General features: G+C 35.0%; 2 protein-coding genes across 8 annotated transcripts; one reads left to right on the top strand and one right to left on the bottom strand.

Annotated features, from left to right (window-relative positions):
* Positions 1-12,295: 12,295 nt before the first annotated feature.
* Positions 12,296-51,930, top strand: LOC148956847 (protein singed wings 2-like). Of its 3 annotated transcripts, none has more exons than XM_089087530.1 (9): positions 12,296-12,337; positions 16,874-17,265; positions 21,900-22,265; positions 24,453-24,595; positions 34,022-34,192; positions 36,447-36,605; positions 45,922-46,029; positions 48,481-48,570; positions 49,548-51,930. In XM_089087530.1, the coding sequence occupies exons 2-9, from the start codon at positions 16,917-16,919 to the stop codon at positions 49,728-49,730; spliced, it is 1,569 nt and encodes a 522-aa protein (XP_088943656.1). In that variant the 5' UTR covers positions 12,296-12,337; positions 16,874-16,916; the 3' UTR covers positions 49,731-51,930. The 3 variants fall into 3 exon arrangements, with proteins under 3 accessions (XP_088943656.1, XP_088943649.1, XP_088943664.1); XM_089087523.1 differs by having other exon boundaries at positions 12,302-12,381; XM_089087538.1 differs by lacking the exon at positions 12,296-12,337 and adding an exon at positions 15,700-15,718.
* A 1,952-nt stretch (positions 51,931-53,882) lies between these two features.
* Syx8 (syntaxin 8) lies at positions 53,883-92,998 on the bottom strand. Of its 5 annotated transcripts, none has more exons than XM_089087549.1 (5): positions 92,865-92,998; positions 77,884-77,988; positions 64,266-64,525; positions 58,294-58,395; positions 53,883-54,465 (listed from the first exon to the last, which is right to left on the bottom strand). In XM_089087549.1, exons 3-5 carry the CDS (start codon positions 64,441-64,443, stop codon positions 54,398-54,400), a joined length of 348 nt encoding a protein of 115 aa, XP_088943675.1. In that variant the 5' UTR covers positions 64,444-64,525; positions 77,884-77,988; positions 92,865-92,998; the 3' UTR covers positions 53,883-54,397. The 5 variants fall into 5 exon arrangements, with proteins under 5 accessions (XP_088943675.1, XP_088943684.1, XP_088943690.1 ...); XM_089087558.1 differs by lacking the exon at positions 92,865-92,998 and adding an exon at positions 92,417-92,435; XM_089087564.1 differs by lacking the exon at positions 92,865-92,998 and adding an exon at positions 91,056-91,242.
* Between the last annotated feature and the right edge of the window lie 47,115 nt (positions 92,999-140,113).

Consider the following 140,113-nt stretch of genomic DNA (forward strand, 5'->3'; position numbering starts at 1 on the left):
ATCACCTTTAAATACGCGACAATAGTTATTTTTTTATGCCGCTTATTTTATATTTTTTGATATGAGTATATAAACTTTTCTGTCGTTTTTTTTACGACATTAATACGCATTTAATTTAAGAATAAAATTTTCAAACTATGTATGGGCTTCAATGTAAAATAAATAATAAATTTTTATCCAACGTCCGCTTTTTTTTTTGGGATGGGGAATGGCCCCCCATTAATATTCTGAATAAATATCAAACTGACCTAATAGTCAAAATTGTGTTTTTTTTATTCATAGTATTGAAAATTAATATCAAATTGACCTAATAGTCAAAATTGTGTTATTTTTGTATGCATAGTATTTAAAATTTAGATAAATTAGACTCCATATAGGACTGGCGTTCTTTTTTAAGATGTTATTCAGATTGAAATTTAAGCCTATAAGTTTTAAAATAGTGACGTTCATAATTGAAAAAGACAATTGCACCACTCATTTTTTCTCCACTAATATCCTCTCAAATAAACTATTCTCTTTGAATTCAATTCTCTTACTAATATGAATTGTAAAGAAAACTATTCCTTTTATTCAAATCCTAATCACCAATCAAGTTATACTCGTTCCTCTTGCCAAAAGGCGTAATGATATGTAGAATAGGACTATCAGAAAAACCTGTTTGGTAGGGGCACGTATGCAAAGTATATACCTTCAAGCAAATTCCATATGATATTTCAAATTACTATACCTTCTATAGAAATGATACCTCTTTGCTAATGACCCTGGTAACCCCAATTCGTTTAAAATATACACACATACCTATGCCTCAGGCGTATATCTGAATGTATATTTTTAACCTTTATACGACTTACTACTTACCGAGTCTAGAATTCTTTAGACAGACTAGAAAAAAAAAATCAAAGAAAAAGAAAAGAAAGGAAAATACAAAATAAAAAAATCTTGTCCTGTATATTTTGACTTTTTACAATGAGACGTAATAGAAAAATTCCTTGCCATGGCAGTATCTCGGCTTGTTGGACTTTTGTATAGTTTCTAGGGACAAAAATTTGATTTAAAAATTTCAGTGATAAAGTATACTAGCCTATACTCAGCGCTTAGATCTAACCCTATAACTGAAATAATATCAGATTTTATTACTGCTTGTCATATTTGATTCCTTATTTGATATTATTTTATTTTGCTTCAATATTGTTTTTAAAATGACAGAATTGATTTCCTTATGTATAGTTTGTACTACTCTCTAAGATTAGCAAATTATCAAGATAAAGTTGTGGTCAAATTGTAGTAGAAAGGACATAGGTAAAAAAAATATATATTTTTGCCTTTTATGGAACTAATGTAGAGTAGTTAACCGTGCTCTGTGCTTCAAATAGTTTATGTCTCCTTTGCTTATTTAGCTTGTTAGCTTAAAGATAAACTGGAGTATTAGACCTAAGATTTTTGAAAGATTAAAAGTAGGTCTTATGAATATTTCCCAAGTCACGAGCTGACGAATTAATTAACCGAGCTAGTGATTATAAATCTAGCAGAGGGGGGCAATCCTACTAGGCACATTTGGTAAAATTGTGGGTTCGCAAAATGACTGTTGTTAGGAATTTAATGATGAAATATGTTTCTGCTGGCTTGTAGAATTACATACTCTCAGACTCTTGTATTTGTTGCCAAGATTCTTCTTCTGTATGATTCCTCCAAACCACAGTATTTATAGACAGACCAGAGCAAGTTTATCATTAAAGGAACCAGGGAAATAAGATCTATTACTGTTTCTCTTATATTTCCGCTTAGGCTCCACCCACTACAATTTTCCAAAGGTAAAGCAAATATATAAGAAATTGACACCATCTCGGTTTTTTTTTTCAAAGCTAAATTTTACCATTAAGGATCCCAGCTGTGGGGCGGGGATTAAAAACGCTCCAAAGCAAACGAGACTCAACCTGAGGACAAAAGGGTGGTATCGTGGTTATTCGCTTGCATAGAAAACCAAGAAAAAGCAAAAACATAAGATTATATAAATTAAAAGGTAAAACAGTAGGCAAACATACAAAAATGCTCTTTACAATGTCCAGAAACAGTATTTTAGATCACTATTTCAGTTTTTATTGAAATTCAGTTTTTCGCTCTAAATTATCTTTCATTTTGAAGCAGTTAACAGCCTTTGAAAAATATTATGTTTCACCTCAGGGGGCCCAACGCGTCTTATAGGTGCATAGCTCATCATTATTGACCACCGATTTTTGGTCATTTTGGTGAAATGCTGGTGATTTTTTTGGTGAAACATTAATGATGTTTTTTTGTGCTGGCAACCTACTTAATGGTGGGAAGTATAAGCAGGGTTACCACCCCTAGTAATTTATCATTTTTTCTAGAGATGTCTTACGTTGCCTAGTGATTTTCTTCTAGCTAATGATTTATAATGATTTTTGTTCTAGATCTAGTGATTTTTCAATACATAGCACGTAGATTCATGATTCAATCGAATAAATCATACAAAAAAGCGAATTTAAAAAAAACACGTAGAATAGTGATTCACTACAGTTCCTAATATGCTCCAGATTAGCATTTATGCAAATATACTGCCTTTAAAACTTCCGATTTCCCACGATACGTCTATATTAGATTTAGACCCTAGATCATTATCATCAAGATAGTAGGTAAACCTAGTTAATCGCAAAATTTTAAAAATGTTCTATACTTCCTATTTCACAACATTTGCTAAGGTCAAATTTTTATCTTCATATTTATGTTTTTTTTCTCTGTAATCTATCAGTTCTAAATTCGATCTACTTCTGTTAAAACCTTTGAAAGTGGATTGAATGGTGAATATGAATACACCCTCTACACCTGCAAATAGAAAAGAAATGGAGTCATTGAAAAATGAGAAGTAGGTATACTCTCTTTCTCGGGAGCTACATCCCTGGCAAACCAGACTGTAAAAGCAAACCAGACATGGAGACCCGTCAAACGGGTATTTGCTATTTAAATTGATTGCAAAGCGAGGTTTCTTATCGAGTTTACAATATTTAAACTATTGTTTTTTGGGGTTTGGGGGGGGGGGTTAGGCTACGTATTTAATACGTGCTATGGTATTTTTGTTTTGTAGAAGTACTTAAGTCGGTGCGCTACCTTAAAGAATCTTCCTATCTTGTCCATTATAAACCGTTTTAGTTTCTATGGCCAAATTATTTAGAATTGATTTGACGGTCTTGCCACAATTTGTCTTTAAAATTCAGTTTAAAGGAAATACTATTTGAGCAATTTAGTAGTGTTGGGAGTTCTTTGTAGTACTACCCGCTTTGATTGATCCAGCGGCGTAATTTGTTTTATATGTTTTAAAGATGTCTAAGAATTTTAATGACTCTGTTGCGACTTTTTCCCCATTAGTCCTACTTTTAAATCTTTCAAGAATCTTAGGTCTAATATTCCAGTGTGTCTTTGAGCTAACAAAATTTTGGGAGCTACAACCCTGGTTGTTGTTGAATATTTGAAGAGTAAGGAATTAATTTTTCCTGTAAACGTTATACAAATTCTACGTTCGCTTTGTGCAAATGCTTCTAGTACTCGTCTATTAATTTCCTTTTCTTGTCTGATAAGTGATTATGTCTCTGTCACTCCATTCTTGCCAGGATTTCTGTTACAGCAAGTAAGAACCAAAGTAGCTTTACAAAATCTTCTCAAAGCCTTTTGAAAATTTGATTAGAAACAGCTTTTAATCTTGGCTATTACCGAGTCTAGAATTCTTTAGACAGACTAAGAAAAAAACAAAGAAAAAGAAAAGAAAGGAAAATACAAAAATCTAGTCCAGTGTATTTTGACTTTTTACAATGAGACGTAATAGAAAAATTCCTTGCCATGGCAGTATCTCGGCTTGTTGGACTTTTGTATAGTTTCTAGGGACAAAAATTTGATTTAAAAATTTCAGTGATAAAGTATACTAGCCTATACTCAGCGCTTAGATCTAACCCTATAACTGAAATAATATCAGATTTTATTACTGCTTGTCATATTTGATTCCTTATTTGATATTATTTTATTTTGCTTCAATATTGTTTTTAAAATGACAGAATTGATTTCCTTATGTATAGTTTGTACTACTCTCTAAGATAAAGTTGTGGTCAAATTGTAGTAGAAAGGACATAGGTAAAAAAAATATATATTTTTGCCTTTTATGGAACTAATGTAGAGTAGTTAACCGTGCTCTGTGCTTCAAATAGTTTATGTCTCCTTTGCTTATTTAGCTTGTTAGCTTAAAGATAAACTGGAGTATTAGACCTAAGATTTTTGAAAGATTAAAAGTAGGTCTTATGAATATTTCCCAAGTCACGAGCTGACGAATTAATTAACCGAGCTAGTGATTATAAATCTAGCAGAGGGGGGCAATCCTACTAGGCACATTTGGTAAAATTGTGGGTTCGCAAAATGACTGTTGTTAGGAATTTAATGATGAAATATGTTTCTGCTGGCTTGTAGAATTACATACTCTCAGACTCTTGTATTTGTTGCCAAGATTCTTCTTCTGTATGATTCCTCCAAACCACAGTATTTAGATGACAGACCAGAGCAAGTTTATCATTAAAGGAACCAGGGAAATAAGATCTATTATTGTTTCTCTTATATTTCCGCTTAGGCTCCACCCACTACAATTTTCCAAAGGTAAAGCAAATATATAAGAAATTGACACCATCTCGGTTTTTTTTTTTCAAAGCTAAATTTTACCATTAAGGATGCCAGCTGTGGGGCGGGGATTAAAAACGCTCCAAAGCAAACGAGACTCAACCTGAGGACAAAAGGGTGGTATCGTGGTTATTCGCTTGCATAGAAAACCAAGAAAAAGCAAAAACATAAGATTATATAAATTAAAAGGTAAAACAGTAGGCAAACATACAAAAATGCTCTTTACAATGTCCAGAAACAGTATTTTAGATCACTATTTCAGTTTTTATTGAAATTCAGTTTTTCGCTCTAAATTATCTTTCATTTTGAAGCAGTTAACAGCCTTTGAAAAATATTATGTTTCACCTCAGGGGGCCCAACGCGTCTTATAGGTGCATAGCTCATCATTATTGACCACCGATTTTTGGTCATTTTGGTGAAATGCTGGTGATTTTTTCGGTGAAACATTAATGATGTTTTTTTGTGCTGGCAACCTACTTAATGGTGGGAAGTATAAGCAGGGTTACCACCCCTAGTAATTTATCATTTTTTCTAGAGATGTCTTACGTTGCCTAGTGATTTTCTTCTAGCTAATGATTTATAATGATTTTTGTTCTAGATCTAGTGATTTTTCAATACATAGCACGTAGATTCATGATTCAATCGAATAAATCATACAAAAAAGCGAATTAAAATAAAAACACGTAGAATAGTGATTCACTACAGTTCCTAATATGCTCCAGATTAGCATTTATGCAAATATACTGCCTTTAAAACTTCCAATTTCCCACGATACGTCCATATTAGATTTAGACCCTAGATCATTATCATCAAGATAGTAGGTAAACCTAGTTAATCGCAAAATTTTAAAAATGTTCCATACTTCCTATTTCACAACATTTGCTAAGGCCAAATTTTTATCTTCATATTTATGTTTTTTTTTCTCTGTAATCTATCAGTTCTAAATTCGATCTACTTCTGTTAAGACCTTTGAAAGTTGATTGAATGGTGAATATGAATACACCCTCTACACCTGCAAATAGAAAAGAAATGGAGTCATTGAAAAATGAGAAGTAGGTATACATTAAATATAGTTTTATAAATGAAAAAAGAAATTATTGAAAAAGAAAATAGTACTTCGAGCTTTTTACAGTAGGATTTTTAACATAGCTAGATAGATGAAATCGATTGTAGTTTGATAATTTAAGTCAGTTGGGAGTAAGGGGGCGGATTAAACTTTAAGAATGTCTAATGATTTTAATCTTTACTTCTAAACATCTAATCGAAACTCCAGTAATTCTCTTATTTGTAATTGAAACACCTAAAAAGCGGAGATAACGTCCTATTCTTTAAGTTTTTGGATTTATCCGCTAACATATCAAACAGCTTGTGGTAACGAACTGTAAGAATGGAGCAAGAAGACTGAATTCTAACTGGAACTCTGGAAGTGGAATTTTTATATTAATCGATATGTCCTCGGCTTATTATATTGATTCCAAATATATAAGATTCATTTAGCTTAGTTTTACTTATAAAAGGCTAAGAAACTGTGAAAATTTGCCTGATTCTTAAAAGAGGAGGGAAACGCCCACTAAAAGTTAGAGAACTTTAATTGAAATCAAACTATTAGATTCGACGTATCAGAATGTTTTTAGCCCCTGTCTGCAAAAGTGTTAAATTTCGTACTATTTGCCAGACGAAAAATCACGGATGCGTATTAATTTTTTTTTTTTTTTTAGGTGCGATCGTATCGAACCAACGGTCCTAGAACATTGGAATGGGTTTCATTTGAACGACAATTAAAATTTCTGGTGTCCCTTATATTTGGTCAAAGAGATCAGACGGCTACCAGTCCCCCTGCCACCTCCCTTATTTCCCAAATTTTTTTTATCAAAAGTTTGAGGTAGCCATTTTGTTTATCATAGTTGAAAGGTTCTAAAGCTATACCTTCAGATTTAACGTGACCCACGCAGCCCATGAGGACAGCTCTAGGAATGAAAGCACACTAAGGATAATGTGCTAAGCATAATAACGATAATGTACGATCTATGACAACCAGTTTCATAGCCACAAAGACAAACAACGGGCGACAGAATGCATTGGACTTGTACAACTTGGACTATTTCAACATTAGGAGGGGGGTAAGGATAGGTTACGTTACTTTACCGCCACTCTCCCCCCCCCCCCCAATGTGCGAATATATAGCCCAAATTAAATTATTGTATAAACTAAAGTATTATATTTTCATCATATTTTGGCATATTTCATTAGGATTAATATAATATTTCTTCTTGGGTGTGTTTTGTATAATTAACAAGTACTTCTTTTTTTTTTATTAAAGAAGCAATAATACCAATGCTTTTCAAAATTTGTGAAGGGTCGCATGGGCAACGGCAGGGGAGCCATGCACCCCTGGAAATTTTGGACTATATAGTAATTATAAGGAAACCAAAAGAAAAAAAAACAGAATATGGGAAAACCATAGAAAAAATCTGTGTTTCCCCATTGTTGGCTGTCTGCCAATAGATTTTGACCTATAACGAAAGTGTAAGAGCCTAAATATTATAATATTAAATCAAAGTATCAGCTTTTTATGGTGATCCTAAATATGTATTTATTTATTAGTAATTAGTGCAATTATTAGTACACAAGAAAGTTTGTATGATTAAAGAAAATACAAGGAAAACGACTTAATAAAAGGCAACTTTGGAAAAAATTACCTTCAAATTTTGTTTGCATTACAAGAGTACCTATGTCCTGATACATTAATCCTCTATAATTAGAAATGTTTTATCTGAAAGGAATGCTGAGAATTTTAGTATTTTACCCCTGAACGGATACGTTTTTTTGTGTTTTATCATAATTTATTTATTTTTGCAGGAGTGATTGTATTTATCTAGTTGCCGCTTTGAAAAAGATAAATTTTTTTACGGTTATGATGCATAAATTTGTCAAATATATTGGTTTTCGGTATTCAAAATTAAATCAAAAATATTTAATTAAAAATTTTAATTTGATTTTCTTAATCTAAGTTTTAATGTTTTACTTTGGACAAACTACTTTGATAATGCGTTACTTTTTATAAGCAGTTGAGTCTAAAGGCATTAAATATTATGGTGTTTGATAACCGAATTGAAAACTGTCGATATCGTTAAAAAATATCCGTTCAATGCTTCGGTATTGCTCAACACAACTGACTGCTGGGAGTTTATATCTTAGTTTTTGTAAGTATGCTATTGTTTTGTGGGTTTTTTTTAATTAATTACTTTTTCTATTTTTATATACTTTTACTTTAATTGACATACTTTTTTCATTGCCTTTAGAAAAATGTTTGTCTCTAATCTTTGTTGAATAAAAAAAGTTTTTTTTTCAACTGAGAGCAAGGAGCAATATTAAAACATAAAGCGAACATAAATTATTACGTATATGAGGGGGGTTGCCCCCCTCCTCAATACCTCGCTCTTCATGCTATAGTTTTTCGGCACTTGAAAAAAAAACTACTCGTTGTTCTAATTAAACGACCCTTGTGTTTCAGGAATTGTTTTTAACAAATTGGGACAAAATTTAAACTTTAGCATAAGGAGCGAGGTGTTGAGGAGGGGGAACCCCCTCATATACGTCTTAATTTTTGTTCGTTTTAACTTTTAATATTGCTCCTTACTTTCAGTTCAAAAACTTATTTTTTTATTTAATTTCCGATCGTTTTTTAAATAACACCAGGATACCTGGCTCCACCTCCACGGGAAAACCCCCTTCCCCACAGAAAGATCCTCTTGGTAATTCAATCCTGGTGGTAATTTACCCCGGAAAATCACCCTTAACATCTCCACGCCTAAAATTGAATCGGTAAAGAAAAAGAACAACATATAGAGAAACTTCGTATAGAAATTTTGGCAAATTCACCAAGTGTAAAATTTCCCCTGAAAAGCTCACCCCCTGGAAAATTCCCAAAAATTCTCCCTGTATAAAAATCCTCCCAGCAGAAAACTCTTACTTCCCTCTCTACCCGAAAACTACATGCATATTCCCAATTTAACAAATAAAACAACGGGTAAATTTTATAACTTAAAACCTTTCCCCAGGGGCTGTAAGGGGTTATTTTATCTCTAAACACATAGTTATTGGGCCTTTCAACTATGCTGAAGAAAATACTATCTCAAAATTCTGGTCGGATGATCTTTGGGAAAATGGTGGCATGGGAGGGGGCCTGGTTGCCCTCCAGTTATTTTGGTCACTTAAAAAGGGCACTAGAACCTTTCATTTCCATTACAATGAGCCCTCTCTCGACGGTCTAGGCCCACTGGGTCGATACGATCGCTCCTGGATAACAAACAACAAACAAATAAACACGCACCCGTGATCCTCCTGGGTCCTGGGTATGTTCCTGAGTAGGTACGAATATGAAATTTGGAATTTATCGATAAAAAATAGCACAAGACGATGGAATGGAAGTTTTATTTTTTCTTACGTCCTGGGAGGCCGGAAGGATGTACAACCCGTTGGACGTTCGGACTCAACTTCATCTTTCTTGTGGCAAAAATTACAAAATTCCACATTTTTGCAGATATGAGCTTGAAACCTGTACAGTGGGGTTCTTTGAAACGCAGAATCTGATGGTGTAATTTTCATTAAGGTTCTATGACTTCGAGGCGATCTTTCCCCCTTATTTTTAAAAAATCAGACACATTTTCTAAGGCTCCTGTCTTTTGATGGGTAAAACTAAACAAAATGAAACTTACATATTTGGAATCAGCATAATAAGCCAATTCTTTTGCAATATCAATTGGTATCAAAATTCAGTTTTTTAGAGTTTCGGTTACTATTGAGCCGGGTGACTCCGTACTTACAGTTCATAGCAACGAACAGTTTGACTACCCATTAAAATCCAAACAGAGATCATTGAAATATCGATCTTTTTTTGCGTTACCAAAAGTACTGTATTCAGATAAACTTTACAGTTTCATGAAATGTAATTAAACAAATAGAAAAGGGTTTTCAACATAAATAAAGAGTAAGTTTTAAACTTAAAACAGACATAAATTACTCTGTATATAAAGCGGACTGTCCCCTTCTCAAACACCTTGCTAATAAAAAAAAAGTACTTTTGGTTTTCTGAAAAATCTTATCTTTCCAGTTGCAAATTTTCTTTAAAAAATTGGAAAAAAGCCAAACTTCACAATAAAGAGTGAGGAGCTAAAGAAGAGACAGCCCCCTTCATTAAAAGAATAATCTGTTCGAATAGTTTTTAAATCTGTTTGTTGCTTTCAGTTGAAATACTCTTTTTTATTTAATTTCTAATTGTTTTCCAAACCATACCCAGGCCTAACCAAGATATAATTTGAGTACATGTCCCTTAAATCCCTGATTAATTGCTTTTGAAATGTCCAAATCAATAATTGTACGTGTATTAGTACCGTTCTACGTTAAAATTTTCAATTTCAATTTTGAACAAAATTTGAATATACAATAAAAATTGGCGATGAATAGTAATCTTGGTAAACAGTCCCTGTTAATATTACTACAAAAGAATTTCGGTTGAATGAAAAGGAGTATTATTGTTTGTATGGATGAAAATTCTGTGAGACTTTCGATCTTCTACATAACTGAAGCCATCACAACCTCTACAGTAGGATTTTCTTATCGATAAATAAATTACATACATTTGTTTAAATACATTTGTTTTTTATTTATATGAAATACTTCATATAAATAGAAAAAGAAAATAACACCATTTAAAATTGCTGAAAACTAAGTTCCTGCCGTATTTGCCTCCCAAAAGAAATTTCCTGGCGGGGCTGATGATGACCTGCCTTGCCTTTTCTACCTCTGTGCTGGTAGAAATGGGAATGTAATATTTTAGTTGTATAGAAACAATTTAATCAATTCCTACTCTCCTCTACCTCATTCAAAATTTATCTGAAGCCTCGTGAAGAGTAAGTAGTTTGTCCATTAGAATGTACTTTTTTAGGAATCTACCCAACCCTCACCTAAACAATGACTCACCAACCTCATTATAGCTGATACGCAATTACAGATCGCCAAACGTAACCTAATTTCATTACAAATAAAACGAATCAACTTGGTTGAATCCAGTACTGCCACCGTGTGGCATTACTTCTTTTACAACTGGAAAGCCTAAAATATATTTATTCATACTTTTAAATCAATTAGCTTCTCAGAATCTTAAATTGATTGCAAATTCATCCTCTTCGGGGTAAAGTCGTAGTTTTGTGCCCTAAAATAGCAAGAAAACAAGACTTTCTCCTAGTCCGATCTGTATGGTTACTAAAAAAGAGCTGAAAATTAAGTTTGAATGAGCTCCTTCCCAGTTATCTTGCACTTTCGGTTTGATACAATCACTCCTGGGGAAAAACAAAACAAATAAACATGCATTGACGATGTTTATTCTGAAAAAAAAGCAAAATTTCACATTTTGAAGATTAGAGCTTAAAACCTCTAAGGTAGGGTTCTCTGAGACGAAGTATCTAATAAAGATATCTTTAATAAGATCGCTTGTTTTTTTTGTTTTTTTTTGTGACGGAATTTTCTTTTGAACCTGTTAATTTTATTTAGTTGAATAGGACAATAAAAAGAAATAGGGTCAGTTTGACGGCTGGATAGTAAGTTTAGATTTTGTTTTTCTTTCGCTATTCTATTTTTTTTAATGTCTGAAAATATAAGGGATTTAAGTTCGAGGGGGAGAAGTGTCCTGTTGTGAAAGAGGAACAATTTACATGGTCGGTATAAAATCAAAACGTAGTATCTATACAGGCACGATGATTTTTGAGTATCCCTACTCGTTCTGTAAACTATCTAAGGCTTAGGAAATTGCATAAAGACAAGTCTACATATGTTATAACCTACGGAAGCAATCTTTCTGTAATTTTGGTTTAAGATTAAATGTATAATAATTAAGTATGCTATTGATTAAACAAATTGATCCATTTGCCAGGAATCCTTGCGGTCTAAAGCTCACTATATTTTGTTTCATTTTGCATGCAATTTAATTGCTCTTTTTATTTGAGACGTTTTTCCTAAGAGTATTTAAAAATAAACTTATTCCTATGAAAAAAAACTCCTGAAATATATTCCCTGTCGCCAAACCACCACTGATATTTAGGTGTTTGCTCCCCCCCCCCTGGAAATTTTTTGCCGGCGCCCTTGAAGGGTGGGACATGTTTGTTCAGTGAAAATACAAAAAGACAATTTTCAAAATTTTTGCTGGTGTCCTAGTAATTATACTAGCTCGACTAGAGTAAAAAATAAATTGTTTCCATATTTTTTAGGAAAAAATTGGGATTTGGATCGACAAGGAAAAAAAAAGAAAAAGTAAATATTTCGATTAGATCACCGATAACCAATTTTCAGTGACTGGATTACAAGCCAAGGAAACCAATTTGGGAAAATAAAGGGAGGAAGCCAGGATTTGTTTTATTCTCTGCTTAAAGATGTAAATAGGTTTTTTTTTCAAAATTTCAAAGGTAATTTTCGCTTGAGAAGAAACAAAATATCAATCTAAAAGTATTTTACCACATCTAGGGGATAATTTTACCCTCTTTATGTAGGTGCCCTTGCATAGAACATGGTAAAGAAACATTTTTTTTTTCACGAGAGGCAACCCTGAGTGCTCAAATACGAACAACGAAGAATCAGAAGCAAAGCCACAAACCAGCTCATAAATCAGGAAGTAACTAAAAGAGTCTAGCATTTGGTTCCCCAATCAGTACTCTCGTATGGTTCTAAAGCTAAAATTCTACTATAGCTACTTTTGGCTATTTTGGAAAGGGGTTAGGTTAGGAAAATGAAACTTTCAGGAATGGATCTACATTCTAAAGTAGCCTATGTCCTGGCTATTTTGAAGTAGGCCTACCTAACTCCACTTGGTAAAGTTCTACAAAATCATATTATTGATTTAGGAATAAAGTGAATACACAATTCTATGCCTTTTTTTATGCTGATATCAAATATAATAATTATTTCTATTGTAAATGAATTACAGCCCCCCCCCCCTTTATAGACCTAACCCTGAATTGGCATATATAGGGGGGCTGAAATTTGTTTCCGATAGAAATGATTATTATATTTGTAATCAGCATAAAAAGACATCAAATAGTGTATTCACTTTAGTCCTAGGCCTAACTCAATAATATGATTTGGTAGAACTTTACCCTCCACTCCTTCTTTGTTAATTTTTTACCAAATCATATTATTGACTTACAAATAAAGTGAATATACCACTCAATGCCTTTTTTTATGCTCTTTCCAAATATAATAATCATTTTTTGTTGGAAATAAATTTATCCCCACCCCTATATACCAATTCAGGGTGTATATTTGCTCATTAGAGGGGTTGAGGTAAAGTTTAAACTTACCTCCCATTTATATCAGAAATAAAATTTTCCAACACCCCCTCCCCCCCTAATGTGCCCTGAATTGGTATATAAAGGGGTGGGTGTAAAGTTCATTTCCAACAAAAATGATTATTATATTTGGAAAGAGCATAAAAAAAGGCATCCAGTGGTAGGCTATATTCACTTTATTTGTAAGTCAATAATATGATTTGGTACAAATTTACCCCTTCTTCCTCTAGAGAGTTTAAAATTTGCCTATATGACAGTTCTGTACCTATTGAAATTTTGACAAAACAACATTTTATCTTAATTTTCAGTTATCAGTTTGTTTTTCTCAGGCCTTAGTTCTGAAAATGCAATTTCTGTTATTTGAGTAGAATTTTAAGCCATATCAATGTTTTTTTCAAAATTAAGGAATGTATTTTCATATCTTTAAAACCTTATAAATTGGTCTATAGGCTACCTATTGAAATTTTAACAAAACAACAGTTTACCTTAATTTTCAGTTATCGGTTTTTTTTTATCTCTGGCTTTAGTTCTGAAAATACAATTCCTGTTAGCCTATTCAAGTATAGAAGCCATTGTTTTTTTTCAAAATTTAGGAAATATATTTGCATATCTTTAAAACCTTATAAATTAGGATCAAGCAAAGTTGTGAAGCTGAAAACAATTTTGTTATGTCATTTAAGCAGAAAATCTATTTTGCTAGGTTTCACTTTTATAACATACAGGTTTTTAAAGGTCATCCATGGTCAAAACCCTCTAGAGGGAGAAGGAGTATTGGAAATACTTAGGGATTAGAGAAAAGTTCATTTGGTTATATTTAGATTCAGAATACAATTTTTGGTATATATTTGCACATTAGGGGGTGAGGGTAAATACTCTGTTAATATATAGGTTCTAAGATCAATGTCTTATAACTGTGTTTAATTTTTTTTTAATCAGAACTTAATATGGGGATTGAATGCCATCTATAAACAAAATTATAGCACACATTTAAAAACATTTAATGTTTTTAAATAAAGCATGGCAAAAATTGTAATTTTTTTCTTTTAAGTTGGAAAAAGAAGGAAAAAAGAGGAAAGATTTGAGGATAAAGGTTCTCCCCTTGAATAATATGTTAAGTAGGATCATTATACATATTAAAAAGTAAGAATTGTTTTCTTAACATGTCTCCTTATGATCAGTCAAAATTGTAAATTTATACCATTTAATTTTCTAACCTAACCCCTTTCCAAGATAGCCATAAGTAGCTAAAGCAGAATTTTACCTTTCTAGATATTAGACTTTTCACTATTTCAAGAAGTAGTTGAAATAGATGAAAAAAGAAGAAATTGGAACATCTTTAATAGCCTAAAAAAGGATTTGTTTAGGCAGTACTGTTCTATTAGCTAGGCAACATGCAAAAAGTGAAGTTTTGTTAATGCTAATGAAATAAGACAAAATATGATGAAAATGTAATAGTTTAGAAGCAAATTTTGGCTATGTCAAACAAGAATATGACCTTCAACAAAGCTCTTCTATCAGCTAAATTAAACGCATGCTCATAATCTGTAAAACTTAGGACTAAAGGCTGTTGATGACTCTGACACTTTCAATTATTAATCCAAGAGTGAAAATTTGGTTGATGCGCCCACTTCCCTTCCAAAACGTGTGTGGTTCTTCTCTTATTATCTATAGAATCTCTAAGTATAAAAGAGTATTGTTATACTAAGTAATCTGTTTCCTAGAGAAACCAGGCTAATGCCTCTATGATTACCACACTCACTCTTATCACCTTTCTTATGGAGGGGTTTAATTAAAGTTTTCCTAAAATCGCTAGGTATTTCACCTTTTTTCACTAATCATTTTCATAGTCTTCAGTATCTTATCTCTTACCTCACAACCACTGTATAAAAAAAATCATTTACCACACTATCAGCACATGGGTCCTTATTATATTTTAATCCTTTGATGCTACCACTAATTCTTCCTCACAAAATAAATCTTCCTTCATATCCAAAGTGTCACAAACTTTTTCATTCTTTTCAATATCTTCTCCTGTAACTCTATCATGTTTTAGCATGTTCTCCAAATGTTCTGCCCATAACTCTTTAATTTGTTCCTTCTCACTAATTGTGGCCATGCTCATGTCTTTAACCAGGACAAGTCTAGTTTGGCTATTCCCTCTCATTATGATCATGCCAGTACAATATTTTACTATTATGCTGTGTGGCTGCATTGTTTGATCTTTGGCAATTTTATCTATGGCCTCCACTTCACACCTCCTTAATTTACATTTGAATGCTTTCGCCACTTTCTTTTCATTCATCTTGTTTTCATATGATCTGTGACTCAAATAATTTTTTTGCAGGCCCTTCCTCCTCCCTATTAAACATAAAACATTTTCCTTGCTACTCTTAGCTGTGTTTCTAACTTTTCTTCCCTAAGACACCATCAACGACTTCACAAACTATTTTCCTAAAATTATTCCATCCATCTTCTACATTGCCAAATTCCAAACTCTCCAATATAGCATTCAATTATTTGTGGAATGTTTCTCTCAATTTCTCATCCTGAAGTCTACCAACGTCATAACTTCTTGGAAGATAGTTACCCTTCCCAAATTTTTCCTAAATTAGCTATTTCATTTGCAATAAATGCAAATGATGCAACAGGCTTTATACTTTTACGGTTAGAATAGGGGGAAAAGGGGATTAGTCAAAATAGTACTTTTAGTAATTTTTATTTCTTTTAAGTTTGACTTGAATATTCAATTTAATTTTTCCCTCTTTTAAGATTTATTTATTCATCTACATCAGCACCTATGTTTGCTATTATTATTTATATTAATTTCTTTTTGTTTTGGGGGTCATTTATTCTAATCTGGGTTGCATATTAATATCTGATCTTTTTGAGTGTAATGATTATAGAAATTTATTTTTGCAGGTCTTAAATCTAATATGGCTCTTTACTTTTCTGTGAAAACTTTTTTACAGAAAGTTTTTTAATTTATTATTAGGAAAGACAGTGGGGGCATTGAATATATTAAAAGTAGAATAGCCAAAGCCCAGGGTGTTTTTTTTACAGTTGGAAAAAGTTTGTAAGAAAGGGAAGATAAGTTGGTGAATCAAGATAAGGATATTAGAAGATACAGTGATGACAGTGGTCAAGTATGTTTCTAAAGCGTGGACACTTCAAAAAAAGGAGGAGGCTTTGCTAAGCGTTTTTCAGAGAAATTGCCTACAGTTCTTTTGGGTACCAGATTGACTGACCTTATCTCAAATGGTGAGCATCACGAAAAATTTGGTTCAATCCTGGTTTCTAGGGCTATAATGAGAGATAGGTTGAGATGGCTAGGAAACGTTCTGTGGATGAAGGATAAAAGATTGCCAAATATTGTCATTGTTGGCCAAACAAAAAGCAGGTCATCCCCAAATAGGGTGGGAGGATGTTATAAGGAAAGATTTTAAGGGAAATGAAAACTTCCTGGAAGGGTTTAAAGAGGGAGGTTTTGAAGTGATTGGGATGGAGGAGGTGCGTGTGTAGCAGTACAGGCCTCAGGCAGCTATGTGCTGGAGGGACTTTAGTTGTAGCAGTTTTCCTTCAGCAGTTTCAGTGTTTTCCATTTTTGTTGCTCTTGTTTTGGTTTTTATTCAACCAGATTTTCTCCACTTAAAAATTGGTGAGACCATGATCATTTTTTTTTACCTAACATACTATGACTTCTAAACCTTTTTAGTTAATTTTTAAGAGAAGAAGCATTTTTTTTCAGTCCTCTGGGATGGTTTTTTTTTAATCAACCATGTACAAGTTTAGTTAAGACTGTCATTTTCTTGTTTTGGTTTTTATATTTGTTTGCTAGTTTTCCTAGATTTTCTATCTTCTTTCAGGTTGCAAATGTGAAAAGATAATTAACAAGTCTTGAATGTGAATATGCAAGTAGGATTATTTCTCCTTGTTTGGCTATCATTTGGAATTTCAGATGGAAGTCAATCAATAGGAACGCTTTGTGTTTCCAGAAATCACAGTGATGAAACATGTCTTGATTTTCAACTTGAACAGTTACCATTCCTTGAAAATCCTCATGAAGTGATCGGTCTGAAAATATCAGAGGTAGATTTAGGAAAATTGGATCCATCAATTTTTGAATCATTTATAAACCTTCATGAGCTCACTATTGAAGATAACAACTTTGAAATGCTTAATGGACCTTTTCCAATGCTACAGCAACTTGAAAAACTAACTATAACAGGAAATGCATTAAGCAGTATTTATTGGCAACGTAAGTTTGTTTTAAACTAATGCCCTATGTTTTGCTAGGTTAAAAAAAAGAAGATACATATTTTTGAGGACAAGTTATAAAAAAGCTAATACCATATAGGTATGACATTCCAAATACTAGGTTCCTGGGACTGTAACTATGTTATCATTCAAGCATTCTTCTTCAGTATTTGGAGGCTCATCAGCTGAATTCCCTGCATCTGCGTGCTATTAGGATGGCTGCCCCCCCCCTCATAGGGGGGTTGGTGGCATTATTATATGATAAATAAAATTAAGGAAAATATACCAAAAACAATAAGAAAGACACTAAACTTATTGTGTTAAGCAGTAAAAATGCTCTTCCAAAAATGGTATAAGTAGGCTTTCTTTCTTTAGGCTATAACAGAAAAAGTTTATTAGCAAAATAGGTATATCCATGTCACATGGGCATCATTACCAAAGTTGGCATCAGCATTTACTTTCAAATTAGCCATTATCCACTTCTATGCAGTTGTTTGAGTAACCTGCTAGCATTAGAAAACAAATCAATCAATAATACCATTGCAAAAACTCAAGTTTCCTTTTTCAATATTAGGGGGGGGGGGGCAAACTTTCAACTAACGATTTTTGACTATCCTGATTTCAGTGATGTATTTTTCATTTCTAGTTTAACATTATGGGCAGCATTACCAAAGTTGGCTTAACCATTTGCTTTCATATTAGCCATTAACCACTTCTCTGCATTTGCCTGAGTAACCTACTAGCAGTGGAAAACAAATCGATCAATAATAGCCTACCAATGCAAAAAATAAAGTTTCCTTTTTTCAATATAGGGGGGGGGGGGACTTCCATCTAAATACTTTTGATGGACCTGATTTCAATGATGTAGGCTACTTTTTATTTCCAATTTTACATTATGTTTTAAGCCTCTTTTGCAGTTAAAAAAAAATAAATTAAAAGTTATAGTACCATTAAATCTGTGTAATAGTTAATATTTTCGATTTAGTGTCAATTGGAAGATTATTTTCATGAGATAGATTGTTTAAAAACGTGTTTTTCAAACTTGTGAATTTTATGGACCATGGTTTCCTCTTTACTACTTGGTTTGCAGATTTATCTTCCCATTCTTCCAAACTGTTTTCAGCTATGTAAAAACAGCCTGGGCCTTGGCTATTCTACTTTTAACACCTTCACTGCACCCACTGTCTTTACTAATAATAAGCCTACTACCTAAGTAAGTGAAGCTGTCCACTTGATTGGCTTTTTCATTATCCATCATCACATTGTCACCTTCACTTACTCCTAGTCCTAGTGACTTAGTCTTCTTGGCATTCATTTTCAAACCTATTCTTCCTCATTCAACTCACAAAACCTCTAAAACTTCCTTCATTTTGTTAAAATTTTCATTTAAGATGCTTAAATCATTAACATAATCTAAGCTTAGGTGAGTTTTATTTCTTCATTAGATTAGTCCATAAGGAGTGTGTTTGATGTTTGAAATTATTAGTTATTCTGGCATCTTATCTATTTATAAAAAATACTAGGTTAACCAATAAAAATTTGATTATTTGTGTATTTTTTCAAGGGAAGGATTGGAATTTTTGTGCAGAATTCCCTAGTCTGTAATTTATTTAATTTTTTTTTCATTGAGAGAAGTTCAAATTTTGAGAAAGGATTATTTTTTTTTTTAATATCTGATATATTTGATGCTAACCACTTAATTTAGGGGTTCTTACCAATGTCTCATGAGTCTACAAGGGAGGTATTTGATATTTGAAATTATTAGTTCTACCGTTTCTAGGCATTCACTCCTTGGAAAATACCCACCCGCGGAAAAATACCCCACCGGAAATACCCCCCCCCCCAAAAAAAGAAAATTGCCCGTGAAAAATAGCCCCCCCCCACGGAAAATACCCTCCCCGGAAATATCCCCTGCAGATAATACCCCCCCCCCCTGGAAAATTAGGCTTTGCAAGTTTGAGAATTTTATTTGAGTTTGTTTTTTCATGTTACTTATGTATTATGCGCCACTCACTCAAGTTGACGCTATATAAAACTCAAGAAAAAACCGGTTTCTTCCTTAGTTTCTTTCAGCTTAGCGCGAGACAAGACAGAGACAAGTGACAGAATAGATGGGAAATATATAATTAAACATATAAATTTGGGCCATATATTTGCACATAAGGGGGGGGGGTATTTGGAAAGTCTAGTGTCAGAAAACAATTCTTACTTAATAACATGCAGAATAATTGTACCTAACACATGTTGCATGCAGACCAGCTATATTTACTAGCTATATATACTACCTTTTCATATACGTAATAATTTCTGTTTGTTTTAAGGTTTGAGGTTGCTCCTTACACCTGTTGAAAAACTTGTTGTTTATTTATTTAATTAATTAGAGATAGTTAATGGAAAACATACAGAACCAGTTTTTTTAAAGAAAAGTAAAGAGCCTCATTAAACCAAAATGAGCAGCAATAAAGTAAATAATCTTCAAAGTAAAAATTACGGAGAAACTAAAAAACAATATAAAGAAAACTAAAAAAACAATTTCTAATTGAAAAAAAAACAAAATTATATAAAATATTTTTTCTATGAAAAAGACTGTCAATAAAAGATGAACAGAAATTAATTTAAAAAAGAACATTCTACAAAACAAGTTTGTCAAAGATTAGTAAACAGCCTTGTTAAGCCAAAAATGAGTAGAAATAAATTTAAATAATTTTCGGAGCGTAAAACTACCACAAATCCCCATCCAATCACCATTAACAAATAAATGAAACCCAAAACTAACAGAAATTAGAATAGATAGCCTAGTCAAACTCAAAATTAGCTAAAATTAAAAGGAGTATGGATTACAACAGCCATGTCTTCTTCAGACCAGAACATAATTTGCACTTTACTTAAAAAAAAACCGTGTATTGTCAGTTTGATATACATTTCTAATATCTATTTCTTATAGTCTTAATACTTCTTTATTTTGTTAAAGTCAAAAAAGTGAAAACATTTAAAATGTATTTTGCTTTCACTAAACTGTAAATTATGTTCTGGTCTTGAGGAGGTGTGGGGGATGTCAGCCCTACTCATGTTAATTGTTGCTGTTTTGCGTTTGAATAGGTTATTTACGGTGATTTGTGGTAGTTTTACGCTTGGAAAATTATTTTAATTTATTCCTAATCATTTTTGGCTTAACGAGGCTGTTTACTATTCTTTGACAAACTTTTTATGTGGAAAAAGTTGTTTATATTGATTTCCGTTCATTTTTATTGACCTAGTCTTTTTCATATAAAAAATATTTTATATCTTTTTATTTTTTTCTATTAGACTCCATAGTTTTTGCTTTAAAGATTATTCGACTTTATTTCTGCTCATTTTTGGTTTAATGAGGCTCTTTAATTTTCTTTAAAAAACTTATGCTTCCCTTTAACAAATACTATCTGTAAGTAATTAAATAAAAAAAAACAAACAAGTTTTTCAACTTAAAGTGAGGAGTAACATCAAACCTTGAAATGAATTGAAATTATTACATAAATGATAGGGGTTGCCTCCTCCTCAAGACCTCGCTCTTTACGTTAAAGTGTTTTTTTATAGAATTTTAAAACAAAGCTTATTGTATTAAACGGTCGTTGTGTTTCAGGAATCGTTCTTAAAGAATTTGGACAAAAAGTCAAAACTTCAGCGTAAAGAGCAAGGTCCTGTGGGAGGGGGAAATCCTTTCATATACATAATAATTTCTGTTTGTTTTAAGTTTTGATGTTGCTCCTTCCTTTCAGTTGAAAGAAAAATTAATTTAATTTCTGATCGTTTTAAAATAATACTGGGAAATCCAGCTCTCCCCATGAAACATTCCGATGCTTTTGTGTTATACGCCACTCACTCAAGTTTACGCTGTGTAAAACTCGAGCACAGACTGGTTTTTTCGTTACTTTAGAAATAAATTTGGGCTATATATTTGCACTTTTGGGGGGTAAAGTATATTGGGTCTTCATGCAAAATATGTTAGGTACAATTATTCTGCATATTATGAAGTAAGAATTGTCTTCTGACTTCAAACTGTCCAAATAATTTACCCCCCCCCCTCTTATGTGCAAATATGTAACCCTAACTAAAAAGTATATAGCCTTATAGCAAAATATATAGCCCTTCTATTATGTCACTGGTCTTTGCCTTGTCTCGTGCTAGCCTGAAAGAAACTAACGAAGAAGCCGGTTGTTCTCGAGTTTTACACAGCATAAACTTGAGTGAGTGGCGTATAATACACAAGTACCGTACCAAAATTCCTTCCCCCTATGGAAAATAAAAAAACACAACTCAAATGAAATTCTCAAATTTGGAAAGCCTCATTTTCCATGGGGGGTATTTTTCGGGGGGGGGGGGTGGGTAAACACTGGCCACCAGTTCTAAGAGTGTCTTGTATCATAAAAAAACAAGTATGGTGATAATTTACCTGAACAGGCTTTGCTTCAGGATTTGTTTTTTTTTATGTTGATTCTTTGTAAAAAAAAGAGTTTTAAGTTTTCGTTTAAGATCTAGATTTATTTTAGGGAATCAATAGAGAATCGTGACAAAAAAAGCAAAAGAAAAAAAGCTAGATATATTCAAACAGCTAATATCTTGTTAAATTGTTTTGATTTAAGTTTTTGTCCATTTTAGGGGAATCAAGGGAGAACCGTGACCTTCATGATAATGGCTCAGGATTTAATGAGAAGAAGATTCTCAAGCTTCTCACAGACGATGCTTACGAGGCTCTTCTAAACGAAGAACATGCACAAGACATCATGTCCCATTTTTATGCAGAAAATGAAGATTTTGAAATAGACCCCGCACTCAATAAGCTGTTAATGACATTGGTTGAACGCCTTGAAAAGAAAGCTGAATTTTCCCCAATTAATGGGAAAAGAAATGCCTTTGTCAATTTGAAACAGCTAAAATTCTTGAATATATCCTATAATAAACTTTCCGAATTGAATGTTGATGTCAAGTTTGTCTTACCAAATTTGGAAAGTGTGGATTTATCAGGTACATGTCCTTAGTTTTTTTTTTCATGCGTGTTTGTGTAGTGATAAGCTCAGAGTTTTGAGAGGTAGCGTGGTTTTAGAGCACCAAAAAAATAATGCAATGATATTTAAAACAAATTATAAATTTAACTTGTTGGTTTTATGATTAAACACTTTGCTAAACAAAAATACGGTAAATTCACAAGTTTTCACGAAACTACTAGAAAAAGTAGAGTTAAAAAAATAGAAAAAGAAGTTGTCCATGTCAAAGCTTGGTTGTTAACGAGTCTTCTACGGAAATTCGCATATGCAGCCGGCAGGATTTTAAAAGAATTAAAAATTATTCATTTTTTAAGACAAGTGTGACAACAGGTGACAGATTTAGCTTTAATGACAACGCAATAGATTGTCGGATAGAACTGATGGCAGCTTGAATTTCAGTTCGTTAAATTTTTGTAAAAGTCCTAAGAATCATTGCGATTTCTTACTTCTTTATATGTTACCAAATGTATATAACATGTATACAACTATTCATTATTCAGTAGATACCTTTTTATTCTTAATGTATTTTATTTGAATTGTCAAAACATAAGGAACACATTGGACTATTATGAAATGTAAACTTTTTTTGAAACTAGAATCATGCTGCTATCAACAATGATCATATTCCGCTAGTCGCTCCAGTCATAAATTGATTAAAAACTCTGTTTGAAGGCGTGAAAAGACCATATCTTATGAATTTATATTGTCCTAGTCTAATTCATGCTTCAACTAATTATTTTGGAGTAGTTTGACAAATATTAGCTAATATTATGTAACAAACACAAACAAATATTGAATTAAATTGATAATAATAAACATTAGTTTCATTATAAAAGTACTGTAGCACGTATACTCTTTTGTAAGGGCTGGCGAAAAATAATTTTGTTCCTCTCCTCCATACAGAGAATTTCAATTTAAAAATGCCCGTTGGGGGGCTTCAGGTACCCTTTCAATAGCTGCCTTGGAGCCATACAACACTTTAAAATCATTGGTAATGCTATGTAAACATTCAATATGATTGCCCTTCATTTTATATGGACTACATATATATGTTTAGAACCGAAAGCACCGTCATATGGCAGTTCACCATCTAAAGTTTGTAGACTATGTTTATTGCTTTTTAGCAGTTTTGAAACTTTTAGCTATGCCAGGATTTTTTTTGATCGCATTTGGGCATCGCAGTTGCGCAATATATTTTCATTTATGACCTGAAATTAGCCTTGTTCTGTGGCAGGATCTGAAGCTAAAATGATATTTATTTAGATGTTTTATAGGTATGAACCCATTGGCTGTTTCAATATGTTTCTTCTTGAGCCAGATTGTTGGAGCCAGATTCTGGCTTTCTCCCTCAAAATAGCATAAATCGATGCATCTCTGTGGCATATCGATCATGCAAAAATCACATTTTGATCATGGCTCATCATCACATTTCGATCATCACATTTCTGTCATCATCACATTTCGATCATATCAATCATGCATCGATCACATTTAGCATAAATCGATCATGCTCTGTGGCATGAATTCTTGTTAATTTAAAATAGTAGCCTTCTAGAACTTTTGGGTTTCCCTCCGTGTGAGCCTTCTTCCAAGTTTTATGGTCATTAGTTTATTATGATCACTCTTGGGGAAGAGGAGGATGACAAACAAAGAAAAAAGTAATATGAACTCGCAGGGGGAAATTCACGTTGCAGGAAAAGCTTGTTGACATGCTAAATTTGATGGTGCGACTTGGATCAGGATTGTACCCTCTTTAGCATGTATTTTCTACATCTATCTGAAATCATGTAAAATTTCTGATCCCTATAATTTTTAAAGGATGACTTTTAGCTTGATAAATATTAATATTTAGAGTTGCTACAAAAACATCTTTTATTCAATTGCATATTGTTTTCGAAATTTGATTGTCGAAATTTATGCCGAAGCTGTTTAATAGTCAAAATTCATAAATTTTAGTACATACCTGGCCACTTAGTGCAGCTGCTCAGTTTGTCTCCAAATAAAATCTCTCCGCTGAATATTGATAGGAAAGTTTAGCATGCACAAGCGTAGTTTTGATACATAAGACCCCTTTGTCAAAGTATGTCCTAGCACCTTTTGTCCCCTCACAGGTAATTTTTTAGCGTCTACTGTTGATATATATTGCAAAAACAATTTATATTTCTAGGAAACCTATGGAACTGTACGGAACATATGATTTGGATCAATTCTTGGAATGTCTTCAAGTCAAGGCTCAATGAGACTTATTGTGCGACAGCTGCTCCTGTGTTAAATGGAATTCAAATTTCGCGTGCGCTTAACTTGATACATGTAGGTGATTTTTTAAAATTTTTAGTGAACTAAAAAAAACAAAAGTAAGTCCTTTGTGTTAATCTATGATTCTATGGTTATGGCTTTGTCTTTTCTTCTTTTCTTAAGTCATACAAATAACAGTTCAGATAAGGATAAATTCTTTTATTAGACAATGAAAAAGAATGACAAAAAACACTGAATATTTCAATCACATATACAGTGACCTTCGTCAGCAGATTTAACTCTGCTGAAGATGGTCACTGTTTATGCAATAGAAATATTCAAAGTTTTTTGTCATTGTTTTAATAAAAGGATTTTTCCTTATTTGAACTGTTATTTTTGCGTCATGGAAAGGCAGTGTGGTCTACAAAAATTCTTAAGTCATATTGTAATTAAAAGAGTTGGCTATTATTGGAAGACATAGTTCTGACCTCTCTTTGAGCAATTTTTGTTAAAGTTTTGATGTAATTGTAAAAATTATTCCAGGTTTCTGTGAGGTTTACCGACAGCTAATAATCTTATGAGCCTTAAATAATCAGTCAAAATTTATAATTTCACTATTGATTCATTTACGATTCTGTAGCTGAACTAAGGAGCATTTTTTTGAGAAATTCAACTCTTTTTGACGCAACTAGACATCACAAGTTTTCAGTAGTTCCCTTTTCAGGCTCTATTCCCCTATTTTGAACTTCCTTGTCTATGAAAATGGTTGTGTTCAATTAGTAAGATAATAGGTTCAAGCTAGTTAATCAGAATCGTTTACAACTGATGTTTATTAACTTTCAGTTTTACTATAGTTTTATTACTAGAGTTACTGAGGCAAGAAATTTCGTGCTAAACAGGCATCTCTATTTCAGTTTTTTTTTTTACTCATCTGCATTTTCACTGTCGTTTTTCATTTTTTGTAGCTGTATTTTTGTGTTAAAACAGATATTTCTGTAAAAATTTTTTTCCTTTTTACTGCACGACTTCATTTTACGTGTCATATGTCTTTTCCCCGTTTTTGTATACACAGCTGAATTTCTCGCTAATCACATTTCTTCCTTCTAAAATTTCGTTATTTTTCTTTCTGTTGTTTTACACTGCTGTATTTTTGTGCTAAGCGGCTATTTCCATGTCAGAAATTTTTCCTTTTTCCACGAAGCCACATTTTTGGTGTCGTATTTTCCTTTCCTTTTTCTTTTGTTTTATACAGCTGAATTTTCTTGCTCAGCGAATGTTTTCTACTGAGATTTTTGTTATTTTTTTAAACTTGGTTTACACTGCTGCCTTTCGTACTAAACGGGTGTTTCCGTGGCAGCTTTTTTTTGGTATTTTTTTTTTACTCTGCTGCAATTTGCTAAACGAATATTTTTCTTTTCAGATTTCAGTTTGTTTTCTCTCAATTTTCTTTTTTTTTTGCACTGCTGTGTTTTCCCTCTAAACAGCTGTTTAATTGTTAAATTCTTTTTCCTTCTTTCTTTACTACTACGAACAACTGACTACACCACCAATCTGGCTGAGGCCAATACAGTTACGCAGGATCCTCCTCCATTCCAATTTATTCAAAGCTCTTCATAGCCTCCCAAGAAGTTCCCATTTCCCTTAAATCTTTATTTACGACATCCTCCCATCCCATTTGGGGACAACCTCTTTTCGTTTGGGCCAAAGTGGTTTGCTGACGAGGACGATCTTTGGCAATGTGTCATCCCTCGTCCACAAAACGTGTCCCACCCATCTCAACGTTTCACTCCCTATAGCCCAAGAAAGCAGGATTGAACCCCTTTTTTCGCAAAACTTACTGTTTGTGATACGGCCAGTCAGTCGGGTATTTAAAACAATCCTGTAGGCAATTTCTCTGAAAAATATCTAGCTAATGCTCCTCGGTTTTTCCGAGCGCTCACACTTCGGATCCATACTTGCCATCATTGTAGCTTCCAATATTCTAATCTTGGTTCGCAGACTTATTTTCCTATTTTTTCAAACTTCTTTCAACTGTTATGTAAAAACTCTTTCCCTTGCCTATTCTACTTTTAACATCTTCAGCCAGAACATAATTTGCACTTTACTAGAAAAATATAAATGTTTTTACTTTTATAACTTTAATAAATCAAATAATATTAACATTTTGATTACTAAATATCAGTATATGTATATTAAACTGACAAATGCACATTCATTTCTATTTTTTTCAGTAAAGTGCAAATTATGTTCTGGCCTTGGGAAGGCATAGGGGTTTTGAGCCTAACCTATGTTAATTTCTGCTCGTTTTGAGCTTGACTCGGTTATTTATTGTAATTTCTGTTCGTTTTCGGTTTCATTTATTTATCGATGCTGATTTGTGGTAGTTTCACGCTTTGTAGATTATTTGATTTTATTTTTACTCATTTTTGGCTGAATGGAGTTCTTTACTTTTCTTTGAAAAACTTATTTTGTTGAAAAAGTTTTTTTAATTAATTTCTGTTCGTTTTATATTGACATAGTCTTTTCAGGGAAAAAGAAAATAATACTTTAAATCTTTTCGTTTTTTTAAGACTTTATAGTTTAGCCTGCTATTTGTATGCTGGAGAAAAATTTTCAGAAATTTTTAACAATATCCACCCTTTTAAAAATCTGGACACAAATAGTATTGTTAAATTTAGTTTCATACCTCCTCTAGATGACCTGAAATGGAAAACTTAATACCATTCGCAAAAAAATATGTTTAATTGCTTTGATAGCTTGGATTCACTTACGCTATTTTGATTTGGCTAAATTTTAAGAGCAGAAGTAGCCCCAAAAGTTTGAACATAATACCCTCAGTCGTTCTTGGGATACTGCTGAGATGCCTTATTGGGAATTAGCATTAACACAGTGCATTTTGATTTAATGTTAAGGCAACATTTAGTTTTTAAACATAATGGGAAAATGGGAGGGTGGGCGTGGGAGGGGGATAAGCTGCCCTCCAATCACTTTCGACTATTAAAAAGGGCATCCGCCCTTTCTATTTTCAATCGAATAAGCCCTTTCCGAAGTTCCTACGACAACTCCTTCGATACGAAGGGCCCTGGTCTAAACAACAACAACAACAACAAAAAATAATACGTTATACCCACATCGATCTTTACTATACAAATGTCAAGCCTTCCAATCACTTTCGACTATTAAAAAGGGCACTAGGCCTTTCGATTTCCAATCGAATGAGCCCTTTTTGAGTTTTTACGACAAGGCCTTCTGAAAACACCTCTATGCCCCCAGGGCATAAATTACAACCCTTACCCTAAGGGCTGTTAGGGTGCTTGTCATCCTCTAAGACCTAATTTCCAGAACTTTCAACTACGTTAAACAAAATGGCTATCTCAAAATTTTGATTGGATATGTTCGGGGAAATGGTGGGCGTGAGAGGGGCGTTAGTCGCTCTCCAATCACTTTCAACTGTTAAAAAAGGCACTAGCCCTTTCAATTTTCAATCAAATGAGCCCTTTTGAAGTTTCTACGACAACGCTTTCAATAAAAACCTTATATGCCTCCAGAGCATAACTTATAACCCTTGCCCTGAAGGGCTGGGGGGTGGGGGGGGGTTCATCCTCAAAGACTTAATTTCCAGATCTTTCTACTATGTTGAACGAAATGGCTATCTGAAAATTTTGATTGGATGTGTTTGGGGGAATGGTGGGCGTGAGAGGGGGGTTAGTTACCCTCCAATCACTTTCGACTATTAAAAAGGGCACTAACCCTCTCAATTTCCAATTGGATGAGCCCCTTTTGAAGTTTTTACGACAACTTTATCTTTAAAAACCTTATATGCCCCCAGGGCATAACTTACAACCTTTGCCCTTGGGTCTCTGGGGAGTTTGTCATCCTTAAATACATATCTTCCAGAACTTTAAACTACGTTGAACAAAATGGCTATCTATAAACATTGATTGAATGTTCTTGGGGAAATGGTGCGTGTGAGAGGGGGTTAATTACTCTCCACTTACTTTCGACTTTTAAAAAGGGCAATTTCAATTTCCAATCAAATGAGCCCTTTTTGAAATTTCTACAGCAACTTTCTATATAAACCTTATATGCCCCCAGGGCATAACTTACAACCCTTGCACTGTAATTTCCAATTGAATCAGTCCTTTTTGAAGTTTCTACAACATCGCTTTCTATAAAAACCTGAAATGTCCCCAGGGCATAACTTACAACCCATGCCTTGAGGGCTGTGGGGGGGGGGAGGGGTTGTCATCCTTAAAGACCTAATTTCAATAACTTTCAACTACGTTGAATAAAATGGCTATTTAATAATTTTGATTGGATGTGTTTGGGAGAAAGGTGGGCGTGAGAGGGGGGTTAGTTGCCCTCAAATCACTTTCGACTATTAAAAAGGGCACTATCCCTTTGAATTTCCAATCGAATGAGCCCTTTTTCAAGCTTCTACGACAAAGATTTCAATAAAAACCGTATATGCCTCAGGGCATAACTTATAACCCTTGCCCTGAAGACTATGGGGGAGGGAGTGTCCTGCTGAAAGGTATAATTTCCTGAACTGTAAACTGCGTGGAACAAAATGGGTATCTAAAAGTTGTGATTGGATATGTTAGGGGAATTGTTCGACTTTGAACGGGGGTTAGTTGCGTTCCAATTACTCTCTACTTATAAGAAGGGCGCTAGCCATTTCAATTTCCAATTGAATGACCCCTTTTTGAAGTTTCTACGACAACGTGTTCTATAAAAACCTTATATGCCCCCAGGGCATAAATTACAACCCTTCCCCTGAGGGCTGTGCGGGGGGGGGTTGTCATCCTCAAAGACCTAATTTCCAGAACTTAAAACTACGTTGAACAAAATGGCTATCTCAAAATTGTGATTGGATGTGTTTGGGGAAAAGGTGGGCGTGAGAGGAGGGTTAGTTACCCTCCAATCATTTTCGACTATTAAAAAGGGCACTAGCCCTTTGAATTTCCAATCGAACGAGCCTTTTTTGAAGTTTCTACGACATCGCTTTCTATAAAAACCTTATATGCCCCCAGGCCATAACTTACAACCCTTGCCCTGAGGGCTGTGGGGTAGTGTTCTCCTCAAAAACATTATTTTTATCTTGAAATCAACTACGCTGAACAAAATGGCTATCTCAAAATTTTGATTGGATGTTTTTCAGGAAATGGTGGGCGTGGAAGGGGTGTTAGTTTCAAATATTAAAAAGGGCACAAGCCACTCCAATTTCCAATTGAATCAGTCCTTTTCGAAGTTTCTACGAGAACTTCTTCGATACGAAGTGCCCTGGTCTAAAGGAAAAAAATAATAACATATTGTGCCAGCATCGTTTTTATTTGCCCCCAGGGCATAACTTAAAACCCTTGCCCTGAGGGTTATGGGGGAGTGTCCTCCTCAAAAACATATTTTCTGTCTGGAAATCAACTACGCTGAACAAAATGGCTATCTCAAAATTTTGATTGAATGTATTTAGGGAAATTGTTGGCGTGGAAGGGGTGTTAGTTGCATTCCAATCACTTTTGACTATTAAAAAGGGCACAAGCCACTCCAATTTCCAATCGAATGAGCCCTTTCCGAAGTTTCTACGACAACTCCTTCCATACAAAGTGCCCTGGTCTAAAACCAAGAAGAAAAAAAAAACATTGTGCCGACATCGTTCACTTAGATAGCGCTATTGCCCTGCCTGTGAAAGGGTTTCATAAGAACTAATTTTGCCTGCAAATTTCGGAACTGGTCTTGATTTCAAATTAAAAAGGTTACATCCAAATTTCTCTTCGATTTAAAATTAATATTTTATTATCTATATATTTACAATTAACTATATTTTCTTTCTTATTTTGCAGCGTGTGTTTAATTTAATGCTAGCACCAGTTTGGTAGAGTAGTTTGGCGTTTGTGTTGTATCTGTTAAGTGGAATCTATTTTCTGTCAGAAAAAACGTAGCTTATTGATCATAAGGTTAGCTTTCTTTCTTTTATACATTAGGTGGTGATAGACCAATCATGAATGCCCATTATACTGGCAGTTCAATTTCTTTGTTTTACTTTTCTGTTAATCCTTAGCTTGAATGAAATATCAGCTGGTTTTTGATTGGATAACATCCTGTGGAAGTTGGTTCTAGAATTATGCGTAGTGTAAGAAGGCTTTTACAGAGAAAAATTGCTCCCGTGTTTTAGAACAGGAGGATTGGATCCTATTAAAGTGAATACTTCAGGAAGAGTCAGTTGATAAACTCTCTGTCGGTAAAATTCACCAACTTTCTTGGTAGATTCATTCTTAAAGATCAGGTCACGCTGAAAGCGTGGGACTTCAGACTAAGAAACAGACAAATATTCTCTTTTTGATGCCGTACAATTGACCATCCATGTCTTGGGCGTTATTAGTCTCCAGGATATTCACTTGAAGGGATTGAGGTGCATCAAGTTGGTTTTAGTTCTTGTAACGACTGTACGGGCTGTTGAGTCATTGGCGAAGTACTGTAGAAAGTTTCCTGTTTTTTTTATGCTGCTGTTGGCCGTGAGCGTGGTAGAGGAGTTGCTGGACAATGACAACGAATCCTTGGAAATAGTCATGGAAATGATAATCCCTAGCCAGAAGAAAACACTGGTGAAGGACTTGGAAAGCTTTGAGAGAGAGAGGAACGCAGTGGTTAAGAGCCTCCAACTTCGCACAGAACCTACTAATGAGCTAGAGTCTAGGACAAGCTTTATATAAGCTCAATTGACTGAATGAGCACTGAGAGAAATCCTAGTGCCAAAAAAGTCATATGGCTGAAGGTGACTACCTTGCAGGGATCACCTCCCCACACTGGTGTACTTGGAATAGGGATCCCAGAGTGGGCCACAGGGATGGGCACCGGCTCATCCAAAAGGCAACAAAGGATACTGCTAACCGATTGCAAAACTCGACCCCAGAGGGTGCTCCGGCAAAACAGTGCCCCAAAGTATTGAGGGACAAAGAAGGGGTTGCCGGAGCAACAAATAGAAAAAGGAGTTTTGCTAACATAGTGAAGCTGATTGCCATAATAGTTATTAAAGGCGACTGAAGAACCCTCAAGGATGAGTTTGCTGTCCTGCTGATGGACGCCATTGAGACCAAAATTATGGAGGGCAATCTTGACTTTGCTCCTGATGTCTTGACAAAGTCAGAGGACGGAATAATAAAAGTTAGATGCCAAGATGAACGGACAGCATCGCATCATGGATTAAGGAGATGGTGAATAGCTTGCCCCAGAATGCACCTCTCCAAGAAGAGATTTCTGTATTGAAGATCCAAAGGTTGGGTCGCTGGAGAAGTTGTTGGGTTTGATGATGGCCAACAATCAGTGTCTCTATAAGGAAAAAATTTACCTAACCAAAATCACGTTAAAGGGAGTAAAACGCACCTGAATCAATGTGGATCTGATTGAGGAAATAGAAAAGCAAAATTTCCATCTGTTGCTTGGAATGATGGAACATACGCCCCTCAAACCCCTTTTTAAGGGGGCCCGCTGAGTCTTCCCCAGAGGACAACGAAGTGGGGTCTTCAAAGGAAAGCATGATCATTAATGACGCCAGCACATGTGCCAAGAGATCTAAAATACTGATAGATTAATATGCATTATTGTCAAGAAGCCTTCTATAATCTTGGAATATTGCTGGCAGAGTCGCAAACATATATAGCAGTGATACAGGAGCCATGGACCATAATCAGAAAAGTCATGGGGATTATTGGAGGAGCTGAACTCCATATCCAAAATGAAGTAAGCACTGTTCCTCTGAGCATGTGTTTATCATTCCAAAGCTTAAATACTTGGTAATTATTTGAGCAGTGTCCTAAAGATATAGTAGCCATGGTTGTGAATAATCTAATCGGTAATAAATGTCTAGCGTTTGTTCTTATTATACGCCATATTTTGAAGAACCACCACCAGCTAAGGTAATAGAACTGGTGGAAAAAGAAGCATGACTCGCATCTTATGGCCTGATTTATGTTGACACTATACAAATAGAATTTCCTGCTATAGCTGACAGCTTCGTATTTTCGTTCTCAGTCATGGTTGTCTCAGATATTTTTTTTGTTCTTTTTTTACTCATAAAATTGTGGCAAATCGAATAGGAAAAGATTTTTAACAATGGTGGTGAAATATAGATTTTTTTTGAACGTGAATGTTTGTAAAAGACTGATCTGGATGGCGAAAAATGAATCATTTCATCAAACAGTTCGTTACCACGAACTGTAAGTAAGGAGCGATCCAGCTCAATAGTAACCGAAACTCTAGAAAATGGGTTTTTTATACCAATAGATTTATCAAAAGAATCGGCTTATTATGCTGATTTTAAATATATAAGTTTCATTAAATTTAGTTTTATTCATTAATGGCTATGAGCCTGAAAAAATTTGCCTTATTTTCGAAAAAAGAGGGAAACATCTCATAAAAGTAATAGAATCTTAATGAAAATCACACCATCAGATTCAGCATATCAGGAAACCTTACTGCAGAGGCTTTAAGCTTCTCTCTGCAAAAATGTGGTGTTTTGTATTTTTTGCCAGAAGAAATATCAAGGATGCGTGTTTATCTTTTTTTTTTCCAGGGGTGATTGTATCGATCCAGTGGTCCTAAAATATCGTGAAGGGGCTTATTCAAACAGAAATTAAAATTTCTAGTGCCCTTTTTAAGTGACCAAAAAGACTGGAGGGCAATTAGGCGCCCTCCCCGCCCCTTTTCTCCCCAAAATCGTCCGATCAAAATTTTGAGATAGCCATTTTGTTCATCATAGTTGAAAGGCCCAATAACTATGCCTTTGGATATAACATGACTAGAGGATATGTCCGTGGGGAGGGTATTTGTCAGTGGAGGTAGGGCCAGATTTTTTAGTATTATTTAAAACACGATCAGGAATTAAATAAAAAAAAGAGAAGATTTTCAACTGAAAGTAAGGAGCAGCATCAAAACTTAAAACGAACAGAAATTATTACGGGTATCAAGGGGGTTGCATCCTCCTCAACACCTCGCTCTTTACGCTAAAGTTTGAATTTTGTCCCAATTCTCTTACAACGACTCCTGAAACATAAGGGTAGTTTGATTAGAACAATAAGAAGCTTTCTTAAAAGTACTAAAAAACTTTAGCGTTAAGAGCGAGGTGTCGAGGAGAAAGGCAACCCCCTTCATATGCGTAATAATTTCTGTTCGTTTTAACTTTTAATGTTGCTCCTTACTTTCAGTTGAAAAAACTAGTTTTTTTACTTAATATGTATGATGAAGCCATTCCTATATCTAATTACTAAAACGCCATACTTTACTTTCCTATATAGTTGTCACAGAGAATTACTCCTTCTCCTCCTCTATATTTCTATTGTTTTCTATTTTTGCTCAATAGATATGATGAACAGAGTGCATCAGTCGTGTGTTCTATGCAGTAGAATATGTGTATGCCCTTTTTTCATTGAAATGAAAGTTTATTTGAATGAATTCAAGGTGAAATTCTTTATGGCTATTATTTATAACTGTTGAATTTATTTGCAGAAACTAGACCTACAATGTCCTGCTCAATGTGAGTGTAGTTTGGATCGTGTTCCGAAGTCCCTTGCGATCGAAGCATCTGCTGTTGTAAATTGTTCAGGACTTGGACTAACCCGTCTTCCAGAAGAGCTTCCAGTGGATGTCATTTTAACTTTAGATTTGAAAAATAATTCGGTTAGCAGCTATAGAGTTCTTAAGGCGTCAGGGACAGTATTTTGGGTCTTTGTATTTTGGGAAACTTTGAATAGCGAAAATCATTTTTCTGATCACATTTATTTCTGGTTTTCAGCAAAAAATCAACAACCTATGGACGTTTTATTTATTCGCAGAAATTTTATTCGCAATGTCCCAGTAGATGTAGGTTAAAAGCTGGAGTAAAAATAAATATAAAAATAACTGCAATATAGAAAAAAACCTAAAATACTCACAAGACATGCAAATAACAAAAAGAAGAAATTAACATCCAACTAATCAACTAAAACAGAGCAAATCAAAACAAATAGATTAGACATTAAGCAAATCATTTCCTGAACGAGTTTGATTTTCCATTTTTCAATGGAAAATTAACAAACGGAGTAATAATAGATAAAGAAAAATGAGGAGAAAACGTAATAAAATACGACATAGTATACATAATGGACAAGAGAAAGAAAATTTTCAGCCAATCAACTAAAACAGTATAAATATAGATTGCACTTCAAGAAAATGCCATGTGAATCTTTTTTCGGATCACGCGACTTTAAGTCTCGTAGCTTATTCGACCTGTAAATAGCAGCGATAAGAAAATAAAAGGCTCCATAATTTGGTGTCACTTTGGAATTATTGGCCCAAGTTACCCAACCTTGGCCAAATTCCTGAAGTTTTTGCTAAACTATTTCTTCTAAAACATTTTCTTCTTGATGTCTTTACTTTTTGAGCTTGGTCAAAAACATCAATGTGTGGTATGGTATATGCCTCTGGTGAACCTTTAACGTTCCATCAATTTTGATGACATAACTTCGTTTTTCGTTCCGTAGTTTTCATTTACTGTTAGTTGCAAAATGAGTGGTAGTATTCGCTAATTGATAATAAACTGTATGAAATTTTTCAATATTTTGGGTGATGGCACTGGTTACTCCTTCTGCAAAATCAAATACATTCTGTAAATATTATCTGAATTCAAATAACAGTTTGTACTTGATTTTTTCAGTAAGATTGTTCCAGTTATTTTAGAATTATTATAGTTATTTCATTAGGAATTATTTCAAAGAAAACAAGAATCTAGTAAGCTCAAACTGCTGCTACGTCATCATTTTGAAACTTTAAGAGGATAGGATAATTTTTGGGACATCTCTGTGAGTGAATACATTATGCTATTTAAGCATCCTTCGTTTTCCAGGACTACCCATCGACGCCAACCCCCATCACTCATAAAAATAAAATTTAGTTTTAACTTTCGAAATTAAAAACTTTCTAAATGCCCATGCGCTTTATTTGAGAGCGGATTATCTTTGGCTAATTTCATATTTATTTCAGAAAGGTAAATAAAGTATAAATGCGTGTGAACTTAGTTGAGTGTGTGTGCATACATTTGAAAGAATAAATAGCTATAATATTCAAGCTTGAAATATCATTGAAACGACGCAATAAGGGATGAACTAATAAAATATAAATATATTACCAAGAAAAGAAGAATTCAGTAAACTCGACATGCACCAGCATTATGATTTTGACACTATAGGAGTGTAAGTATTATTTGGTGAGACACCTCTGTAGCAAAAACAATCTTATTTGATAATTTAGAAAAGAAAATCGGAAGCATTTAGGATTTTCAAGGGAGAGCTGGGGCTCTTATAGAGAGGAGGGGTGGAAATAATAAACAGGTTCTGGGACTATACTGGTTGCACATGATGTACGAAAAAAATATGTAGAAATCAATAGGATCAAAACAAAATTGAATTTTTATTATTATTTTAGCTAGTAACAATAATTTTTAAGCCACTAAATAACGAAAGAAAGTAGATATTTCCAGGAAAGACCTCCACTAAGCCGATGTATATGTATATATATATATATATATATATATATATATATATATATATATAAAATATATATATATATATATATATATATATATATATATATATATATATATATATATATATATATATATATATATATATATATATATATATATATATATATATATATATATATATATATATATATATATATTTAGGAGCGTATTCAGGGGGAGGGGATAGGGATTTCCCCCTCCCCGTCTCCATTTTTGCCCGACTCGTAAAAATGTAACAAAATGCATATAAACAAATTCTTTTGGCGTTTTTAATATTTTTTTTGTAACCCCTCCGCCCCTTCCTCGAAAAAAAAATTATTGCAACAGTTATCTTAATTTTAGTAATTTAATAATTTTTACATTGTCTTACAGGTCAGTGATTTGCGACCATTGGCATCGAGCCAATTTTATAGACGTTTAAATAGGCTTTTCCTTGATAATAACAATATATCTTCATTATCAGGATTAGAAGGTAGTGCATGGTTGTCTAATATTCACGCGCTGAGTCTTCAAGAAAATAAACTGTCTTACGTAAGTTTTTTTGTTATTTTGTTGTTTTTTTTGTGGTTGTTTTCTCTTTTAAATATTTCTCATATCAATATTCTAAAAAATCCAACAACTACCTTGGTCATCCGCTGGAATTTTTTCGCGAGGGAGAGGGAGTCAAGAATCAAAACTGTATATGCTAAGTTTATTTTGTGAAGGGCTCCACTTTTCTATAATGAGATTCTTTTTTTCCTTCTTCTCTGTTGGGGTAAGATTTTGCCGATTAACGGATCTACCAAAGACCTGCCAGCTCCCTCAAGGTAGCCAATGTCCTGCGGCTCTTGGTAATTGAGCTGTACTTATATGTCTGTAGTTTGCTTTATTTCGTTCTATCTTTTGTTTGTCTATTTTTTTTTAGAATAAAAATGCTTCAATTATTGAAAAGATAGGGGCGCATATGTCTAGGCTGAATAGCCCTGTCATCAGATCCTTGTCTTAGCCATCAGCGCCAAGCAGTACTAGATCATCAGAACCGGTAGTAGCAAGATTGATATTTCTTGCTAGCCCCTTATTGGATAAGAATTATAAGACAGTATTATTCGTATATGAATACCACTATTAATAATAATAATAACAGCTCACTGTAGCACCAAGCCGTCTGAGGCCAACACAGCTGCACACGCTTATGTTCCATTCCTTTCTGTTCAAGGCACATCTTACCAATAAGTACCAGTTTCTTTTAAATTCTTTGTAGCGAAATCTTTATATCTCATTCGGGGACGACCTGCTTTTTGTTTTACCCTGGATGGATGGCCGAAGAGGACGATCTCTGGATATCTGTCATCCGTCATCCAAAAAAATTGTCTTTGCCATTTCAGCCTTCCTCTCATTATAGCCCTAGAAAGCAGGAGAGAAACATATTGTTTCTACAGTTAACTATTTGAAATACGGTCAGTCAGCCGGGTACCCAAAATAATCCGTAGACAATTCCTCTGGAGAACTTTTAGCAAATCTTCCTCTGTCTGCCGAAGCGCCCACATTCCTTAAATGTGCTTGACCATTGTCATCACTGTTGCTTCCAATATTTTGGTTCGCAGACCTATCTTCTTATTCTTCAAAACTTTTTGCAATCGTAAAAACAAACAAAAAACCCGGACCTCAGCTACTCACTTTTTAGTATCTTCACAGCAACCACCATCTTTGCTAATAATACTACCCAGGTAAGTGAAGCTATCTACTTGATCGGTCTTCACCTTAATTTATTCCTAGCGCAAGCGACCTGATCTTCTTAACACTCCTTTTCAAACCTATTCTTGTACCCTGAATTTTCAACACTACCGAAACATCATTCATTCTCCTATATTTTTCATCTAGGACACTCAAATCATCGGCATAATCTAAGTCTAACGGAGCTTTACTTTGAAATTTAATTCCATGCTCTCCCATAGCCTTCGCCTTGTTCCTTAGAACAAAATCCATCAAAATGATTAGTATAAATGGGAGTGGAGTCAGTGTTCCTAATAATCTTGCAATTTACGTGTCTTTCATTTTCAAGTGGTGCGACCTCACCCAACCCCGTGTCTACCCGGGCGTCGCGATAACAGGGCCAAATATGTTACGAATTGTAACTACGTGAGTGATTGTAATTGATTACCAATTACAGTCTCGTGGGATGCTTTTGTTTTACTGCAGTATGGAAGCGTTTTTAGACGCGTAATGCATTCATTTTTGTAAGGCAATAATGCTTCGGTGCATACTCTACTGTCAGCGCGAAGAATAACTTATAAGCGATTGAACGCATGCAGCACCCTTCGTCGTTACGCTGTTGTTATCTGTTGTCTCGTCGAAACCATTCAGTTCCCACTGAACCCTAGGAATCACATTGTTTCTGCTCCCTCTGGAGGCTACATTATTATTGTCCCCGCTGAATTATGACCACGGCGTCAGACTTCCGCGCAGTTGTGACAGCACAAGGCACCAGTAAGGCCGCCTCTGGATGGGACGCAACTCTGTGTAGTTTCTGAATCAATGCGACACCCATTACTAAACTCATTTCCTACCTTAACCGCACCAATGCTGTTTTCGTACATAGCACTAATCACTTCGATGTATCTGTCTGGTATACAGTAGGACCGTCGCTAAAGCTCTTCTATCGTCTGAATCACACGCTTGTTCATAAGGTGTAAAACTGAGGAATAAATGGATCTGATGACTAAGGTGCGTTTCGGCTTCATCTTTTTTCATTTGTTACATCTTGGTTTCTTCCGTCTTGCCTGTGCAGAATGACTTTCACTGTTAGAAAAGACGACAAATTTACACTTTAAAGCAGCAAAAAAGGCTACAAAAAACAACTACTACTACTTATGATATTCTTTTAAGATGTAATTTCTCAGAAAATACTCATGGGTGGTCCTCTCCTTTTTAATAATAATAATAATTTATTTTTGCCCTCTAGTACATATTGCAAATATGCACTAGAGGAGTACAAACAAGGAAAAGGAAAAAAAACACAAATAATTAACGGTTATGCAATGAAATGACCAACATGTCTAAGGAAGAAAGACAAACAAGTAGAAACTTGAATCAACACTAAGACACAGGAACTATGAGTCTGCCCATCCGTATACAATAGATGGTTAAGCGGAAAGTCGGATATTTTCTTACACCGGTCTTCAGAACGAAATGATAATTCATCCATCTTAACACATAATTCGAAATCATGGTATTTTTTACTAATGTACGTTTTTTGAAACCGCAGAGGGATACGCTAATATGCGTCGGGACCTATTTTGATATTGTTGGTATTATATGCAGTTTTGTTTTGTTACCATTATATGGAGATTTTTATGTTGTTTTTTTTGTGACCCATTTGTTGTTAATAAAAAAAAAAAAAAAAAAAATACCAATAAAATACTAGTTGTAAAGCTTTCCTAACGTATATTTGTCAAATTGCCCTTTAATTTTTGCCAGCGTACCATATGTTTTACGGAGTTTATTTTTTAGCTCATTAATATTAAGAGCAAATGTTGCTCTTATCGACGAACCAAAACCCAAACCCAAATACCTCATAGAGTCAGATCTAGGAACAGAGATCGAGGATATTTAAGTGACTCTGGTTGCGCCTTTTTACAGGGGTTTACAATCATGAGCTCAGTTTTTTACGGCTCAATAGCAAGGCAAATCTTAGACAAACTACCCTGAAGAGTCTCAACAGCATTTTGTATTGAGGACAGGTTTTCAGCGAGAAGAAGTGTCTTCTGCACACGACAGGTGACTAATATCAACATCACTATCAATAATAAAGGGTGGGATATTTCTTGTCGCTGTTCTAAGTATGTTGTTGAATATTAATGGACCTAAGACTGAGCCTTGCTTTACCCCACGCTTCGCAAGAATGAGATTTGTCAATCTATCACGAGAAAGGATCCGGACTATTTAATTCTGTGTTCTTAATCGTTGTCAACTAGATATAAAGAAAAGTGGTCAATTAGATTTTAAAAAAGGCAAAGAAGACAAGGAACAAACGAATTATTTAGGAAATATAAGTGATTACATAGAAAATTGTTAAAATCCTGGGATCCGGGGAAAACTTTGTAATTTGTACTGCAATACATTTAGTTTGCTTTTCTTACTCTAATTTGATTTTAGTAGCTATCTAAAAAAAAGGTTATTTTGTTTCAGGAAACTTTATGCTTTATTCTATTCTGTTTAGTTTTTATTTTTTATTTTCGTTGTTTATTAGCCTTTACTAGACGCTTGATAGAAATCTTTAAATCATAGAGACAAAGGTTGTGACTCCAAAACTGTCTAATCACCAACATTAGCAATATCTAAAGCGCTAGAATGACAGACAAAGAAAAGATTGTGAACTTTCTTCCCTGTAATGCTAAAATGAAATGAGTGCTTTTTGTGACTAGTAGGCCATAAATTTATGGCCTACTAGTATGAAGCTAGTATGAAGAAACCGTCGCAATGTGTGGACTCTTAAAAAAAACTAACACGAATGGTAGCAATCAATGACCTACTTACATGCAGTAATGCTCCAGCGTAGAGAGACACGTGACTCTTGCGGTGCCTTCCGCATGGGCGCTTCTAGCCATGTGCAGAGGGGTAAAAACTGAACAGTGTGCTGGTTTGTGTTCCTTCTGGCAGGCAGATCAAATGGCTGACCAATGATAGTAGAGATTAAGACCTAAATACCTAACTCACAATTGTTGCATGCTTCAAACAGCTCGGGAAACTGCTGGTGGCAGCATGGAAGAAGAAGGGCAAAGAGCTAAAAAAACATCTACTGTCTGTAGCCTATCATAAATTAATTTGTCTGTGTAATCAATATTTAGAACAAGGATTATTTGTTAAAAGAGGAAAACTGAACGAATGAAAAAAAAAAAGAATGTTTGCTGCCTAGCGGCTGTGCATTGAGGAGACGGCGCGGAGCTCATTGTACCTCATGAAATGTGACAACACGTGAAATTATAAAATATGGAAATTACATAGATGATGTTCAAAGTTGCCATGTTTGAGGTGTCAAATTAGGGTTTCCACCTCTACAGATTTTTCCGTAGATCTATGGAATTTGATTTCAGTCTACGGGTATAAGAACGTAGTTATGGAATCTATGGAATACCTACGGAAAAGCCTCGATCTAATTGACTAAATCATGCTCACCACTCCCTTATAACACTTATCTCCGTTTATATTGATTGTTTTGATAAATTTTGTCCCAATGAGCACGGTGAAGGCTATGGGTGAATATGATATCAAATGTAATGGTAGGATTCATTCATCGAGATGATTTGATTGCCCATAATACAGATGTTATCGTATTGAATAAGGTTGTAAGAAGGTCAAGATCGCTTTGACTAGGATTTAATAAGGACCAAGACATTAAGTTAAATAAAGAAAACGATCGATAAAGTAAATAGGGCTAGTTGTCATGGTAGCATTATTAGTAATGGGAATGGGCTCTGTTAAGATATTAAATAAAAAAAACAAGTTTTTTAAACTGAAAGTAAGGAGCGACATTAAAACTTAAAACGAACAGAAATTATTCCGTATATGAAAGGGCTGTCCCCTCCTCAACGCCTCGCTCTTTACGCTAAAGTTTTTTATTGTTTTAAAAGATAAAATTGTGACAAAGAGACAAATTTTAGCGTAAACAGTGAGGCGTTGAGCAGGGGACAGCCCCGTTCATATACGGAATAATTTCTGTTTGATTTAAGTTTTAATGTCGCTACTTACTTTCAGTTTAAAAAACTTTTTTTTTTTATTTGATTTCTGATCGTTTTTTAGTTAATGAAGGTTTTATTTTCATAAAAATTTTAATTTTCTTTAGCTAAATATATGTCTTAACAAATTAACTTACTTAACTAAATTCTATTTTCGTATATTTTTATTCTGGCAAAAAACAAAAACTTGAAGATTTTTGCAAATATGAGCTTGAAACCTATGTAATAGGGTTTTCTGATACGCTGAATCTGACGGTGGGATTTTCATTAAAATTCTTTCACTTGTAGGGGATGTTTCCCCCCTCTTTAAAAAATCGAGTAAATTTTCTCAGGCTTGTAGCCTTTGATGAGTAATACTAAACTTAATAAAATTTATATATTTTGGATCAGCATTATAAACACATTCTTTTGATACATTTATTGACATCAAAATTCCGTTTTTAAAAGTTTCGATTACTATTGAGTCGTATCGCTTGTTTTTTTTTATTATTTCTTTTTATTACGTATATGTTATTACGTATATGAAGGGGTTCTCCCCTTAGTCAATACCACGCTCAATACGTTAAAAGTAAAAAAAAAAAAATTGATTCACAAACCCCTGAATCACAAAGGCCGTTTAATTAGAATAGAGAGCTTTTTTGAAAGCACAAAAAAAAACTTTAGCGTAAAGAGCGAGGTATTAACTAGGGGGAGACCCCTCTCACATGTGTTATCATTTCTGTTCGTTTTAAGTTCTAATATTCCTTCTTACATTTCAGTTGAAAAAACTTGTTTTTTTAATTTAATTTCTGATCGTTTTTTAAATAATGCTTGGAAATCCGGCGCCCCCTTCATAGAAGTGTCTTTTCCCCCCAAGAAACATCCTCCACGGAACTATTCTCTAGAGTAACCCCCTCCTCTATCCCCCCCCCCCTCCAGAAAAAATCCTTCCTGAAAAGGGTTGTATACTTCCCAAGAACCAATACATAATGCTGGCACGTCCGGCGCCCCCGTCATGGCAATTTCCCTTCCCCCATGAAAACTTCCATCATGAACAGATCCTCCAACATAACCACCGACCCCTCCTTCCCTCCCACTACCAGAAAAAAAACCTGAAAACTTCTGTATACTTCCCAATAACCAATACTATATGTTAACATTGGGTAAAGTTCATAACTTTTAGCCCTCCCTCTGGGAACTTCGGGGGATTAAGTCACCCTAAAAGACATATTTATCATATTTTCGACCATGTTGAACAAAATGGCTATCTCAAAATTTTGATCGGGTGACTCTTGGAAAAACATAAGCGTGGGAGGGGGCCTAGTTGCCCTCCATTTTTTTTCGTCACTTAAAAAGATAACTATAAAGATTAATTTCCATTCCAATGAGCCCTCCCATGATATTCTATGACGATTGGTTTAATACGAACACCCCTAGGGAAAAAAAACAAACAAAAAAACAAATAAACACGCACCCGTGATCTTTCTTCTGGCAAAAAATATAAAATACCACATTTTTGTAGATAGGAGCTTGAAAACTCTACAGTAGGGTTCTCTGATAAGCAGAATATGATGGTGTGATTTTCATTAAGGTTCTATAATTTTTAGGGGGTCTTTCCCCCTTTTTTGAAAATCAGCCAAATTTTGTCAGGCGCGTAACTTTTGATGGGTAGCACTAAACTTGATGAAAGTTATATATTTGAAATCAGCATTGAAATCTGATTTTTTTGATATATCTATTGGTATCAAAGACCCGTTTTCTAGAGTTTCGGTTACCATTGAGCCGGGTCGCTCCTTACTTACAGTTCGTTACCACGAACTGTTTGATAAAAATAGAGTAACCTAGACGCACAGAACTTTTCTGCAATTGAAGAAAGTTCGGAAGAATGGACAGGCAAGTTTTCAAATTAGAATTTGGATGTTAACTGCTGCAACAGTTAGTTGGGCGATAACATTCTTTTGTCCCTGAACAAATATAGGGTAGTGAGAATGTGTCAAAATTAAGTAAGGAAAAAGGTGTTTTTGAATCAGAGGAAAAAGATGCTCTTGGTATTTCAATAGTCAACTAAGGGATAAATAAAACAACATTGGATAGCCTAATCAGTTTTTTTTAAATATTCTCCCATAGGTATATCAATTAACTAATTACTTTGAACACTTTCAAAAGTGTTTGCTTTTGAAAAACTTCAATAATAAACATATGAAAGCATAGCTCAAAATTCTTGTTGTTCTATTATATATACACTTTCTTTCAATTCTCACTTAATTGCAATGTCTGTCTTGCTCATAGGAGGATTTAGTAAGGGACAGAGGGGGCACTGGGGCGCAAAATTTTAAATAAACAATCTAACGGTTATAATCATTTTTTTTTTATTAAGATAAAGTAAGGGCGCAGTTGGCAGCAAGTTTAAGCAAATTGAATCAGAAATTTTAATTTTTCCCATATCTTCGTCACCATTCCTTGAAAATAAAAGTAAGTAGACCAAATTTAATTAGTTTTAATGTTGTTAGTATTAATTGTACAATACTGAGATGAAGGGGTCTTCGCAAGCGTAAAAGTTGCCTATCTAATATTATTAGAGATAAGTGCTTGGCCAGTAATGAACGGTCGTTTAGTAAACTTAAATTAATATTAACGTCCTCAGATCGACTGTGGGCCAGGAGTGGCTAAATGATATAGCGTTAATGAGCATAGAACGCGACGAATTAAAAGCATTAATTGGGACGAGGTAATTAACAATTTTGCAGAGGCTAAAGTAAGAAAAGTCAGATTTAAATAAATAGAAAATTTTGTTAATAAATGAAAATTTTGTTGAAAATTTGCCTGAAAATTTTGGGGAGACAGGGGTGGGTGGGCGCTAATCAAGATTTTGACCCGGGCACAAGAGATGCCGGGACTGCCAATGGTCTTGCTGCAGTAATCAGGAATGGTGCACATTTTAGAGCAACAAAATCATTTTTTCCCCTCATTTTATGCTGTATTTCACTAGATCTCTTTATTTTTAAACTTGGTGGCCGTTAAGTATAAAAACTGTATACCAGCATGTAACATCTTTTGCATTAAAAATTGAGCTCCTGGTTTTTCTCATTTTCCAATTTGCTAAGACGTAATTAGTTGTGTAAATTTCTGCTTAAATAATTGAAAGAATCACATTGCATTTTTAGTGTCATTGGCACTTAAACTTACTTTTGAGCAAAATAGTAAATTCGTTCATTGGTTATATTCTGATTTTTTTTTTTTTTTTTTTTTTGCTAATAACAAACCCCTCATAATCCGACTGCTAATAGTTCGATTCTTAACAACAGTTTATATGGTGCATTTTTTTTTTATTCTTCAAATTAAGATCATGGATTATTATCCTGAAAAGCATAAAGCGAAAAAGCAAAAAATCAATTTTGCATTACATCAACCCGACGCCATTCATATAAGAAACATTGACGTTAAAGAGAACAATTTCTGTTTTTCTTTTCCTGTGATTAGTTTTAACTAAGATATTTTTGATGAAGGAGATACTAAGGCAGTGTTTCAAGGTGAAAAAGATGATTGAACATTATGATTAGTGTGTAGATTTCTGATAAAAACGTACATATAAGGCTTCAACCTCTCTCTTTGATATTTTTTATTGGCTCAAAATAAAGCCCTGGCGTCCTCCCACAATGGTTGAAGAGAAACCTCGCTCTACTCAGATCCAGATCATACTGTCGTCGAAACGAGTATCTTGGTTGACCTCTTTTGCGCCTTCCTAAACTGTACATGGGAGTCAATCCTCTGGCATGTGAAGAATCTGGCCAAGATATGTCCATCTTCTACGTTTCAGAAGGTCAGTACCTAATGGCTGACTGGTTTTCTGGCAAACTTCGATTCTGGTGACCTGCCATGATTATCTCCTGCCATGATAAGTTCATGATTCTTCTAAGCCACATGTTTCCAAAGGCTAGGACACATTTCTCCGGTTGGACATTTAATTTCCAACGTCAATTGGTTTGAGGAGAAGGGACCTCGTATTTTTATCCAGGAGGCATATTTTCAAGCGCATAGGGATAAATAAGTAAAGATAGAGAGTAGAAGTTAAAAAAATTATCAACAAGATTCTTTACAGTTAAACTCCCTGTTTCTCTGTTACTTAATAATGAATGTTTTTTTTTTTTACTTAGATTCCGACTTATGCACTGGAGGACGCCCTAAAGCGTCAAAGCGGGGCTGAAATTTGGTTTGGAAATAATCCTTGGACTTGTGACTGTTCCACAGTTTCTGATTTGCAGGTATTTTTCACTGTTAATAAAAATAATAATATTGGTACGCCAAAAGACTAAACATGATAAGATATAGTATTTAATTGAGGCTTATATTAATCGGCTTGATTTATTATTGAGGCTAAGAATCATTGGGTTTATCAGTAGCATTGGGTTTCAACAATAAAATTTTTAGTTCAAATATTATGAGAGGCAATCAGTAAATAAAAATCATGAAATTACTATCTGACTATATTTGTTACATTCCACAATATTCTTAGACAGTAGCCTACGAGTCAATTTAATCAAAAGACCCGGGTGCCAAGGGGGCTGTCTATCAGCGTTGTTTTAACCGATGTATCCATTAAGCCTACACTTCTTATGTCGGATGGGACTAGAGTATTTCGGAAATAAAAATAAGTACAAACAGAGGTGCATATAAAAATAGTATACACAGGAATAGAATAAATATAATACATACAAAACAGACAGAAAATACAAAACGATACAAAACAGACAATACAATAGAAATACAATACACAGAGAAATACATGTGGCAGGTCACTGGAAAGTGGTTTTACATGAGGTTATTCTGAAAGAAAATTTTGACCAGTGTTTCCACCTACTAGCGATTCTGTAGATCTACATTTTTTCGGTTTCCTGCATAAATTGTGACTGTTCCACAGTTTGCGACTTGCAGGAGTTTCTAAACAGCTGATGTACAGAGTTTAGTTAAAATCAAAAGTGACTGGTGTAAAACAACTAACAAAAAACTGAAATAATAAAAATGCGAAATTATAAAAACGAAATAAACGGAAAAACAAGATAAACTGAGGAATTCAAAATCGTTTATATAAAACTGAAAATTGGATACTAAATTTGGTTTCAGAAGTAATGAAAAGGGTCTGTTTTGTTATTAAACAATCAAAAACTATGTATTTTATGCCATTGGTTTTTTTACGGGGGTTGACGATGGTTGACGTATGACCAAAAATGAAGAACAAAAAGAAATATAAAAAAAAAGACAAATCAAACGGGTGGAACTCTGCCAGTGAATAAACCTAAAAAAAAGATATTAAAAAAAGATATCTTCATATAGAAAAAGAAAAGATGTATAACTGACCTTTCAAAGTATAAAAAAAGTGATCGAAACAAAAGCAAACGACACAGGAAGGATCTTTCAAAAATTGGATTGGCGTGAATTCTTTGCTTGGCGCTCAATGTAGCTTGTCTACTGATTCTATTTGTAATTAGACGATTAATTAATCCTTTTTATACTCTAAGATTTAATTTTTACAGCTTGAATTGTACTTTAAAGCAAAAATATCACTAGTGTATTTTATAAGAGCATGTGGGTTTTATATAGTTATTTCTTTATTTGAGTAAACTCATTTTTGAAATCTAGAAAGCAGTTGTATTTAATATTGTTTTATTACTTCATATTTAATTACCTCATCTATAGTATATTAATTTTGTTATTTTATATCTATAATCTTGTATTTGCTGGTATTTATATTGTCAGTCATGTATTAGAGTGACTGTCAATATTTGAACAAAATCTGATAGTCGAAAAAATTGAATAGTTTTTTAGTAAAAGAGGAATTCAAATACAGAAAGAGTTAAATTCTTTATTGAAGTTATTATAAGCAGGAACTTTAAGTGAAGGTAAACAGGGTTGCTCAATACTAAAGAAAATGGCTGAAAACCAACAAAAAATCCATAGAACCGCCTGAAATCCATAGGGCAAAGTGATTGGTAAGGGTAGATTTCGAACAAAAAATATTTACTTCATAGTAATTAATTTTCTCGCTTTGATCTTTATTTCTGCACATCAGATCAGATTCAATGGAGGAGAAGTCTTAAAGGATCACTGATGATGTTTTACGCATTATCCCAGTAAGAAGTTAGGTTTTCACTCATTCACCTTTTGGTAATCCAAAATTATTCAAATTTTTAAGATTTTGGGTGAAAATGTTCGGTCCGTCGATAGCACCATTTTAAAACTAACCGCTTTCGAACTTCAAATACTTTGGTAATGCCAAACTTAGTGACATAATTCATTACCGTTATAGATAAAACGGAGAATACAAAAACACGTATAATTTTACAAAAACGAGTTAAAGGAGGAACTAAAGATATATTTAACGTATTTATTCAACCAAAAAAACAAAACAACAAAACATTGCTTGAAATAGATTCTCATTGAAAGTTGAAAAACTTGTGTCCCTAGGTTTTCCTTTGAACGAGGTTTCTAAGAAACCTCGAAGAAGTCTTGCAATTGTCACCTATACAGTGTAAAAAAAATAGTAAGCATTGTTAGAACTGTAATTGTGAGCCGCATCGAAATCGAGATGTCGAGGTGAAATCGTGATCAGAATCAGTACAATTTTGATATCGTCTTTATTTCCTATACATTGTTTTACAACTTGCATAATCTGGTGCCCCCTGAAGCCCTACGCATGAATTTTCTTATTTTTCCAGACGTTTTTGGCAAAACATTCGAAAAACATAAAAGATGTGGGATCCATGAGATGCGCTAGCCGTGAGGGTGACTTGAACTCTAATAGAAAGGTCAGTAGTTATTTCATTACACTCCCGTTGTTCATCGAAAAAGCTGTCAAGTGTTTGGGCGCCTTGGGAATTACTTCAAAAGTCACTTATTTTAAATGGCAATTTTTGTTTAGTCACCATTATATGGAAATCAAATTGCTGTTTTTGTTTGTGGCTCACTTTGCTTAACAATTAAATATAAACTGTGGTTCTGATTGCAATTTTTATGTATGTAAGATGAATAAATCTACTAACTTTTTGCTAAAAATTACTTTCCCCGTTGTGAGAATTTATTGCTAGTATTAAAACTCTTTAACTGTTCGATACCTCTAAAATTTGTATCCAAAGTTTCTGTGTTTTTTTCCATGATCAATCCGATTATGGGAGGGGTAGTTGCCCCCCCTGCCCCATAGCAAATTACGCCACTGATGGGAACAAACACAACCACATGTATCTTGGAAAAAAGGAAAAATCAGGAATTCAAAACATATATGTAAAATATATATGCACGACACGTATAACATAAAATATTTAAAATATTTTTTTTCATTTAATACTTAATGTAGTTACTATATTTAATTACTATATTAATTACTATAACTAATTAATTACTATATAAATCTATACAAATGCTAATAACTGTAAATAAATGCTATAAATGCTGTATTTTTTTTCATATCCTAAAGGTCCACTTTCTATCCCCATCCCCTACGATAAAGGGATTTTCTTTGGAAAATGCAGCTTTCATGTGGAAATAGACCTAATATGAGGACAAAAAGTGTTTTTTAATGTACTTAGCCTAATTTAAGTCTTGGGACAACAAATAGCTGATTCATCATAATTTTTTCGTGAAACAGCTTACCTAATCTTCAATCTCTAAAGCTTATGCGGTATTAAATTACGTTTAATTTGAAATTAATTTAAAACAGTATTTATTGTAAATTAATTGCTTGATATTGCATTATGTTATTCACTTAATGTTGACGTCTCTATTTTAGGTGACTGAGGTTGCACTGGAGTCCGTATGTGTTGATGAATCTGATGGAACTATTGAAATAATGAATCTGATCAACGTTGCTTTGGCTCTCTTCACGCTGCTTCTTATTGGGAATCTTTGCTATGATTATTACCAATTTAGAAAAACAGGGAGAATTCCTTGGATTGTTACAAAAATGCCCTAGGCTTCATTGAAGCTTTTCTATGCAAAGTACCTCGGGAAAATAGTTTTCGCTTCTTCTTTTTCTAACTGAGTGCCGACATAATGCGAACATATTTTCTCCCTGCTTGGCCTGATACAAACCTGAAGTTAAGAATTCTCCTAGTGACGAGTTTGTTTACTCGGAGATAAAAATTTGTGACGTCAGCCGATCAGTGTCATGTGGGCACTTAGCTTTCTCCTAGGAAGTCTAGAACTCTTCAATGACAAGGTTTTTTTTGGAATAGAAACTCAATTCAAGCTGTTTATGCAAAGTTTGCTTCTGTAGCTAAATGCTTACGCAATGAAAACGTTTCTCCATTAGCATATTTCTGACCTGACTTGATGCAACTTTAGATTCAACAAATGACCTTTAATTCCTTTTTGCTTTTACTCGCAGCTAAAAATTTTTTAATGCGTTGGTTGATCAGCGCAATTCTTACCAGGCTCCTCATCAATATGCATTGTGCAGTAAATTCCCTATTTGTAGTCAGGCGTGTCCCGAGAGAGAGAGAGGTGGGATTGAAGGGTGCACTTCGCCCCCCAACTTTTTTGGCATTCGGTAAAATAAAATTTTGCAAAATTCCTGATTTCTACTGAAAATTCGGCAGAAATCAGGTAGTGATTCAGTAAAATCTGCTAAGTTCTCCCTCCTATAAAGAAAAGAGGCTCGGGATACCCCTGTTTGTAGTTTTAAAGGATAACTAAATTTTATCTGTGTATCAAAAGCTGTCTACTGGCTGCATCACTTTCGTATCCATGCAAACCATAATAGTTCTGTCATTTTTTTTGGCAGCAAGGTTAAGGGTAAATTGCGTGATGAAGTGTCATAAACTGATTTAATTTATTAAAATAAACTCTTTTCCAATGCACTATTAAAAACAAAATGGTGGCAATTAGTATTTCATGAATGGTTTGACTTTTTTCCCCTATAAAAGTTAACCATTTTGCTTTCGCGGTGATTAGAATCACAGATTACTACTACAGCTACTACTAACAACTCACAGTAAGATCAAGCCTCCTCAGGCCAACACGGCTACGTACACTCCTCCCAATCTGTTCAGAGCCTCCCTCTTTACACCCTACCAGGAATTTTTCAGTTCCCGAGATTTGATGAGCCCACCCATAATGATGATAAAAACTAATTAACAAAAACGATGCAGCTCTAGAAGACTAATTAACTATTGATGAAAAGAAGACGCCAATGGCATAGAAAAGCGTTTTTAAATGTTTACCCAGGCAGAGGCCTGCATTAAGAGCTCTTAAGCATGGGCATAACGAGAATTTAAAACTAATAGCACCGCTTACACTGAACTGTTACCTAGCAGAAGAGAAAAAAGGTAGGGAATGTAAATAATGTCTCCGGCTTCCTTTTAGCGAAAGTTAGTATTCTATCTTTGGCCCAACTTAAAATGAAATTCCAATTTGTATTTCTAAAACTGGATTTATTATTTATGGTAGTGCTAAGTGGCGTTCGGTATTTTTTATTATAACAAATTTGAGATATAAGCGGAAAGAGACTGAAGCCACCTTTCTGAATTTTATCATATATGTAAGAAGAAATTGTTTTTTTTTGGGGGGGAGGGGAGAGGGAATGAAATTTTAGAGCAAAAACATGAGACATTATATTCGAATATGCCTTTTCTTCAGGAATTTTCCTTGAGACTAGGTCAAACCTGGCTCCTTCACTTTCGTCGTTCCAAGTACTTGAAACACTGTTATCTTTACCCTCGCTTTTCCTTATGCGTTTTCTGCTTTATATCTTCTTTGCTTATTTTATTTGTTGATTTTTGCTTTGTATCTTTCTGGATAATAATCCAAATTCTTAATTTTTGTTACGGGGGGGGGGGGGGTACAGGGATAAACATAGACATTGCATAGGGTCAAATAGTCAAGGCACTGTCAGAAATAGGTTCAAAAGTTCGAGACCTTGATGCGTCCCTTATTACCGTATTCTTAATATTCTACTTTTTCTATTAAGTTTACAGACTATGATGAATTGGTCACAATTTTGGCCCAAATTCAATCCTTAGGCTGTGATAAAATAGTAGCTTTATATCCAGTGCAACAGTTATGTGTTTTAAAATTTTATATATTATACCTTATAGATTAATACCTTATATTTTTGGTTATATACTGTCATGTTTATTCTGGAGATTACACTAATTCGGAATGATTATTTGTTACTATGTCAATTCGGCTAATTCTGATATGATTCTTGGTAAGAGAGATTACAGCAATGGACTTTACAGTCCCTACCGACGGTGCTAATCTCCGTTTCATGGCCCTTCAGCCAGGAAGTGCAATGGGGGGGGGGTGCTTTCTCATACCCTTCCTGTTTACCATCCCCATATTTCTCCGGGTGCTCAGGGTCGACTCTGGCTGAGCTTATAGAGTCACGCCCCTGACCCTTCTTCCAAACAAAATAACCAGCGACATTAAGAATCGAACTCCTGTCCTTAAGGATAAAGAATTACAATTCTAGCGTGCTAACCACTCCACTAGAGGTATAACTATAGGAAGGGTTATATAAATTTATAAAACACCTTCTTATTGTTATACTGAAACGTTCCCTAGCCATCTTAACCTTTCAGAAATTCATTATAGCCCTGGCAAGAGGGAGAAAACCAAATTGTCGTGGAGCTTTTTGTTTGATAGCCCAGACCAGCGCCTAAACCATCCTTAGACACCTTCTTTGGAAAAACAATCAGTATACCTTCCCCAACCTTAGCTTCGATACTGAGAGCCATTTGACCACAGTCATTACCGTGGTTTCCAAAACAACCTAATCTTAGCTTGGACATTCAATGGTAAAAAAAACCTCGTGCCTCGGCGATTCTGATTTTTATATCAACAGAATCCACTATCATTAGTAATAATGCGGCCCGGGTAAGCGAAACTACTCACTTTACAGATTTTTTTTTTTGGTTTATCTAACATCATGTCTTAGTCTTCATTAATTCGTACTCTAAGCGACTTTGGCCCTGTAGTATTAATTTCCAACCCTATTCTCGTACCCTGAACTCTTAAACCTCAAAAAACTCATTCATTGAACTGAATTTTTTATTACAGGGTGGTGTAAAATCATATGCATGGTTTTATCCTCCCAGGTGATATGTTCTTTCATAGCCTTTATGGTGTTCCTTGGGACAAATTCCATCAAAATAATCCATATAAACGGAGATAAACACAACCCTGCTTAACTCCTGATTCTACTCCGAGCCAACTAGTAACCTCACTTTCTATCTTAACCTTAATTAGAGAATAGACATACAAAAATAACAAGGCAGGGAACTTCAGTGAATATTCCGAGATTCTTTTGCAATCTAGCTCCTCATAGACAAACAGGGTAGTGATACTCAACTATGGTTAATCAAATTGAAAAAAAATTGGTTGGTTTAGGACAACAAATGTCTTTAATGCCTTGTTATTACCTGAATCAAGCTGACAACATTTCCATCAAAAATTGGTTGTAACAAGCTCTGAAATCTTGATAACAAATGTTAAAAATGGAATTCCCAATGTCAACAAAAATTATTAGCTAAATTGGTATTCTCAGTAGATGTACATAATTGAGACTCCTCAGTAATCTCACATTTTTTTTTTTAACTACAACACGTTTTTTATGGAATAAAAACACATTTTTTTTATGGAATCGATGAAAATTGATTACTTCACAACGCTTTTTGCCTCCCGTTTTATCAATAATATGTATTAACATGAGATTGTTACACCTAAAATGTAGCAACTTTGAACAAAAAATATCGTAATTTCAATATTCCACGATCTTAATTTCGGAATTCGGCAATCATATTTTGTATGTTACAGCTCAGCACCATCTGCTTAATTAATAGCCATAGCTAGCAGACATTTTTTTTTTTTTATTATTATTGTTCAAATTCCCATCCTTTCACAAATAATCCTTGTTCTCTAAATTTACTTCTCAGACATATTAATTTTTAATAGGCTAGAGACAGTATATGTCTGTGTGAATTGAGATACTAGATTACCCTAAAGTCTTGGTAGGATATGATATGTAACAAAAAAGTAATTATGTACACGGCACAAGGCATTTTTGTTTATTGTGGAGAATATTTATTCACAAATATTTACAAACAGGTAAGCTGGAAGCCGGGTATTAGACGCTATTAGACGTTTATTAGACGCTATTAGACGCTTTTACAATAGCTCCATGTAACGCACAATACAACGCGAGTTACTTACAAAATAAAAAAGGTAAACCAATATTCGCATAAAAGATAGACAAAAGATGAAACTAAGCAAAGTCCACACAATTCAAAACCTTTGTCTAGACGACGAAATGAAAAATTACCATCCCGATTATCAATTGGAGATGGTAATCAAAGCATTCACTTCATTTTAGAATTGCAAAAAAGCAGGTTTCCGATATTTTCTTTGTCAATCGTTCGATTGCTTGAGATGTGACTCTATCCTATCGCTGGGTGATACAAAAATCATGGAAATCAGCAACACAACACTTACTAAGATGAATTAGCTGAAAACTCTTAACCCTTTTTGTACACTATGAATATATTCATGTATAGGACTTGGAAAATGTAATGTTAAAAATATGCTTGCGAAACGGGCCATAGCTTCCAAAAAAAATTAATAATTTCAACAAATGTTTATATGTCACAGCTTTGGTAGTGCGGAGACAACAATGATTCCAATAAACAATAGGATAATTGCCAGCCAGTATGCTGAAAGAAAAAGGAAAAATTGAGATAATTCAAAATTGCATGATTTCAGAGCTATAAATTAAAAATACAAGACTTGGCGCATGTAACTGGATGACACTTACGCTCTGCCACATACGGGGGAAAGGAAAACAACTTGCCCTTTTCTGTTCCAGTATGTTTGGCTGGATTGTATTGATTTTGTTCAGTTTTACTGAAATATCAATCTTGAGGTGTAAAATCAGTGGCTTAAATTTCTTCAAAATCCTGAGGGGGGGGGGGCTATTTTAGAGCCCTATAGTACCATAAAGATACGATATACTAAAGAAAACTGACCCGTTTCTGTGGATACTTGAATTATGCAGGCTTATCTTAATTTTGACCATATTTTTGAAGAAACTAAATTTCAGGTGGGGCGGGGGGCCGACTGGGGTCTGGGGATCATCCTGAGGTCTTGTAGGGACAGTTGCCTCCCCCCTGCCCCATAGAAATTTACTCCCTGGGTAAAATTAACTTAATAGTTGGCACTTCGCTCCCTGCAAACATTTTGGATAGCAAAAGTTTTTTGCATTTTTTTGCATATGTGTGGCAAATTCTTTGCATATGCATATGTGTGGCAAATTTTAATGCATATGTGTTTTTTTGCATATGTGTGGCAAATTTTAATGCAATAAAATTAGTTCCTTACAGATGGAACAACGCAAGTGAATTTTGTTTGCAAATGTGAAACTATTGTCAGTGTTAGTTTCTTCTGCTTCTAGAGGTGTAGGGATTTCTTGGTTTAGCCCCTTGTGTAGAGTAATACAATTATAAAAAAAGAAGCTAATATTCAAAGCAAAAACCTTCAGCCGTATAGTTTCTCTATCTTCCTATAACCCCTAGATTACACTTGTTAGAAAAGTTATCGGGGTGCTGAAGAATCGCGTTGTTTCGTTCAGTTGCTTTCAAAATAAGCTCTAAGAGCATCAACTTTTGGCGACGGTAGAATGAAGGGCAAAATAAAAAACAAAACGAACATCAAAACATAAAATAGGGTAATACGTTTAGTTGCCCTTTCACCGTTGCTTCGAGAGGGCTTAGGAACAGATAAAAGTCCTAAGGACAAAAAGGATCTCCAAAGGCAAATCACTAAGTTTAAAATGCACCCTCTCAAAGCAACAGAATAAGGGTACCGAAATAAAAATGTCTAAAGTTGAATGGCTATCCAAACGCGAGAGGTCATTTTGTGTAAATTATCAGAAAGTAGTTGGAAAATAGCAGTTTGCAAATGAAAATATCACAAAGAATCGGAATTGTGAAGTTCATTATAAATGGGGCTTAGTTTCACCGGTATCTCTATACTACTAATAGAGGGCCCCTAGCCACCTGAGGCCGAGACAGCTACACACGCTCCTTCTCCATCCCAATCTATTCAAAGCCTCCCTTTTTACACCCTCGTACCCCAGATGAGGACGACGTGCTTTCCGTTTAGCCCTTGACGGTCGGCCGAAAAGGACAATCTTCGGCAATCTGTCATCCGTACAACATGCCCTAGCCATCTCAACATTTCTTTCATTATAGCCCTAGAAAGCGGGATTGAACCACAATTTTCGTACAGCCTACTGTTTGAAATACGGTCAGTCAGCCGGGTATCCAGAACGATCCGTAGACAATTTCTCTGGAAAAAATCTAGCAAATCTTCTTCATCCGCTTTTCGGAGCGCCCATGCTTTAATGTGATATTTGACCACTGCCATCACTGTAGCTTCTAATATTCTAATTGTGGTACTAAGACAGTGAAAATGACTTCTAAATGAATATTTCGGCTCTAGATCTAAGATTCGTCATCAGTAAAGCACAGATAAATGGAGGCTTGCGATAAAATATGTGACCATTAAAACTAAAATTAAAACAATCCTAGAAACATCTCTTTAAGGAAATTCAACGAGGACAGAAGAAAAAGCAGGAAACAAGGCGATTCATTCAGATAAAACAAACCAAGAGCGTGTTTTCAATGCGATTCTCGCTTTTTTGGCAGCTAACTTAAAACTCCCTCGACTGCTTTTTTGACACCGTAACTATATTAGTATTATGCAAGTAAATCCACTACCCAACTTCTAAGAAAATATCCATTGTGATCATTACCAGCGTTGAGGAAACCAAAGCAACTCCTAACCTCAAAAATTCTGACTGTCCCAGAATTCTATACAGGGGGAACATATGTCGAATCTATGCGATCGAATGATCGACAGAGCTAAAAACTAACTCACCGAAGAGGTAAACTTAATTCCTTCGAGCTGTTTCAATCACTTTTGATTCTTTTTTTAATTGTCAAGACTAGTAAGATATTATGATTAATGTAATCGTGCAATTATTCTAGATACGCTTTAGGCATAAAATAAAAGAAGGTGAAAATGAAGAAGTGAAGCTTGTAAACAAAAGCTCGAGTTCGAGATGTAAATTGAACAATGAACTGGATTTCGAGTTCTAAATTTAGAAACAACATATAAATCCTTAACATAAATATTTTTCAATATTTATTCTATAATTAGCCAACTTTATGCAGTTTTTTTTCGTCGAATTTATAAGCTAACCAAATTTATGGCCCACTGAGATAAATTGACTGCGTGGCATTTCCGTTCGATATCGTTGAGAAATTAGCTACCATAAGAATTTACCTCCAGCAGAAGTCATGGCTTCATCGATTAGTTTTAGAGCAAAAATTCCGTTTCGTGAGCCTTCATCGCCTCCCTCCAGCCCTTACTTTATATCCGTCAAAGCAGAATTTACAGGAATTTTTTAGTTACAACTTTTGATTTTTTTTCTTTCACAACGACTCTAATTACTCCAAAATTATTCTACAAAATTTCATTGTAGTATCTGCTATTTAATATGGCTCTTATCACTAGATTTCCCATAGTCCCCATAAAAGTCCAATTATGAGTTGCATTCACTTGGTAACAAATAGATGAAAATACTTTATTTCAATGTATTTCATTCAATGTACACACACACTTGATTTAAAATTTCTGAGATAAGCAGGACGTCATAAGCATCTAGTGGTGCTATAAATATCGACGTTAAAATAATTATGTTTTACTGTATAGAGGAAGATATATTGACTATGAAACAACGAGACAAATACCATCAAAGTTCAGTGTATAAAAAAAAATGTCATAAACGAGACGATGGGTGTGACATATTTATGAAACACAAGCGAAGAAACTAAGCGTGTTCCCGAACACAATCATAATTAATCATCTTTAAACTTTCAAATACTTCAGTCCTAAAATGATGGGTACTTTTCTTAATTGTACTTGAGTCGAGGAACAGGCTGTTTACATGTAACTCCGCACCGAGAATTGTCGACGTTTCAGATGCTGAATCTTTTTACAGTGCCAGGTGGCAAGCCTGTCACTCAGCCTTGCGGCAGCTGGGATCAAACTCCTGAACAAGCAGAGATCAATATCTTATGCCTCATAGAAAATATTGCCACAATGAAAGGGTCGCTTTTATTCCCTCCCCTATAACACAAATATTAAGGATGTAGACTGAAAAATGAAGCTTTAAAATAAATGTCAGTGGCGTTTTTACACAACAATAAGGGAGGTGAAGAACTCTTGTTCAGGTCTAGTCTAAACGAAAGGATTGATGAATGAAATGAAATGTCTGAATGAAATGAATTTGACATAAACAAAAAGTACTAAAGCTATCGTTTCTTCTCCAGTCACAATACAAAGCTTGGACAAACAAATTGTTTAAATAGAGTTGTTATAGAAGAGCTATAGTTACGGTTGAAAGAAAATAAGAACAAGAAATTTGAATATCAGAGATGACGACTGGCTTCTAGAAGGTGCCATATAATGCTACTTACGCCAGGTTACATCCTTTTTCCCGGTAGCAATGACGTTATCAGTCTGACGCATCAGTCGGTCCCTGGTCCAGTCGGATTGATCGGTTATCCCATCAATCAAATCTAAAAATAATTGCAAAAAACATGAGAATAAGATTAAAAGTAACCAATAGGTTGTTGAATTTTTATTGGCAAAGTTGAAAATAAACTGCTCAATTACACAATTTTTGCCTTCATATCGAAGGAATTGTCATAGAAACTTCGAAAAGGGCTCATTTGATTGGAAATTGGAAGGACTTGTGCACTTTTTAATAGCCGAAAGTGACTGGAGGGCAACTAACACCCCTTCCATGCCCACCATTTCCCCAAAAACATCCAATCAGAATTTGAGATAGGCATTTTGTTCAACGTAGTTGGAAGTTCTGGAAATTAGTTCTTTGGGGATAACACCCCCCTCACACCCCTCAAAACAAGGTTTATAAGTTATGCACTGGGTGCATATAAGGTTTTTATGGAATGGGCGGTCATGTTAAATTCTGATGAGTCTCATCTGATTTTAAATTGGAAGTTATAGTGCCCTTTTAAGAGTCAAAGTGATTTGAGAGGAACCTCCTTCCCCACGCCCATCATTTCCCATAACAAATATCCAAACAAAGTTTTGAGACATAATTTTTTTTTAGCATTTTTGAAAGGTTCAGTAATTATGCGTAGCAATAGTTGTAGTAGCATTATTACCAGTATGCAAATAGCACCTTTTTTTAACATCCCCTTCAACACACGATGAGATTTTTAACTTAATACCATCAACCGGTCCTGAAGCATTGCTGATACGTCTTCTTGACAACCTATGTGGGCACAGTGTGTTTCGATTTATTTCAATACAGTTACAATATTGCCCAAAATTTTCGCCTTAATACCTTTAGGCTTATTAGTTGTATTAGTAGCACCAGTTAATATAGTAGTAGCAGTAGGAGTACAGTTAATAGTAGCAATAGTAATAGTAGCAATAGTTGTAGGAGTAGAAGCATTAGTATTATGATGCAAATATTGTCTTATGGTTATTTCAACATCGTCCACAACAAGCGTTGTAAGTTTTAATTTCACGCACGAAACGGTTCCTAAGATATTGCTTATATGCTCTTTTGACAACCTGCATACGGATGGCAGGTTGTCATCTGTACAACAGAAATATTCTCTGAAAATTTCACCTTCACATCTTCATAGGTTGTGGATTTTGAGCTAACCAGAAGCCACTGTGTGTATTCGTTTAATGCTGCTTCTACGGTTACTGTAACTAACGACACTAATGGAATTAAATTGAAGCTTTTAGGAACGTTTAAAAGGAGTTTCAATTAAACGAAAAACCTATATGCATACAGGTATTAAAAGGGCATATAAGCACTGTAGGGAATTTAAGGACATGGGCAGCGATGCTCATTCATAGCTAGTAATATCATTGATATTTTAAAGGAGGTTATTTGATTGAAAATTAAAAGTTCTAGTGCCCCCTTACGAGTCAAAAGTGGGTGGAGGGCAATCAGCCCTTCTTTTTAGATCATACCTTTCTAAACACCTCCAATCGAAATATTAAGCCAACTGTTTTGTTGAGTATAGCAGAATAGTCTAGTAGCTATATCTCTAGGGCTATCGGATATGTCAACTCCCCCCAGATATGTAATTTGCCTATTATGCTTAAAAACTAAATATTGCTTTAAAATTAAATCAAAACACACTGTTTTTATTCTGGTTGCCAATAAGACATCTCAGCAATATACCAGGAACGACTGAGGGTATTAAGTTCAAATTTTCGGGGCTACCTCTATTACTACTTCTGGTCTTATAATTTTACTAAATCAAAAGAGTGTAATTTCATCCAGGCTGTAAAAGAGCATAGGCCTACATACAACTTCATGGAGAATTGTATTAATTTTCATTCATCAGGTCAACTAGATGATGTATATGACTAAATTAAAAATTAATATATGTGACACGATTTTCAAAAGAAATAATGTTGCTAAAAATTACAGAAAAAGTTTCTCCGCCATACAGACAGCAGGCCAAACTATAAATTCTCTAAAGAAAACCGGAAAGATTCAAACTATTATTTTCTTTTTCCCCGAAAAAGACTATGTCAATATAAAACGAACAGAAATTAATGAAAGAAACTTTTTCCACAAAATAAGTTTTTCGAAAAAAAGGAAAGAACTCAATTAAATCAGAAATGAACAAAAATAGAATCAAGTAATCTACAAAGCATACAACTTCCACAAATCAGTATCTATAAATAAATGAAACCCAAAACGAACTGAAATTAAAGTAAATAACAGAGTCAAACTCAAAACAAGCAGAAATTAATATGAGTAGGGTTCAAAACCCCTATGTTTTCTTAAAGCCAAAATATAATTTGTACTTAACTGAAAGAATTCAAATGAATGTGCATTGTCAGTCTAATATATATAAGCTGATATTTATTCCTTAAAATATAAATTAATTTTTGATTTCTTAAAGTTATAAAAGTAAAAACATTTAAAATCATTTTTTTCAGTAAAGAACAAATTATATCCTGGCTTTTAGAAAGCATAGGGGTTTAGAACCCTACTCATATTAATTTCTTCTTGATTTAAGTTTGACTCTGTTATTTTATTTAATTTCTGTTCGTTTTGGGTTTCATTTATTTATTGATATTGATTTATGGAAGTTGTATGATTGGTAGATTATTCGATTCATTTTTTTTTCTTTTTTGATTTAATGGAGTTCTTTACCTTTTTTTGAAAAACTTGTTTTGTGAAAAAATATCTTTTGATTAATTATATACACATACTCAATTAGTGAATAAATATTTATGAATGACCATTATCATATTTTTCTTTTCTTTTTCAGTAAAAACATGAGGGGTGTACCTTTTTAAAAATTAAGAGGAGGCATTTCTGTCCTTTTTCATCTTTCGTTTCTAACGAAAACGGTAAAAATACATTATAGGGGGGCAGAAATGCCTTCCTTCTTCTGATCATTCATTTTCAGGAATGGAAATTTGAGGGAGGGTAAGTACCCCCCTCTAAATTTTTAAAAGTATATATTTTATAACTTAGGGGGGGGGGGGGTATTTTCCTCCCCTCCAATTTAAGTTCCTGAAAATGGGCCATCATATGGGCGAGGGCATTTCTGTTTTCTTGATTTTTCAATGAAAATATAAAAAAGGTTATTTTCCTAATTCGGGAAGGGGGTTACTTTCCTTCCCCAATAATGGGACTCTAGAAACTTCACAAAAATGCCCTCTTCACAAAAATGGTTGTCTTTGATGGCTTATGAGTGCATGCAAGAATAATATCTATTTGCTGCAAAACTAGGTTATATTAAGCGACTTCTCGACTCCTTAGATCTGATGGACTCCTCAGTAGCATATGGACAGAATCCACATTGTAAACCCATAGTGGTAAGGTCAGCGCCCATAATCAACAAATAAATTGATGGAAGATCTGCTTAAGGATTGTTAACTTGTATAATATAAAAGTATCTGTTTGAATAACAAGGGCCTGAAGAATTAGGTATCAAAGAGCGCACTTATTGATTCAGGATACTGGGAGCAAGACCGTAAACGGGAAATGCCTAAATCTGACCCCTCCTCCTGGAACACATTGAACAAATTGCAAATACATTACCATTTTAAGGGCTAAAAGTAATCTAAGAATTATTTTTTCTGTTCTTGAACTTTACCCAAATAAACTGAAAACAATATACAAGAAGAGTTTTTTTTTTAATATACTGTTCTTAAAAGATTATTGTGAAGGTGCTTTTAATTGGGACACTTTTCTGGTCGACAGCCTTTCTGGCCCTGAGAAAAAGTCAACTTGTTGATTACCAATACACTGGAAATATGCAAATTTGTCTTATCCCTTCATATTTCTTTATAAAATCAGAAACATTTTTCGGGAAAACACAAAAAAGCTTTTTCTTTGGCAATAATGCCTAACACAATGTATATCCTGAAGTACATTTTTCAAAATGGTATAATGGTATAGAGCTTCTGAATAAAAGCGTTAGAAAATCACTGTCGAATTAAAATTAATTACATTCGAACAAAACTGAAAATTAAATAGGAATACTAACAACCAAATACTCCCTGCTGCATATTGCTTGGATGTAGCTGGGGACCACTCTTGATGTACGATATATAGGTAGTAAAACTGATGGTTGTGAGGTGGAAAATAAATTCAAAATAAAAGACAACAAAAATAAGAATTATCAGTAAAAAAATAATTAAAAAATGGTCCACCAATCAGCAAATTCACTTCGCCATGGTTCAGCATTCTCTATTTCGTGAGTATGATATCCACACTCACCAAAAACTAAACATGATCAGGAATATGCCTATATGCATAAGTATACATACTACTGATGCTTAAAGATAAATATTAGAAAATTTTTCCTTGAGTAGAAGGGACGTCAACTGACAAAAGATTCGAACTTGAACACTCACATTTTTTTGGTTTTCTAAGGTCCTCTTTTTTGTATAGGTGTGCTTAGGATACTCCAAACACTTAATTGTACTTGGAGACAAGCCAGGTTGTCCCACCACCACCCCTATCCCAAGTTAAAGAATTGGTGACTCCAGGACTGAAACCCTGACCTGGGAAGACAGGAAACCGTATGTTCAGCGTGCGGTTCTTGTGCACTGAACCCCGTTGAGCTCAACCCCCCTCGTGAAATTCAGCCCTCATTTAACACAATCCTCATGCAACTCAACACCTATTTAAAACAACCCTGTTACATTCAACCTCCATTCATCTCAACCAACCCATTTATTGATTTCAACCCTCCTTAAATCAACAACATAACAAGAAAATAAAAAGAGCTGGAAATAGTGATGGGTCCTTTTTTTATCTCTTCAGGGCACTAGAGCATCGCAGAGCCGTGCTCACGTGCACAGATTCACGTGCTTTTTATAATTCCGTCATGATATCACCATCAAAAAATACCTTATAGCACCAAAATGTGATTCTAGTATCATTTCTGGAATGCAAAGGCTTGAACAATAAAATGTCTACTACTGAAATCTACACGATCGAAAACCCTTAAACTGGCGTTTAAAATCTTCCGTTTGAATACTCCCCTTCCATGTCCCATTTTCGAGAGGAAAATAAAAAGTTTCAAAAAACTACCAATTGAAATAAAAACCATTGAAATACAAAGCTGGTTCACTGGTACAAATTTAAGCCTGACTGGAGAAAAAGCTATTCTAAATTTCTGGACCAACGTCTAAATTCAACGACCCTCATTCATTCATATTAACATTTTAAAATAAACTATTTATAACCTTTTATCAGCGACCGAAAGCCAAGTTCCTAGCCATTAATCAGTGCTAGTTGCACACCTACTCATGTTGAGGCTACCCCAATTTGTTTTAACGTTATCTTTGAAGATGGGTACAAAAAAAGGTTCAGGCACAAGTGAAAAAAAGAATACCATTTTGGGATACAACTGCAGTTCCAATGGATGTTACAGTAGTCTTTTGTCGGCTGATGATTATCGCCAATTCGTCTATGCCTCTATCTTGCTCAGTCTGTAATCAGTGTTAGTTCAAACTTGTTCTTAGGCCTTAGGTTGAGTTGACTCAAAAGGGGAGCGATTTACAGGCTGAGTTGAATTACATGAGGATTGAGTGGAATGAAGGTTCGGTTCAACCAAGGTCCAGTTAAATTGGACCGAGTTCAATGAGGGATGAGTTAAATATGGTTAGAGTTGCAAAAGCTTGAGATAAACAAAGGGTTCGGTTACACAGATGTTCACTTGAACACACATCCCGCCGTGCAATCTACTAGGCTAGGGCGGCTCATGATTATCCATATTTACAATAGTCTATAAATCCTGCACTGACTTGAGCCAGTTTAATTTCAATTACACCTACTCATATTGAGGCTACCCCAATTTCTTTTAACGTCATCTTTGAAGATGGGTACAAAAGAGATTCATGCTCAAGTAAAAAAAAAGAATACCATTTTGGGATACAACTTCAGTTCCAATGGATGTTGCAATAGTCTTTTGTCGGCTGATGATTTTCGCCAATTCGTCTATGCCTCTATCTTGTTCCGTCAATGCCTCTGCAAATCCTTGCCTTAGTCTTCCGTAAGCTTCTACATCGGCATCTTCATTAGTTGGGAGTGGCTGGTACATCACAAAGAGCCAGAATTCTTCGAATTATTAGCCGTAAATAAGTTTTGGATCTCCTTGAAGTATCCAGTCTTTGATTCCCAACCTGAAATGTTTTTAAATTATGATAGAAAACTTGTTTGACTGACCAACATTAGAATCATGATTATAAAAATTGCGTGTAAAATAAGTATAAAAGTACAAAATGGTTCTAAAATCACACTAGTATATCCAGAACACGGAAACTAAAGCACAGGTCCTAAACCAGTTCAATATCGTATGCCCTTTTTGGCATCCAGATTAACTAACTTCGAGATTTCAGCTAAGATGCTTATTGTTTAACGCCCAAAAAAGGATTCTCAGGCATACAATTTCACAAAACAATCGCACCTACCAAAAAGAATTTTCCTATTGCTCAAAAATTTTTCAATAATAATGTCAAAATCTACCAAAATACTGGATTCCTATATCACTCCAATTACCGACAAATAAATTACTCTATTGCTATTGGCTAACCAAACAAAAATTAAGCACCTATTCTGAAATGAAAAATAAAAAAATTTATACAACATTTCTTGCTCAATTTTTTGTACTTGTTGCGGGAATTTCAAAAGTAGCAGTTTAGAAACCAAGCAAGAAATCAATTTTAGAGTTTATCTCAAATTCGAGAGAAAATATGAACAGCTTTGACTTTTTTCCCAAACAAAATATTTTGTCTTTCCCTTTTACAAACCAACAAAATTGCTCAATTACTTATCAAAAGCAAACTAAAACAAACTTGAGATGGGAAAGACAGGAAGTTCACTCCACAGGCATGCCCTATTAACCCAGAAGGTTTTAAGACGGGATCGCTTCTATGAATAGCAGAAACTTTGTCCTTTGTCCCTATTTCAGATCCATCGTTCAAAACCTCTCTGATCTGAAGGATCTTATCCCGCTATCAGACACCAGATGTGGTAAGTTTTTCCAAAAAAGGCAGAATTTAAAGCGCTAATCAAAAATTAGTATAGTATCCTCTTATATTTCAACCCTTAGAATCAAAAGATTTACTGAAAGATATCTGAGCAGATTCAAGATATATAGGAAGCAACCAGAAAATATCTTCACCAAAAAAATATTTCCTCCCCCTCTCTACCATCTCAATGTTACCATTCTTTCTATGAAATGATCAGAAAAAAAAAATCAACACTGGTATAATTTCTGCTATACTTTTCCAGATCATGGAAAATACATGATACTGTAATAACTAGAACATTATACCTACTCTTAAAAATACTCCACTTTGAGGTTTACAGGCAATTTTTTTATCATGCTAGATGGTAGGCAAGCTGCCTTTTCTAGTATACACCACCGTCCTCTCAATTCTTATGAAGCTAAATGAAGAAAATTATTCCACATAATTCAAGTACCGTACCTGAATCATCCATGTTTAAAAATAATTCACTGAAATATTGTACTAACAGGTATACAAGCTTGATAAAGTTGCATAAACTTGATAATTTTAAATGAATCTTCAGTATCGTTAATCAAGAAATCAACTAAAGTCCAGTTTAGAAATTAAAACAAAAATTAGGTCGCCTTTCTGAAGCTGCTGTAATTCTGAAGCTGCTCTCCCCTCCCATCAGGAAAACAAATTTCAATAAATGGCATGCCTGCCAAAAATCAATTTCCAAGCATTCTTCTAACAAAGGGTAGACCATATGGGAAAAAAGGAGAGAAAAACATCATAACTCTAATAAACTTACTCAAGAACTACCATAATGAAACTTGGATTAAGGTAAAAATACTTATAAAAAAACTTGATGAGCCATGCTGTTAAAAAAAAAAAGATGTAAGAGGTGGGTTGTTTCATCAATTTCCTGGTTAAGTCAATCAAACTGCATAATGGGCTGTAAAATATGATTTTATGGCTTTTGGCTATCCTAGAAAATAGTTGAGTTAGTTAACACAGCTTTCAAGAAAGAGTTTAGAGCCTAAACTATATATAGTTGTTATCAAGCTTGTATCTCTAATCTTTGCCTAGTTTTGAAGATAAGAAGATTGCATCAATTACCTGTTGTATCTTTAGCAAACAATATGTTGTTCCTTATTTATGCCATGACTCTACTTTCCTTTGACTCTAAATTTTAAGAGAAAATTACAATCGTTCAAGGGGAATTTTTAAAAACGAAATGAATTTTTGTGAAATTTCAAACAGATTTGAGAAAATTCTTAACGAACTTGTCAATTTAGAAAAAGTATGGGGTTTAAAACACTTATTTTTTGTCTAATCTGCACAGATTTCTGATATTTTGATCCAAGTTCATTGGAGGCCAGTGCCTTTTAAAGGAGGGGAGGGGGGTACAAAAGTGAAAACATTTTTGGCCCCTGGCTCTATCCTTGGTCGATTCATTCCTGAAAACCAAATTGTCTACCATCTTTATGTTGGCTATTACATAACTATCAACATCTTTATAATTTTGTAAATGCTCTCCTTTCAGTGGCGCCAATTCACGAAAATGTAGAGGGGGAGGGGGGGTCAAGGATTTTTTGTCGATTTTTTTTTTAATGAAGAGTCCAAAAAAAAAAAAACATTGAGCAAAGTTACCTAAAACAGGGGGTAGCGGCGACTTCACTGCTTGACAAAATCGTCGATTACTCTATCCAAATCCAGTTTCTTTACCTCGTGTTTTTCAACGGCCACTATCATGAGATCACGGAGTCTGTCGTTTCCCGCCATCGGTCGCAGAGAGCCCTTCTAGTAGCAAATAGATTGCTAGTAGTGTTCACAGATAAAATAGCAAGTAGCTTCATCAGTTTTAGTACTACAGAATAGGAAACTGAGAGGTCGGATAAGATTTCGATAGCTCGAAGAAGATCCATTTTTGAAATATCACTTTTTGACAGATGCAGCTTTGCAAGAGAAAGCTGAGATTCTATGGCATGGTCATGAACATCGAGAATCCCTTAATAATGACGCATAAACCTTTCCACTTTTGAAAGTTCGAGAAAATCGGAGCTTGAGGGGTCAAAGGCAGATAAAGCGTCCAGCAGAGGCATATTTTGCATAAAACGTTGGTCAATCTCCCTCGTGAAACAGTCTTTTACCTCAAAGTACAGAAGTTTACTGGAGTCTGATTGAGCTGGCTGACTGGTATTGCGTTTACCGGTTGATGAGTTTGAAAGAAAGTCTTTGAGACGAATGGAAATGGCTTGAATTCTCTTGCTTTGAGCACTGGTTTTAGATTGTGGAGATTTCGATTCCTGGATATTGTGTAAAACCAGGAATTCGGTTATGTTTTTCCTTAAGTTGTTCCATTTTTTATCATTTCTTAGCTTTTGGAGTGCCTCAAATGTCCCAGAAATCAGTGCAAGTGCCTTGTTAATCAACAAAGTTTCGGATTGAAGTTGCTCTGATAAACAATTTACAATGACTAATACTTTTTCCATTATGTGCAAAGTTGAGACAAAAGAGGCAGAGTTGATTTGGAACTATCGCCGTTGGAACTATCAGAGACTGTGGCAAGCACAGCAACAATACAATCAAATCTTGCCTTCACCTTCGAAATAGAGCAGACTGCGTAAAACCAGCGAGTCTGGACAGTCCTCTCAAGCTCCAAGCGCTAATACGCTGGGATTCCACAAATAGCTCGTGTCGAGTATTGCTGCATCATATAAATGTGTAATGTCTGCACCACAGAGAAAAATTCTGTAAGTTCGCTGATATTTTTTAGGCAGTCTGTCAAAACCAAGTTTGATCTGTAAACTGCATGAGGTACCTTCTCCCAAAACTTTGCTTGAGCTCTGTTAAATTCCCCACTCATAGCGGATGAGCCGTCACAACATTGGGCAATAGACCGCATCAGACTGAGACTCCCCAGCAAAACTTATTGTTTGGAAGAAGGAAGGAAGGAAGTCAAGAATGGAAGAAGGCCCTGGTACAACTTCAAGCAGAAGTAACCCTAACATCTTGTTTCCAAATAGGAATTGAGAGATGTATATATCCCCCCCCGGAGGGGGGCGGGAGCCTCCCCCTAGACTTTGAAAATTACCATTCATTTATATTTCACAGCTATGTTTTATCTTAGTTATGTGCTATATTAAACCAGCAAGACTGGCTAACTGGTCGTTTTTATTTGTTGCCCATGTGCATTGTTTTGCACAGCTATTAAATAGCACTGTTACTTTTTGATGACCTTGCTTTGAAATGTCCCGTCTTTCCCACTCTAGTACCACCCTAATTTTACCATTAGGAGACAATCTTATTTTGTAATGTCTAAAAGTGCATCTAGGCTATTTTATTACCCATCTACCCAACTGGAAATGTGATTTCTGGGTAGGGTTTATTCAAAACTAGACGTCAGCTGGTCAGTATTTCTTTATTGTTTGTTGTGAAGAGTTTCTAATCAAATTATGAGTAAAAAGCGACAACAAACTTTGGATTTTTTTTACTGTGAAAATGCGGAAGAAAAAAGAAGGAACTGGCAATTGTGACAGCGCTAAAAGTGTCGGGTTAGTATATATATATTCCCCCACCTGTGACAGTCCTTTGGAAACAAGCAGAACAATAACTGCCTCAGGTCAACATGAAAGTTTGGTCTACATTCCTGAACCCCTTGAGGGTTCCAGTAGCAGCAGCAGTCAAGAATCTCTCTCAGATATCTCTATGACATGTCACAACAAACCAGCTCAACCTATTCTTGAAAGATATCCAGCTTCTACTTCTAATGGTAGCAAATTCAGTACAAATTACTATAAGACTTATGAATGGATTGAATGCTCAAAAAACTTGAATTCAGTGTTTTGTTTTGCTTGCCGCCATTTTTCTATGGGGACTCTAAAGGCTGGAGAAACTGCTGGAAAAAGGGCTTTCATTGAGTCAAGATTTTGCAAGTAGAGAGACAGTTCTGCTCTATTAAAGCAACTTGATGGTTCTGAAAGACACAGGCATAGTATGTCAGCATGGACGGAATTTAAGACAAATAGTACTGATACCTTGAGATCTATAACGAATGCCTTAATTCAATCCAGATCTCAAGAGGTTCAGGAAAATAGAGATCATGTGAAGTATATTGTTCGCGGTATTTGCTTTCTTGGCCACCAGGGTCTTACTTTGAGGGGTCATGACGAATCAGAAACATCTGCAAACCAGGGTAATTTGGTTGAATTGATGGAGGAAATGTCTAAAGGCAACGAAAAGCTGAAGCTCCAGTTACAGCGCCTATATGGTCACTATTGCTGTCATCAGTACCAAAAATGACGCAGTTACACTGATAGGAAATGCTTTGCACCAAGACATTATTCAGAAGTAGAATCAGCTAATTACTTTGCTATTCTTGTTGACGAGACAAAAGATGTTTCTAGAAAAGAACAATTAGCAATCCTACTCAGGTACACATCAAATGGAAAAGTAGTGGAGAAACCAATCGGCTGTTATCACAAATATAAATTAGACGCCGAGAGCTTATCCACCTCGATTTGTGAAACTAAAGAAAAGTCAGGTGTAGTCCGTTTGCAAAGATGTTCCTGGATGTTGACCAATACTACTGATTCAGAAGTACCTTTTTTTCTCCCCCGCCCCTATTGCAACATAAACAGTGGCCCTCTGACACTATTCTCATAAATTAGATCCAATAGTCAGAAACTTGTTGAAGCCTGTTTGATTTTCCAGAGAGAAATTCAGATATAGAAAATATGGATCCCACTTATTGGCTCATTTCTGACGAATTACCAGGTCATCTTCACTAAGGACCATTTAACTTCTCAACCAATCCATTAGTCTCCAAGTTGTAAATACTGACACAAATGGGTTTAGTTCCAAGACCCACATGCAGTTTCTGCATTGCTGAAGAGATATGGCTACTCTGTTGTTACTCAGGATCTCTGAAGGGACCCCACTCTGTAGAAAAAATTGATTAATTTGTAAGGAATCTTCAGTAAATGAGTTGAAAGAAGTGGTACTGGCTGAAGAGATATGGCTACTCTGTTGTTACTCAGGATCTCTGAAGGGACCCCACTCTGTAGAAAAACTTGATTAATTTGTAAGGAATCTTCAGTAAATGAGTTGAAAGAAGTGGTATTGCTTCTGGATATATAATTGCATAGTTGCTTACCACCAAAACCCTTCTGAAAAGGTTTTGTTAGACCCTAGAGACCCACCAGATTCATTCCTGTTTTATGACAAGATGTTTCAATTATTAGAGTGGTTCCAGTTACCTTCTGTCTATCATCTGGCAGCCATGTCACTCTTAGCATGATACTTCCAAGCCTCTATGCACATTTGGCAAAAAATTATTTTTCAAGAACACTGTCAGTATTTTGTTTGTTGCCTACCAATTTGCCCTCTCATAGGTGAATTTTGGGACAGTTTCAGCAACTTTGTCAAGTAGACTAAATGAACCAATAACTGTCACTTTATCCCAATCGTCATACTTGACAACTCAGGAAAAGATATCAACTTTCATAACAAAATATCTTGCTTCTGTAGGTTTAGCCTTCATCCAAGCGCAGAATTCTTGTAAGATTTGATCTTTTCTCTGCAAGTTAGAAAAATTCTTCCCTTTTTGTTCAGGTTCCTTTGGGGACACCTGACTCTTTGACCTGCCATGAGACACCATCTGCTTTTCCCCAAGCCTCTGTCCCCAACTAGGGTAAAGGCACTGAGGATTTGACAATTTTTGTAAAAAACAACACTTTTTCAACTCCAAACACTTTTTCTCCCGTCAAAACCACAGGGAAAATTTCTGTTTTAATCAATATTAAGCAGCAAATTTTTTGCTGCTTTAACATTGATTATATTATATGTTGTTGGAGTTTGGCCTATATTAAATGATTAATCCAATGTTTGCATTACATACCACTTTCTTGTGTCCCTGTATTTATTCTGGACTACTGTATGGCAATTTTTAAAAAGATTTCTTTATCTTTTTAAAGAAATCTTTATCTTTTTCTTTATAAATTTAAAAAAAAAAATTTTCTCCCCATATTAACTAAAAATGGCCCAATATATCAATTTCAAGTGACATCACAAATTTGTGGGATTTTATGTGGCATCACAAACCCTAGCATCCTTTCTAAGAGTAAAAGAGACTGGGGGGAAGGGGCAACCAAATTCTTCCCACACCCTCCTATTTCTGCCTGCCCCACCCCCACGCCCACATCTGATTAAAATTTTGAGGCTGGTAATTTATTTAAAATTTGCAAAATATTCAGCAACTATGCATATTGTGGTGACATGGCTCCTGCAGGCAGTGGAGCAAGGGCAGCTAACTATAACACTTGTCCACTTTTCCTATTTTGGTTTGTTATTGGGGAAAGTAGGCATGTAGGCATGTTTGACCTTGGGTCTCTAAGGGTCCTTGATAAAAATTTTAGGGAATATTAAGCGAATCAAAATATAGTACTCTAAATGAATTCAGGGTGTCAAAACAGCTCATCTGCAATACTTCAGGAATGGCCTAGGGCATTAATTTGAAAGTTTCGTTGCAAATTGAGGAGATTGTATAGCTAACCAAAACACAATATTCAGGCTGTTCAAAAAGTGTATCATCAATATCTTAGGCATACTTAAAAAGTATTCAGTAGGAGCTATAAGAGCATACTGAGGGAATGTTCAACTAAACCTAACCAACCTATACTCATCTAGGTTGTCAAAAGGATGAATCTACACTATCTTAGGAAAAGGTAAAAGTACTAAGTTGAAATTACATGGAAAGTTACCCTAAATTAAAAGACACTATGTGTTTCCAGATTGTCAAAAGGGCAGATATGCAATATGAGGATTTTAAGTTGCATTCATTTCATGCATCCATGTTTTCAAAACAGCATATCTGTAAGAAACAGCTGATGTTATTGAGCTGAAACATTTGGGTTATCTTCAACTTAATCAATGAACATTGTGTGCATTGAGGTTGTCAAAATGGCAAATCTGCAATATTGATTACTAGAAGGTAATCAATTGGCATTTTCAAGGAACCTTGAACCAAATTAACAGACACCATGTCCCTCTAGGCTGCCAAAACGGAATTGCAGTATCTATGGATATTAGGTTAAAACTTTCTGTGCATTTTGAATCATAGGCAGCGCGCTAGCGCTGCCTAAGTAAAGAACGATGTGGGCACAATGTATTTTTTTTTCCTCCATACCCGGGCACTTCGTATCGAAGGAGTTGTCGTAGAAACTTCGAAAAGAGTTCATTCGATTAGAAATTGGAATGACTAGTGCCCTTTTTAATAGTTGAAAGTGATTGGAGGGCAACTAGCCCCCCTACGCCCATCATTCCCCAAAACACATCCAATCAAAATTTTGAGATAGCCATTTTGTTCAGCGTAGTTGATTTCCAGATAGAAAATATGTTTTTGAGGAGGACACTCCCCCTACAACCCCCAGGGCAAAGTTTTAATTTATGCTCTTGGGGCACACATGGTTTTTTATAGAAGTTGTCGTTGGTGAAGATTCAATACAGGATCGTTCGGTTGGAAAATCAAAGGGCACGTGCTGAGTCCTTTTGTCGACAGGGATTGGATAGAAACCAGCCCCCCCACGCCCTTCCTTCCCCCAACCCCATCCACACCCCAGGTTTTAAAAACCCTGTCGTTCAGCGTAGTTGATTTTCACATAGAAAACATATTTTTGAGGAAGACACTCCCCCACAACCCTTAGGGCAACGGTTTTAAGTTATACCCTGGGGGGATATAAGATTTTTAAAGAAGGCGTCGTCGTAGAAACTTCAAAAAAAGCTCATTCGATTTGAAATTCAAAGGGCTAGTGCCCTTTTTATAGTCGAAAGTGATTGGAGGGCAACTATCACCCCTAACCTAACCTAACATAAACCAGAGACGACACACACGCAGAGACGACACGCACACATAGAGACACACACACAAAGACGACACACACACACAGACGACACACACACACAGCACGCACACAGAGACGACACACACACAGAGACGACATAGACATAGAGACGACACACACATAGAGACGACACACATAGAGATAATACACATAGATACACATATAGATAAGGTTTTTACTGAAATCTTTATCGTAGAAACTTGAAAAAGGGCTCATTCGATTTGCAATTCAAACGGCTAGTAACCTTTTTAATAGTCGAAAGTGATTTGAGGGCAACTAACCCCCCTCTCACGTCCACCTTTTCCTCAGCCACTCCCCCACAACCCTCAGTGCAAGGATTATAAGTTATGCCCCGAGGGCATATAAGGTTTTTATTGAAATCTTTGTCGTAGAAACTTGAAAAAGGGCTCGTTCGATTTGAAATTCAATGGGCTAGTACCCTTTTAAATAATCGGAAGTGATTTGTGGGCAACTACCCCACCTCTCACGCCCAATTTTTCCCCAAACACAACCAATCAAACTTTTTAGAGAGCCATTTTATTCAACGTAGTTGAAAGTTCTGGAAATTAGGTATTTAAGGATGAAAACCCCTCCCCCCCACATCCCTCAGGGCAAAGGCCGTAAGTTATGCCCAGGGGGCATAAACACTTTTTATTGAAAGCATTGTTGAAGAAACTTCAAAAGGGCTCATTAAATGGGAAACCGAAAGGGCTCATGTCTTTATTAATAGTTGAAATTTATTGGATGGCGACTAACGCCCCTCTCACGCCCAGCATTTTCCAAGACGTATCGAATCAAAATTTTGAAATATCAATGTTGTTCAACGTAGTTGAAAATTCTGGAAATTAGGTCCTTTTGGATGATAACCCCCTCAGAGCCCTCAGTGCAAGGGTTGTAAGTTATGCCCTGGGGGCATTAAAGTTTATATCGAAAGTTGTTACAGAAATTTCAAAAAGGGTTCATTTGATTGGAAATTGAAATTGTCCTTTTTGATAATCGAAAGTGAGTGGAGAGTAATTAACCCTCCTCTTACGCCCACCATTTCCCCAAAAACATTCATTCAAAGTTTAGAGATAGCCATTTTGTTCAACACAGTTGAAAGTCCACGTCAGGCCTCAAGGATCTCTCTCGAGTATTTGCTACTACCACCAAGATCTGCGCCACTGACCGCTCCACGCAGGCTCACGCCCAAACCCTTCAACGCAACCAGCTGGAAATTATGTATTTGAGAATGACAAACCCCCGAGAGCCCTAAGGGCAAAGGTTGTAGTTTATGCCCTGGGGGCATATATGATTTTATAGATAGAGTTGTCGTAAAACTTCAAAAGGGGCTCATTCAATTCGAAATTGAGAGGGCGAGTGCCCTTTGTAATAGTTGAAAGTGATTGGAGCGCAACTAACCTCCCTCTCACGCCCACCATTCCTCTAAACACATCCAATCAAAATTTTCAGATAGTCATTTTGTTCAACGTAGTAGAAAGTTCTGCAAATTAGGTCTTTGAGAATGACCTTAGGGTAAGGGTTGTAATTTATGCCCTGGGGGCATATAAGGTGTTTATAGAAAGCGTTGTCGTTTTCAAAAGTGCTCATTCGATTGAAAATCGAAAGGCCTAGGGCCCTTTTTAATAGTTGAAAGTGATTGGAAGGCTTGACATTTTTATGGTAAAGATCGATGTGGGTATAATGTATTATTTTTTGTTGTTGTTGTGTTGTTGTTTATTTTTTGTTGTGTTGTTGTTGAAGGAGTTGTCGTGGGAACTTCGAAAAGGGCTCATTCGATTGAAAATAGAAAGGGCTGATGCCCTTTTAAATAGTCAAAATTGATTGGAGGGCAACTAGTCCCCCTTCCATACCCACCGTCTCATTTGCCCATTATGTTTAAAAACTAAATGTTACCATAAGATTAAATCAAAACATACTGTGTTAATGCTAATTCCCAATAAGGCATCTCAGCAGTATCCCAACAACAGCAAAGGGTATTATGTTCAAACTTTCGGGGCTACTTCTTGTCTTAAAATTTAACCAAATCAAAATAGCGTAAGTGTATCTAAGCTATCAAAGAAAGTAAACAGATTTGTTTGCGAATGGTATCAAGTTTTCCATTTCAGGTCAACTACAGGAGGTACGAAACTAAATTAAACAGTACTATTTGTGTCCAGATTTTTAAAAGGGTGTATGCTGTTAAAAATTGCTGAAAATTTTTCTCCAGCATACAAATAGCAGGCCAAACTGCCTTAAAAAAACGTCTGTCTTAAAAAACGTCTTAAAAAACGAAAAGATTTAAAGTATTATTTTCTTTTTCCCTGAAAAGACTATGTCAATATAAAACGATCAGAAATTAATTAAAAAAACTGTTTCTACATAATAAGCTTTTCAAAGAAAAGTAAAGAACTCCATTTAACAAAAAAAGAGCAAAAATAAAATAAAATAATCTACCAAGCGTGAAACTACCACAAATCAGCATCGATAAATAAATGAAACCCAAAACGAATAGAAATTTAAATAATTATCGGAGTCGAGCTCAAAGCGATCAGAAATTAACAGAAGTTGGGCGAAAAACGCCCATGGCTTGCCAAAACCAAAACAAGATTTCCAGTTCACTGAAAAAAATACAAATGAATATGTATTTTCACTTAAGTATACATTCATTGATATTTAGTATTCTAAATTTTAATACTATTTGATTTATTAAAGTTATAAAAGTAAAAATATTTATATTTGTTCAGTAAAGTGCAGGGTTTTGCGCCCAATTTATGTTAATTAGATATAAACAATGGGAAAATTCCAGCTTATAATCCTCGCCCTATAGGCTATTATAGGGTGCTTTCCCCAGAGGGACAGTTGTTGTGCCTTTCTGTTGGACCTATAATAGAAGAAACTGTAGTCTAAAAATTTTGATCAGATGTACTTGGGGAAAAGGGATGTGTGTATGTGGGGGGGGGGGGTTACCCTACAGTTACTTTCGACCTTGAAAAGAACCCTAGAATGCTCAATGTCCAATCGAAGGAGCCCCTTCCAAAATTTCCACGACAACTCCTTCCATACAAAGTGCCTTCTTAAAGGAAAAAAAATAATAATAATAAACAGTACCAGCTTCGCTATTTACTGCGCTGTCCAGGATTTACTGAAACTCGTATAATGCAAAGAAGGTAAATACAAAGATGGTGCTCATTAGTATAGCTTCTAAGATCTACCACTTACATACTAGTCTCAATGATTAAATTTTGATTGAGAGTTGTTCAATTACCGAGTGATATGTTGCGTACAACAGGAAGTAGTAGTAGCGCACCAAAAACGTTGCTCGCGAGGGTTTGCCACTAGTAAAAAGAAAAAAAGAACACAAAAGAAGAACAAGTTCAATCTATAAGAAGCAGGAGTGCGAAACCGTGTAACAACAAAAAAAAAAAAAAAAAAAAAAAAAAAAAAAAAAATTTAATACACAATAAAACTACATAAAATCATTAGGGGTTTCTTTTGTTCGGCATGAAGGTAGAGGACCAATAGGCATACATGTAAATTGGGAGAATGAGTATTAAGAAGTCTTACCGTTTTACCTTCTTAATACGATACTAGAAAATAAAATGATCCAAAAATAGAGGTAGGAGCTAAAGAAATCTACTAACGAACGCTTGCTCATAATCTATAAAACTGAGGACCAAAAGTGTGTGATAGCTCAGGCACTATCGCTCAGATAATTCGTGTACAGTCCTTTTCTCCTGTCTGTTTAACACAAAGTTTTTTCACTAATAGTCCTAGCTGCGTTCATAGTTTTCTTCCCTAAGACGCCAACAGCAACTGCACAAATTGTTTCATCAAAATTATTCCATCCATCTTCTACATAGTCCAATTTTAAACTCTTTTAGCTTCATATTCAGCTGTTCCTGGAAAGTTTTTCTCAAGTTCTCATCCTAGAGTCTACCAACATCGAAATTTTCTTGGAGGTAGTTGCCCTTCCAACATTTCAGCTTTAAATTAAAACTAGACACTACTAGATGGTAATCTTTACTTTTAACATCATTAGCATATACACCCTAATATCTTGTATTGATCCTGCCAATCTTCCGTTTACAATAACATAATCAATAAGGTTTGCTGTCTTGCAATCACGTGAATAGTATTTTAACTTATGAGCCATTTTATGACCAAGAGTTATTGGTTATAACTAAATAGTTATACCTGCAAAATTGCAGTTGTCTGTAGCCATTACTGTTTTCCTTCCCTACATCAAATTTACCAAGGCTAGGCTACCACTTATACTTACTTCTAACGACCTGGGTATTAAAATCTCCTAATAGAAACACCATATTGCTACTTGGGACCCTGTTTATTTGCTCCTGTAACTGTTAGTAAAATTCACCTGAGTCATCAGTTTCTCCGTCACTCGGTTCTACACGGGTACATTCTACTATAAGGGATACCCTGAACTTTCTAGGAATAAAATGAGCGGTTAGTATTCTATTATTAATATCTTCCGAGGCCAAACAAGAATTAAAAGCATAAGTCCAGTTCAAAACATCTGAATTCGTCAGTCAAGATGTCGATACGATATTTATTCTTTACGTCGTAACATTGAAACTTTCAATTTTCAATGTTAGGAAAAAGGAGCGTCGAAGGGGGTCTACTTGCCTTCCAATCTTTTTGGTAACTTAATAGGGTATTAGAACTTTTGATTTCCAATCCAGTTAGCTTCTTTTCCGATCTTCTAGAACAATTGGTTTGATATAATTACACCTGAAAAAAAAAATTAAATAAACATGCATTTGTTATTTTTTTCTGGCAAAAAATTCAAAATTCCACATTTTTGTAGATAGAAGCTTTTAACCTCAACAGCAAGGTTTTCAAATATACCTAGTCTGATAGTGTGATTTTCACTAATATAGCTTAAATTTTTGAGGGTGTTTCCCCGTTTAAAAAAAAGTACATTTTTTCAGACTCGTCTTTTTTACGAATAACATTAAACTTAATGAACTTTTATCTTTGGAATTAGCTTAAAAAGCCAATTTATTTATTGTGTCTATTGTTATAAAAAGTGTTTAGAGTTTTGGTATATGTCCAGCCGGAATTACTGCTCAATTGCAGTTCGTTATTACGAACTGTTGGGTGACGTCATCTATGCAATAAGCATAATGCTATAAGTAGTAAATGGCTCTCAATATAAAATGACGTCATCTGTTCTATAAATCACATGCCAGATTGTGAGTTGGAGTAGTTTGTTAAAAACACTTGGACGATAAGTTTAGAAAAAGATGTTAGCCACTTGTGCACTGTTGCCCGTACGAGAGGGAGATCTGTTTATGTCGGACGATGAAAGTAATATGGAGTTTATTGGGGAGAGAATGACTTTATACCACAGTGATAAAGATTCTAAAATGAAAGTTGGAAAAACAATTGGTTTCTCTATGGTTACCAGTCCTATGTCTACCAACGATGGAAGAGAAGAAATGAAATCAATAAAAAGAGGAAGGAAGTCTCTTAAACTACCAGCAGTTCGTGCAATCACTAAAGCGAAAGTCAATAAAGAGCAAGTGGAAATCTTTCCAGTGACACCAATTCGTGGAAGTACAAAAGACAAAGTGGATAATGCGAAAGTTCACGGAAAAGACAAGAAAACTGCCATCCTTGTTTTATAAAACCACGCCCGACTCTATAGTTGTTAGACCAAGAGTTGTAGAAAATCGTCCATGGGTGAGAAAACCTACTAGGCCATTGAATCCAGGAATGTATTCAAAATTGGTAGCAAAACGGCGTGAACAGGGGATTGATGTTCATATTGAAGTTCAAAAGATAACATTTAGAATTTGTCAATAGAAGAAGTTGATGATATGAGTGAACACTTTCAAATTTTGTAGTGTCTAAATTATCGTTGTTTAAATAAAAAAAAAAGAAAAAAATATTGACTTTACTTTAAGAAAAGCAAGAAGCCGACTAAATTGCCAATTATTTTACCCCTTTAACAAGCATTACCTCCATTGACTACAAGTCAGACAGTTTGTGCAAAGAAGCTATTAAAGAGTGACTCGGGCTAATAGTAAAGTTCTTTTGTATACTTATATCTGTGTACCTCTCCCCCCTTCTTGCAAGGGTTTTACCTGTGTAGACCTAAAAGTGGATTAGCCACTTTTGTAATAATATCGGTTAATATAACCTTCGTCTTAAAAACACATAAAGAAGAAATCTCCTGAATTTTAGAATATTTAGGAACCAAGGAATTTCTTTTGCTGGGATAATAGTGGAAGCATATTAATTATACCGAAGATGTCTCTGGAATCGTTGAAGCAAAATATATTAAAAAAAGAAAAATAGAAATTAGTTTAGATTTCGACGTGAGTTAGGTAAGAGTTTTGGTTTGAAGACATGAAACGATTAAATTAGGTTCAAGTTAAACACCAGAACTTACAAGCCTGGGATTATTTGTCAGGGATCTAACAAGAGAGAAAACACCCACAAAGAGTGTTTTGTCTTGATGCAATTTACCCCATCAAATTCATCACATTAAAGAACCATATTGCAGAAGTCTCTACCCTCTATCGACGAAAAGAGAAAGTTTTGTAATTGTACAAATTACAGAAAGATGTTCTAAGTACTATCAAGAATGATATGAAGTTCCAAATAATTCGTTGACGATGGATACTGATTGAGATAGAAGGCTAAAGATTGCAAAAAAAAAGGCTTCTGTGTTTTCTTGGGCTCTTTGTTTTATGGTGTTCCAAATAAAGAGGTGGTTGTGACCTAGAGCTTGTTTAACTTGTACATAAATTCTGCACTGGTTATAATAAATAAAATAAAAGACACTTCAAAATATCTATTGTTTCTGTACTTTACAAATTATATTCTAGCCTTTAAGGGTTTACAGAAGACCACAACCTCATTTTCTTTTTTAATACTTCACATGTTTTCAAACTTTGGAAGGGCTCATTTGATTACAAACTGAAACACCTAGTGCCTTTTTAAAAAGTCAAAAGGGACTGGAGGGTATACAGCTCTCCTTCTTTGCGCCTTGTCCCCCAAAGATCCAATGAAAATTTTGATACTGCCATCTTGTTCGGCATAGTCGAAAGGTGCAATAGCTATGACTCTGGGATGACAACTTACACAGTCCTTGGGGCAAGGGCTTTAAGTTACACAATTAGCCGATTCTTTACGTATAGAACTTGTTGTTGGGGAAGAGGGCGTGTTTGACTCTGTGTAAAAAAAGTCAATGGCATTTAGGTGAAGTTCTGAGGGAATTTTAGGGGTGTTATTTACTACTACTCACACTGCTACTATCACCACTTACGTTTCTACACCTCCTACTTCTATTATGGTTGCTACTAAGGCTAAAGGTATCAAGGTATAAAATTCGAAATATGTTGTCCTTCAGGCAAGGGCTGTAAGTTACACAATTCACCGATTCTTATATATAAAATTTGTTATAGGGGAAGGGGACGTGTTCGACCTTTTGTGTAAAAAAAAAGCCTATGGCATTCAGGTAAAGTTCTCAGGGATCAACCAATATTATTACTACTACAGCTATTTTTACAACATAAGTTATGTGTATTGAGGTGAAGCTTTGAATAAATATCTTGCCTTACTATAAGCTTGTATATTGTCAAAAGGGTATACAATAATAATCTCAGGAACAGCTTAGAGCATTAAGTTGAAACTTCCAGGATATTTTGAGGCGGATTTTTAAATGACCAAACGGCACTATGTGCATACTGCTTCTACTACTAGTGCTACAAGTGAGGTTAATGGTATTAAGGTGAAACTTCAGGGAATGTTTAGAGGGAATTTTCAACTGAGAAAAAATATATTATATACATGCAGGTTGTCAATGGAGCATATGAGCAATATTTCAGGACCAGATTAGAGTTTTAAGTAGAAACTTTCAAGGTGTGTGGAGAAGGATGTAGAACTAACCTAAAGGAACTCTATGGATATTGCTATTACTACTTCTACAGCTACTACTACTACTGAGGCTAAGGGTATGCAGCTGAAACTTTCAGGGAATGTTAAGAGGGATTCTGAATTAAGCAAAAAGACAGTATATGCAAACTAATACTACTATTACTGCTGCTACTACGACTACTATATCAGGTTGAAGTTTTCAGGGCATGTTGAGGGGTATGTTCAATTAATGAAAATGCTCTATTTGCATTCTGCTACTACAAGTAGTTGTAGTAGTACCACCACTACTGCTATTACTAAGACTAATGGTATTAATGTGGAACCTTAAGAAAGGGATGGTTGTTTAATTCAAAACACAATATGTACATTTATGTTATCAAAAAAATGTATCAGCAATGTCTCAGAAACAGATTTAAATCTTAAATTGAAACTATCAGGGCATCTCTCTCTCTCTCTCTCTCTCTATCTCCCTCTCTCTCTTTCGTTATCTCTCTCTCACTCTCTTTCGTTCTCTCTCTCACTCCCTTTCGTTCTCTCTCTCTCTCACTCTCTTTCTTTCTCTCTCTCACTCTCTTTCTTTCTCTCTCTCTCTCACTCTTTCTTTCTCTCTCTCTCTCGCTCTCTCTCTTTCTCTCTTTCTCTCTCTCTCTCTCTTTCTTTTCTCTCTCTCTCTCTCTCTATTAGCAATGTCCAGCAACGCCTTAGGATATTAAACCGAAACTTCCTAGCCTACCAAAATTAATACCACTTTTGCTACTAGTACTGCTGCTATTATTACTGCGAATGTTAAAGTAAATCAAAATATTTTAAGTACATCCAGGTTGTCAAAATAACGAAGGTTGTCAAGACGTTCAGGCGGGATTTTTCTGGACTGGGATTGGGTATAAAATAGAAACTTACAGGGAAAATCTATTTTACTTAAAAAAAAAGAAATCAAACTGCATCACGTGCATCCTGGTTGTCATGTCTCAACAATATCCAAAGAATAACAGCGGCTATTAAGTTTAAAGTTCCAGGGCTATTACTTTTACTAGTTCTGCCCTAACTATAAATAAATAAAGCACAAAAAGAAAAGAAATTACATTACATAGCCGAGTCATATCCAAACAAGCAGAAACTAAGGAGAGTAAAGATGCCCCCCCCCCCCTCCATCCCCTTTCCTTCTGAACACCAGAACATAATTTGTACTTTACTGAAAACAGTTTTTATTTCAGTCTATGTGTCTCAATTTCTAATAATAATGAAAAAAATACCATCATAACCAAGATTATTGAAAAATAACCAAACGATTGTGGATTGACTTAATATACAAACTGATATTTATTCCTGAAAGTCTTAATAATTCAGGATTTATTATTTCCATTTGTTTTGTATTTCATTTATTTTTCCAACTTTCCATGAAAAATACAATTTAACGCTCTATCCTGTTCTTAAAACATTCTGTCTATTCTATTTTGACAACTTGGATGCACTTACAGCCTTTTGGTTTAGTTCAATAGTATGAACAGAAATAGTAATAGTAGTAGCTCTGAAAGTTTCTACTTATTGCCTTCAATAATTTTTAAGTATTGTTGAAACTTGTTATTTACAACCAGCATGGAAATGCTGCCTTTTGATCTAATTTTAAAGCAACATAAACTTTCCCTGATAGTTTTTACTTTATACCCTTTTCCAGTCCTAAGATATCCAGCCTGGATTTCTTAACAAACTGATCTAATTTGGCAACCTAGATGCACTTAAATTATTTTGATTTAGTTAAATAGTAGCAGTAATGCTATTAAAAGAAGTACTAGACAAAATTGGCAGTAAGTAATATTTGTACCCCTGGAAGTTTAAGCTTAATATCCTAAGGCATTACAGGGATATTAATAATACATCCCTTTAATACCCACATGTACATTATTTTTATGATTCAGTTCAACACTGCCCTCACCATTTCCTAAAAGTCTTACTAATAACCTTGCCAATAGCAATAGTAGTAGTAATCTTAGCAAGAGCATTGGGAATAGTATTAGGGATAGTAGTAATAGGATCATTAGTAGTAGCAGTAATAGTATTCAAGCTGTGCCTTTTTGGTCTGGTTGAGCATTCTCTCCTCACCCCTGGATAGTCTCAACTTAATTCTTTAATCTGTTTTAGAGATATTGCTTGTATGCACTTTTGATGATCTGCATACACATAAAATTTTGACTCATCCCAACTTCTCCCCAACAGTCTCTGAAAGTTACAAATGAATACCATTAGCCTTGGTAATAGTGGTACTAATAGCAGAAGCAGTAATATACTGCTACTACTACTACTTATAGTCACACTATCTACATAATATAATTTTATTAATTTAATTAAAAATGCTCCAGCATTTCGTGGAAATTTCTCCTCAATACCCTTAGTATTAGAAAAAGTATAAACAGTAGCAGTAGAAATATAAGAAGCTGATATCCATTTAGTACCTTATGGTTAGTTCAACATACCCCTCAACATGCACTGTAAGTTTCGTTAATACTCCAAGTTGTTGTTAGGCTATAACTGTCAGCTTTTTAATAAATTGAATTGAGATAGTGTGTTTAGATTTATTTCAACATCCTTCTCAATATTCCCACATAGTGTTATTCTAACATTCGCCTTAACAAGCCCTGAAAGTTTCAGCTTATTACTCTAGACCCGTGATTCCCAACGTAGGATGCAGGCCCCACCTGTTGGGTATGATAATAGTTTGGTGGGCTATGGGCGGGACTTGTACCCTTTAGCTTACTATACTTTAGAGTCTTAATTTTGAAAAACCTTCATTTGCATTCTGTGTTTTGATTTAATTCACGTCACCTTAAATCTGGCTGAAACCTTCACCCTAACACCCTTAGTAACAGTAGTAGTAGTCGTAGCAGCAGTACATAGTCGTAGCATTAGTGTAGTACATGTACATAATCTCTCTTGCTTAGTTCAAAACCCACCTTCAATATGACCTCAGATTTTCAACTTAATATTTTAAGCTGTTCCTAAGGTATTGCTTATATTCCCTTTTGGCAACCTGCATGCACTTAGGGTGCTTTGATTTAGTTGTAACTCCCCCCCCCAAACATCCTCTAAAAGTTTCACTTTAGCCTCAGTAGTAGCAGTAATTTTAACAGCAGCAGGACTAATATCCTCGCAGTGGCTTTTGGTTAGTTCAACATCCCTCTCGGCATACTCTAAAAGTTTCGGCTCCATACTCTAAGCAGTTCTGGCGATATTTTTTAAACTTTTTTTTGGCGACCTACATTGATACAGTGCGCTTTGATTTAGTTTAGTATCCTCTCGACATTCTCTGAAATTTTCACCTTACTACTCTTGGCTTGAGTTTTAGTAGGAGTAACAGTGACAGTAGTAGCAGTAGCATGTAAATATTGCCTTTTGGTTTGTTCAGCGTCCCCCACATCATTCCCTTTAAGTTTTAACTGAATATTCTAAGTCGTTCCTAAAATATTGATGATGCACCCTTTTGGCAACCTGGATGCACATAATGTGTTTGAATTTAGTTCAACTTCCCCCTGAACATTTCTAGAAATTTTCCGCTTAATACCCTTAGCCTTTGTAGTAGTCGCAATAGAAGTAGCAGTAATAGTAGTAGTAATAGTAGTAGGAGTAGTAGCGTGCAAATATTCACTTTTGATCAATTGACCATCCCCCTCATCATAAGTTACACAATTAGCTGATTCTTTACGCATAGAATTTGTTATTGGGGAAGGGGGCGTGTTTGACTCTTTGTGTGAAAAAAAAGTCAACGGCATTAAGGTGAAGTTCTGAGGGAATGTTGGGGGTGTTATTTACTACTACTCGCACTGCTACTATCGCCACTTATGTTTCTACACCTGCTAATTCTATTATGGTTGCTACTAAGGCTAAAGGTATTAAGGTGTAAAATTCGAAATATGTTGTCCTTCGGGCAAGGACTGTACGTTACACAATTCGCCGATTCTTTACATATAGAATTTGTTATCGGGTAAGGGAGCGTGTTTGACATTTTGTGTAAAAAGAAAACCAATGGCATTCAGGTATAGTTCTCAGGGAATGTTGGAGGGAATTATCTACTGCTACTCATACTGCTACTATCACCGCTTATATTTCTACACCTAGTACTTCTTTTGTGATTATTACTTAGGCTAAGGGTGATAAGGTAAAAATTCAAAATATGTTGATTGGAAGTCGAACTAAAATCAGAACACACTATGTGCAAACGATTGTCAAAAGGATATATTGGCAATATTTTAGGAATGGTTTAGTGTTCAATTTGAGGAACCAGGACATGATGAGAAGGATGCTCAACTGACCAAAAGGCAGTTTGGGCATACTAATTCTATTACTGTTCCTAATATTACCAATAAGGTTAAGGGTATAAAGGTGACATTTTCATTGAATTTTTTTTTTTTGGGGGGGGGGGGGGGGTGTTGAACTAACCAAAAGCCAATATTAGCATGATGACTATTACTACTTAAGCTAAGGAGACTAAGGGTATTAGAGAGCTAAATCAAAACACTATGTGCATGTAATTTGTCAAAAGGACGTATCAGCTATATCCAAGATCTCAGAAACAGATTAAAGTATTCAGATGAAAGTATCAGGGCACGAAGAGGGAATTTTGAACTAGACCAATAAGTTAAAATGTGAAATTGTGAATACTATTACTGCTACTGCTGCTATTAATATTACTCCTCATACTCCCACTATTAACTATGACTATAAATAAATAAAACCCAAAAAGAAAAGAAATTACATTGCATAGCCAAGCCATATTCAAACGAGCAGAAAATAAGCAGAGCAAAGATGCCCCTCTCCCTCCACCCCCTTTCCTTCTGAACACCAGAACATAATTTGTGCTTTACTGAAAACAGTTTTTATTTCGGTTTATGTGAATCAATTTCTAATAATAATGAAAAAAATACCATCATAACCAAGATTATTGAAAAATAACCAAACGATTGTGGATTGACTTAATATATATACTGATATTCATTCCGGAAAGTCTTAATAATTCTAGATTTATTATTTCCATTTGTTTTGTATTTCATTTATTTATTGACGTATGATTTACGTTAATTTTATGCTTGGAAAATAATTTGACTTTATTTCTGCTCATCTCTGTTTAATGTAACTCTACTTTTCTCTGGAAAACTTCTTTTAGGGAATAAGTTTTTTTTTAATTAATTTTTGTTTGTTTTTAGACATATTCTTTTTCATTGGTTAATAGAATAATATTCTAAATGTTTTCGGTTTTTCTATCTCTAGAATCTAGATTTTGGCTCAATATTAATATGTTTGACAAAAATTTTTTACTGTTTCTAACAGTATACACCCTTTTGAAAACCTGGATACAGATTGTACATTTTGCATTATTTTTGTACCTCAATTTTCTATGAAAAATACAATTTAACGCTCTATCCTGTTCTTAAAACATTCTGTCTATTCTATTTTGACAACTTGGATGCACTTACATCCTTTTGGTTTAGTTCAATAGTATGAACAGAAACAGTAATAGTAGTAGTTCTGAAAGTTTCAACTTATTACCTTCAATAATTTTTAAGTATTGTTGAAATTTGTTATTTACAACCAGCATGGAAATGCTGCCTTTTGATTTAATTTTATATCATCCCCTAAAAGTTTGACTCTAGCCTCAGTAGTAGCAGTAATTTTAATAACAGCAAGACTAATATCCTCATAGTGGCTTTTGGTTAGTCCAACATCCCTCTCGGCATGCTCTAAAAGTTTCGACTCCATAATCTAAGCTGTTCAGGTGATATTTTTTAAACTTTTTTTTTGGCAACCTACATCGATACAGTGCGTTTTGATTTAGTTTAGTATCCTCTCGACATTAACTGAAATTTTCACCTTACTACTCTTAGCTTGAGTTTTAGTCGGAGTAACAGTGGCAGCAGTAGTAGTAGCATGTAAATATTGCCTGTTGGTTTGTTCAGCGCCCCCCACATCATACCCTTTAAGTTTTAACTGAATATTCTAAACCGTTCCTATATTGATGATGCACCCTTTTGGCAACCTGGATGCACATAATGTGTTTGAATTTAGTTCAACTTCTCCCTGAATATTTCTAGAAATTTTCCGCTTAGCACCCTTAGCCTTTGTAGTAGTCGCAAATAGAAGTAGCAGTAAAAGCAGTAGTAATAGTAGGAGTAGTAGCGCGCAAATATTGCCTTTTGGTCAATTGACCATCCCCCTCATCATAAGTTACACAATTAGCTGATTCTTTACATATAGAATTTGTTATTGGGGAAGAGGGCGTGTTTGACTCTGTGTAAAAAAAAGGTCAATGGCATTAAGTTGAAGTTCTGAGGGAATTTGGGGGGTGTTATTTGCTACTACTCGAACTGCTACTATCGCCACTTACGTTTCAACACCTCCTGATTCTATTATGGTTGCTACTAAGGCTAAAGGTATTAAGGTGTAAAATTCAAAATATGTTGTCCTTCGGGCAAGGACTGTAAGATACACAATTCGTCGATTCTTTACATATAGAATTTGTTATCGGGGAAGGGGACGTGTTTGACCTTTTGTGTAAAAAAAAACAAACAATGGCATTCAGGTAAAGTTCTCAGGGAATGTTGGAGGGAATTATCTACTGCTACTACCACCGCTTATATTTCTACACCTAGTAATTCTTTTGTGATTACTACTAAGGCTACGGGTGATAAGGTAAAAATTCAAAATATGTTGATCGGAAGTCAAACTAAAATCAGAACACACTATGTGCAAACAATTGTCAAAAGGATATATTGGCAATATTTTTGGAATGGTTTAGAGTGTTCAATTTGAGGAACCAGGACATGATGAGAAGGATGCTCAACTGACCAAAAGGCAGTTTGGGCATACTAATTCTATTACTGTTCCTAATATTATCAATAAGGGTAAGGGTATGAAGGTGACATTTTAATTTTTTTTTTTGGGGGGGGGGGGTGTTGAAATAACCAAAAGCCAATATTAGCATGATTAATATTACTACTAAAGCTAAGGAGATTAAGGATATTAGAGAGCTAAATAAAAACACTATGTGCATGTAATTTGTCAAAAGGATGTATCAGCTATGTCCAAGATCTCAGAAACAGATTAAAGTATTCAGATGAAAGTATCAGGGCACAAAGAGGGAATTTTGAACTAGACCAATAAGGTAAAATGTGAATTCTATTACTGCTACTGCTGCTATTAATATTACTCCCCATACTCCTACTATTAATTATGACTTTAAATAAATAAAACCCAAAAAGAAAAGTAATTACGTTGCATAGCCGAGCCATATTCAAACGAGCATAAACTAAGCAGAGTAACGATGCCCCCCCCTCCACCCTCTTTCCTTCTGAACAACAGAACCTAATTTGTACTTTACTGAAAACAGTTTTTATTTCGGTCTATGTGACTCAATTTCTAATAATAATGAAAAAAATACCATCATAACCAAGATTATTGAAAAATAACCAAACAATTGTGGATTGACTTAATATATATACTGATATTCATTCCGGAAAGTCTTAATAATTCTGAATTTATTATTTCCATTTGTTTTTTATTTCATTTATTTATTGATGATGATTTATGTTGATTTTATGCTTGGAAAATAATTTGACTTTATTTCTGCTCATCTCTGTTTAATGTAACTCTACTTTTCTCTGGAAAACTTCTTTTAGGGAATAAGTTTTTTTTTAATTAATTTTTGTTTGTTTTTAGACATAATCTTTTTCATTGGTTAACAGAAGAATATTCTAAATGTTTTTGGTTTTTCTCTCTTATGAATCTAGATTTTGGCTCAATATTTATGTGTCTGACAATATTTTTTTTTACAGTTTCTAACAGTATACACCCTTTTGAAAACCTGGATACAGATTGTACATTTTGTATTATTTTTGTACCTCAACTTTCCATGAAAAATACAATTTAACGCTCTATCTTGTTCTTAAAACATTCTGTCTATTCTATTTTGACAACTTAGATGCACTTACATCCTTTTGGTTTAGTTCAATAGTATGAACAGAAATAGTAATAGTAGTAGCTCTGAAAGTTTCAACTTATTGCCTTCAATAATTTTTAAGATATTGTTGAAATTTGTTATTTACAACCAGCACGAAAATGCTGCCTTTTGTTTTAATTTTAAAGCAACATAAACTTTTCCTGATAGTTTTTACTTTATACCCTTTTCCAGTCCTAAGATATCCTGCCTGGATATCTTAACAAACTGATCTATTTTGACACCCTAGATGCACTTAAACTATTTTGATTTATTTAAATAATAGCAGTAATGCTAGTAAAAGAAGTACTAACAAAATTGGCAGTAACATTTGCACCCCTGGAAGTTTCAGCTTAATATCCTAAGGCGTTACGGGGATATTGTTAATACATCCCTTTAATAACCCACATGTACATTATTTTTATGATTCAGTTCAACACTGCCCTCACCATTTCCTAAAAGTCTTATTAATAACCTTGCCATTAGCAATAGTAGTAGTTATCTTAGCAAGAGCATTGGGAATAGTATTAGGGATAGTAGTAATAGGATCATTAGTAGTAGCAGTAATAGTATTCAAACTGTGCCTTTTTGGTCTGGTTGAACATTCTCTCCTCACCCCTGGATAGTTTCAACTTAATTCTTTAATCTGTTTTAGAGATATTGCTTGTATGCACTTTTGAGGATCTGCATGCACATAGAATTTTGACACAGCCCAACTTCTCCCCAACAGTCTCTGAAAGTTACAAATGAATACCATTAGCCTTGGTAATAGTGGTACTAGTAGCAGAAGCAGTAATATACTGCTACTACTACTACTTATAGTCACACTATGTACATAATATAATTTTATTCAATTTAGTTAAAAATGCTCCAGCATTTCGTGGAAATTTCTCCTCAATACCCTTAGTATTAGCCAAAGTATTAACAGTAGCAGTAGAAATATCAGAAGCTGTATCCATTTAGTACCTTATGGTTAGTTCAACATACCCCTCAACATGCACTGTAAGTTTCAATTAATACTCCAAGTTGTTGTTAGGCTATAGCTGTTATAGCTTTTTATTAAATTGAATTGAGATAGAGTGTTTAGATTTATTTCAACATTCCCACATAGTGTTATTCTAACATCCCCCTTAACAAGTCCTGAAAGTTTTAGCTTATTACTCTGGACCCGTGATTCCGAATGTAGGGTAATTTAGCTACTTTTTGCTATCTTGGAAAGAGGTTAGGTTAAGAAAATGAAACTTTTTGTGATGGATCTACACTAAATATTAAATTTGGTCCTGGGAAGGTATTTTGACGTGCCTACCTCTACTCCTTCTCCCTTTAGACAGCCCCAACCTTCAATGATCTTTGAAATATTTGTGTTATAAGAGCAAAACCTTGCAAAATAGATCTTGTACTTAAAATAAGTACAACAAAACTACTTTCAGCTTCAAAACTTTGCTCAATCCTTATTTATGAGGTTTCAAAGATCTACAAATACATTTCCTAATTGGAAAAAAACACCAATGATATGGCTTAGAATTCTACTCAAATAACAGGAATTGTATTTTCAGAACTAAAACCAGAGAAAAAGAAACTGATAACTGAACTGAAGACAATACTTGTCAAATAGGCAAATTTCTAAAACTTGGAAATCAAAACTGTTTTCAACTTCACAGCTTTGCTCAGTCTCAATTTATGAGGTTTCAAAAACCTGCAAGTACATTTCCTAAATTTAGAAAAAAAACTTACTGATATGGCTTAAAATTCTACACAAAATAACAGACATTGCATTTTCAGAACTAGAGACAAGGAAACTGATAGCCTAACTGAAAGTTAAGGGAAAATGTTGTTTTGTCAAAATTTCAATAGATCTGTAAAGTAGGTCTAGGCAAATTTTTAGTATTTAGAAATCAGAAGAGGGTTAACATAGAAATATGGCACTAGCCTGCCTTCCCAGAGTAGATTCTTGGCCTTGGATTCATTACTGAAAGTTTAATTTTCCTAACCTAACCCCTTTCCAAGATAGATTAAAGTAGCTAAACTAAAATTTTAGCCATTACTAAAAGTTTCATTTTGGTAAAATTCAACTTTAGCTCTTTTGGCAATCTTGGAATGGGTTTAGGTTAGGAAAATGAAACTTTCAGGGATGCTATTGGCTACACTTAATTGTGTCCCAGGAAAGTATGGTAAAAATTTAAAATTGTGGCCCCTGATAAGGAGACATGTTAAGAAAACAATTCTTACTTTAAAATATGTATAATGATCCTAGTTAACATATTATCCAAGGGGAGAACCTTTATCATCAAGTCTTTTCTCTAAAAATCCTTCTTTTTCCAGCTTAATAGAAAAAGTTTCCAAAAACCACCATGCTGAGATTCAATGCTTAAGTCTTTTGAAATTGCTGCTATGAGTTGCCAAATAAGTTATTTTATAGATGGGGTCATGCCTATCTGTGTAATTCCATATTTTTTAATGAGCAGTGGCACAAATACAAATATTAATAGCAGTGGCAAAAATCAAAATATTGCTGTAAATATACATATACATACAGAGTATATACCCCCAGCCCCCCTAATGTGATGTAAACATGTAAATAGTTATATGTAAACATGTAAATAGTTGTTTAATTTTTATTTTTGCCACACCATTTTCTATCATTAAAAAAAAATATATATATTATACCCCCACCCCCTTAATGTGCAAATATACAACCAAAATTGCATTCTGATTCTAAATATAACCTTCATTTACATCACAAATTAATTTTACTTCTACCCCTCTGATGTGCAAATATATACCCTGATTTAGATATATTTAAGAGTTTGGGTACATCTTATTTAGTTATATTTAGGTTCAGAATGAAATTTTGTTATATATTTGCACATTAGGGGGGTGGGGGGTATATACTCTGTATGTATATGTATATTTATAGCAATATTTTGATTTTTACCACTGCTATTAATATTTTGTATTTGCACCACTGCTCATTAAAAAAACAGAATTACAAAGACCAGCATGAATGCTATCTATAAAACAACTTATTTGGCGGCAATTTATAGCAGCAATTTCAAAAGATTTAAGCATTGAATCTCAGCATGGTTGTTTTAGGAAACTTTTTCTTTTAAGCTGGAAAAAGAAGGATTTATAGAGGAAAGACTTGATGATAAATGTTCTCCCCTTGGATAATATATTAACTAGGATCATTATAGGCCTACATATTTTAAAGTAAGAATTGTTTTCTTAACATGTCTCCTTATCAGGAGTCACAATTATAAATTTTTACTGAAAGTATTTTGAAGCACCTACCTCCACTCCTTCTCCCTCTTGAGGGTCCTTTGCCTACATGACAGGTCTATGCCTATTGAAGTTTTGACAAAAGAACATTTTACCTTAATTTTCAGTTATCAGTTTCTTTTTCTCTGGCCTTATTTCTGAAAATGCAATTCCTGTTTTTGAGTAGAATTTTAAGCACATCAATAGTTTTTTCTTAGAATTTAGGATATATATTTGCATATCTTTAAAATCTTATATAGGATTAAGCAAAGTTGTGAAGCTGACAACAGTTTGATTGTACTTCATTTAAGCAGAACATCTATTTTAAGAGGTTTCACTTTCATAATAGGCTACACATATTTTTAAAGGTTAGGGCTCTCTAGAGGGAGGAGTAGAGGTACTTCAAAATGATTTAAATGTATGAAAGAATTAATTTTCGAATTTCATTAGAGGAAATGAGGTAGAGTTGCAGTCCAAATACTTTTTTGTTAATTGCATAAAACTATTCTTCTTCTTCTTCTTCTTCAATTATAGGCTTCGGATGAATCCATTTAACCTTTTTCGTATTGTATGATTATGTCAGGGGTGTCCTGGGAAATCAAATATAGAGATTAGACTATTATTATTCAATAATAGGCTTTATATTCTGATGAAGAACAAAAGTTCTAAATTCTAATGCTTCTTAAATTTTTATTCTTGATAGGGATCAGGGTTGCCACTTTTCATGTTTATTGTTGCAGCTTTGGGCACTGCTAGCGCTAGAACCAACAAGCTTTTGAAATTGTAAATATAAGCCAATCCGCTTGGGATCACCTCCGCGCGGTTTTCCACATCTTTAAGTTTTCAAACATGAAAAGTTGGCTCTAATGATATGTACTAACTATTAAAAAGTAACATTGATTTTACTAAAACAGTACTGATTCTCTACTTTGCGCAGCCCTTTCACTCTTGTCAACTTTCCAGCCATCCAACCCACTAAAGTGCAAATGGTACACTGTTTAAAATGGGAATTCATACAACGGAGTACACTTTTCTAATTTTTTTTCTGAGTAGTGTTTGCTCATAGCGCGAAAAAGGAATGAAGAGAAAAAAAAAAGCCGTTCAAATATTTTCTTTTCTTTTGAGAAAACAGAAGAAAGGATAGCAATATTTGTCTTTATTAAAAGTTTCTTATCCATTTTTTCCACGCTATGGACTATTCGGATTATTACAGTGCGCTCGGGTCCTTCAAACTTGAAAATACTCTTACTCTGACAATACTGAACAGAATGCCGCGAACAAACAATGCAGCTATTAATGACCCTATACATACATACATTTAATAGTCGATCATACACTAACTCATTAAAACAATTTATTTTGCAAAAACTTTAGAATAACCTTCTGGTGAGGATCATCAGAGACAAAGCGTCCAATTCATTTTTGGTGGTGATTAATCAGCAGGTTTCTAAAATGGCTTTTATTTATGATTCACGTGATGATGATAAAAATAAGATTTAGGATTAATACGAGGGAGCATAAACATATCAATAGAGCACTTCTGAATTTGAAAACAGAGAGATGGAAAAGCGAAATAAAAAAAGATATCGATTCTTCTGCATTGACAGTTTTCCTTCCGTTTTTTCTTAGAAAAAAATGCAACTTTTGCTAAAAAGTGTCACAATACTGTCACGTGTCCCGAAAAGTACCACTTTAAAGAAAGTGCCAAAAATCACCCGTGGCAACCCTAATAGGGAAATCCTCAGAAAAAAGTTCCAATTCTAAAATTTTGTATACAGTGTATATGAACTACAAATTACTCCTTTCACCCCTTTGACTTTCAAAATGTATCATCGGACATTAAGAAATCCATCGAACTTCTCTGTAACCAAACTTAAGAAAATTATGACTTATTAAAGTCAAAACTTCGTGACCAGAAATTAGCGAAGAGGAGAAAGTAGCGTCCAATCCTTTTTTTGTGGTGATCAATCAGCAGGTTCCTGAAATGGCTTATATTTACGATTCATGTGATGATGATAAGCATAAGATTTATGATTAATACAAAGGAGCATAAACACATAAATAGAGCGCTTCTGAATTTGAAAACAGAGAGATGGAAAACTGAAAAAAAGATATCGATGCTTCTACTTTGACAGTTTTCCGTCCGTTTTTTTTCTCTAGAAAAAAAATGCAACTTTTGCTAAAAAGTGTTACAATACTGTCACGTTTCCCGAAAAGTACCACTTTAAAAAGTGCCAAAAGTGGCATGAAGATGTCACCCGTGGCAACCCTAATGGGGAAATCCTCAAAACAAAGTTCCAGTTCCAAAATTTGATATACAGGGTATATGAGCTACAAATTAGTCCTTTCACCCCTTTGACTTTCAAAAAGTATCATCGGATATTAAGAAATCCATTGACGTCCTCTGTAACCAAATCTTCTTATCATTAAAAAAAAACCAATCGCCCCAATTAAAATTTTTAATTCTATTGATGGGTTATGGGAAGTGCAGGTACTTGAGTTACCTAATAGGTAACTGGTAATAATAATTATCTAATAAGCAACTGGTAGTACCTGGGGATAGGTAATACCTATCCCCAACAGTTTAAGACCTATAGGCCAGCCGGTACCAATACAGTTCTTCACATTCACTCTCGCTCTGTTCTGCACTCTCCAAAACAAATGGTGAATAGCCTCCTTTTTTAATGACTTCATAGTGGATTAATAATCACCAATCAATTTGTCTCTTCTTTGAAATATCAATTGGTGCCTTAAAAATATTTCTATCCACGTGCCAAGGCAGGTTGGAATTAAAAATTGCAGTTTAGGTATTTGGAATATTAGCCATGTAGCAGAGGTGTTTAAGGGAAATAGCTCCAAACTCAGGGACTGACAATCGAATAAGACATGCTAGATAGTTTCATAGGTTGAGAAGTAAACCTGGCATAGAGGGGAGTGATGTAGCTTCCAATTAAATAACCAAGTATTGATGTAGCTTCCAATTGAATAACCAAGTATTGAAAAGAAGGGCACCTGATTTCAGACGTTTATATAGCACTGTGTGTAATCTAGCATGAAAAGTAGATAAAAATCAGTTTACTATGATTAACATTAAATCTTTTCCTAATAATATTAAGTGTATTAAGGTCAGCGGGAGGACTTGTGCTTAAAAAAGAAGCTTTGGTTGCCAATAAATCAGCAGTATCATTATATTTGATGGCTTTATGGCTCGGAACATGTTGTAAATAAATCTTGCTGCCTTTAGCCTTAAGGTTCAGAAGCTGTCACCTAATGTGGAATAAGTCCTTATCATTGGCAACTCTATTAATTTTTTGAGCAACAGTATTGCCTATTTGGGGTCAGAAAGGCTAAGAATATTCTCATCCAAGATGCTATAGTTTATGAGAACATCTAGAGCCAGGCAAATGGCACATGATTCAGCTCACAAAATGGAAGATTCCAAACGAAGGGGTGAAAAAAGGTTAGGGTCAAGTGATGGAATACACTCTTGCTACAGGTCTCTCACCCTGGACAGATCCATCTGAATAGATTTTCCTCTGCTTAGAGTGCAACTTCGAAATATGTTCAGCCAGAATAGTCTGGATCTCCTCTTTAGGAACGTGGTTTTTATTCACTGGAATAAGTTCTGTAAAAAATAGGTGGACTCATTTCGCAATGTGGCGTGTCAGTAAAGGGGTACGCATAGAGGGAATACTGACTCAAATTTGGGACATCTAGTTGAAATTAATTCCAAGATGATTGGGCATTGGTGCAAGCTGCCTTCAAAGCGATGGTATGATTATTCACAAGAAGATTGCTTCCATAAGCTTGAATTTGCGAGAAGCATTTCTTCCTTTGACTGGATGCTCTTTCACTTAGGGAAACCAAACCAGACAGTTGTTTTAATTTAGACAGAAGAGTATGCCCGTACAAACTCAGAGCTCTTTAAATAGTTTAATTTTGTAAAGATTCCAGGGCTTTAAATGCAGATGAGGAACGAATTAAGAAGAATTGAATACTATATTCTAGATCAGAACGGAAATATAATTTATAAGAATCCAAGATATCTTTAGGATGGCATCCCCATTTGCTTCCAGCAAGTCTTTTTAAAACACAAAGTCTCCGAATGAGCATGTCTTTCAAAGGATTAATATGTATATGCCATATCATTTTAGAATCTATCCTTAGGCCAAGTAGCTTCTCAGAGTTGCAACATGGATTTTCACTCGAGTAAATTTGAAGTAGATGGGGAGATCAATCCTTTTATCATGGACTACATTTCCATAGGCATCTGAGCAGTCATACGGGACTGCCATTGTGACCTGTCTGGTTATAAGAGAATTACAAACCTCAATTTCAAGGCGAGTGATATTATCCACAGATCAATGTCCTTTTCTGAAGCCTGTCTGTTCACTTGGAAAAAGATTATTAATTTCAGCGAACCACTCTATTCTTAATAGAATAAATCTTACAAGGGCTTTTCTGAAGGCTGATAAAACAGATATAGGTTGGTAATCCCCGGGCAATCTTTCAAGCATCCGAGAACTTTTCACTTGTCCTAATAAGATTATACAGACTTAAGAGAGTAGTATAGAAATTCCCTTGACATTTCCGGTGGCGCGTCTCCACCAGCCGCATTAGTGGCAGCGTTGGCGCGCTGAAACCTTTTTGGTGGTGGTACGCTAAAATATTTTCGGTGGCGCACCGCCGGTTTTCGGCACGTCTTCGGGAACTATGTAGCTAGCGACTTTAGGAAAACCGTAATTAAACCACTGTATAAGAAAGGTGCTAAGAGTGAGCATGTTAATTATCAAGGCATTAGCCTGGAATCCTTAAATTGAAAATTACTTATTAATATGATACTTTTTAGACTGAGCGGTGATGTATACAAAGTGATAAGAGAAGAAGAGTGCGGTTTTAGAAAGGGTAAAGGATATATCGACCAAATTTTCACTCTTAGACTAACATTTGGGAAGTGCCTTAGTTATCAAACACCTATGGTCCTCGGTCTAATAGATTATAAGCAAGTGTTTGATTCTGTTGATAGAAGAGCTATAGCAAAGGTCTTATCGTTGTATGGCATACCAGATAAATACACTAACTTGTCTATAGAACTAGTCAGTTCTATAGACAAGAATGACACTGCTGCGGTTAAGGTAAAAAATGAGGTTAGCAGCTGGTTTTGTATTAAATCAGGAGTTAAGTAGGTAGTGTTATATCCCCTTTTATACGGATCTTTTTGATGAAATATGTCTTAAAGGGCACAGGAAAGGAAAAGGGAGAACAGGGAATCAAACAGGGAGGAGAAACTTTCCTGGACTTAGATTATACTGATGATTCAAGCGTCCTAGAGGAAAATGGGAACAAAATGAATGAGATTTTAAATGTTTTGTGGATTCAGGGTGCTAGGATAGGTCTAAAAATTAATGTTAAGAAAACCAAGTCGCTGCGGCTAGGGATAAGATAAGATGAAAAGATTACGTTGAGTAACGAAAAGATTGATCAGGCGGACAGCTTTATTTACCTTAGTAGTATTATTAGTAAAGATAATGGTAGCAGTGAAGATGTTAAAAGTAGAATAACCGAGACTCAGGGTGTTTTTCACATCTAAAAAAGTTTGGAAGAATTGGAAGATACTTCTACAAACCAGGATTAGAATATTGGAAGCTACATGATGACAGTGTTCAAATATGGTTCTGAAGCATTAGTGCTCCGAAAAGCGGATGAGGATTTTCTAGATGTTTTCCAGAAAAATTGCTTACGGATTATTCTGGGTGCCTGGCTGACTCAACGTATTTCAAACAATAGGCTGTATGAAAAACACGGTTCTATCTCGCTTTCTATGGCTATAATGAGAGAAAGGCTGAGATGGCTAGGACATTTTCAGTGGATGAATGATGACAGATTGCTAAAAGATTGTCCTTTTTGGCCGACCGTCAGGGACTAAATGAAAACAAGTCGTCCATGGTTGGCGTGGGAGGATTTAACAAAGAAAGCTTTTGGCCCCTGGTGACTTGGTGCTGCGGTGAGTTGTTAGTGGTGGTAGTAGTAGTAGTAGTAGCAGTAATAGTAGTAGTAGTAGTAGTTGTAGTTTAGGGAAAATGGGGATCTCCTGGGAGGATGTAAAGTTTGAAGCTTTGAACAGATTGGTATGGAGGAGAATTGTGCGTAGCTGTGATGGCCTCAGGTGACTTGGTGCTGCGGTGAGTTGTTAGTGGTGGTGGTAGTAGTAGTAGTAGTAGTAGTAGTAGTAGTAGTAGTAGTAGTAGTGGTAGTAGCAGTACTAGTAGTAGTAGAAGTAGTAGTAGTAGTGGTATTAGTAGTAGTAGTAATAGAGAAGTAAATGTAAGGCAACATCTGCTCTTTAGGGTTATATGTTAAGATTTGGATGACCATCAAAATATATTTGAACTTACTTGTCTGCTTTGAATTTGATTGTTTCTGTTTAATTTGCTCTTCACCACAACTATTAGTTTTTGAGACACCGGATGCTCATTAATGTTTACAAGTAGCTATTCTCCAAGATTCCATTCGCAAGACTGAATTATTAGCCAATGAATCAAGTAAAATTTGGAATGCACAGTTGGTCAGGCGACAGAGTGTGCCTATGACAAAGAACTATGAAATTTTCACCTTGTTTATCCTCAACGGTTGCCATCAAATGAAGAAGACGAAGGAGTCATAACTAGTTGTTAATTGATTTGCATCAAACATCGAAAGTATGAGTTGATTTCTAGAATAGAAGCGTTCACATACTATGACAATGCTTCCATTAAGTAGATATTTTAAATGCAGACACCTAGGCATATTTATTTGGCCAGGGCTACTGAAAATTAAAGTTCAAATGAGCTAAGAATGGGATTCTAGTTGACAATTATAGGTTAAGGGCTAGGGGTGCTAACCAATATAAACAAGATATACAGAAACCGTTTTTATTGTTCTTACACTGGACAGCAGCGCTACAATTTGAAACCCCAATAAAAAGTCACATATATCAAAGAATTAGGTGTTTTATCTGAGATCCCTCTTCTGTACCTTTGTTCTATTTTATTTCGAAATGTGCTTGTAACCAGTTACCAATGATCAACAGCCACAACGCAGCTTAGGATTTTTCACACTTACCACTTAAAGATTGACTTGCTACTGGGTGATTAGTGTATAGCTTGGCAGTTGCCAATGAACAAAACGTTTATGCTTAACCTGTGACCAGTAAGGTGAAGTTAAGATACCCCTGTAATTTAGAGTGGAGAGGCCCTGTGAATAGAACCGGCATACACAGTTAGAATCATCAAGATTCGAGTTTTGGAGTGTCAACCAATACTCCAGACCCATCTACTTCAACTATTGACGAACATGCTAGTGTAGTAGGAATTCTTTACAAACATTCTTTACAAATTCTATACAAAGAGGACTTTATCAATGAAGAGGCTGAAGGGGAGGCTTTAATCCTTATTGTTCTTAGTGGAACAGCTACCCCAATCAGTCGTGTGAATATTGCTGGGAGAGAGCAGCTAATCTAAATATCCATATGATAAAACACCAAAGACAAGATTTCTGCTTTAACAGATGATACGCATGGGCATCAAATCGGGTGAAAATGACACTAAACCAGAAAAACATAATTTTGGCATTCGGGATTAAGTAGATCTATATCTGAGCTTGGCAGCCCATTCTAGGAGATCAAAAGACCTTGCTCTGTTTGCTAACATTATTGAAGTTGTTGCTTTATGAGAAAGAAACTCTACTTTGCAGCCATGGATTATAGATTTAGCAAGAAAATTTCGTCATTAATAGCAGCATGTGCGGCAGCAGCAAGGGTTTTCAGTGGTACAGGACTATCGGTTCTTGCTGAGTCATGCAACTTCCGTAAACGTAAGAAAAACTTATTTTTGTGTTACTTCAGTTAATCAATGTCAAGCCATTCTCAATCCAATAAATCAAACAGTTCATGGTAACCAACTGTACGTAAGGAGGGACCCAGCTCTATAGTAACCAAAACTCTAAAAAACAGAATTTTTGATAACAGTGGATAAATCAAAACAATCGGCCTTTTATGCTGATTTCAAATATATAAATTTCATTAAGTTTAATTCTACTCATCAAAGATTACGAGCCTGAGAAAAGTATCTTTATTTTCGGAAAATATCTTTAATTTCGACAAAAGAGGGAAATAGCCCCTAAAAGACAAGTGATCTCCGTGAAAATCACACCATCGTATTCAGTGTATCAGAAAACCCTACTGTTGAGGTTTCAAGCTCCTATCTGCAAAAATGTGGACTTTTGTATTTTTTGCCAGAAGGAAGATCACGAATGCGTGTTTATTTGTTTGTTTGTTTTGTTTTTTTCCCCAGGGGTGAACGTATCGATCCAGTGGTCCTAGAATATGGGGACAGAGCTCATTCAAACGGAAATTAAAAGTTCTATTGCCCTTTTAAAGTGACAAAAAAATTGGAGGGCACTAGGCCCCGTCCCTCACCCTTTTTATCCCAAAATCGTCCGATCAAAATTTTGAGATAGCCATTTTGCTTATCATAGTTGAAAGGCCCATTAAATATGCCTTTGGGTATAACATAACCCTTCACAGCCCCAAGAAAAAGGTATAAGTTATAAAATTTGCATATTGTTTGCGTATAGTATTTGTTGTTTGGATGCAGGCAGACATTTTTGGGTGGGGGAAGGGACAAATTTTCTGCTGTTTTTTTCCACGGGGGAATTTTCCATGGGGAGGGAAGTTTCATGGGAGTGAACTTGTCAGGGGTAAATATACACTTGGGGAATTTGCCAGAATTCTTACACTAAATTCTTCTTTTTATGTCTTGCTTTCTCTTTTCCGTCTCATTCTTACGGGCAGAGTGGCTAAGAGTAATTGTCCGGGGTGAATTTTCACTGGGAATGAATTGTCTAGAAGATATTTCCGTGGGGAGGGGGTTTCTCCGTTGAAGTGGGGCCAGATTCCCTGGCATTATTTAAAAAACGATCAGAAATTAAATGAAAAAAACAAGTTTTTTCAACTGAAAGTAAGGAGCAACATTAAAACTTAAAACGAACAGAAATTAATACGTATGTAAAAGGAATTGTCCCCTCCTCAACATGTCGGTCTTTACGCTAAAGTTTGAATTTTGTCCCAATTCTTTAATAGTGACTCCTGAAACACAAGGGCCGTTCAATTAGATCAATAAGACGCTTTTTTAAAAGTACTAAATTTCGTTTGCGTTAATAGCGAGGTGTTGAGGAAGGGGCAATCCCCTTTAAATACGCAATAATTTCTGTTCGTTTAAAGTTTTAATGTTTGTCCTTATTTTCAGTTTAACAAACTTGTTTTTTTTTATTTAATTAAAGATAAACTCTCTATTTTTACATTGCTTAACTTTCTCGTTAGACTGGCCACCATAAATTAGCTAGCCATAAAACTTGAAGTTACTGTGTTTATTTCAAGTACTGAACAATATTTGATCCGCAATAAATAACAGGAAAAAATCTGGTACAACATTAAAATTAGAAATATACAAAAAGGACAATTGTGACACATAACGTGTTTTTGAAGAAGCTAAGAAAGAAAGAAACGACTAACTTAACTTAAGGGTGTGATTGTCTCAAATTTATAGAGCGGCCAAGAAGAACAAGTCTCTAACAAATGTAAATTAAGAGCTAGATAGGGCAAGCAAACAAAACCATAGGGCCTAAAGGTAGAGAGGTCGTCTTGTCTTGTCTTGATATCCAGCTAGGTAAGAAAGGAGCCTTTTTGGTAAGTAACCTTCGCTTATCTAAGTTGTTAGCAACCACCGGTCTGTTTCAACTTCTTTGAATGTAAAATCAAAATAATATTTTAAAGCCTCTTTGTCACTTTGTTTAAACCTAGATAATCCTAATTTTGCTGAATTAAGTTGTCAACCAAAACTCTTGAATTCCCCCTTTGAGTTTCAGCCCTAACCTTAGATAGAGCATTAGCTTCTCCTTGGAGGACTTATATCTTTGGGGTGTTATAGTTACCACGACTTAATTCCTTTGATTAAGATATTGCAATAAAGTATATTCAGACCACAGCAGAAGGCTGTGGTTACCTTTTAAATAGCCTAGTCTCTGTAAGGTTGCCCCTACTACTGTTAATAAACAGTAGTAGTAGTGTTAATAAACTAAAAAAATAAATTTATTTAGTACCTAATAAATTTGGTAGCGTGATACAAACTGAGGCGTTGGGTAAGAAATCGGTACTCAGAATTCAGTGACAACTGATTTTATTTACAAAAGAAGATAAAAAGAAAAATATTCTAATTCTTTTTTAAGTTGAATATTTCCAAACCTCTTCTAGGTCTAATGATCTACTTGTTCAAATCCACCAATGTTTACCGAAAAGAAAAAGATTAAGTTAATCCTAAGCTAACGAATGTTTCAACTTAAAAGGGTTTATTCTAACCTTAAAAATGCTGTTTTGTCCAAATGGCTCAAGCCTTGTCTAGGTGGAAATACTCAAAGCTTAAATTTCTCTTATGTACGTATTAAAGTTAATTGACTGAAAGCTTTAGATGTTTTCTTCTTATTTTAACTTTTATCTTTAAACGTTTATCCCCAAGGAGAATTTCAGACAGACAGTTGTAGCTTATCGTAATTTACAAAGTAAAACACTTACTCTTTGTTTCCGAGGCAAAACTAACCCGATTTGTCTCTCATCCATAAGTTATATTCTTTTTGCTACTTGATCCGTTTAGCGACCTTCCCTCCTTCCTAGCCAATCCTTTTGTTAAAAGTGGTTTCTTTCCTGTCTTTCCATGACTTGCAAAAATGGTCTGAATTAGGTCTTAACATATTTATCCAGGGTTCAAAATTCGTTTGATTCTTGGACAAAGAGTTCCAATACAAAATTTATGAGTAGTCATGCAAAGAGAAGTTATTTCAAATTCAAGCTATTTTGAAATTTTCGCTTTATTTCTGATCTATGAAGCGAAAGGGAATTGCAAGCTATAATAAAATTGAGCTACGAATTTTACACAAAATAAGGCCTCCTTACAATCTCTCGCACTTAAAATCTTAGTATAGTTTTTGTTTTAAAAGGAATAAACAAAAGGAAACACAAATTTACTAAGATTTAGTGTAACTCAATTTCTCCTTATACTACTTTTAAATTTAACCCCTGAGATTTTTGGTTTCTATAACCTGTATATAAATTTCTTAATTTTCTGAATTCAGTCCTACTGAAAGAAAACCTATCATATGTATAAAGAGTATAAACACGTTATACGTTGATGTCCAATACGTTGTTCCATCTTTCCCTTTTCTTCTTGCAAGGAAACTCGTATGTGCCTCACTTCATCTAGGCAAATGGTTGAACTAAACCTATTCTAAAAGTAAATTAAAGTTAAATATTTAGTTTTGTCTTCCAAATGTAGTAGAGCTTATGCAAAGTTCTCAGCCAGAATCCTTATGAGCTCATGCAGATATTTTTAATCTACGGGTTGTTTTTTTTGTCATTTCGCGGCGTCCTAAATCAAACCCCTGCTCTTGTGTTGCTAAGCACAGATAAATCGACTCTTTGATTACTTTAAGTTTAAAATTCAGCACATCTTTAATAAAAAGAAGATATATTAATTGACCTCTACGAATAGCTGAATGCTTTTTTCTTATTTGGGCCTTTTCAAACTTTATTGACAATTTTTTTCAAATTATAATTGAATACTCGAAAGAGTATTTAAAGGTGCCAAAAGGTCTAGCAACAATGGAAGACTTGAAAAATCAAAGACAAATACATTCTACGATGAAAGGAAAAAAATCTGTACCCGTTCTCTATTTTTAAACAAATTGCGAGTCATGAAAATTTCGAACCTTTCGAATATTCTGAATTCATCTCCTTTGTTGGAGACAGAAATCAAAAATTACTATTATTTTAAGCTATTGTATGGCTGTATTCTAAGAAGTCTCTTATATAATTTCTATAATTCTTATCCTTTATTTGACGGATATTTTAAATCCTATCGGAAGTGTCTTTTATATTCAGCAATATTCTGAATCCTATGGGCAATGCAATTTAGTTTTATCATTGTTCCTTAGAAGGTCCTACTACTATATTTTTACCAATGTACATTGGTCACCATTCGCGCTAAGTCACAATTTTCCTGTGGTATCACTTGACCGAACGTGAAAGGTCACAAGGGAAAATATTATCCCTAAAGAGTGGGGTAACTAACGCTAACTTTAACTCTTCTCAAACAGAGTTCATAATTCTTAAAATTTCAAATTAGCTTGAATTTGAAATAACTTCTCTTTGCATAACTAGTCATAAATCTTGTAGTGACACTCTTTGTCCAAGAATTAAACGAACTTTGAACCCGTGATAAATGTGTTAAGACCTAATTTAGACCAGTTTTGCAAGTCATTGAAAGACAGGAAAGAAACTACTTTTAACAAAAGGTGGTTGATTGGCTAGGAGGGAGGGAAAGTCGCTAAACGGATCAAGTAGCAAAAAGAATATAACTTATGGATGAGAGACAAATCGGGGTAGTTTTGCCTTGGAAACAAAGAGTAAGTGTTTTACTTGGTAAATTACGATAAGTTACTACTGTCTGTCTGAAATTCTTCTTGGGGATAAAAGTTTGAAAATAAAAGCTTAAATAAGAAGAAAACATCTAAAGCTTTCTGTCACTTAATTTTAATACGAATCTAAGAAAAATTTAAGCTTTGAGTATTTCCACTTAGACAAGGCTTAAGCCATTTGGACAAAACAGCATTTTTAAGGTTAGAATAAGCCAAATTAAATTTCTTCCCATAAATTTAAGCTTTGAATAACTGAGGATTTAAAGGGGAAAGGAAACCTTAACCAAGAAGAGAAAGATAGGAGAGCCATTTGTGCTTCCCCTTGTCAGCCTAAAGTCCCTTGAGGCTTAGCTTGACTTTATAAGGAGCCTTATATCCAAAAATTGGAATTATTGGACAATAACATAAATTAACACCCCTCCCCCTTTTGTGCAATCTTCAGACGTTTATACGAAGAGGAACACCGTTCCCATTTTAATCATTCTTTCATTTCGTTAACCCCGCACTGCATGTTTATACAAAGGTGACCTCAATGTTTATACAAGCAGGTTAGGGGGAAAAGGGGAACAATATTATCACCTTAAGAATTTCTAAACCTTTATGTCCAGATATTTTCAATTAAGTTTCCCTGCTAAAGTTAACGCTTAATAAAGGTCAAAGGATTACACAACCCTTTTCAAGAAATAATAAAAGAATCTCTTGGTTTTGGTTAATGAAAATTTGAATTAAAAGCAAGAACGGTTATTCTTAGCTTAGCTCGACAATAGGTTGAACTAAAGGATTTTAATAACCCAGAACTCAAGCCTTGACTAGCTGTTCAAGTGTAACCCTTTTAAGTTGAAACATTCGTTAGCTTAGGATTAACTTAATCTTTTTCTTTTCGGTAAACATTGGTAGATTTGAACAAGTAGATCATTAGACCTAGAAGAGGTTTGTAAATATTCAACATAAACAGAATTAGAATATTTTTCTTTTTATCTTCTTTTGTAAATAAAATCAGTTGTCACTGAATTCTGAGTACCGATTTCTTACCCAACGCCTCAGTTTGTATCACGCTACCAAATTTATTAGCCCTGTTAGTAGGGGCAACCTTACAACTGGTGCAAGCGGTACTCAAGTTCGGTGCAATTTTCGTTTCGTTGGGGGAGGATTAATTAAATTCATAAAAATTGGTAAAATTTAGTCCTCTGTTCCTCACAAGAAAGTGTGTGTTCAGTTTTCCAAACCTATCCAAGACAGAAAAGTTTGAAAAAGTGTTCATTAAAGGAAATTTTAACCTAAGGGGAAGCTCATACAGACTTTTATCTTTTATCTTCCTAAGATTCTTTCTTTCTTCTCCTTTTCTTTATCTTTGCTACAAGTTCTAGTGTCCGTATCATATGTAGCTTGCTTAAATCCTTTTTAACACTAGTGTCATAGTTAAATTATCTTCAAAGGAGTAAGCATACTATTAGCCTTGAGGGTTAATTTAAATCGAGACATTGAGCTAATTCTTATGCAAATTATAAACTAACTCATTTCAGTAGTTTGAAACAATTTAAAAAATCAAAACGTTTCCCACATTAAGAGTTTATAAGGATAGAACAATCATGAGTTCAAATGAAAATTGCACTACAAGACGCGCAGTCTAGAATAAACGCTCTAGAGGGGTAATATAGAGATGCCACAGTCACAAGTAGGCTTCAAAGCTTATTTGTGGAGCAAGCGCCTCCCATCCCATTACTGACATACCCAAATGAAATCCCTTCATGGATTTCCACCCTTAAACAAATACAAAGGAGTTTAGAAAAAAATGGCATTGCTATGATAAATCAAGCTCTTTGTTATACTTGAGGAGAAATGCAAAGATTCGCAACAAGCTTAGATATTCCTAAAATATGCTCCCTTCATTTGGAAGGAAAGTTCATGAACAAACTAAAACAACAGACGACAAAGATGAATTATTGACAAAGACAAAGATGAAAGATGAATGAATTATTAGCGTTGGCAAAGAAATTTGAATCGATTGATTTAATGTAAAGGGACTTCTCAGACATGTCGTTGGGAGCAATTGTGGTTGACTTAGGAGACAAGACCTCCCCTGGAGAACAAAGAGATAACTCCAGAGTAGAATTTCAAAACATAGGAAATTATAAAAATAACCCAAAGAAATGTTCGAACTGTGGAAAGAAAGATATGTCAGGATCAACTAGGGATAATTATTCCAGGTATAAATTTAGTAAAAGAAAAAATGCTCGCATAAAATGCTGGACTTGCGGGGGTCCACATAGACATTCAGAATGTGAAAAACCTCCAACCTGTATCCGTTGTGGTGAAACAGGACAAAAAGCAAGATATTGTTTAGCCCCAGCACCTATAAACCAACCCCAAGAAAATTTTTAGGTTAATTTTTCCTAAAACCATGGCGGCCTCCAAGCGATGGTTAGGGAACCACTGGAAGGCACAGGCACAGATTCCGTAGTTTTGTAGATATAGCGAACCGTTAGGAGTAGACCAAGAGTGACTAGAAGTCACGGACATGTCATGACAGGGAGTTATGTACTTCAGAGGGAGATTGAGAGGACACCTCTCAAGGATACAAAAATGGGTTGCTTCCACCTCTTAAGGATGCAAGAAAGGGTTGCATCTACCTCTTAAGGAAGCAAAAAGGTTTGCATCCATAGGGATATGGAAAAGGGTTGTATCCCAACGCATAAAGGCTGCATATGCATATACTCACAGAGTATTCATGATCATGAACCTGGATTAGAGTCTCCCAGGCTAAAAATTGAGACAAAGAAAGCTAGCACAGTGCTGAAATGGCTTCTAAAGTAAACAGGATACCGAAATATTTCTAAGATTTGACATTTTGGGTAGAGCTCAGAACTAAAAATTTCGAATTTAGGAAAGAAAGGAAATCCCATTTCTTAGGAAAAGGTTAGAAGATCTCCATTTGGTTCTCGAGAATGGCTTATTGTATACTCTGGATGATTCTGACAAGAAAAAAAGACGTCAATTTAAGATCATTTTATCAAAAAAAACTAGTTAATAGAGTCATCCGTTTCCTGCATTCAAGTCCTTTTTTTGGGGGGGCCAAGATGGGAGCTGTCAAAACCATAAATAAATTAAGAGAATATGGTGTCTTTGTATATATGTATTGCCAGGTTGAAGAGATATTTACGGATATTTAAAATATCCGTCAAATAAGGGATAAGAATTATAGAAATCATATAAGAGACTTCTTATAATACAGCTATACAATAACTTAAAATAGTGATAATTTGTGATTTCTGTCTCCAACAAAGGAGATGAATTCAGAATATTCGAAAGGTTCGAAATTTTCATAACTCGTAATTTGTTTAAAAATAGAGATCGGGTACAGATTTTTTTTTCTTTCATCGTAGAATGTATTTGTCTTTGATTTTTCAAGTCTTCCATTGTTACTAGACCTTTTGGCACCTTTAAATACTCTTTCGAGTATTCAATTATAATTTGAAAAAAAAAATTTGAGTAAAGTTTGAAAAAGCCCAAATAAGAAAATAGCATTCAGCTATTCGTAGAGGTCAATTAATATATCTTCTTTTTATTAAAGATGTGCTCAATTTTAAACTTAAAGTAATCAAAGAGTCGATTTATCTGTGCTTAGCAACACAAGAGCAGGGATTTGATTTCGGACGCCGCGAAATGACAAAAAAAAACCGTAGATTGAAAATATCTGCATGAGCTAATAAGGATTCTGGCTGAGAACTTTGCATAAGTTCTACTACATTAGGAAGACGAAACTGAATATTTAACTTTATTTACTTTTAAAATAGGTTTAGTTCAACCATTGGCCTAGATGAAGTGAGGCAAATGCGAGTTTCCTTACAAGAAGAAAAGGAAAGATGTAACAACAAATTGGACATCAACGTATAATGTGTTTATAATCTTTATATATATATAATATAATTTCTGTCAGTAGGAATGATATTCAGAAAATTAAGAAATTTATATACAGGTTATAGAGACCAAAAGTCTCAGGGATTAAATTTAAAAGTAGTATAAGGAGAAATTGAGTTACACTAGATCTTAGTAAATTTGTGTTACCTTTTGTTTATTCCTTTTAAAACAAAAATTATACTAAGATTTTAAGTGGGGGATATTGTAAGGAGGCCTTACTTTGTGTAAAATTCGTAACTCAATTTTATTAAAAGTTGGAATTCCCTTTCGCTTCATAGATCAGAAATATAGGGACAATTTCAAATTAGCTTGAATTTGAAATAACTTCTCTTTGCATAACTAGTCATAAATCTTGTAGTGAAACTCTTTGTCCAAGAATCAAACGAACTTTGAACCCGTGATAAATATGTTAAGACCTAATTCAGACCATTTTTGCAAGTCATTGAAAGACTGGAAAGAAACTACTTTTAACAAAAGGTGGTTGATTGGCTAGGAGGGAGGGAAGGTCGCTAAACGGATCTAGTAGCAAACAGAATATAACTTATGGATGAGAGACAAATGGGGGTAGTTTTGCCTCGGAAACAAAGAGTAAGTGTTTTATTTTGTAAATTACGATAAGCTACCACTGTCTGTCTGAAATTCTCCTTGGGGATAAAAGTTTGAAGATAAAAGTTAAAATAAGGAGAAAACATCTAAAGCTTTCTGTCACTTAACTTTAATACTTATATAAGAGAAATTTAAGCTTCTCTTCAATTGGAAGGAAAGTTCATGAACAAACTAAAACAACAGACGACAAAGATGAATTATTAGCGCTGGCAAAGAGATTTGAATCGATTGATTTTATGTATAGGGACTTCTCAGACATGTCGTTGGGAGCAACAGCGGTTGACTTAGGAGACAAGACCTCCCCTGGAGAACAAAGAGATAACTCCAGAGTAGAATTTCAAAACATAGGAAATTATAAAAATAACGCAAAGAAATGTTTGAACTGTGGAAAGAAAGATATATCAGGACCAACTAGGGATAATTATTCCAGGTATAAATTTAGTAAAATAAAAAATGCTCGCATAAAATGCTGGACTTGCGGGGGTCCACATAAACATTCAGAATGTGAAAAACCTCCAACCTGTATCCGCTGTGGTGAAACAGGACACAAAGCAAGATATTGTTTAGCCCCAGCACCTATAACCCAAGCCCAAGAAAATTTTTAGGGCAATTTTTGCCGAAACCTTGGCGGCCTCCAAGCGATGGTCAGGGAACCACTGGAAGGCACAGGCACAGATTCCGTAGTTTTTTAGATATAGGTTAACCGTTAGGAGTAGACCTAGAGTGACTAGAAGTCACGGACATGTCATGACAGGGAGTCATGTACTTCAGAGGGAGGTTAAGAGGACAACTCTCAAGGATACAAAAATGGGTTGCTTCCACCTCTTAAGGATGCAAGAAAGTGTTGCATCTACCTCTTAAGGAAGCAAAAAGGTTTGCATCCATAGGGATATGGAAAAGGGTTGTATCCCAGCGCATAAAGGCTGCATATGCATATACTCACAGAGTATTCATTATCATGAACCTGGATTAGAGTCTCCCAGGCTAAAAATTGAGACAAAGAAAGCTAGCACAGTGCTGAAATGGCTTCTAAAGTAAACAGGATACCGAAATATTTTTAAGATTTGACATTTTGGGTAGAGCTCAGAACCAAAAATTTCGAATTTAGGAAAGAAAGGAAATCCCATTTCTTAGGAAAAGGTTAGGAAATCTCCGTTTGGTTCCCGTGAATGGCTTATTGTATACACTGGATGATTCTGACAAGAAAAAAAGACGTCAATTTAAGATCATTTTATCAAAAAAAACTAGTTAATGGAGTCATCCATTTCCTGCATTCGAGAGCAAATTAATTGGCTCTACGGTGAAGTAAGAGCGTGGAATAACCTTGATTGATTAGACACAAATTTATCAGTTCAAATCAAAACAAGGTATTAACTTATTATTTGTCTTAACAAGAACACTTATTCCTTGGAACTTAGGTTAATATTAATCTCAACGGGGAAGACCCTTGACTGAATTTTCTAGACTGGAAAGAACTTAAAATTCTTAGCTTGACTTATAATGCTTCTCTCCCGTTAGACTCTTAGTATAGACTCTTCGGCTACTTGACCATATATACGGCCCAGAAAGGATCGAGGAGGTAAAAGAATAAGGTAGATGGGGATTATACTTCTCCTCTAGATTTTGACTCTGTCGCATAGACCATGGAGAACAAATGCAGGAGGTGAACAGGAATGGAGTTTAGGGAATTCCAATTTCTATGTGTGGAAATACTGTCCCTAAGTATCAAGAAAAACTAGCCTGGAAAAGGGAGGTACAACACCCTCAAAGGTTCCACTCCCTTGCTGTGATTTATTCCACCTTAAACTCCTGGCTATTCTAAGCTCAAACCAATAATTTTAAGCTTCTGGGAAGGAACTCACTACTCAAGTTCTTATTAAAGGAATAAGTCTTAGGATTAATTACTCTTAGATTGTATTATCTTTCAATAATGTTGGTTTTAGACAGACCTGGCATAACTACAAAGAAGGATAAAGAAGAAATCATAAGACCCATAACCGAATAAAAGAAATATCTAGAAAGGAGATGTAAGGAGGCCTTATTTTGTGTAAAATTCGTAACTCAATTTTATTAAAGCTTGGAATTCCCTTTCGCTTCATAGATCAGAAATATAGCAACAATTTCAAATTCGCTTGAATTTGAAATAACTTCTCTTTGCATAACTAGTCATAAATTTTGTAGTGATACTCTTTGTCCAAAAATCGAACGAATTTTGAACCCATGATAAATATGTTAAGACCTAATTTAGACCAGTTTTGCAAGTCATTGAAAGACAGGAAAGAAACTACTTTTAACAAAAGGATTGGCTAGGAAGGAGGGAAAGTTGCTAAACAGATCAAGTAGCAAAAAGAATATAATTTATAGAGGAGAGACAAATCGGGGGAGTTTTGCCTCGGAAACAAAGAGTAAGAGTTTTACTTTGTAAATTACGATAAGTTACCACTGTCTGTCTGAAATTCTTCTTGGGGATAAGAGTTTGAAGATAAAAGCTTAAATAAGAAGAAAACATCTAAAGCTTTCTGTCACTTAATTTTAATACGTATCTAAGAAAAATTTAAGCTTTGAGTATTTCCACCTGGACAAGGCTTCAGCCATTTGGACAAAACAGCATTTTTAAGGTTACAATAAGCCAAATTAAACTTCTTCCCAGAAATTTAAGCTTTGAATAACCGAGGATTTAAAGGAGAAAGGAAACCTTAACCAAGAAGAGAAAGATAGGAGAGCCATTTGTGCTTCCCCTTGTCAGCCTAAAGTCCCTTGAGGCTTAGCTTGACTTTATAAAGAGCTTATAGCCAAAAATTGCAATTATCGGACAATAACATAAATTAACCCCTCCCCCCCTTTGTGCAATCTTCAGACGTTTATACGAAGAGGAACACCGTTCCCCTTTTAATCTGTATTTCATTTCATTTGCCACGCACTGTATGTTTATATAAAGGCGACCTCAATATTTATACAAGCAGGTTAGGGGGAAAGGGGGAACAATATTACCTACTTAATAATATCTAAGCCCCTATGTCAAGATATTTTCAATTAAGTTTCCCTGCTAAAGTTAACGCTTAATAAAGGTCACAGGAATACACAACCCTTTTCAAGAAATAATAAAAGAATCTCTTGGTTTTGGTTAATGAAAATTTGAATTAAAAGCAAGAACGGTTATTCTTAGCTTAGCTCAACAATAGGTTGAACTTAATAATTTTAATAACCCAGAACTCAATCCTTGACTAGCTGTTCAAGTGTAACCCCTTTAAGTTGAAACATTCGTTAGCTTAGGATTAACTTAATCTTTTTCTTTTCGGTAAACAGTGATGGATTTGAACCAGTAGATCATTAGACCTAGAAGAGGTTTGGAAATAGTCAACATAAACAGAATTAGAATATTTTTATTTTTATCTTTTGTAAATAAAATCAGTTGTCACTGAATTCTGAGTACCGATTTCTTACCCAACGCCTCAGTTTGTATCACGCTACCAAATTTATTAGCCCTGTTAGAGGGGGAAATTTTACAACTGGTGCAAGCGGTACTCAAGTTCGGTGCAACTTTCGTTCAGTTGGGGGAGGATTAATTAAATTCATAAAAATTGGTAAAATTTAGTCCTCTGTTCCTCACAAGAAAGTGTGTGTTCAGTTTTCCAGACCTATCCAAGACAGAAAAGTTTGAAAAAGTGTTCATTAAAGGAAATTTTAACCTAAGGGGAAGCTCATAGAGACTTTTATCTTTTATCTTCCTAAGATTCTTTCTTTCTTCTCCTTTTCTTTCTCTTTGCTACAAGTTCTAGTGTTCGTATCATATGTAGCTTGCTTAAATCCTTTATAACACTAGTGTCATAGTTAAATCATCTTCAAAGGAGTAAGCATACTATTAGCCTTGAGGATTAATTTAAATCGAGACATCGAGCTAATTCTTATGCAAATTATAAACTAACTCATTTTAGTAGTTTGAAACAATTTAAAAATTCAAAACGTTTCCCACATTAAGAGTTTATAAGGATAGAACAATCATGAGTTCAAATGAAAATAAAATTAAAGATTTAGAGATTGCACTACAAGACGCGCAGTCTAGAATAAATGCTCTAGAGGGGCATTATAGAGATGCCACTGTCACAAGTAGGCTTCAAAGCCTATTTGCCGAGCAAGCGCCTCCCATCCCATTACTGACATACCCAAATGAAATCCCTTCATGGATTTCCACCCTTAAACAAATACGAAGGAGTTTAGAAAAAAATGACATTGCTATGATAAATCAAGCTCTTTGTTATACTTGAGGAGAAATGCAAAGATTCGCAACGAGCTTAGATATTCCTAGCATATGCTCCCTTCAATTGGAAGGAAAGTTCATGAACAAACTAAAACAACAGACGACAAAGATGAATTATTAGCGTTGGCAAATAAATTTGAATCGATTGATTTAATGTACAGGGACTTCTCAGACATGTCGTTTGGAGCAACAGTGGTTGACTTAGGAGACAAGACCTCCCTGGAGAACAAAGAGATAACTCCAGAGTAGAATTTCAAAACATAGGAAATTATAAAAATAACCCATTGATTAGGTAGTTTGATTAGGTAGTTGATTTAAGCTTCTCTTCAATTGGAAGGAAAGTTCATGAACAAACTAAAACAACAGACGACAAAGATGAATTATTAGCGTTGGCAAAGAAATTTGAATCGATTGATTTAATGTACAGGGACTTCTCAGACATGTCTTTGGGAGCAACAGTGGTTGACATAGGAGACAAAACCTTCCTTGGAGAACAAAGAGATAACTCCAGAGTGGAATTTCAAAACATAGAAAATTATAAAAATAACCCAAAGAAATGTTCGAAATGTGGAAAGAAAGATATGTCAGGACCAACTAGGGATAATTCTTACAGGTATAAATTTAGTAAAAGAAAAAATGCTCGCATAAAATGCTGGACTTGCGGGGGTCCACATAGACATTCAGAATGTGGAAAACCTCCAACCTGTATCCGCTGTGGTGAAACAGGACACAAAGCAAGATATTGTTTAGCCCCAGCACCTATAAACCAACCCCAAGAAAATTTTTAGGTTAATTTTTGCCGAAACCATGGCGGCCTCCAAGCGATGGTTAGGGAACCACTGGAAGGCACAGGCACAGATTCCGTAGTTTTGTAGATATAGTTAACTGTTAGGAGTAGACCAAGAGTGACTAGAAGTCACGGACATGTCTTGACAGGGAGTTATGTACTTCAGAGGGAGATTGAGAGGACACCTCTCAAGGATACAAAAATGGGTTGCTTCCACCTCTTAAGGATGCAAGAAAGGTTTGCATCTACCTCTTAAGGAAGCAAAAAGGTTTGCATCCATAGGGATATGGAAAAGGGTTGTATCCCAAAGCAAAAAGGCCGCATATGCATATACTTACAGAGTATTCATGATCATGAACCTGGATTAGAGTCTCCCAGGCTAAAAAGTGAGACAAAGAAAGCTAGCACAGTGCTGAAATGGCTTCTAAAGTAAACAGGATACCTAAATATTTCTAATATTTGACATTTTGGGTAGAGCTCATAACCAAAAGTTTCAAATTTAGGAAAGAAAGGAAATCCCATTTCTTAGGAAAAGGTTAGGAAATCTCCGTTTGGTTCCCGTGAATGGCTTGTTGTATACACTGGATGATTCTGAAAAGAAAAAAAAGACGTCAATTTAAGATCATTTTATAAAAAAACAACTAGTTACTGCAGTCTTCCGTTGCCTACATTCAATTATTTTGGGGGGGGGGGGCAAGATGGAAGTAGTCAAAAACTTAAAAAATTGAGGAAAATATTGTATCTTTATATATATGTACTACCAGGTTTAAAAGGCAGTAAATAAATATGAACTCTGTTTTAGAAGAGTTAAAGTTAGCGTTAGTTACCCCACTCCTTAGGGATAATATTTTCCCTTATGACCTCTTTTACATTCGGTCAAGTGATACCACAGGAAAATTGCGACTTAGCGCGAATGGTGACCAATGCACCATGGTAAAAATATAGTAGTAGGACCATCTAAGGAACAATGATAAAACTAAATCGTATTGCCCATAGGATTCAGAATATTCCTGAACATAAAAGACACTGCCGATAAGATTTAAAATATCCGTCAAATAAAGGATAAGAATTATAGAATTTATATAAGATACTTCTTATAATACAGCCATACAACAACTTAAAATAGTGATAATTTGTGATTTCTGTCTCCAACAAAGGAGATGAAATCAGAAAATTCGAAAGGTTCGAAATTTTCATAACTCGTAATTTGTTTAAAAATAGAGAACGGGTACAGATTTTTTTTTTCTTTCATCGTAGAATGTATTTGTCTTTGATTTCGCAAGTTTTCCATCGTTACTGGACCTTTTGGCACCTTTAAATACTCTTTCAAGTATTCACTTACAATTTGAAAAAAAATTGTGAATAAAGTTTGAAAAGGCCCAAATATAAAAATAGTATTCAGCTATTCGTAGAGGTCAATTAATATATCTTCTTTTTATTAAAGATGTGCTCAATTTTAAACTTAATTTAATCAAAGAGTCGATTTATCTGTGCTTAGCAACACAAGAGCAGGGGTTTGATTTCGGACGCGACGAAATGACAAAAAAAACAACCCGTAGATTGAAAATATCTGCCTGAGCTCATAAGGATTCTGGCTGAGAACTTTGCATAAGTTCTACTACATTAGGAAGACAAAACTAAATATTTAACTTTTATTTACTTTTAGAATAGGTGTAGTTCAACCATTGGCCTAGATGAAGTGAGGCAAATGCGAGTTTCCTTACAAGAAGAAAAGGAAAGATGTAACAACATATTGGACATCAACGTATAACATATTTACACTCTTTATATATATAATAGGATTTCTGTCAGTAGGACTGATATTCAGAAAATTAAGAAATTTATATGCAGGTTATAGAGACCAAAAGTCTTAGGGATTAAATTTAAAAGTAGTATAAGGAGAAATTGAGTTACACTAAATCTTAGTAAATTTGTGTTTCCTTTTGTTTATTCCTTTTAAAACAAAAACTATACTAAGATTTTAAGTGGGGGATATTGTAAGGAGGCCTTACTTTGTGTAAAATTCGTAACTCAATTTTATTAAAAGTTGGAATTCCCTTTCGCTTCATAGATCAGAAATATAGGGACAATTTCAAATTAGCTTGAATTTGAAATAGCTTCTCTTTGCATAACTAGTCATAAATCTTGTAGTGACACTCTTTGTCCAAGAATCAAACGAATTTTCAACCCGTGATAAATTTGTTAAGACCTAATTTAGACCAGTTTTGCAAGTCATTGAAAGACTGGAAAGAAACTACTTTTAACAAAAGGTGGTTGATTGGCTAGGAAGTAGGGAAGGTCGCTAAACGGATCTAGTAGCAAAAAGAATATAACTTATAGAGGAGAGACAAATCGGGGGAGTTTTGCCTCGGAAACAAAGAGTAAGTGTTTTACTTGGTAAATTACGATAAGTTACCACTATCTGTCTGAAATTCGTCTTGGGGATAAAAGTTTGAAGATAAAAGTTAAAATAAGAAGAAAACATCTAAAGCTTTCTGTCACTTAACTTTAATACTTATATAAGAGAAATTTAAGCTTCTCTTCAATTGGAAGGAAAGTTCATGAACAAAATAAAACAACAGACGACAAAGATGAATTATTAGCGCTGGCAAAGAGATTTGAATCGATTGATTTAATGTATAGGGACTTCTCAGACATGTCGTTGGAAGCAACAGCGGTTGACTTAGGAGACAAGACCTCCCCTGGAGAACAAAGAGATAACTCCAGAGTAGAATTTCAAAACATAGGAAATTATAAAAATAATGCAAAGAAATGTTTGAACTGTGGAAAGAAAGATATGTCAGGACCAACTAGGGATAATTATTCCAGGTATAAATTGAGTAAAAGAAAAAATGCTCGCATAAAATGCTGGACTTGCGGGGGTCCATATAGACATTCAGAATGTGAAAAACCTCCAACCTGTATCCGCTGTGGTGAAACAGGACACAAAGCAAGACATTGTTTAGCCCCAGCACTTATAAGCCAACCCCAAGAAAATTTTTGGGGCAATTTTTGCCGAAACCTTGGCGGCCTCCAAGCGATGGTTAGGGAACCACTGGAAGGCTCAGGCACAGATTCCGTTGTTTTGTAGATATAGTTTAACCTTAGGAGTAGACCTAGAGTGACTAGAAGTCACGGACATGTCATGACAGGGAGTCATGTACTTCAGATGGAGGTTAAGAGGACACCTCTCAAGAATACAAAAATGGGCTGCTTCCACCTCTTAAGGATGCAAGAAAGGGTTGCATCTACCTCTTAAGGAAGCAAAAAGGTTTGCATCCATAGGGATATGGAAAAGGGTTGTATCCCAACGCATAAAGGCTGCATATGCATATACTCACAGAGTATTCATGATCATGAACCTGGATTAGAGTCTCCCAGGCTAAAAAGTGAGACAAAGAAAGCTAGCACAGTGCTGAAATGGCTTCTAAAGTAAACAGGATACCGAAATATTTCTAAGATTTGACATTTTGGGTAGAGCTCAGAACCAAAAATTTCGAATTTAGGAAAGAAAGGAAATCCCATTTTTTAGGAAAAGTTTGGGAAATCTCTGTTTGGTTCCCGTGAATGGCTTATTGTATACACTGGATGATTCTGAAAAGAAAAAAAGACGTCAATTTAAGATCATTTTATAAAAAAAAATAGTTAATGGAGTCATCCGTTCCCTGCATTCAAGTCCTTTTTTGGGGGGGGGCCAAGATGGGATCTGTCAAAACCTTAAATAAATTAAGACAATATGGTGTCTTTGTATATATGTATTACCAGGTTGAAGAGGCATTAAGAATTATGAACTCTGTTTGAGAAGAGTTAAAGTTAGCGTTAGTTACCCCACTCTTTAGGGATAATATTTTCCCTTATGACCTCTTTCACGTTCGGTCAAGTGATACCACAGGAAAATTGCGACTTAGCGCAAATGGTGACCAATGCAGATTGGTAAAAATATAGTAGTAGGACCATCTAAGGAACAATGATAAAACTAAATCGCATTCCCCATAGGATTCAGAATATTGCTGAATATAAAAGACACTTCCAATAGGATTTAAAATATCCGTCAAATAAAGGATAAGAATTATAGAAATTATATAAGAGACATCTTATAATACAGCCATACAATAACTTAAAATAGTAATAATTTTTGATTTCTGTCTCCAACAAAGGAGATGAATTCAGAATATTCGAAAGGTTTGAAATTTTCATAACTCGTAATTTGTTTAAAAATAGAGAACAGGTACAGATTTTTTTTCCTTTCATCGTAGAATGTATTTGCCTTTGATTTTTCAAGTCTTCCATTGTTACTAGATCTTTTGGCACCTTTAAATACTCTTTCGAGAATTCACTTATAATTTAAAAAAAAATTGTGAATAATGTTTGAAAAGACCCAAATAAGGAAATATAATTCAGCTGTTCGTAGAGGTCAATTAATATATCTTCTTTTTATTAAAGATGTGCTGAATTTTAAACTTAAAGTAATCAAAGAGTCGATTTATCTGTGCTTAGCAACACAAGAGCAGGGGTTTGATTTCGGACGCCGCGAAACGACAAAAACAACAACCCGTAGATTAAAAATATCTGCATGAGCTCATAAAGATTTTGGCTGAGAACTTCGCATAAGCCCTACTACATTAGGAAGACAAAACTAAATATTTAACTTTAATTTACTTTTAGAATAGGTTTAGTTCAACCATTGGCCTAGATGAAGTGAGGCAAATGCAAGTTTCCTTACAAGAAGAAAAGGAAAGATGTAACAACATATTGGACATCAACGTATAACATTTTTACACTCTTTATATATATACTAGGATTTCTTTCAGTGTTGACTGATATTCAGAAAATTAAGAAATTTATCAACATATTTATATATATATATATATACATATATATATATATATATATATATATATATATATATATATATATATATATATATATATATATATATATATATATATATATATATATATATATATATATATATAAATATATATATATATATATATATATATATATATATATATATATATATATATATATATATATATATATATATATATATATATATATATATATATATATATATATATATATATATATATATTTATATATATATATATTGAGCCAAATATTTTAGGTTATGGAGATACTGTTAGGTTCAGGCCTTCCCAAACAGGCATGCCTTCGCCAATTTAAAAGATAGTGATCATTTCTCTTTTGATCATATTCCTGGGATTAAAAATCCTAGTAACTATTTAAGCCGCCTGAGTTCCGAATTTGTTGAAAAACATGGAAAAGTAAATCTTGATAACTTTTAGAATAAGAAATCAGACGGGTTCAAAAGAGTGATAAAAAACAAGAGCAGAGTAGAAATTTCTGAAATGATACCCCAAAAGACGATTTGATTTTCACAAAATAGAGACTCAGTACTGTGGCCTTTGGGAAATTGCTTGGGAGCCACCGGAATTCTCGGGCTCAGATTCAGTAGGTTGTAGAAATCGGTTAGCCATTAGGAGTAGGCCTATCGTGACTGGGAGTTATGAACAAGTCATGAGAGGGAATCATCTACTTCAGAGGTAAGTTGATAAGGCCGTTCATAAGGATCCAACAAAGGGTTGTGTCCATAGGGATGCGAAAAAGGGTTGCGGCCTTAGGGATTTGAAAAAGGGTTGCATTCCGGTGCACAAAAGATGCATATGCATATGAGTAGTATCGTATCAATTACTATCAAATACACATGGTACTACACAAGCTTGAGGCATGAATATACAGTGCTGTATAACCGGTACATTGACTTACCACGGTCATTCAACTATTATCATAGCTTGCATATGCCTTAGCAGACAGGTTTGTGACTCGACAGTCAAGTCGGTCAGACTTCAGTCATAATATATACGAAGTGCACCCCATTTAAGGTAAGTTCAATATCCCAAAAAAGAAAAAAAAAAAAAAAAAAAAAAAAAAAAAAAACTAAAAAAACCCTGCCCATCTTGGTTAGAGGTTAATATATTCATTTTTTTAGTATAAAATACAGGTCCAAATAATTGACTTATATTAGACTTATATGTAAATATGCTTGTATCAGATACTAGAATTGTAACGAATAACTATCACTTGTTTAAATTCTTCCTTGAGTAGCTACCACTCTGAGGGATTTAAGCCTATTCAGGTATGCGGGTGTGAACCTTTTTCCAGGTATGATGCTTTAATTGATTTACTTTTGGTGAATAAAATTTTCTGATAGATTAAAAAAAATGTTAAAAAACACACGGTTTTTTTTGTTAAAAAACTAATGCAATTTTTTTTATGCATCTTATCCGCATTATTCTATGGGTTGAGTCCGTCTTAGGGGGGGGGCGCTGACCTCTTTTATGATTTAGGAGTTTAACCAGATGGAATTTTTAGCAAAATAACTTACTCCCTATGTTTTAATCTTGTTCCTTACTCTCAGTAGAAAAGGCATACATTTTGTTTCTTAAAGCGCTAACAGCTATAGCATAAAAGAGGTTGCTATTGCGATAACAGTTTACGAGTCGACCTTTTTAATTGATTTTAGCTATGTATTGAGTTTCTGAGTGTTTTTCAATTATGTTAATAGTGAAGGATAGATTCGTATTTTAATTTCTTGGCCCTCGATGCAATAGGCTATGAGATATTATCGCGAACATAGCTATCAATTTAATAACATAAAATATGTGATTCAAAATGTGAAATGTATTAAGAACCTTACCTCGTTTCAGAGGTTAAGAGGACATATTGTTTATTTACAATAGGAAGCTTTTTAAAAAGTATAAACAGCTTTAACATAAAGAGCATTATATTAAAAATATATTTGGTTCAGCCTCCATCTAGGACTGCTGCTATTTTCTCTATGTGTTTAAGTAGGTTGAAATTTAGGCCTTTAAGTTTACAAGCTACCTAGTGAGAAAACTGAAAATAATTTTTTATTTTAGGATGTTGTTGATCAAACCCCCAAGCAAAAGTGGGCAAAATTGGACGACGCCGCTGACAACACAAAAACTATGCCTGATCAGATCCTTGAACTCGATAAGACCAACTGTAATCCGCTTCGCATCCCATTCAGATGGAAAAGGGGTTTCTAACGACCTACCTACGATTTCTGATGTAAGTTCATTTATCAAATAGCCTCATATTTTTATTTAGGTTTATAACACACTCACAATTTTGCAAATTCCTTTTTTAAACAACTTGCGTATTATTTAATTCTCAACCATTGATTAACCATAGATAGCATCAATGTAGCGTAGTTAAAAAATAACAGTAGAAACCAGATTAGCACGCCCCTCATAGTATAATCAAATGCGGAGCGCTTCTGGATGTAACAAATTTACGCGTAAAAACCCGGCAGTTTCTTTTATGCAAGAGAGATATTTAACATTGGAATTTAAGGGAAATTGTTATTTGTCCATCGCGGTTTTTTTTAAATTAACGTTAAAACTCTAGTTATACAATTACGAGACAAGAAGGGGGATAGATATCCTGAAACTATTATAATAATTTATTAAATCGATTCCTTCTATGATTGAGGTCAATAAAAATTTTCTGACATTGACTTGTAAATAATATGCGATGTGGGAAAACCTGACATAAGGCACTTGCCAATGAAATCTATTTAGTGGTGATTTTAATTATGCAAACTCATCGACAGGAACATTGCTTATTTGGCTTATAATAATTTCGAATCAGCTACTCATATGTGCGCGTGTGTATTTACTCAAGGGGCTAATTATTGAAGAAAAAAGAGTGTGGAGGAGTGGGGTGAAATAAAAATTATAAGACATTTCCAATTTCGCACAGGAAAATAGATCACGAACGGTGAATTAGTGGCAACCTAGGGGTTAGATACTCTATTTTTGCATTTTATGTTTTAGCATTCATCAATTCTTCTTTTCAGTCTTAATAATTTAAAATCAGATAGTCGCGTGTATTAAGTCATAGGGATCATTATAGAAAAAGAGGGATGGAGGGGGACAGAATAAAAACTTCCTTTGCCTCCGCTTGTCTTTTGTCATTATGAAAGACATATCACCGTAACTTTGTTTCTTTGAATTGTTCAGGTGGCGGGGCAAAAACTTCTTTTTCTTCCATCGATTTATTTAGTGCATGTTTTTTATTTTAAAAGGTATGGAAGGAATTGATGACATCTTTTGTTTCTTTTAATTGTTCAGATGGTGGGACAAAAACTTCTCCTTTCGCCTCGGCTTGTCTTATGTCATTATGAAAGACATATCGCTGTAACTTTGTTTCTTTTAATTGTTCTGGTGGTGGCTGGACAAAAACTTCTTCTTCAGCCTCGGCTTGTCTTTTGTCATTATGAAAGACATATAACCGTAAATTTTGTTTCTTTTAATTGTTCAGGTGGTGGGGCAAAAACTTCTTTTTGTTCCAACGATTTATTTAGTCCAGGTTTTTTATTCTAAAAGGTATGGCAGGAATTGATGACCTATTTTGTTTCTTTTGATTGTTCAGATGGTGAGACAAAACTTCTCCTCTTGCTTCGGCTTGTCTTATGTCATTATGAAAGACATATCGCTGTAACTTTGTTTCTTTTAATTGTTCTTGGGGTGGCGGTGGTGGGAAAAAACTTCTTCTTTTGCCTCGGCTTGTCTTTTATCATTATGAAAGACATATCGCCTTAACTTTGTTTCTTTTAATTGTTGATGTGGAGGGACAAGAACTTCTTTTTCTTACAATGATTTATTTAGTCCAAGGTTTACTGCTATCACCACCACCACCACCGCTGCCGCCACCAAAACCACCACCACCACCACCATACCCCTCAAGCCTCAGAAGAAAATAAGAATAATTGAAATAAAAGCACCAACCATCCGATGTATTGGATAAATCGCCATTAACCGGGGATAAAGAGGTTTGTTTCATAGAATATACCACCTCGGTTGAGAGATGGCACAGTTTCGTTGAGAGTTGGGACCACCAGGCACAATCGTTTGAGTTAGATCCCTATAATGCATTTTCATTTTAAATGTTATTCTTGATCTGAATCAAACCATTACCGTTATACATCATTCTTTTGTTCTAACTTAAGCTGTAAGAATAAGGCTTCTAAAATAAGGTTAATAGAATAAGGCTTCATTTCCCACTAAAGAGTTGAAGGGGTCCCCGAATTTGGCGCAGTAGACTTTTGTATGGTGTAAGGCAGAGTTAGAAAGGAAAAAAATCGGGAAGTGTAAATGCTTGTGTGGGTATTGTCTCACTAAGGGCGTGGGGAGGGAGGGACAGACATCAATAGCACTAAACAAATTTTAAATGAAAATTCGAGTGAGCTCTATTCAAAATACTTGCATACAGAGATGTTAGCAATTCACCCGCATTTATCTAATTATGAGGAGGTTTTTTTAGATTGGTTAAGTAGCATTCAAACTAAACTGGATAATTATAACGAGGGGGGTAGTGGTTCGGTGTTTTTTTTTTAGAGTTTAAACGTTAAAATCTGTAGATATAAATAGGATTTTATTTTAAGAGGTGGGGAGAGGGCTATTGAATTAAAATATCATTCTGATTTAGAGGGTTGTAGGGGGATACAACGAATCTGTTTCGATGCGAGGCTACAGTGTTTCAAGTATGCATTTTTAATTGCCGCCTATAGACCTCTGCGAAATGCTGCTACTAAGAAAAAGTTGGATGAATTAGCAGTTAATGGGAGGGAGGGGTCAAAGTTTCCTAAAGTAGATTTTAATTGTTTAAATGGTCAATTTCCCGTGACATTAAAAGGAATAGATATTTTTGAGCGGGCTGCACATTTAAATATTGGTGTCACGGTGTTGCACTATGAAACAGCATTTGAGGAGGGCCAGCGTTCTGATAAAAAAGTTGTATTATTTCAAGTGAGGGCTCCGTCAATTGAGTCAGTGAAGCATTGGGTTTGGCTTCTATACACGCCACCCACAGAGCCTGGTTCAATAGGACATTTTGATCCAATTCCAGATATTAGTAGGGGCGTGGCGGTGTATGCTATTACTGTCCAACATGCCTATCAAGATTTTGCTCTGATTTAAAGTTAAAGCATTACTTGAAAAACTGTAAACGTCATGGATCCCAGGCTGTGGAAACGGTAAGCGGAGATAGAGCGATCTTACGTTTTAAGAATTTCCAAAACACGCTCCTAAAGAGCAATAAGATCGCTTTAGGCTGCGAAGCGAGACTCGCAGACGTGTACGATTCGTCAAATCCAAATCGTGTTAAAATACATGAAGCCATAGGGGTTTCTTACGCACATGCGCAACGAGATTCCAGTAATACCATGCAAGTGTTGGATGTGGTTGAGTCGTTTAGGGGTGAAGACTACATGCGCTCGGCATTGACCAGTCTAATAATAACAGTGAATTGTGCAATTTTGCGCCTTCGTTACACAAACTATCCTATGCTCCTATTACCAGATGAAAGATTGTCCATTAAAAATCGTAAAATATGTTTGGTTTGCAAGGGAGAATTTGATGATGGTGTTGGGAATGGGTGGAAAGAGGAAGATGATCGACCATGATCATTTGTGACAGGAAGTTACACCGGGAGGGAGCAACTTTAGAGGGGTTGCACATCAGTCGCGCAATTTAAACGTTAGACAGCAATATTTCGTACCGGTTTTTATACACAATTCCAATTTTGACTTAAAGTTTATTTTACCGGCGTTGGCCCGCATTGCCAAGGGAGGAGTTGTAGATGACGCATAAATAGATGGTTCTTTTTCAAATAATATCATACCCAAATCATCGGAGAAGCTGCTGCTGCTAGAATTCATGTGAAAACAGTTGACAAGGGTAACACGTGCCAGAATAAAATCTGTTTTTTAGACTCTTTCAGCTTTTTCCCCAAGTCCTTAAGTCAATTGATTCAGGTACGGAAAAGAAACAATTTTGATAGCTTCCCCCTCCTTAAATAGCGCTTCCCCGATGATGAAATGTATGATTTATTAACATGTAAGGGCATATATGCATATGATTACTACAACTCTGCCTCGAGGCTAGACGAGTTGTCATTACGGCTCATTGAAGCTTTTTACAATTCTATTACTGAGAGTGAGTGCACCACTAGCGACTATGATTTTGCTAAGAGGGTTTGGGCAAAGGATGGGTGTGAAAATGGATGGGGTTACTGTAAATTGTACTTGACCAGTGACGTTCTCACTCTTCTGGATATTGTGTGCACTGATACGGATATAATCTATGGGGAATTTGGGTTGGATTTAGGTTATTATTTTTTCACTCCTCATCTGGTGATGGACTTGATACTTAGAATCAGCAAAGAAGAAATAGGTTTGATCGTCGATGTGGATCAGCATTAGTTTGTAGAGAGATCAATGAGGGGTGGGTATGTTTTTCACGGGGACCGTATCTTGAAAACTGATCCGACCGGACAGCACACCGATGAAAAGTCAGACGCAGTTTTTGTGGATATGAATTCTCTCTACCCATTGGCAATATCTCACTAATGTTTGCCTTGTGGGAATTAGAACTGGCTTAACAATCCATGTGCTTTGAATTTCCCCAACATTGCTACCGTTAAGGAGAATGGGGCACAGGGATGGTTGTTTTGCAATTGACGGTGAAATACCCATGGAAATCCATGACTCAGTATAAGACTTTGTTTTTCCGTGCATAAATAGACCAGTCGGTAGGGACTCTCTGAGCCCCTACAATTTATATTTAGTAGAGGATGGAAATATGCACTGGGTGCCTTTAAAACAAATACTTATTGCCAACCTTAACCCGAAACAGAATATTGTTGTTCATCACGTGCTATTGAAATGGATGTTGTTCAATGTTTTCAAAGTCATAAAGACTCATAGAGCCCTCCAATTTGATCAAAGAACTTATATAATAACGTTTATTGAAACCTTTGTCAGTAAAAGTTCACAAGCGAAAACGAAAGTTGAGAAGGAAATCTATAAACTCATTTTAAACTCAGCCTTCGGTAAAACGTGCGAAAGTGTACGAAACAGAAGTCGATGTGACATTGTAACTAATCCCAAAGATTGTGCTCGAATCATTACGGATCCAAACTTCAGATCGTTCACTGTCATAGACTCTAATATGGTGCTCCTACATCGTGAGAAAAGAAACATTGTTTCAAATAAAAATATTGCAGGCGGGAGTGCAATAACGGAAATATCTAAAATACTCATTTTGTCATTTTATTATAATGTATGCAAGGTACAATGGCCGGTTGAGGGACAAGTTCAAGTGCATTATGGGGACACTGATTTACCCCTATCAAAAGTTAAAACTGAAAATTTGTTAAATGATTTGGAAAATGGTGAGTAAATTATCTCACAAATAGACTACACCAACTGGAATAAATCCCTCTACCCAGAGCTAGTGAAACGCCAGGCCCCAAATCAATTGTTAATGTTAAAATCTGAAACGGGTAGTGATCTGATATCCAGTGGTGTGCTCCTGGGCCGTTGGGTATACTTTGTAGAAACGCAAAACAAGGATATCGAACGAGTTTTCAAGGGGGTACCTACACACTTTGTAAAAAATAATTTTGATATGAGTGTCTATAGACACTGTGTGAAATGTATTTTAGTACCAAGAGCGAGAGTCTTGGTGATTCGCTCTTTAAAATTTAAGAAGTACACAGTTAGAGCTGAGAAAAATGCAATATCGGTCATAACAGACAAAGTCTATATACTTGAGGATGGTATGATGGTATTACCACACGGTCACTATTTGATCTCAGATCGATCTGAATGTGTAGAGTATAGAAAACAACTCGGTCTGAAAAAATTTAACATAAATTCTTTAATGGTACTAGGTGGGTGGGTGGTGGGTGTTTTAAATTCTGTTTTTTTTTCTTATCAAACAATTTTCGATATATGTGTGCAAGGCAGAGAAGCTTCTTCTTCATAATTTCCACCATATAGAGTTATTTAATGCCCCCTCCGGCCGGCCTGCTTCCCTGCCGCCACAGTGGCCGCCCTCGGCCTTCGGCCGCCGCAGCGGCCACCCCGGGGGGATCCCATTTCAAATTAAAAATGTTGTAAATAAAAAAAGTGTGATATTATTTAAGTGTATTGTTCATTAAATGGGTATTTTTTTATAAATAAAAAACGATGTATTTATTAAAGTGCTTTTCTTCTAATGCTTATTTAAAATAAATTTTTATGTTTTTCCTATAAATAAATATATTAAAAAAAAAATAAAAAAAGTGCATTCTTCTTGTTTAATGTGCTTTTTTCTTGTTTAATGTATTATTTGTAAAGTGTTGCTTTTATGTTAATAATAAAATAAAATTTGATTTATTTTTATTGATTTTGTTCTTCTCATTATTCTTGAACGGAGTATTACTAATAGGGAAATTATTTAGTCATTATACATCTATAGTCTACAGTTAGTTGTAGGTGAACCATTGAAGAGAACAGGAATATGTATCAATTTAAAACACCATTCAGATTGTTTTTCTGTGTTCCATCAATGTCAGGAAAAATGACGCTCTTAACTAAAATAATAAAAAATTGCGGTAAAATGTTTGTGGAAAAGCCGAAAAAAATCTACTATTGTTACAGTATTTGGCAGGAGTCATACGATAAAATAAAAGAAATTGCCACTATCGAGTGTGCAGATACAATTCATACAGGGGCTTGATGTTTTCAACATTATTGAACCAAACTCTTGGTTGTTTATTGACGATTTTGCTGAATCCATTGAACAATGGTCCCAGGAAATGCTACAACTGTTCACTGTTCGCTCTCATCATGAACAGATTTCCGTTACTCTGGTTCTACACAATCTCTTTCATCAGAGCAAGTGTATGCGAACACTTGCATTGAACTGCACCTACTATATCATCTACAGAGTTGTTCGTGATTCTAGCTTGCAATAACTCTCAATAAACAAATATATCCCGGCGCCCCTAAATTTTACTTTCAGTGTACAATCAGGCCACTAATAAACCCTACGGCTACGTCCAACTGGATCTTGATCAAAATAAACCCGAGGATCTGCGTATAGTCACAGAGATTTTTGGCAATGAAATTAAAGTATATCTCCCCATGAACAGTAAAAAGGCTATTAGTTGCCATCATGACACTAAAGAAACTACATGAAAATAGACATTTATTTTCCGTTCTAAGCCCTTCAAAACCCCCACTTAGGAAAGCCATACTCCAACATGGTATTGACAATGACTTCATTAATCTAATATCTGAACTTTGTTTAAATTTAACCGAGGGCGATGTTCAAGTGCCAGAAGTATTTAAGCAACAGGCAAAGCAACATCGTTCCATTGTACGTATATTGGCCTGTAAAAAGAAAGGAAAGCATTTTAAAAGGAAACATCTTCTTCAAGCGGGCGGTAGCTTTTCACACTTTTACTGCCAATAATTGCAGGACTAGTAAACAGTTTTCTCTAGATGGCCAAACCCTATAAATTGACTCCGATAGAACTCGCTCTGTCACCCGTGGAACACTTTGAGGACAATCTGAGTAAATTCATTGACAACGAGAATATTGAGGATGATAAAAACTGCTTTTACTGCAAGATGCACTTCTCCGAAAGGACAAACATAAGCCCTATCGTGCGAGAGCCAGTGGCATTGATCACAAAAAGGAACCAATCTCTACAGGATTCTTCTGCTATCGCTGCTGGAACATATTTAAAGAACGAAGGAATTGGATTCTATAGTGTCGAGCATTAGAAACCTAATACCACACTCATATCATGAACAATGTAAACGACTCACAACATATCTCATGGAAAGTGGTCAAGATCATATTCTAGTTGATAGCAATGGGAAAGAGATTATAATTCAGGGCAAGAGGTATAATATACTAGATTTAATCTATGATATGGTTGCAAATCGCAAAAGACTATTATCATTTGACAGTCATCTATACAACTTTCTAAATAAATTAAACTTCCCCAAAAGCCTTATTAGCAATAGGCAAATTCTAAATAAATTAAATGAACATGCAACCTCATCGTCAACACCATTAAAACATAAACAAGAAGAAGAAGAAGAGGCTTTTAAATCAATCTTGGAAAATACTAGCAAATATAGTGGAAACATTGATTTCACAATGATGAGGAGGATGAGCACACCACTGATAGCTAGACAAAAACGAAGACGTATCAAGTCAATGTCACTGGTGTTCCCACTAAAAGTGTACATGACTATCTACAAAATGAAACAATTACACTGCATAGAAATCATAGGCTTCGTGCTAATCATTATCGAAAAACTAAAGCCTTTTTCCCCTTACATATAATACAAGCCGATCTCTTAACTCTAGATGACATTCAAAGGCGTCACAATACACCGTAAAAGTACATTCTACTAGCAATCCGTGTTTATAGTCGCTATGCATATGCTATTCCAATGTGGTCAAAGAGAGGTATTGAAGTTGCTCAGGCTATAGAAAGTATTCTCGAACATGATTCGTATAAAAAAATTCAAACGGATCGCGGTAGTGAATTTGTTAATCCCCATGTTGAAAAAGTACTAATGGAGTATAATACACTTCTCTATCATAGTCATAGTCCTGTAAAGGCTGCATTGGCCGAACGATTGATAAGAAATATTCGACTTTTAATTTCGAGATATTCTACATTGAAAAATACACCTGCTTTTATTCATGATTTAGATAAAATCATGTTGATTTATAATCAACGACCTCATCGATCATTGTCCAACTCAACTCCAATTGAAGTTCATCATTCTGATCATGATACAATTGATACTTTTCTTAAACAATATTCCAATGAAACGATTGTGAAGAAGAAAAAATTGAATGTTGGTAATACTGTTCGAAGTAATAGAACGACTAATGTTATGAAAAGGGTAATTACTTGTGGTCCACTGAACTTTTTAAAGTGGTAAAATCCTAGACACCGAACCCTTTACTCATCGTCTTCGAGACACGAAAGATGAAGAGATTCTCTGCCGGTTTTATGACTGTGAACTATAAAAAGTTAAAAACACTAGTGAAATCTATCAAATTGAAAAGATATTAAAGACTCGTACTCGCAAGGGTAAGAAACAGTTACTTGTTCGTTGACTAGGATACAACTCTGATTTTGATGCTTGGATCAGTGTTGAAGATACTGACTGATTTTTACGTAACATTTATGTCCAACGTCTCTAATCCTCTCTACAATGACTTGAATAAAACTAGTGATTTTTGGACGAAACTCTCCCCTGCCATCAAATTCGACGATTGAAAGTATGAAGTGGCTCTTCTCGATTGCATTCTCAAAAATACCTATGATATCCTGAGAAAGGATCGTGTGTATGATATAAAAGTCATACCATTCGGTTGGTTATTCTCTGTTGAGTATGAATGGGTTGAAGCATTTGAGTCTAGTGAATCGTCGGATGTTACTCTGAGTTTTAAGGGGTATGGCATTATGATAGATTTGTGTCACACAATCAATAGAGAAATATCTTATCGTAGAAATGGTATATTCCATTTTAATTTTTCAATGGAACACGATAGGGTTTACATTACCTCTCCAGTTGACACTGAAATGATCTGAAAGATGTTCTGGGCTTTAAACAGAACATGATCAATGGGGAAACTGCAGGCACTGTTAGCGGGATGGATCAAGATATTTTTGCTGATTATCTACCTGGTATTGCCTCGGACTCTTGTATATTTGCTATATGCATCTTTTGTGGAAACATCGAGAGTTGGTAATTCAAATGTCCCCCTCCTACGTGTTCTTGAACGAAAAACAACCATGAACATGTTCATCACTATAATGTAAAGCATCTTCAGTATTTTCCTGTAAACACTTCGTATTTTGAACTCTGTCAGTTAACACTAAGAAGTGGATTGGGTGATCCTCTAGCAATAACAAAAGGTTTAGCTGTGATTACATGTCATTTTCGACCCATCATCGTCGAAACCGCCTAAAATGAACAATAGAAGAAATTAATTTGTCAGTCCTGATATCAATTGCTATGTTGGTGCTGTGAGTCCACCGCAAATAGGTCATGGATTGGCATATTACAAGGGGCGTACTACAATGTCTGGCTATGGTCTTGGTGGCTGGTTTGCTAGGCTATTACATTCTGCACTACCCCTTGCCAGAAAATATCTTGTACCTGCTGCATCAAATTTTGCTGCCTACACACTACAGGACTGGGGGTCAGGTAAAAATTTCAACGAGAGTGTTAAGGAAAATATTAGATCTTCAGCAAGAGCTGTTGGTGAGCAATTAAAATCTCAGAAAAATTGGAAGGGATTAAAACGGGTGCGTGGGCGTCATTCACTCATCAGTCTCTACCCAGGCGGGAAGTTAATGACATCAACAACGACTTTGAGGAATAAAACGAAGAAGACCAATAACCAGAAAAAAAAAAGATTGTTCGATCAAAGAAGGATTTCTTCTTTTAAGATGACCTATCTCCCTCACAAGGTATAACATCCATCAATCAGTTCCTCATTGAATCTGTTCAATTCTGAAAATGTTCATGTCAGTGTCAAGTATGGCTACTATGAACAATTTCATCCTCAACAATCCCTCTCGGAAAATATACACTTTCAGATATTTTGCAATGAGGACTAGTTCATTAATTTGTCTTCAAAATGTATTGATTTAAATGTTGCGGTGAAGAAAAAGTCAGACAATACAACTCCAACTGCTGCCTATGGTCTGTCCTATGAAAACTGTATTCTACACAACCTTTTCAAACAAATTAATGTATTTATTAATGGAACATTGGTGAGCACTATCAAAAATTTATCCAACTATGCTAGCTACATACAATTTATGATGATGACACCAAAGGCATATAAGAAGTTGAGAGGAAAGTCATTGGGCTATGAAGATCGATCAGGTGTTGATACTGACGGTAATTTAATTAGTGCAGTGACCCAGGAGCATAATTTAGTTGGAAAATTAAATCATGATATATTCAATATATCTCAATGGTCCCCCCAATGTCAAGATTGACATAAAGTTGCAACTAGCTCCATCGAATTTCATTTTAAGAAAAACACTTGCTGCAGCACCCGATGCAAATGTCATTATCACTTCGGCAGTTCTTCATGTTCGAATATAACAGGTTATGAGTTCTGTTGCATTGGCAGTGGAAAAGCTAAGAGCCAATGGTAACGACATTAGACTTTTCTCCCCCATACGATCACCAATAAACGTGACATTGCCACTGGCTCTCGCAGCCATACCGAATCATCATTTATCAATGGAAAAATCCCATCAAAACTCGCTTTGGCATTTTTGAAGAGTGGCAGTGCTGTTGGATCCTGGACTGCATCCCTCATGATTTAATTTTTTTGGTCTATCTAACCTTGTGTGCAAAGTGAATGGAATGCCTCTGTACACTATCATTTGGCAAAAAAATCCTATAGAACTCTGTATGAGTTGACCATGCAATCCCTAGATCATCATTCACAACTATTAGAAAATAGAATAACTGATTCAATGTTTTCAAATAATCCCAGTGTACTTGTTTTGGATATCTCTAGCACTAATGATAAGATTATAGTACGAACAGGGAACGTACGTTTAGAGTGCTCATTTGCCAATGCCTTGGCTGAGAGTATCACGGTCATATCTTTGAGTCAATTTGAAACCTATTGGGAAATCACACCCGACGACAGTGTTCTACTGGACCTAGCACCATGGACACAAACCAAATAATCAGCGTATTTAATAAGGATCTATATATGTCCCAGTACAAGTCCTATTTCATACCATCGGACTTCATTGGAAAAATGCCAAGTGTTAGCAATACCCTAATCATTGTTAATAGCAGTCCATCAACTTTGAAGACAGGTCATTGGCTATGCATCTTTCAAACAGCGATGAATATTGAATTTTTTGATCCTCTTGGCCTACCATATAAATTCTACACTCCAAACATCAGCAACTTTATTGAGAGCAGCGGGAAAACTATTATTCAAAATCAAAGGAGAGTACAGGATTTAACGACTAAGACATGCAGCTTTCATGCACTACTCTTTTTCATGTTCAGTTATCGTGGCTATACCTACAAGTAGTTTCTCAATATTTACATTAACTTTCCTCGATTGAACGACTTTCTAGATGAAAATATACTTACAAGCGTGTTTAATATTGATTTTAGTGTCCTACCAATAAAATGTTCTAAAAATGTATGTGAAATTGTTTATTAATAAAAGTAATGTATATACATGATAAAAAGAACTTTTCTACTTTTTAGATATAATCTTCTACTACATATAGCTACTTGTCGAGAAAAAGTAATGCGGGTAGATTATCTGAATTCACGGTATATTGGTCCTGATGCGCTGCAATACCATGGTCATATTTTGAACATTAAAGGGTAACTTCACAGTCATCGTATCTCTTTGTATAGTCAATGATACTGTTTACGTTCATTTTGTAGACTTCGTATTTTCAATTTATCTATTTGAAGTAGTGTCATAAGCTTTGTCTTCAAGAGGCGAGTCACATTCCGTCACAGCCCAGGAAAAATCAGTGGGCTTATAATCATAGTAGTCATTGTCTTCCCAACGATGACGTAGAATTCAAATTCTTTTGCTGTTCCAACAGTTGAATTGCTGACCTGGGTCCTCCTCCCAGAACAATTTAAAGCCACGACGATACCAATCTCTTAGCAATAAACTAAAATCATGCTTAGAATTCTTTCCAATCATACCAGGATATGTATTCTCCCACTGATTATATTTATCATAGTGGCAAATCCCGCATAGTTGTCCTCTAGGATTAGTGTCACACGTCACTTCAAGACATGAATTAGCACTTTTAATTTGTACGGCATATCCTCTAGGCAACTTACATGGGTTGGATTATCTGCAATTTCCATAATACTTATCGATTATTGTACAAATCTCACATGATGACCAGCTCCCCAGTGTATACATGCATAGTGGACATGTATGGAACATTTTTTCATGTGTTGACACTCTCACCGCTAAAATGAAACTGAACTACGATCAAAAAATTGAGTGGGACAGAGAGAGAGAGAGAGAGAGGTAAATAATCCTTGAACAGCATCTTTCGAAAAAAGTCTTAAATTTCTAAGCTAGAGGGCGTTTTTAAAAGCAAACCCACAATATCATTTTGCTGTGTCCAGATTAAAATGTCAATAAATTGTGTAAATGACTTTGGATCACGACGTAAAAGCTTCATACAATAGTCTAATGATAGAAAATCAGTTTTCTTTATATCGACTAGCATTCCTTGAGAAAATATCTTCCTTTGAATGGACATCCAGAAAATCATCATCTAGAATCTAAGTTTTTCCATAAACACAAGATTCCCCATGATTCGTTCTTTCTCAAATCTATCCATTTTTTAGAGTCCTAACACTCCCGCAACTAACTTCAGACTAACCAGGATTCTTTTTTCTACTCTAAAAAATATACGCTAACCTACTATAGAAAGAAAAAAATATTCGATTTAAAAACAATTTTATTGAGCATAATTACAATAATAATAATCACTGATTCAATTTGTTTTCCTCAATATATTTCACTAGTGTATCTAATGCAGCTTGAAGTCTATTCATATGAGCAATGTTCATTTTCGCAGCAAAGCATAATTGCTCCTCCAATTTAAATTTACTCAATGATATCACATATTCTTGCATACACATCGTCCCATTCAAGGCTTAGTCTACATCCTCGTGTTATTTCCACCGCCACTTTTGGTACTCTCGTCCATGTATCATCGCTGCTGCTACCTTCCCCACCATCAAGCTCCGACACTCATGTTATTTACTAATAACGTCTCAAATAATCTATTCTCTTTGAATTCAATTCTCTTACTAATATGAACTACAATGAAAATCACTCCTTATATTTGAATCCAATTACTAATCAAGGTACCATATATGGAGTACCCTCTGTATCCGCTCTCTCTTATTGGCCCCAAAAAATGGGTGTTGCCTCAGAAACCCGTCTGGTAAGACATGTACTGTCTGTATCAATAGATGAATGTCCATGGTAAGTCAATGTACCAGTTATACTGCACTGTATATTCATTCCTCAGGCTTGTGTAATTCCATATATATTTGATAATAATTGATACGATACTACTCATATGTGCACAGAGTATTTATGATCATGAATCTAGATTAGAGTGTTCCATTTTAATAATCGAGACAAAGGAAGCAAGAACATTACCTAAGTGGCTTCTAAAACCTATGAATCGTAGGATACCGAAAAATTTCCAAGATTTGACATTTTGGGTAGAGCTCAAAACTCAGAAATCTTGAATTTGGGAAAGAAAGAAAATCCTTTATTTAGGAGAGAGTTTAAAAAATTTCTATTTGGCTGCTGTGGATGACTTATTGTATACAATGGATGATTCAGACAAAAGAAGAGAAGAGACGTCCATTTAAGATCATTTTAATAAGAAAACCTAGTTTGAGTCATCTGTTTCATGTATTTAATTTTTTTTAAGGGCCTAGATTAGATTTTTTATTGGAGCTGTTTCTTGTTGGAAGCTAGATTAGATTTTTTGTTGGAGCTATCAAAACAATAAATAAATAAAACGAAGATGATGTTTTGAGAATATGTATTGCCAGGTTAAGTATGCAGTAAAGAATCGGAACCTCTGTTTAAGAAGATGTAAAAGTAGCTCTATTTACCCCACTCTTAGAGAGAACGTTTCCCCTAGTGAGACTGAAAATTTTTGATTTTTCTGTATATAACAGACAAGATAAGTTCATAATGTTCGAAAGGCTCAAAATTCCCGGTACTATACCTCGTATTGTTTTTTCAAATATATAACGGGTACAAATTCTTTTCTCTTAGCATGTATTTGTTATCTGCTTTAATTTTTAAGTCTTCCATTGTTACTGGGATTTTTTTAACACCTTTATAGACTCTTTTGAGAAATCACTTAAAATTCAGAATAATGTTCCTAATATACTCGCTATAGTACATTCCTAACTATCAATATAGGGCAACAGTTATGCCTGAGCCAGCATTTTCCTTGATTTTACACCACGCTTGAATTACAGAAGCTTAAAAGTGAAATTCCTGAAGAACAGTTTGAAAAGGTTATATTTTTACCAATTTAAAAATATCTTCTAATTTAAAAATATCTGACTTAAAACTTCACTTTGAACGGTCAATCACCAAAATTGTGAATGAAGATAAAATTCCGCTGTTCGTAAAGGTCAATTAATGTATATTTTTTTTAAATTTAACCTGATACTCAAATTTAACCATAGAATAAACGCAAAGTTTATTAATCTGTGCTTGGCAACACAGAAGCAGGGGTTTGATATCAGATACCGCAAGACCGAAAGGGAAAGGAATCGTAGGTTAAATAAATTCAAATAAACTTATAAAGATTCTGGCTGAGGATCAGTTCTACTACATTAAGAAGATAAAATTGAATATTTACTTTCTATTTACCTTCAGAATAGGTCTAGTTCAACCATTGGCATGGATGTAGCAAGACAAATACATGGTTCCTTACGAGAAGACAAAGGGAAACAAATACGATTACAGACTGGATGAATCTGGGTATCTTTAGCCTTGAATAGCCTGTTTGAGCCTTCAATATATATCAAAAGATACGCCTATAAGCTAGTCCGGGAGGTGCTGCAAATATTGAACTACAGTGGCTTTTTGAGGCAAAAAGAAGCTAAAAGTTTAAAACCTCGGTGTTGTTTCTGTAAAATTACCAGCTGTTATAGCTTAGACCACCTTTCACACGCCAAATATTTTACCTTTAAAGCTAGGATAATACTGGCGTGTCTTAGCTCTTTTGAAAACTTAGTAAGATCTTAGACTTTGGGTAACTTGTGACCTTTCTTCATTTACAAATGTATATATTAAATAAGTAATTAAAAAGGGTGGAGGAACGTAAGAAACCATATAGAACTTATGCTGGAAAGTAATTTACAGTTTTATAGCAACAGTGGGAATCAACAAGGCCTCATTTTTTCCAAAAATATCAACCACAGCATTGAAATTTAAAGATTTCGCAAGAGTAAATATCAGTAGAGAGCTATCTTATACTCGTGTCACCCACCCCTGCTGCCACCTACAACTTTCTTTAACACCATATATTGGCACGAGAACCACGTGGTTTATGGTTTTTTGTCAATGAGAATTTGAAAAACAGGAATTTTGTCAAATTTATGTATGTTTTCATGGATGGTTATGTGTGTTGTTCGATTTATTTGATGTTTTTCATTGATGTTTAATAGTTTTTGTCAGTGAGAATTTGAAAAACAGGAACTTTGTCACATTTATGGATGTCAAAAGCAATTCATGTCTGTTATATGGTTTTCTCAGTGAGAATGTAAAAACAGGAATTTTCTCACTTGGAAAAACATGAATTTTGTCACATTTATGGTTGTTTTCATGGATGGTTATGTGTGTTGTTCAATTTATTTGATGTTTTTCTCGGATGACAACATCAAATTATGGGTGTTTTATGGTTTTTGTCCGTGAGAATTTGAAAAACAGGGTGACAGGACCACGTGGGTTATTGTTTTATAACTTATAATTAAAAAAAAGTAATTTTATAAATTTGGAAAACATGAAATTTCTAACATGTAAAACAAAAAACCCCGTGGTCCTGTCACGAGTAGCACATGTGAACTTGATTTAAATAATCGCTAGGGGAAATTATTGATTCACGAAGGGGAGAATTAAGAAACATTAAGGCTTCTTTAATCTTAGGTCTGAGGGATAAACGTTCTTTAGATCTGAGAGAAAAATTAATATTCTATTTTTAAATAGGGCTTCATTGATCTTTAGTGTCAGGAATTATAATTGACATCACTTGTTATCTCGGAATTATGCGGGAGTCTAAAGAGATAGAAATTCTATTTTTAAATACGGCTTCACGGAGCTTTAAGTCGGAGAGATAAATTGATATTCTAACGAAACCCTAATAGTTTAGCTAGGAAAATTTATGAGGTGAAGAGATTAACGTAGGAAAGGGTTTTTCCTAGAAATTTGAAATGCGTTAGCGCAGAGATGCCAAACAAAAGGAACACACAGAAATTACTTTTATATTTTTGCAGAAACCTATCGTGAATCAATAATTCCCCTTAGAAACATCAAATTAATTTCCCTTTCTTGACAGATCAATCAATCAATGACATCATCTGTCAGACTTTAAAAATTTTTGCCTAGAAACATTTCTCCAGGAATAGATCCAAATCATTAATGTCTTTGCCTCGGGAACAGTTCTACTGGTCGAACTCCAAAGGATATTAATAACCAAAGGCCATGGAAACAATTAGGCAAGAAGCATCTCAGCGATGAATTGTTTTAGCGTACGAAAAGGTTTATTATTAATTTGAAATGCATTAGCGCAGAGATGCCAATAAAAAAGGAACACGCTGAATTTACGTTTAGGGATTATTTGGGCGAAAGCGTTTTAGACAGGTTATGGAACTATTTCGGTGAAACAGATAGAGACATTTTAAAAGAAGATTTTTGAAGAGATTTTAGAAGAGAATTTAATGGTGAAACTCTGTGGTCGTTATAATACACAAGTTTCATAAGAACAGCTTTGTGAGATCCTCGGACCAAACCCCAAATGGTTCAAATCCTTCTACACGAACCCCGCAGGCATGTCCCCGGCCTCAAAGGCCCCCCAAGCTCCCAAAGGGCCACCGGCGCCCAAACGCCCTACTCAGACCCTCAAAGGCCCTCCTCTGGTCCTCAAAGGGCCCCCGGACCCCCAAAGGGCACCCCGGACTCCAGAGGCCCTCCCCCCGGTCCTCAAAGGGCCCCCCGGACCCCCAAAGGGCCCCCCCGACCCCAAAGGCCCTCCACCAGTCCTCAAAGGTCCACTGGGCTCCCAAAGGGCCCCCGGCCCTCAAGGTTTCCCCAGACCCCCCCAGGCCCAAAGGGCCCCTCCCCCCATTGGCCCCTCCTCCTCCCCCCCTCCTCCCCTCCCCTCCTCCTCCCCCCTCCTCCTTCTCCCTCCTCCTCCTCCTCCCACCTCCTCCTCCCCTCCCCTCCCCTCCCCTCCCCTCCCCCTCCCCCATTTTTTTATATTTTTTGTGCATTGAGACACAGAACGACCCCCTCCCCCGCCCCCTCCCCCTCCAAAGGTCTGATTTTTCAAAGTTCATTTTGAATTTCCTTCGTTGAAATGCAAGAGTTGGAATAGTTAAGTAGTGTTTGGTTGTGGTTTACCTTGTCACATTTTCATTTTATTGAAATTTTAAGCTTCATTTTTAATTTCTTTCGTTTAAATGAAAGATTTTGAATATTTCAGTATTGTGTGTTTTAGGTTTAAATTTTCACAGTTACATTTTGTTGATTTTTTAATGTTGATTTTGAATTTCTTTTGTTGAAATGCAAGTTGGAATATTTCAGTATTGTTTGGTTGTGATTTACCTTGTCACAGTATGTCACTAACCTAACCTAATTTAATGTTTTTACCATGTTTAAGTTAGGTTAGGTTAGCTTATCATGAGCGCTCGTGATAAGTTTACCTAACCTAACCTAACTTAAACATGGAGAGATGTTTCTAATTATTCATTAATGTGTATATTAACATAACCTAACCTAATGTGTTTTTTTGTTAGATGAATGAACTTAATATAGGAAATATGATAAATAAATTGTGAAATTTTATAGTTGTGTTATGTGATCACTCAAACATTACAGTAATGAATCTCGTATGTGGAAAAAATTTAGACTAGAAATATATATTTCTTTATGTCTTTGAGAAA

Source organism: Artemia sp. Qi Xiang Cuo, chromosome 1, assembly GCF_049724085.1.
Source record: "Artemia sp. Qi Xiang Cuo chromosome 1, ASM4972408v1, whole genome shotgun sequence".
Classification (NCBI taxonomy): domain Eukaryota; kingdom Metazoa; phylum Arthropoda; class Branchiopoda; order Anostraca; family Artemiidae; genus Artemia; species Artemia sp. Qi Xiang Cuo.

Coding starts and splice junctions, on each gene's coding strand:
- LOC148956847 (XM_089087530.1), top strand. CDS start 16,917: ATGCAAGTAGGATTATTTCTCCTTGTTTGGCTATCATTTGGAATTTCA. Junction 17,266..21,899: donor AAGCAGTATTTATTGGCAAC/GTAAGTTTGTTT, acceptor TGTCCATTTTAG/GGGAATCAAGGGAGAACCGT. Junction 24,596..34,021: donor GTGCGCTTAACTTGATACAT/GTAGGTGATTTT, acceptor ATTTATTTGCAG/AAACTAGACCTACAATGTCC.
- Syx8 (XM_089087549.1), bottom strand. CDS start 64,443: ATGTACCAGCCACTCCCAACTAATGAAGATGCCGATGTAGAAGCTTAC. Junction 58,396..64,265: donor TGAAGTTGTATCCCAAAATG/GTATTCTTTTTT, acceptor AATTATTTTTAG/ATTTGATTGATGGGATAACC. Junction 54,466..58,293: donor GAAAAAGGATGTAACCTGGC/GTAAGTAGCATT, acceptor TTTTTCTTTCAG/CATACTGGCTGGCAATTATC.